Source organism: Nasonia vitripennis, assembly GCF_009193385.2.
Source record: "Nasonia vitripennis strain AsymCx chromosome 4 unlocalized genomic scaffold, Nvit_psr_1.1 chr4_random0006, whole genome shotgun sequence".
NCBI classification, from domain to species: domain Eukaryota; kingdom Metazoa; phylum Arthropoda; class Insecta; order Hymenoptera; family Pteromalidae; genus Nasonia; species Nasonia vitripennis.
In genome coordinates, this window is record NW_022279641.1 from 141,418 (window position 1) to 285,596 (window position 144,179).

Genomic DNA, 144,179 nt, shown 5'->3' on the forward strand with positions numbered 1-144,179 from the left:
GCATTCGTTGTTCTTATCTTGGTAGACTACGTTCTCGCATTTTTGACCCAATAAAACAGTGGTTTTGCGGATATAAAATTCCATCAAATTGTTATTCAAATAAGAGTGCATACATGAAACGTATTATGAAATTTTACAAACTATTGATTGGTAGTATATAGCGAGAAATACTGAACAATGACCCTGCCAGGATAAGAGCACACTCCAAGTGTATTCGTTGCTCTTATCTCGGTAGACTACTTTCTCGTACTTTTGACCCAATAAAACAGTGGTTTTGCGGATATAAAATTCCATCAAATTGTTATTCAAATAAGAGTGCATACATGAAACGTATTATGAAATTTTACAAACTATTGATTGGTAGTATATAGCGAGAAATACTGAACAATGACCCTGCCAGGATAAGAGCACACTCCAAGTGTATTCGTTGCTCTTATCTCGGTAGACTACTTTCTCGTACTTTTGACCAAAAACTGTGGTTTTGCGGATGTAAACTTCCATCAAATTGTTATTCAAACACGAGTGCATACATGAAACGTATTATAACTTTTTATCAATTATTGATTTGTAGTATATAGCGAGAAATACTAAAGAATAACCCCGCCGGGACAAGAAAACGCTCCAACCGGATTTGATGCTCTTATACCAATAGATTATTATAAATAACGTAAAATATTTATTGCTGTTTAGATTGTGCCACTAATATCTGGATCATAAATCGATTTTCCTCAGATCAATTGACTCAATTGAATTAAAAGTACACGCCCATCATCGCGTGATTATCATAGGTTATTATTACGAAAACTATATTGAGAATAATAAAATTAAATTTATGAATAAACTTTCTATGTAGTTCTTAAATGTATGTAAATAACATGGAGTCAATATTTCATGACTTATGATATTTAAGCGACGCGCCAGTATTTTATAGCTCGCGGTGTTAAATTCACGAGTAGCGCCATCTGAGCGTCAGTAGTGTAACCATATATTTTCATGGCGCCAGTCAGCTCATCCACCTCGCGTCGTATTTCTCGTTGTTTGCAATTACTGTTTATTTATGAAGACTTTTCAATGCGCATGCCCGTTCTGTATTATATCAGGCATTTGCGTCCACAAAGGTTTGTAGTGTGCAGTGCTTTGTTTTACTAATGTTGAATCTGAGGGCTACACTGGGACTCCGCTCCACCTCAAACCGTATTTCCCATTGTTTGCAATAAATACAGGGTCGATTGCCTGTGTAGAAAGTAATAATTAGTTTTCTCAATGTGGAGAATTTTCACCCACAAAGGATTTATTTGTTTAGTGCTTAATTTTTTTTAATAGCATAAAATACATTTTTGATATGGTAGAAACCTACGTTTCCGACGTTTTGGGTACGACATCCCCTTAATTACTTCTTTTTTTTTTTATTGTTTCCACAGCTGCCAATCTTCCTGGGCCAAATCTTGAAAATATTTTTTTAGTAGGAATGTATATTTTTATCATATGTACCTGTCTATACCATTAAATAGTTTTTTATTCATAAAATACATCAAGTTTTGTCAAATAAATGCAAAAAAATCTGGACGGACGGATGGACGGACAGACGGACATTTTTAAAGTTCATTTGTTGCTAAAAACTAATTGAAATTTATTACATTTGATTTTTTTTTTTTCGGTAACCTGAATGAATTGAGTTCAAAGAACATTTCTACCGTAAAATAGATTTTTCTTTTACGAGTTTTGGAGGGTTTGTACAAAATAGACCAAATATAAAATTTTAATATAGTGTAGATATCTGCATACTGTATGTTTGTATATATGTCTATCTGTCTGCATGTATGTGTGTTCATCAGCGAATCTTTAAATATCAGCGAGTGCCTTATGTGAAAAGCAAAGCGTTTCGCTATTAGCGATGTTAAGTTTTAAATTTAACATACATACAACATTAGAATTAACTAATAAAAAATTGTAATAATTGTAAGTATACATTTTGGTACTAAAAATAAGGTCAAACTTCTATAAATGACACTGAAAATGTTTGATTTACGATAGTTCTTAATTATTTTTCCGATTTTTATTTTGAGGGTGAAAAGTAAATTTTAATTTGGACTGTGTACCATAATTGTTCCGTCGAGACCCGAGGAGAATAGTTCCGCCGTGAAAACGGCGTCGAGCGAACTCCGCGAGGTCGACGTGTAGGGAGCTTCCTCCGCTAGTCAGGAGCGGGGAGCTCCGCCATGTTTGAGCGAGAGAGAGGGAGAGCGAAGGAGCGCATGTAGCCGCCTGCGTGCGGCAGAACGTTTCAGGCGCTTGTGCCAACCAGACCTACAAGAAAGGAATTTCATCCAGAAGAAGCGGGAGGACATTCTTCGTTCCTCAACTCCTAACCTTCAGCACGAGAGAGAGTAGGACTCTCCACGACGTCCTCTCTGACGTCCAATCCTACATTGGTGACCCCGACTTCAGAAGCGAGCGAGAGTGCTCTCACCTCGCCGTCTCCAGGAGCAGCGCTTCTTCGAATTGTGTCATCTTCGCCGGCGGCCCTTTTGCCGCGGTCAGCCGCTCAGGCGACCGCCGTGCCCTGCTGCCGTGCTCATCACTTCGCGTGGCTTCCCAGCCGCGGTCAGCCCACTAGGCGACCGCCGTGCACCAGGTCAACGGTTCTTCTCGGCGATGACGCTCCCGTCGCGGTCAGCCTCCATAGGCGACCGCCTTGGTCATCGCAGTGTCCAGCGGCATCTCAGCCGTGGTCAGCCTTTTCAGGCGACCGCCGTCACCTGCAGCTTCGAGCAGCAGTATCAACATCATCAGCGGCACTTTGGCCGCGGTCAGCCTCTTCAGGCGACCGCCTCTCGCAGCGGCATCCATGACAGCATCCGTCGACGGCGTGCAGCGATTCAACCCAGACATCATCTCCGGGTCAGCGCAGCAGTTCCAGCCATCGCCCAGCTTCGTCCAGCATCGTCCACCGCGTTCTCAGAGGTATTTGTAGTGTAGCTAGTAAGCGCGGTACCAAGAATTCGAATCGAATTTTGGCTCGCTTCCGAGAATCGGGCGGCCATCTTGGATTTTAAATCGCGGTTTTCTTTGGCGCGCGCGCATCACGGGTTGTAACGGTAAGGTGCGTTGTTCGCTCTGCCCGCTCTCGTCGCTCGCTTTCCGCGGAATTCTTTTCGTGTACGTGACATTTCAAATTGGAAGCAAATTTTGCGCGGCGCTATTTTTTGGAATTTTAGAATCCCCTGAGTTACACACGATCTCGTCTGCGCACATTGATTGTTGCGGTTTGGCTGATCATAGTTTTTAAGTCAGCATTTTAATTCTGGCACGCCTGCGAGCGTGCACCAGGTTAGATTGTACTACGCGTAGCGGCGTAAGGTGTCGAAGCGATTTTCTCTCAAATTAGCTTTTTTAATTCTGGCACGCCTGCGAGCGTGCACCAGGGTAGATTGTACCACGCATTGCGGCGTGAGGTTGCAGGCGATCATGGCGGACGAAACTCCAGAAGCTCACGCTACGCGCTTAGAAAACGAGCTTTCTGCGGCCAATGCGTTATTAACTCGTTTAGGGTCCGGGCGTGTCGACGCATATCGTACTCCTAAATTGCCCCCCTTTATCAGAGCTGATCCAAATATGTGGTTCACCCAGGTTGATGCTTCTTTTCGCCACTCCAACATAACGGTTGAAGGTACCAAAGCGGATTTTGTAATTCAATCTCTTGATCGTGAGGCCATGGCAGTCATCATTGACATTGCGGCATTAGAACCTCAGCCCACAGACATTTATACCCAGATCAAACGCAGGCTTATAGCGTCTTTTGCCTCTTCTACAGAGAGCAAGCTTCGCCAACTCCTCAAAGGGCAGGTGCTCAATGATGGGAAGCCCTCCTTAACTTTGAGTAGGCTGAGGCACCTTGATGAAGGCTCTCGATGCGACGAGGCCATCTTAAAATCAATATTTCTTGATCAGCTGCATTCCAATCACAGGGCAATCTTGATCGCTTCAGGTATTGAGGATCTCAACCAGCTAGCCATCCTGGCTGACAAAATAGTTGAGAACACCCCATCAGAAGCTCGATTGGCAGCGGTCACTAACGAGGTTGACTCGCCTAATATCTCTTCGGAACTAAAACTCTTAGCTGACTTATTCAGCACGGTCACAGTGAGGATCGACAAGCTTGAAAGCTCGGTTCAGGCTTCCAAAGCTCAATCGAATTACAATTCCAACAAAGGTGGTAACAGAGGCAGGTCCAGAGGCCGCTCCAAGTCTCGTGATCCTTCAGAACTTTGCTTAGCACACCGTAAATACCCAAACAACCCCACATCCTGCAGGAAGTGGTGTTCGGAGTACTCCAAATGGTCTTCAAAAAACTAAATGAACCTTCCCTTGCGGAGATGTTTGGGGATGGTTCTTCCAATTCAAAACGTCTCATTCTCAAAGACCTAAGATCTGGTCGCAGATTTCTGATTGATAGTGGAGCAGAAATCTCTGTGCTTCCAGCTTGTCCCAAGGTCATTTCGAAACCCTCTTCTCGCAAGCTTTATGCGGCCAATGACACAACGATCGACACGTTTGGTGAAACGTTCTTATCATTAGATTTAGGCTTAAAGCGTCCCATAGCGTGGAATTTTGTTGTTGCGTCTGTGCCTCACGCGATCATAGGGGCAGATATTTTATTCCATTACGGTTTAACAGTAGATATTCGCAACCGTCGTCTCGTAGACTCGGTCACGTCTCTGTCGTCCGTAGGCATAATCAAAATGGTTCCATTTATCGGAATCCATGCTGTAGCTTCGAGCTCTAAATTTGCCCAACTGTTAGCCGAGTTCCCCAAAATAACTGGCTCAGTTCCGCACGATCCTCTCTTTGTGCCTGACATCGTTCATCACATTTATACCACGGGCCCGCCTGTCTCTGAGCGTCCTCGTAGACTGTCTCCCGAAAAGCTCAGAGCCGCTAAAGCCCAATTTAAAACTTGGCAGGATGCCGGTATTTGCAGACCTGGCAGCGGTCCTTACGCTAGTCAGCTGCATATGGCCTTGAAAAAGGACGGCTCCTATAGACCTTGCGGCGTGTACTGTGCTTTAAATGCGCAAACCGTCCCCGACAAGTACCCTACAGCGCACTTGTACGACTGCACTAGTGAACTGCATGGTAAGAAGATCTTTTCTTCTTTAGATCTCTTAAGAGCTTTCAACCAAATTCCCATTGCTCCCGAAGACATTGAAAAAACGGCAATAATCACGCCCTTCGGTTTATTTGAATTTATGTACATGACCTTTGGATTGCGCAACGCTAGCCAAACGTTTCAGAGGTACATCAATCGAGCGTTGGGAGATTTAAAATTTGTTTTCATTTACATCGACGATATTCTTATCGCCTCAGAGTCCGTAGAAGAGCACTTCAAACACTTGCGTTTAGTGTTCGAGCGTTTAAACAAGTTCTGTTTGCGCATCAATGTAGACAAATGTATCTTTGCGGTAGAAGAACTTGTCTTCCTAGGGTACTCTATCAACTCGCAAGGCATTCTTCCAACTCAGGAGAAAGTCAAAGCAGTGACAGAGTTTCCCAAGCTCAGCACTGTAGTGGAGTTGCGTCGCTTTCTCGGCATGGTGAACTTTTATCACCGCAGTCTCCCTCATGCTGCCGAGGCCCAGATTCCGCTGAACGCGTACTTTCGTGACTCTCCCAAAAACGACAAACGTCCAATCGAATGGACTGCAGAGACTAGCAAAGCTTTCGAGCAAATCAAGGCAGATTTTGCCAATGCTTCTCTGCTCGTCCACCCTCGCTGCGGCGCAGAACTCCGCCTTGTAACGGATGCTTCCGACGTGGCGATGGGTGCTGTTTTAGAGCAAAAATCTCTCTCGAACAGCTGGGAACCTTTAGCCTTCTTTTCGCAAAAGTTCTCCCCAGCCCAGCAGTTGTATAGCACCTATGACAGGGAACTCACTGCAATGTTCGAGTCGGTGAAATATTTCTCTTACTTACTTGAGGGCCGTGACTTCGCGATTCTTACGGATCACAAGCCACTCATCTATGCGTTTATTCAAAACAATGAGAAATCCCCTCCGCGTCGTTTGCGTCAGTTAGGATATATCTCTCAATTCACTACCCGAATCGAACATGTCAAAGGTTCGGACAACGTCGTAGCGGATGCTCTTTCTAGAATAGAGTCTATTCGCTTTCCCTTAGAGTTTGACCTGGCAGATCTAGCCGCCAAACAGGAAGCGGACGAGCAGCTTAAAGAGATTCGTGAGTCTCCGAACTACCCTCTTACTCTTAAGCGTCTTCAGCTTGGTCCAGAGCACACAGTCATTTACTGTGAGTTGACTGGCGAAAGCCTGCGTCCGTATATCCCTGATTCGTTGCGCAGGTCAGTGTTCGACTTCTTTCACAACACTGCTCACCCTGGTCCCAAGGTCACCGATCGTCTCATTCGACAACGATATGTTTGGCCAAACATGCATCGCGACATCGCTACATGGTGCAAGAATTGTCTTGCCTGCCAGCAATCCAAGATTTCCAGGCATGTTAAAACCTTTCCGGAGCACTTCGTAGCTCCGGATGGTCGCTTCGACCATGTCCATATCGATATTGTAGGGCCTTTACCGGTGCGTGACGGTTATCAATACCTGCTTACAATGATAGATCGTTTTTCGAGATGGGTTGAAGTGGTTCCCCTTCAGGAAACCTCAGCCCAGACTGTAGCTCGCGCATTTTTTGACACTTGGGTCTCGCGCTTCGGCGCACCCAAGGTGATCACCTCGGATCAAGGGGCTCAATTCGAGTCAAGACTCTTTACAGCCTTGTTGTCTTTGATCGGGTGTGAGCGCATTCGCACCACTGCGTATCACCCTGCCGCTAACGGCATGATTGAGCGGTGGCATCGCACGTTAAAAGCTGCATTGATGTGTCACAAGGACGACGATTGGCTCCGGACTCTGTCCACCGTACTGTTAGGCTTGCGTTGCCATGTTAGATCAGATACCGAAGCTTCTCCGGCTGAATTTTTGTACGGCACCACGCTACGTCTACCGGGCGAATTCTTTATACCGGAAGACATAGTACCCGATCCTCACATGTTTTTAGAGGAATACCGTGAGCACATGCGTCTGATTCGTCCGATACTAGTGGCACACCATTACAAGAAACGCATCTTTTATTTTAAAGATCTGCACACCTGTACCCATGTTCACTTGCGGAACATGGCAAAAAAATCTCTCGAGCGACCGTACTCAGGCCCTCATAAGGTGCTATCGCGCGAATCCGACCGCGTATTCAAAATCGAGGTTAACGGTGCCCCTCGTAGCGTTTCGGTAGAGCTTTTAAAGCCCGCATTTATCATTTCAGAAAACTTAGTCGACGATGTAGCAGGTCCTAGCGACAGTTTGAATGGCAATCAGCCACCTGTCCCGCGTCCAGTACTAAAAAAGTACGCGCGTAAAAACGTAAAATTTGCGTCAAATCTCAAATCACAAGCTTAGCTTCGTGACTTAGTTTGTAAGCAGCGTTTCACACTTTTGTACCTTAGTCTTAAGTTTACATATTCATGCGATTCTTTCTGTACTCTCAACTCTTCCGGTGCTCCTTGCAGAGCTTGCAAGTTGAGCAACAAGAATCTCGGGAGGGAGTGTGTAGGGAGCTTCTTCCGCTAGTCAGGAGCGGGGAGCTCCGCCATGTTTGAGCGAGAGAGAGGGAGAGCGAAGGAGCGCATGTAGCCGCCTGCGTGCGGCAGAACGTTTCAGGCGCTTGTGCCAACCAGACCTACAATAAAGGAATTTCATCCAGAAGAAGCGGGAGGACATTCTTCGTTCCTCAACTCCTAACCTTCAGCACGAGAGAGAGTAGGACTCTTCACGACGTCCTCTCTGACGTCCAATCCTACAGACGTAGAGCCCGTGGCGCCATCTTCCGTGCTCGAGTTGAGTAAGCGACTTCGCGACTTGCTGCGCTCGCCGACAGCGCCGCCGGCCTCGTGTCGCGCGCGGTCGGACGAGCGCCGAGTTCAGTTCTCGATAAGACGCCAAGCCGTTGACAGCTCACGCTGTCTAGCTTAGCGACGAATCGATTTCGACCTTGCGAATTTGCTCGTACGAAAACGTCCGCCGAAGTGTTGTGATGCTGGTGCTTTCGCTGATCTCTCTCTCTCTCTCTCTCTCTCTCTCTCTCTCTCTCTCTCTCTCTCTCTCTCTCTCTCTGGATATCTCGGTGTTTGGTGTCTCTCATTCTCTCTCTCTCTCTCTCTCTCTCTCTCTCTCTCTCTCTCTCTCTCTCTCTCTTTCGCTCTATCTCAACTTGCACGCCGTGCTTGACTCGCGACCGGTTCCGCGAACGTGGTTACGCGCGCGTCGAATCGTGCAAGTCGGTAGAACTGCGCTACCGACTTGAGTCAGCGGAACTGCGCCGCTGAAACGAAGTGAAAACTCTCTTTGAGAGTCGATCAAGTACTCGATACACACACACAGTCCACATTTCTTTGTTCCGCAGCTTGTAATATCTTCGAGAGGGGTTTTATGCCAGACGGCTTTCCCCTCTCATTTTGAGCATAGTAACTCTCGTTTTCGCTCAAATCGACTTCTTTATTTTCCTCCCATACCTCTTCCTATTCGAATTACAAAACACGAACAAGCGGGAATCCACGCCTAAGGGGCTTCCCGCGCGACAATTCAATAATGTTAATACCTTACAGAATAAAGTTCATATAATTTTGAGACATTTTTGAAATTTTAAACTTTGTAGAGAGTTAGATAATTAGATTATGAAGAGTAAGTATATGTCACGATTTCCCTGTCGAGAAAAATCACGTTATTTATCACACGCTAATTACGTAATAGATCACACGATTAATATCGTGATAAATCACATAAAAATCCAGGTGATAAATCATGTGAAAATTCAAATGACAAATCACGTGAAAATCCAAGTGATAAATCACGTGAAAATTCAATTGATAAATCACGTGGAAATTCAAGTGATACATCACGTGAAAATTCAAGTGATCTATCACAATATTAATCGTGTGTTAAATCACGTGATTTTTCCGAATGATAAACACGACTCTAAGCTACTCTAGCTAAGGTACTTGCGCGCACTATGTATATACCGTATTTCTCGGGAGAGAGATTTTTTAGATTTAGAATGAGATGGTTTTTTATTCGAGTACATTATGTTGTACAATAATTATCAAAGCATAAGTAAATCAAAGAATAATATATAAAAACATGTAGGTGGATTTGTTAGTGATTTTGTAGAGTAAGAGTGTGCAAGATGAGATAATGAAGTAAGCGAGAGTGAGCAAGTGTGTGTGTGTATGTGTAAGAGTGTACAAGATTTCTACATAGTTTCGAGCGTAAATGCTCTTTAACAAGTTTTTTTTTGAAGACGGTGATGGATATAGTGTTGCGAATGTGTCACGGAGGCAGGAATATCCAGAGGCGTCACCTCTCCTCTCAAAGGCCGGAGTGTCACGCGGAAGTCAAAGTAAGCCAGTACATATGGTACGGCTGAATTAAACATTTTACAAAGGAAGCAAGCAGTAACGTACTTCCTGCGTCCGGCGGTGGTCAGCTGTTACAACTCCCGCCTGTACAGGGAGATGTGCTCGTCTCTCATTACACCATAGATGTAGCGAATCTCTGTATTCACGAGCCTCTGTCGCTTTTAGTTGAGTTCTTGAGTCAGGCCGCAGTACACAAGTGAGCAGTAGTCGATTATCGGAAAGAGGAGCGCTTCCACAAGGTGCTTGCGCAGTCTGAGATTGGTACTCTTTCTAAAAAAGTAGAGCCTATACATTAATGAGTGAGCACGCTTACATAATTATGTGACATGCTCCTTCTAAGTGAGTTTAGAATCAAGCACCAATCCCAGATTATGCACTGAAGATTCAAAATTGACCTGGGCACCAATATTAATGTAAGTGTTATGCTACTGAAGGTAAACCCTACTAAAAAAAATCGCGCAATTAGTCGTGTGATTATTCACGTGATTAATAGTGGGAATAATCGCGCGGTTGATCGCGTTAATTTATCGAACTTTTTTCGACGCGATTTGTCACGCGATTAATCACGCGAATAATCACAAGACTAATCGCACGATTTTTTTCAGTAGGGAAGCGTCTATATAGTGTGGGGAGCCCAGGACAATTGCTTTAATTTTAATAACGTTGAGTTTTAGTCGGTTTTGCGCAGCCCAGCCCATTATCCTCTCGGCGTTAGCACTCATCTTGTTAGAGAAAGAATTGAGCTCCTTTAAGGTAGCATTGCCTGTAGATTTGCAGATCATCCACATAGATAAGATTGGAGACATTGGAATCTAGGCAGAAATCAATGCCTTTAATGTACAATGCGAACAGCAAGGGACCCAAAACAGAACCTTGCGGGATACCGATGTTAAGATGCCTAAATGAAGAACGTTCGCTATGGTCACCAACGACGGCCTGCTCTCTCCCAGTGAGATAGGAGGCAAACCAGCGTAAAAGTGTTTCAGTGTTTCTGTAGGACGGAGGATGGTATGAGGTTGAATCTTAGGGGAGGAGGTTTGGTATCTAATGTTGCGGTCCCGTAGTTAAATGGCTCTACGAGAACGAGGAAAAGAAGGTCCTGGAGGCCTTGGAGGGGGAGATTGACAACGCCCCGGATGGAGGCTATTTTGCAAGTTTCTTGGACAATTGGTTCCAGAGGAGCGCACAGATCTTCCACTGCAAGGACCAAAAGGACAAGGAGTGGTTACTCAGTAATGCCACTAAATGTTCGTGTAGGGAGGGCACCCAACTCAAGGCGATTGGGATGGGAGACCTCCAGAAGCTAATCAGAGCGATGATCTACGCCCCAGGAGTGTATACTCCGGAGGTCGTGGTGAAGCACTTGAAAAGGCAGAACAGCACGCTTACACCGGACTCCTGGGTGGTCGCCGATAACAAAACGGTAACGGTGGGCACCGAGGGTAAAAAGAAGGAGCAAACGGCCAATCGGATGCTGCTGGAAAGGACTGAGGTCGAGGCACTGAAGGCCCTCGAGTTCAGAGCTTTCTGTGGAGGCCGCAGAGCGCATGTCGTCCCGTTCAAGGAAAATACGGAGGAAGAGCCGGGGACGACGGGAGCAGAGGTCATGGAGGTCTATCCCGGCCTTAACACGGTAAACACAGAGGTAAATGCGAGTAGCGCTGCTCTCGAACAAGATGGCTGATCGGGGGCAACGCAATAACGTGAACAATATGAATAGGGCCGGACCTGTACTGGACACCACCATAGAATTCACGCATATCAATCTGCAACATTGCAAGAGCGCCTCGGCCGTTCTGGCTAGACGTATGGCGGGGGTGCGTACAGGTATTTGCCTTATCCAAGAATCTTGGATTCACAACGGCAAAATCGCAGGCTTAAACGGAATAGGTACACTTATCAGCGTCAGTCCCGTCTCGACTAGAACGTGCCTTATTGTTAAGGGGCTTCAGGTAGAGACGGTGTCAAAGTACTGCTCAAGGGACCTATGTACAGCTAGGGTAAGCAACAAGGATACCGAAGGTATACTGAAAGTATGATTGCCGCAGCATACTTTCCTTATGAGAAAGCGTGCCCACCAGAGAAAATGGTTGCATTAATTAGAGAATGCAAAGCCCAAGGCACCAAGCTTATTATTGTTAGGGAGGAGGTCATAGACATCACCCTGGCCTCCAGGAACGTGTGGTCAGAGTTTATGGACTGGAGAGTGTCGGAAGAAGTCTCCATGTCGGACCACCAACACATCGTGTTCAGACTTGGCGGACAAAGCGCTCGATCAGCTCATAAGGAACCCTAGGAAATCAACTGGGTAGGATACAGAGAAGAACTTAAGGTTAAGATGCTTCCCTGTCACATACGGGACGGCGGAGGACATCGATCACTGCAGTAGGATCCTAAGGGAGAATAATAAGTTCTTACGAGAACAATAGCTTAGGCTAAAGAGGCCATCGAAAGGCGCTCCCTGGTGGAATAAGTCACTGGAGAAACGCAGGAAGTAAGTAAGGCGGCTATACAAACGGTCCAAGCATACGAAGGACAAACGGGCGTATAGAGCGGAGCAAAAGGAATATAAGAAGGAGATCGAAAAAGCCGAGGTGGAGGGTTGGAGGCGATACTGCAAAAGCCGAAACACGTTATCAGACACGGCCAGGCTGTGCAGTGTCTTGCAATACCCGAAGAAGCCACTGACAGACTCGATCATATTAGTAACGGGGGACTGGACAAAGAATGGACAGGAGGCCAAAGGGCCCGATGGAAACCCACTTTTCGGATTTCAGGGAAGGGGCGAGGTCAGAGACCGTTCAGCTGATGGCCCACGAAGAGGCAGGTCCAGACGGCATTTTCCCGGCTCTGCTGCAACAGGGCATGGATGTATTAGCTTCAGCCTTGGAGAAATTGTACAGAGCCTGTCTGGCACTAGGATATATGCCGAAGAATGGGGACAGGCGAGGGTGGCTTTCCTGCCCGCACCAGGTAAGACACATCACGCGGTCGCAAGGGACTTCAGGCTAATCAGCATGACCTCGTTTTTACTTAAAACTCTGGAAAGGCTAGTTTACAGATATATCGAAGAGTCATCACTAGTAGAAGCGCCGCTACACAACAAGCAGCATGCCTACTAGACAGAAAAGTCAGTGGACACAGCGTTGGTGGACGCGGTTAGCTTCATTCAAAAGGGCATGCAAAACAGGGGTTTGGTATCGGCTTTCGTAGACATCGAGAGGGCTTTCAATTACACGACCGGCGAGGCCATTTCAGCAGGCATGGAGGAGCACGCAATACCAGCAACTGTCGCCAGGTGGATCAGTGTTATGCTGAGGACCAGGACGACAGTGGCTGCCTGGGGAGCGTACTCTTGCAAAGGCGTGGTGAGGAAAGGATGCCCACAAGGACACTATGGTGCCTGGTGGTGGACAGCTTGCTCTACATCCTGAACGAGGCTGGTATAAACGCACAGGTATATGCAGACGACATCTTCATCCTGATTAGGGGGGACGACAAGAACCTGCTAGCAGGTCTAATGCAGTTCGCTCTGGGCCTGGTGGAGAAATGGTGTAATAAAGTAAAACTGAGGGTTAACCCCAACAAAGTCAGTGTCATGATGTGTACGAACAGCCATAAATCCAAGCCGATGGAAGGGCTTCAACTCCATCGAGTTGCCCTGAAATCGGTAAAGGAGGTCAAATACCTGGGAGTCACGCTCGACGCCAAACACAACTGGGGGAAGCATATCAAAGATAAATGTGAGAAAGCGATAAGCACTTTCTGGGCCTGCAGGAGGGCTTTTGGCAATACCTGGAGTCTAAAACCGGATAAAGTGAGATAGCTATATGATGCAATCATCAAACCAAGACTCACTCATGGGGCACTGGTATGGGACCACCAATGTGAGTTGAAAACTCACACAGGGGCACTATACACGGTGCAAAGATTGGTTATGGGAGTAATCACGGGATCCATGCGAACGACACCTACGGTCGCTATGGAAAGACTGTTGGAACTCACCACTAGGCAACGTAATAAGGGCAAATGCGTGCAGGATGTTCTGCAGAATAGCGGAATCAACGAACTGTTCGGATTTCAAGGATGCGGCACTTCTGAAACAACTAATGCTGCTAATGGAGGAAAAAGGTTGCGACAGAATGGCGGAAAGAATTTATTTCTCTAAGCCGTTCTTGATCGTAATCCCAGAAAGGGAAGAATGGAAGACGGGTTGACTCCAACTCCTCGAAAACAGTGTGGTGTGATTTACCAATGGCTCAAAAAACGAGAACGGTGTAGGAGCAGGTGCCTGGGAAAAGGGGGACACACAAGAAATTGTGTGCTCGCTCGACCACCGTTGCTACGGTTTTCCAGGCGGAAATCAAGGCCATTACAAAGACAGCCAAAAGGCTGTTGGAGAGAGGCACAGGGCAAAGAACTGTAAGCTTCTGCTCGGACAGCAGGGCAGCTCTTATGGCGCTACACTGAAAGAAAAATAAAGTTAGAGTTACTTTATAGCACAAAGTAGCACCAACCGGACAGTCTCCGGTAGCCACAACCGGAGAGTCCGGTAGCCAGAGCCGGAGTCCAACATAACCTCTAAATGTACCTACGCTGTTTTGCTCGTAAATAGCATTTTGCTTCTGATTATACTGCATTAATCAATCATATTAAATATTATTGATAATTTTCTAGTTTACGAACAATGTAGATGCGGTAGCACGAGTTCGAAAATTCATCTATTCTGACCTATGATTTTGCCCGGTACTGGGTACCGGACTTTCTCCGATTAGGGCTACTTGACAATGCTTACTTGAGCAACTACGGTAGTGGCTACCGGACTCTCCGGTAACCCTAACTTTTTTTTCTCAGTGTCGACAGTATCAGTATCTCCTCAAAAGAGGTACTAAGGTGCAGACAGGCACTGGAATCACTGGCAAAACACAACGCGGTGAGACTGGTGTGGGTACCAGGACACTCCGGCGCGGTGGGTAACGAAAAGCCGGACAGGCTAGCGGGTAGGGGCGCGGACGGCATTCGAGCAAGAAGCTAAACGCTGATTCTTTGTCCTTATTGAACTTTAGATTGAATAGTCGTTTCTGAGCTGTGTAGGCGTTGGTTCTGAATTCGTTCCTTTTCATTTCTTTATTCTTTTCTAGTAGTTCTACTGGGTCTTTAATATTCAGAAAAACGTTTACTTACGTCCATATCTTCAAACAGTCTTACATTATCAAACTTGGTTCCGAGACGTTCAGCGGACTCCAGTCGCGTAAGGTGGCGTCTTTTCGCTCTTCTCTCTCTCTCTCTTTCTCTCTCTCTCTCTCTCTCTCTCTCTCTCTGTCTCTCTCTCTCTCTCCCTCCGTTTCGTACAGCTTACGTGCGAGATAGAGAGGTGAAGCGGCCATGTTGGCTCGGTTGCTTAGCAACCCCCTTTGTCTGATGCTTTATTCCGAGAATTTTAGTGCGCGCTCTTGTCCGTTTAAATTTCTAGGAAATGCGTTTTGTCGATTTGACTTTTCTCGTTTCAACGCGTTTTGGTTCTATTTTTCAAGGAATTATGATTTATGCGCTGTTTCTTCGCGTCGTTTTATTCATGCGTTTTTCGTGGATTTGGGTCTTTCAATTTTACTTAACGCGTTTTTCGCGAGACTTTGAATTTTGACTTCATTTGACTTTTTGTTTCACTTCACTTTTTTACACACATGTAAGAATACTCGAAGCTGAATTGAGATTTTATCAAAACGCTTCTTTCTTCGTGATACGTAGACACGTATCACGAAGAATGTGCGTCGGTCTCAAGCCCGATCAGCGCAGAGAGAAGTTTACACTTAATATGAGAATAAAGAAAAGAGGAAAAGTGGAGTTGAAGTGGAGGTGGAGTAGATAAAATTTCTATGTTTTAACGCTTAAACAAAATTTTATTTAAATTAAACTATTGAAAAACAAAAATATTGGAGCTCACAGCCAGTGTTTTCGTGTTATCATCCTGATGGTAACATCAGTATTGGCCCTCATTATGTGAAATTTATAAACTTTACTTATTTTAAACAAATTATAATAAATATATCAAAGGTTACAAATTTTGAATGATTATCACCTGATTATCATTAACATTTTATCTCACATAAACGCATATTTATAACTATCAGCTTTATTAAAAATACTGAGCTGAAATCACCTGATAATCAGCTGACGTTTTGGCATGATTATCAACTGATTATCAGCTGATTATCAGTTGATTGTCATCTGATTTTTTCAGTAGGGCCAGCTACAGGCTTGTATATTTTATTAAGCTCAAGGCAAACGTTTTCGATAATTTTAAAGAGGTTGAACGTCTTATTTCTAACAAATTCAATTGTCAAATTAAGGTGCTTCATACAGACAATGGAGGAGAATATTGTAATGGAAAAATGAAGAAGTTTCTATCGGAAAGTGAACCAGGCTGTAGACGACTGTACCATACACACCTCAACAAAATGGAAAAGTTGAAAGAGAAAATAGGACCGTGGTCGAGAGTGCCAAAATACTTATGGGCTGAGACTGTCAATACAGCTGTATACGTCCTCAACATGACAGCAACGAGTAAAAGTCCAGAGAAAACACCTTATGAGTGCTGGACAGGCAGGAAGCCGGATTATTCGCATCTTAAAGTTTTTGGAGTGCCAGCCTATGCATACATATATGCCACAGATGTTTTGAAGTAAGCTGGATGCGAAGGCTACGAAAACCATTTTCGTTGGCTACCAGGATGAGTCAAGAAATTACAGGCTGTTCGATTGTAAAACAAGGAAGGTATATGTTTCCCGTAATGTAACATTTGTTAAAAAAGAAAGTTTTGGTGCCACTGAATGCGAACAGGTTCAAGTAATTCTTCCATTGCCTTCATGCGACGAGCAAGAAATGGTTGAAAATCCTGTTGACGATGCATCTCACAAGGAAAGGTACCCAACCCGAACTCACCGATTTTGATGATTTTCATATATGTTGTAGAACATAAAAAAATAAGAGACACGTATTTTTTTTATCGGCTAATTTTCACTTTTAAGGGGTAAAAACCTCCCTTAAAGTTAACCCCCAAAAAGCGTTTTTTTTAAATATCTCGGCTTAAAATTAATATTTTTCAATGAAACAAATTGGAGTTTATTTCTTACAAAAAGAGCAAGTATTTCATGGTGATTTGAAGAGTAAGGGTAGCATCCCCTATTTTTTAGGGGTTGAAAACATATATTTTTTGGCATAATTTTATAATAAAAATGTTTAAACCGACTAAAAAAAATTGGAAAAAATGTTTAAACATCCTTAATAACAAAATTTAGTTGACGTCTTTCGGTGTTTTCATAAATATTATCCCTAAGGGGGTAAACCACCCCTAACACAAAATAACTGTAAATATGTAATTCAATACATAATATTTCGTAGAAAGTTTGTATATAGAGGTTTTCGAGGTCGCTGATTACAAATCTGTCAGATTTTGAAAATTCAAAATGGCGGATCCAATATGGCGGACGGAAATATCGAAAAAAAATTTTATATAATAAAGAAGTTTTAAACGACTAAAAAATTTGGAAAAAATTTGTAAACATCTATAATAAACAAATTAAGTTTTTCGGTTTTTTCATAGATACTTCCCCTTAGGGGGGTAAACCACCCCTAACACAAAATAACTATAAGTATACTTCAATCCATAATATTTTGTAGAAGGTTTGTATATAGGGGTTTTCGAGATCGCTCTTTACAAATCTGATATCAGATTTTAAAAATACAAAATGGCGAAACCAATGTGGTGGACGAAAATGTCGAAAAAAAATTTTAACTTTCAAAAAAACTTGTTTACAAATGTGTGATCTTTGTAGCCTGTACATGTGAACTAAAGAGCCTTAAACCCTAAACCCCTAAAGAACAAATAGGCTAAATGATTGTGCTTTTTAACCAAACGACTCCAAACCCCTAACCTCCAGACAAGCCGAAGGCCTATGCTTTACCGTAGACACGAGTATAGACATATTACCGATATTTTATTCTATCATTTTGTATGTAACAAATAACGTCTCGTTTTATGTTTCAATCAAAGATTATTTATTTTTCTGCTTTTATAAATTAGCATAATTTCAAAAGTAATTTCATAAATTATAAAGTATTTCATAAATTGCATAATTATATAATTTTATAAATTCAAAAAGTCCACACTTTTTTGCAAATGAAAAAACATAGGTTAATAAAATTAGTTTATCAAACTCTTTTGCGTTTTGTAATAAAATTTAATGTTGTCAAACTTGGTAGTTTTTCATTGTTACAATTATTTCGTAAGCCGAAAGTTTTTTAGATGAATTCTCGAAGTAATGATTATTGCATCTATAGTAAAATATTTACAGTCTGGAATTCCATAATAATACTATTTGCTACGATTTAATGAATTTATCAAAATATCTAAATTTAATAATAAATATTATTCTAATTATTATTATTATTTTTCATTATCATTGCTATTATCAGTATTACTGTTATTATTGCTATTGCAATTATGCTTATTCTTTTTCTTCTTCTTATTATTATTATATTACTATGATAATTTTTGTTATTGGTAAAAATACATAAAAGAATATTAATACTCGAACTTCATTTGCAATTAAAGAACACGTTGTTATTGAAAGGGAATTTTATATGCATTCATTAGTTTAATGAATGTTATCGTACATTCAATGATAATTCCACAGATAAATGTCTTTCACTCATAAAAGTTGTAGACAATATGTGCGAATCAGTATGTTCTTTTTTTAGATTGTTTTCATCGAGTGTTTACCTCAGCTGCCTGTGTTATTTTTTAGGCAGTGAGTGAGTTTTGTGGGTATTCTAGTTCGATGCCGGAAAGTACGAATAGTACGTCTTTTTGTTTGTCAGTGGTATCATACAGTTGTAGAAAATTTTCTTTAGTGATTTTATATAGATTTACATTATTCAATTTCAAAGTGAATAAAAGTTGAATAAAACCAAAAACCGAGAATTCTTTTCCAATGCATAAATTAATGATTTGATTCAATTTACATTCACTCGTTTTATTCTGGTAGAAATGTAGCAGTCGTGCCTTACATGCAAAAACACAGCTTGTATAAATTTTACCGCTTGTTTTCATTTTAGATTGAAAAATGAAAATTAATCCGTTAAACGTTCTAAACTTATTATTAGCATACTTTCAAGCGTTAAACATACCAGATAGTGTCACGAATTATCACGAAACAGAGTTGGCCGAAAAAATAAAAGAAATTTTAATAGATGCAACACATGATTTCAACGATGTAGAAATGATTACTGATGACTCTTTGGATTTTCAAGAAGAGTATAAAGACCATAATGCGGAAATAATTGAAGATGAAGTGCAACATCATTTTCCTGATCCGGATATAGCACCAACAAATCAATGTACAGCAGATAATGAAGAACTAGATTTTGAATACAAAAAAAGAGCTGTAGAATTTTGGAGAAGTAGCAAAACGAAGCAAAATTTAAGTCTCAAAACAGTGCAAAACAGATTCAAAAAAGTATCATCTATTAGTCAGCTACGTCGTTGGGCTCATTCAATTAATAAAGGTGGCACGTATAGAGAAAAAGTAGCACAAATTTGTCAGTATACCCTGGATAATTTTCAAGCAGCTCTCGACAGTGGTTCAATTATCCATGATGAAGATATAATTCGATGGGCCTTACAAGCTAAAAAAGAAATTGGTTTTGATGATATTAGATTCAAAGCTTCTAAACATTGGTTACTCAAATTTAAGCAAGCACACCGAATAGTTTCTAGGAAAATAAATAAGTTCATAACAAGAAAAACACTAGAAAGTAGTGCAGAACTTACGGCTAAAGCTGAAGCATTTATCGATGACGTTAAATCGTGTATACCAAGGATTGGACTCGAAAATTTGTATAATACAGATCAGAGCGGATTTCAGCTAGAAATGCATTCTGGAAGAACATTAGCAGTAGAAGGAGAAAAGCAAGTGCAATGTCTGGTACAGTCAATTTCAGCAACAACGCATAGTTATACTATACAGCCACTAATATCAGCTACTGGACAACTGTTGTCACCGCTATTTCTTGTTTTAAAGAAACCAAGTGGCAAGTTTGGCCCTATTGTAGAACAAAACATATTTAGACCAGAAAACGTGTACGTGGAAGCATCCAAATCTGGAAAATTAACAACAAGTAAGGGAACTAATAACAATTTTTACATTGTAATATCGTTGATCAGTTAATTAGTAAGTCGTTTAATTGCAGATCACTTCAAAATCTGGTTGGAAAAAATATTTTATCCCTATGTAGGCCATCACTCAATACTATTACTTGATTCTTGGAGTGGTCATTGTGACAAAGTTATAGAAGAAACAATGCCACAAAATAAAATTATTAACATAAAAAAAATTCCAACTGGAACCACAGGAAAAATACAACCACTTGATGTCTATGGATTCCGTATTTGGAAAAACTTTGTCCGAACATTTTCTGATAATGTAATGTTAATGGATCATGATATGAATTTACATGTGAGAAATAATATAATTAAACTTCAATCATTGGTTCACAACCAACTGTCTTCACCGAGATATATATATTTGTTTAAATATTCCTGGTATAAAAGCGGTTACGTCAATGAAAAACTACCAAGTTTGACAACATTAAATTTTATTACAAAACGCAAAAGAGTTTGATAAACTAATTTTATTAACCTATGTTTTTTCATTTGCAAAAAAGTGTGGACTTTTTGAATTTATAAAATTATATAATTATGCAATTTATGAAATACTTTATAATTTATGAAATTACTTTTGAAATTATGCTAATTTATAAAAGCAGAAAAATAAATAATCTTTGATTGAAACATAAAACGAGACGTTATTTGTTACATACAAAATGATAGAATAAAATATCGGTAATATGTCTATACTCGTGTCTACGGTAAAGCATAGGCCTTCGGCTTGTCTGGAGGTTAGGGGTTTGGAGTCGTTTGGTTAAAAAGCACAATCATTTAGCCTATTTGTTCTTTAGGGGTTTAGGGTTTAAGGCTCTTTAGTTCACATGTACAGGCTACAAAGATCACACATTTGTAAACAAGTTTTTTTGAAAGTTAAAATTTTTTTTCGACATTTTCGTCCACCACATTGGTTTCGCCATTTTGTATTTTTAAAATCTGATATCAGATTTGTAAAGAGCGATCTCGAAAACCCCTATATACAAACCTTCTACAAAATATTATGGATTGAAGTATACTTATAGTTATTTTGTGTTAGGGGTGGTTTACCCCCCTAAGGGGAAGTATCTATGAAAAAACCGAAAAACTTAATTTGTTTATTATAGATGTTTACAAATTTTTTCCAAATTTTTTAGTCGTTTAAAACTTCTTTATTATATAAAATTTTTTTTCGATATTTCCGTCCGCCATATTGGATCCGCCATTTTGAATTTTCAAAATCTGACAGATTTGTAATCAGCGACCTCGAAAACCTCTATATACAAACTTTCTACGAAATATTATGTATTGAATTACATATTTACAGTTATTTTGTGTTAGGGGTGGTTTACCCCCTTAGGGATAATATTTATGAAAACACCGAAAGACGTCAACTAAATTTTGTTATTAAGGATGTTTAAACATTTTTTCCAATTTTTTTTAGTCGGTTTAAACATTTTTATTATAAAATTATGCCAAAAAATATATGTTTTCAACCCCTAAAAAATAGGGGATGCTACCCTTACTCTTCAAATCACCATGAAATACTTGCTCTTTTTGTAAGAAATAAACTCCAATTTGTTTCATTGAAAAATATTAATTTTAAGCCGAGATATTTAAAAAAAACGCTTTTTGGGGGTTAACTTTAAGGGAGGTTTTTACCCCTTAAAAGTGAAAATTAGCCGATAAAAAAAATACGTGTCTCTTATTTTTTTATGTTCTACAACATATATGAAAATCATCAAAATCGGTGAGTTCGGGTTGGGTACCTTTCCTTGTCAGAGGATTTTCAGCGCTTCAACGGCAAGAATTGATGAATTCACTGCCGACACTACCGATATATCAAGGACCATCAACTACAGATGAGACTGTCAACAAACAGGCTATCAGAAAGAGAAACGACGCAGTCGATCCTCAAATTTTCTCATCGTGTCGCCAACTAATAGTAAGAGAAAATATCAAGAAACCCGAGCGGTATGAAGGGAATGTCACGGAGTATAATGAGCCGACAACTTACCAGGAAGCAGTAGAAGCTCCAGATGCTACGAAGTGGACTCAGGCCATTCAAGAGGAATTGCTCGCCCACGAGAGAAATGATACGTGGACTCTGGTACCTCGACCTAAGGGACGAAAGATTATTGACTCGAAGTGGGTATTCAAGGTGCAAGAGGCAAAAGCTGGAAAAGGAAGTCGATACAAGGCACGCCTATGTGCAAGAGGTTTAAGGCAAGAGTATGGCATCGATTTCAATGAAACTTTTTAGCCCGTAATCCGTTACGATGCACTCCGAGTTATGCTTATGCATTGGCAGCTCATCAGGATCTCGAAATTGTGCAGTTTGATGTGACAATAGCATTCCTGCATGGCGAGTTAGAAGAAGAAGTGTACATGAAGATTCCTGAGGGGCTGCAAATCAACAACACTAAAGAAGAATATGTCTGTAAGCTAAAAAAAGTTCCTATACGGCCTTAAGCAAGCGTCCAGGTATTTGAATGAGACATTCAAGAATTTTTTATTTAGTTTGGATTTTAAATGTAGTGATGTAGATGGCTCGATTTTTATAGCGGTAAAGGGAAATGTAAACTGTTACAATGCCATTACCCTAAGCGGGTCTTGTGCGTTGTCGTCCAGATCGGACGGGTGCATGCCTATCACCACTACACAGCGCGTCCTTAGGTTGCGGATAGAGGAACAACCCCTGAGAAAGAGGTTAGCTGCGAATAAATTGAATAAGCAGCCGCGGACAGCCGATAGGAACAGGCGTGGGTGTGATGAGCCCACACTGTCGAACGCATTCATCTAGAAACACTACGCAAGCACCACAGCAACAAAAACACTTCACATTATCTCTTATCTCTCAATCTATCTCTTTCATCACACATTACAAAAATGGGCAAAAATCCTGCTGCCGAGGAGGATGCGGGAGCGATAACAACTGCCTCGAAAGGGGATGTGTAGAATGATTCGTCACCTGGTCTTACGCGGTAACGATGCCAGCGAAGGCGCGCTGCCTTGCAGGGGAGCGTTAGGATGCGAGAATGAAACCGTAGTGTGTCTGACGACGAATTGACACTGTCCTTGTCAAAGTCGGAAAGCTCTCATACTTAGTTCTAGAGAGGTATGGGGGTTATCACCTCTAGAACGGTGGACTCACCTACGATCGGAACAGGATCCGAAGCGCGCGGGTTTAACATAATATCATGGCTCAAAAAAATCAAATCCGAACCAAAAGGGACTTAAGGGTCGGAACTTGGAATGTTCGCAGTCTATACAGAGCAGGTGCGTTTAAAGAACTCGTAAAGGAAGCTGATAGGTACAATCTAGATTTGGTAGCAATACAGGAATCGCGGTGGCCAGATGGCGGAGTACTGGCATCGGGTAACTTCACGTACCTGTATGGGGCCGGGAGTGCGGGATCTCTAGGCACCGGATTTCTCGTAAGCAAAAGCATCATACATTCGGTTAAAAGTTTCAAATCCTTCAATGATAGGCTCTCGTACATCATTATCGAAGGTGAATGGTATAGATATGTATTTATTAATGTACACTGTCCTACGGAGGACAAAGAAGAAGAAGCTAAGGATCTCTATTACGAAACTTTAGAGCAGGTAATCGACCAGTTCGCGTCTTACGACACAAGAATAGTATTAGGCGATTTCAATGCTAAAATAGGTAGGGCGGAAATGTTTAGGCCTACTATAGGGAAGGAAAGCCTGCACGAAGCCAGCACTGATAACGGTATTAGGGTCATAAATTTCGCGGCGGCAAAAGATCTTATAATCAAAACTACGTGTTTTAAGCACAAGGACATACACAAGACAACGTGGACATCGCCGGACGGGGCCACACAGAATCAAATTGATCATTTCCTCATTGAAAAAAGACGTCATACTAATGTTCTTGACGTAGGGGCTTACAGAGGGGCAGATAGCGACTCGGACCACTTCCTAGTAGTAGCCAAATTAAGAGCTAGACTAGTAGCGAATCAAAATAGTAAGCGAGCAAACAAGATAGAAAGCTTCGATATTGAGAAGCTACGAGATAAAACAGAGCGAATTAGGTACCAGATAGAAATTAATAACAGGTTTCAGGCACTTGAAGAAGCAAACACATCGCCGGAGGGGAATTACGAACCGAATAGCTTATGGGGGGACATCGAAAAAACGGTAAAAGAGGCCGCGAACAAAGTACTGGGTAAAAAGAAAAAGCCAAAGAGCAAACCATGGTTTGACGAAGAGTGCGAACGCTGGTTTGAAAGGCGCAAAAACAGGGAGGATAGAAAATAACAGTAAGGAAAATAACCCCCGCGAAATGTACAGAGGGATTAACGCTATCAGAAAGGGTTTTAGGAGTAGAGCGCAATTGATGAAGGACGAAAACGGGGACCTCGTAACAAATGACAACGAATTACTGTCGCTGTGGAAAAATTATTTCAATAAATTATTAAACGTGCACGAAAATAGCGAAGAATTAGGGGACGAAATTCACACTGCTGAACCCCACGTGGAGGAACCGAGCTACCAAGAAGTAGAGGCCGCGATTAAAAAACTAAAAAACAACAAAGCCGCGGGAAATGACTCTATACCAGCGGTTACTCAAATATGGGGGCGTCGAGCTCACTTTCAAAATCTATAAACTAGTATGTGCCATCTGGAAAAATGAAACAATACCCAAAAATTGGAAGGAATCTATCATTATACCGATTTTTAAAAATGGGGATAAGACATAACTATAGGGGTATTTCACTTTTAGCAACGTGCTACAAAGTTCTGTCAAACGTAATACAAGCTAGACTCACTCCATTCGCGGAAGATATAGTAGGGGATTATCAGTGCGAATTTCGGCGCAACAGATCGACGAGCGATCAAATGTTTACCATAAGACAGTTGTTAGAGAAAAAGTGGGCATTTTGCGAAACCATACACCAACTATTTATAGATTTTAAAAAAGCGTACGACTCTATTAAGCGAAGCAAAATGTATCAAATTCTAATACTTCTCGGTGTACCGAAAAAACTCGTGAGATTAATTCAAATATGTCTGAACGGAAGCACGGGAAAGGTCCGAGTAGGCGGTAATGTATCAGAACCCTTCATGATACGCGATGGTTTAAAACAAGGGGATGGGCTCTCTACGGTGCTGTTTAACTTAACGTTAGAGTATGCCGTTAGAAAAATGCAGGTTAGCCAGCTGGGCGCAATGCTTAATGGGACAACGCAGATACTAGGCTACGCAGATGATTTGGATATACTGGGGGATTGTAGGGAAACGGTAGCAAGAAACGCGGAAATCCTCATAAAAGCGGTGGAGTATACAGGGTTAGAAGTGAGTGAATCAAAAACAAAGTACATGATTGTGGATAAGCTAGGCATCTGCAGAGGGGAGGAAGATCTCAGAGTTGGGAATTTTACTTTTGAAAAGGTTAGCGAATTCAGGTATCTGGGTACGACCATAAATGATAGAAACGAGATTAATGTCGAAATAAATAAGAGACTCCATTCGGGTAATGCTTGCTTCTACGCCGTGAGTAATTTACTTAAGTCGAGGCTGCTGTCTAAAAACGTTAAAATAAGAATATACAGGACAATAATACTGCCGGTGGTTCTGTACGGGTGCGAAACGTGGGCTCTCACTAAGCAGGCGGACAACCGTTTTAGGGTATTTGAAAATAAAGTCTTGCGAAAAATATACGGGCCGAAGAAAGATGAGGAAACCGGGGAATGGAGGAGACTACACAATGATGAGTTACACAATCTGTACGCGTCACCAAATATTAACAGAATAGTAAAATCGCGCAGATTGGGATGGGCAGGGCACGTAGCGAGAATGGGAGACGACCGTACGGCAGCGCGTGTCATGAAAGGCAGGCCGATGGTAACGCGACCTCTAGGTAGACCTAGACGTAGATGGGAGGACAACGTAAAAGCGGATCTAGTAGAAATAGGACGGGTGGGTGTCGATCGGAAAGGTGCATCTTGGGTGGGGTTGACACAAGATAGGGCAGCGTGGAAGGCTTGCGTAGATGAGGCGATGAACTTTCGAGTTCCAAATGCCATGTAAAAAACAAAAAAAGGGAAATGTAAAAGTGTACTTATTATTGTTTGTAGACGACGGTTTAATTTCAACAAAAGATGTACATAATTACATATTTTAAATGAAATTTGAGACTCTTTGCGAAAGAAGTTTCAAATTACTATTAGTGATATCGATAATTTTGTCAGTCTTCAAATTGTACGTGACAGGGCAAACAAGACAATGTTCCTGCACTAGGCTGATTACGCGAGTAAAGTTTTGGAAACGTTTAAAATGACAGACGCAAAATCTGTAAGTACTCCAGTAGAAAAAAATGCTATTTCACCAGAGGTGCAGAATCAATGTCAAGAAAATGGAAAATTGCCGTACAGAGAGTTAATAGGTTCCCTAATGACTTGACTGTTGTATCACGTCCTAACATAGTTTACGCAACAAATGTATTGAGCCGTTTCTTAAATCATTTTAAAATAGAGCCCATTGGAAATTAGCAAAAAGACTATTGAAGTATTTGAAAGGCTCTTTACATTTGAGAATCTGATATACATGTAATGAAAGCGAACCACAGCTTGTCGGCTATATCGACTCTGATTTTGCGGGTGATCAGCTGACGCGTAAATCGACTTCTGGTTTTGTATTTAAGATGTGCGAAGGTCCGATAACTTGGAATAAAGGTCGTCAGAAAGACGTGGCACTCAGTACGACTGAGGCTGAATATGTAGCCGCAAGCTTGGCAGCGAGAGAATTAATTTGGCTGCAAAGCTTATTGAATGATGTCGGTTTTCCTTGTGTGAGTGCTACAGTTTTAAACGTAGATAATCAAACTGCAATTAAGTTAGTAAAAAATCCTGTTATGCACAAACGCACCAAGCACATCGACATCCGATGTCATCCCTATTGAAAAACCTCAGATGAGAATCAGATGAGAATCAGATGTGATTTTGGCGTGATTTTCAGATGAGAGTCAAGTAAGTCTCATTTGATTCTCACCTGATTCTCATATTCTCATCTGATTCTAAAAAAAATTAACTTCATTATCCACTAACTTTGATAAATTAAGATCGAGTGTATGATTTATGTTATAATCTTTTGCAAGAGACATAATGTATTTACGATTCCTCGACTTCAGTAGGAATATTTGTAACAATAAAATCAAGTTCTATGATTTTTTTGGCGATGATCAAAATGACGCAATTTATTTCTATAATCAAACATGTATTTAAATAATGTATCACTAAGCTTTGAATATTTAGTCAATGATGAACATTAAGGAACAATTTTCTTCTACAGTGACTTTCTTTATTTTGATGTTTGACACATCTGTGATTTTTTTAGGAATGCTCCAAGCAATTCATAAGCTTTGCCACAGGCTTTAATTATGAAATTTAATCATTTTAGCACAAATTTATGGATATCTTCATTTTTAGCCAAATATACAGGGTCTCTGCCATTCTGGGACACACACAGGAACTTTTGCATTATAAAAAGGTATCTCCATGAATTTTTTGGTGGTCGTAGTCCGGATCGAAATCTTACTTTCACCAATATTAAGGTTTAAATGGCTTATAAGATAGGTATAACATACAAAAAAAGTATATCCGTGTCTATAGTGAAAAATGCTTCCCTGAGGAGCTATGAATTAATTAATTTGTGCTGAAAACCCAAAATTTGCCAAAATTGACATCTTTGGCTCCCTACCATTTTGGTAAAAAGTAATATAAAAATCTGAAAAAATTCAGGTGCATTGGAAACTGTTTCTGGAACATATTTACCGTGGGTTAAAGAAGAAAAAATTTTTGATCTTCGATTTATGTATATATATATACCCCGATGTGGCGCGTCCCTTGGGTGGCGGATTGGGAAAAGCTCATCGGCGCGTCGAGGTCTCCTCAACTAGCCGAAGGATAGAGCAGAAATAAAATATGCTCCGTGGACCAAACAGAGGAGACGCAGGGTCCATCATAGATCTCACGTTTGTCAGCAGCTGCCTGATTGGCTCAGTTAGATCGTGGATAGTAAGCGATCATTACACAAACAGTGACCACCAAGCGATAATAATGGAGATAAGAATATCAAAACAGAGATCCAACAGGAGGGCAAGGACAAAAAGAGTCGGCTGGAAAACGAAGGATTATGATAAGGTGACATTTCTGCTGGCTCTAGAAGAAATACAGCTGTCTGGATCTGCGAATGATAAGGTCGAGCAGGTAATGGCAAATATTACCCGAGCCTGCAACGCAACAATGCCAAGGAGAACTCCCAACAATAGACGACCGCCAGTGTACTGGTGGGATAAAGAAATCGACGCAGCCCGCAAAGAGTGCCATCAAACCAGAAGACGGGAACAGCAGGCTAGGAAGAAATACTACAAGACTAGTCGTGGTAAAGAAATAGTAGACGCCCTAAATAAAGAAATGAAGAATGCTAAACGGATACTCAAGAGTAAAATCCGAGAGAATAAATGACGGTGCCTGAAAGAGTTACAGGACGAGGTTGAGCTGGACCCCTGGGGGCGACCGTACCAAGTGGTAATGAAGAAGATAAAGGGAGGTTATATCCCCCCTCCTAAAAGTCCGGAATCGCTAGATCGTATTATGACCACACTGTTTCCCCTTCAACTGGAAATAACAAAAAAGTGGAGGCGAATGACGAAACCATTTCAGCAATCACCACAGAGGAATTACTGCCTGCATGCGAAAGAATTGGGAACAATAAGGCTCCAGGCCTGGATGGCATACCCAATATTGCATTGAAACAAGCTATACAGGCACGCCCCGATGTTTTTGTGGACTCGTACAACTCATGTCTTGAAGAAGGGACATTTCCTAAGGAAAGAAGCAACGCCTCGTGCTACTACAGAAGGAGATAAGCCACCTGGAGAAGCTTCCTTATACAGACCAATCTGCATGCTGGACACCCCGGGCAAGATCTTAGAGCGCATAATCGGCGTTAGAATGGACCAAGTCATTGAAAAACCAGGCGGACCTGCGGAATAGCAATACGGCTTCAGGAAAAAACGCTCCACTCTTGATGCCATAAGCTTAGTAGTTGACACCGCTAGAACTGCAACAGAAGGAAAAAGATGGAAAGGAGGATCCAAGAAGTACTGTGCTATTATTACACTGGATGTTAAAAATGCGTTTAACTCAGCCAGCGGGGGCAAGATACAGGAGGGACTACGGAAAAAAGAGGTACCCGCATATATAAGAAGGATTATGTCTGACTACCTAAAAGACAGAACCCTTTTGTATAACACAGAGAGCGGCACGAAAACCTATCAAGTAACCGGAGGGGTCCCACAAGGGTCAGTGCTCTGCCCACTATTGTGGAACATTATGTACGATGGCGTACTTAGGCTAGAGCTACCCGAAGGTGCAACAGTTGTAGGGTTTGCAGATGACATTGCAGATGTCACTGCAGTGGTAGTGGCAAAGCAAAAGGAAGAGGTGACGGAAATCGCTAACGAGGCAGTAAGTATAATCTACAATTGGCTAAAGCAGATTGGACTTGAGCTTGCTAGCCATAAAACGGAGTCTATTCTTATATCCAGTAGAAAGAAAATAGAAACAATAACGCTGTCAGTGGACGGACACGAAACAAACTCCCAGCCGACCATGAAGTACCTGGGAATCATCATAGACGCTAGACTAACGTTTAAGCGGCATCTTGAGAGGGCGAGCAATAAGGCAGCAAAAGTCGGTGCTGCACTATCGCGACTAATGTTAAATGTAGGTGGGCTAACGCAGGGCCGAAGGTTACTCCTAGCCAGTTACTATATCAATTATGTTATACGGTGCCCCAATATGGGCGGACGCTATGTTGGTAAAGTCCTATGCATGAAAGCTGTCAACAGTTTATAGGAGAAGTGCATTGCGGGTCGCTTCTGCCTACCGAACAGTATCAGAAAATACAGTGTGCGTTATTTCAAGTATGCCGCCTATTGATCTCCTAGCAACAGAACGAAAGAATATATACGAAGAAAACCGGCGTGGTGACAATACTCAAACGGAAGTTTGAAAATCCGCAAAGGAACAAACCCTAGCTGAGTGGCAAAAACGATGGGACTCTAGTGGAAATGGGCAATGGACGCATCGCCTCATACCATGTATTGTTGGCTGGACCAATAGACGACACGGGGAAGTGAATTACTACCTTACGCAGTTTTTGAGCAAACATGGGTGCTTTCGAGCATACCTACACCACTTTAAGACAGAGGATAATCCAAATTGCCCAGTATGTTTGGAAACAAACGAAGATGCGGAACATGTCTTCTGCAACTGTTCGCGATACGAAATGGAACGAGGGGGACTCGAGCGGTACCTTCAGGCTAGGATGACCCCTGAGTCAATGATGACAGCTATGCTAGCGTCGGAAGATGGCTGGTGCGCAGTAAACAACTACGTAAGGACTATTATCAAGAAGGTTAGAAATGACGAAGAGAATAGAAGGGAAGAACATGGCGAAACAGCAGAGTAAAACTGTTTCTAGACAAAAACCACTAGGTAGTTATTACGAAACGCTCCTCGGACTGATGCAGAGGAACGTAGGCCACTGAGTTGGGCTCTCACTCCCCTGCCCGATGCAGCGGAACGTAGGAGCTAGGGTTGAGTACCTCTAAGTGCTCCTCAGACTGATGCTGAGGAACGTAGGTAACTGAGTTGAGCCCAGACTCCCTCACCCGATGCAGAGGAACGTAGGTGTCGGGGTTGAGTCTGTCCAGAGGATGGCCGGTCGATGCTGCTCGAAGTAGACGACCGGACGATGCGGCAAGAAGCAGACGGCTGGACGATGCAGAAGGAAGAAGGCGGCAGGACGATGCAAAATGAAGAAGACGAGTTTTATCCTGAACCCCTAATCACCTTGGTGGATGAGGGATGTACGGAAATGTCAAACTTCAAAGGAGAAGCCAAAAAAAGGCTAGTTAACGGTCCCCACGGAAGTATTGTTCAACGATAGCACCTGTGGGGATCCGGTGTCGGAGGGCCACTTGTGCAGAGCTTGCTCTGCCTACGCCACATAAAAAAAAACACACACAAAACTTTATAGGCTTTAGAACATAATTGAAAACTTAAAATTAAACTAGGTTTAAGAAATGATCAAAACTACACATCCTAATAAAATACTTTCATTTTTATTGTATTTGAAGTGTTTTTTGACATCAATTAAACTGTATTCCTTATTTAGAAGTGGTAAAAATTTTAAAATACTTATTAATAAAGCGGCGGTTTTGATGCCAGCATTTGATGCACCTGTGATTTTAAATGCTGTTTACGTTTCAAGTATAATTTGAGTTTTTTTATTACATTATACAAAATACATCATATATTTATATAAATTCCGACAAACTTGCAATAATAAATACAAAACAGTAAAAACACATTTATGCATCAACGAAAATGTCCTTTGATCAAGAATTTTTACAGCCATTGAATGCGCAGCATAAACTTTTATCATGTTAAAGCACATACTTTTCTCAGTTACGAATGATTTGTACAAAATAGAATATATAATATGAATAATCCTTTTTTTAAACTTTAATAAAAAATATGTATAAAACCCAACCAAAAAAAAAGAAAAATTTTATAAGAATGTTTTTTTTTTTACTTAATTTTAGGATAATTATACGTCTTTTGATCAAAATTTTCACAAATTCATTAATATTGATATGATGATAATAATAATGTCAACAATGTTTTATTATAATTATTAATACTATTATTATTATTATTATTATTATTATAACTGTTATTATTATTGTAACTCTATTGATCTGGAAACATGTATAAGTTATAATTAATATTATTTTAATACAATAATATGATCATCATATTTAATAAATGATACTATTTAATATATCATCCAAAAATATCTACTTGTTTTCAACGATGCAAGTTTTCATCTATCCTACGATTGTTTATCAAGTTTATGTTTGCATATCCTTCAACTTATAGTATATTACATATTTTTATTAGGTGATCCCATGCTTGTATTTTAAACCATGCCAAATATTGGAAAATATATTTATTCATGTTAGTTTTTTCTAGATCTAATCTGTGGGTTTGATATTTTAAAAAATAAAAAAAATATTGATTTTGTGATATTTTATTCTTATGGGCTGTATAATTAAACAAGTTGTGTATTCTGCGCATGAAAATAATTATTTCAAATAGTGTACGATTAGTATAATTTGTTTGTAAAATGCTCAAAATAAGTTAATTTTACATTAGCATATACATAGGCCCATTTATTCAACTTGAAAACCACTAAAATTTTTAAAAGGTCTTATGTAAAAAATGTTTATTCTGCGATTTTTACTAACGATATTTGCATAGTTTTGTTGTATTGACAAAATACTATAGAACTTGAGAGCCAAAGTATATTACGATACAAGTGACATAAATAGTCCATTACGGCACGGCGTGTATTAGCACCCGAGCGTAGCGAGGGAGCTAAACGCCGTGCCGTATCGGACTATTTATACCACGAGTATCGTACGCTATTTTATAGCACTGACATAAATCCGCTGTCACGCCTATCCGTGGCGTAAACATTTTTGCACCGTGCAGTTAGCGCCCGAGCGTAGCGAGGGCGATCAGCACGGTGCAATAATGCACTATTTATGCCACGGATAGGCGTGACATAGATGCGGATTTATGCCACCCAGTGCTACAAAATTATTCAAGGCAGTGTTTCCAATTTTATAAATTTATCAACTTAAAAAATCTAGTTTTGAAATTTTATTTTCTCATCATTCTCGCTCACATACACTCGATCTTTTAAGTCAATCTTACTTTACATTTGCTGTCGCTTTATAACGTTTACTATTAACGTTGCGAAAAATAGTATATTATAACTAGCGTAATTATTCATTACATATTTATATCAATTAAGGCCACAAGTGTTTCATTAAAATGTAAATTAGCTCATGTGAATGTTCAAGAAATCACTATATTAATAATGGTACACAGTCCATCAGATGATAATTTAAAATAATATTTTTTAGACTTGACGTAACTTTTTTCAAGACCTTTAACATTAACATGTTTTTATATAACTATATATTCATTATGAAATAAATTCAACAGGTTGTGGAAATGAAAAAATATACTTAAGTTCTGGTACGATTAAAATAATCAAACAAGTATAAATTTCGGAAAAAAATGCAGTATGCTGGAAAAAAATATACGCATTTTCTACTCCTATTTCATTTTAAGATCTTGTGTTCCTTTGTACTGCATTGTACATATGGTCATTATTTAGGCCTACCATAGTTGAATATTAGTATAAATACTAAATGTATAATGCTAAACGAGCTTCCAAATTTCAAGCTCTATAACAACTTTATATGATTTTATAAATTATTAGATGGCAATTATATAAAAGTCCAATGATAATGCAAGTTTAGATTAAAAATTTCAACAATGGCAACTATGTAACTGTTTGCTGTATGTTCAAGTTCATCAGAAGAAACTTACTGCTGAAGAAAGTCTTCTAAAATTATCCAAAATATGTGCAAGCATCAACAATTGTTTTCATAATAAAATACATCAAGTCTTTCAAGATCAAGTCAAAGCTCTTAAACTTAATAATAAAATATTCTTCTTGGGTCAATTTATTCTTAAATGATTTCAGAAATTTGTGTCAAGTGCTTTTAACTTCGATCGGTATACTCATAGTATTTATATTCATTCACAAGCAGAGGACTTTAAAAGAACATAATATTTAAAATTGTTTGTTAATAGTGAAAAATAAACATAAGTGGCTAAACAAACGATACGCTATTTTTCTTTTTCACTATTTACATGTTCTCAAATTGGTCTACACGGCGTTTAGTGTTACCCTTGCGAATTTCCCTTAAGGTTTTGTATTTATCACGTCCTTGGCGAACATTTTCTCTGTGAATTTTGTCCATTACAGTTTCCTTTGTTTCATCTCGTGATTGTGCCAAATCTTGTTTTAAAGCCTAAAATGTAAAAAGATGTTATTAAATATCGCGATAAAAGCGGTGAATATAGCGCAAATAATGCTAGACTGTACGGTTGCCATTTTCTTCTTGATTTTTAGGAAATTGATTTACCTTTAACTGGTCATGAAGACGTTCATTTCTTTCAGCGAGTGTACGTCTTTCTTCAATAGGATCAATTATTGATTCATCAGTAACAAGTTCTTTAGTAACATCTCCATGCGGTATTTCATCTTCGCCGTCATCACCATCTTCTTCATTTTCTTCAACATGATGATGATGGGGAGTAGTGCTGGCTTGATATTGTCGGTCAGCTTCTTCTTGTCTAAGTCTATATTAATCAATAATTTAATTATTTTAATACTTTCATACTTTTATGTAGTAGAGCTCTACTGTTTGAAGTGCTCAAGTACACAATTGAATTAAATCACTTAATTTACCTTGCAGCTTCAACTTCTTCTTGCAACCTTCTAGCTTCTGCATCCTTAGCTTCAACTTCCGACTGAATACGTTGTACTTCTTCTTGTTTGTGACGGATTTCCGCTTCTAATTTTGCTCTTTCCGCAGCTTCCATTTCATGAGAGCGTTCAAGTTTTTCCATCATTGCTGTGAGTTCCTAAAAAAATAAGAATTAATTTATCAGGTTGAGTGAGAAAAAATAGTATATTATAAGATATTAATAACATAAGTCGTAATAACAGTCGAAATGTGGGCGTTAGTGAGTTTCAGCACGTATAGTATGCATTAAAGAATATTACAAAATTAAGTTTCTTAAATAAAAGTTTAAATTAACATTTTATTCCGTCAGACAAATTTTAAGAAGCAGTGGGCATTTTGCTAACTACAATTAGCCGACGAAATACGTCGTTATTATTTAATTTTAATTGCTTAATTTTTCTCCAAACATTCCTTAATACTTATTGCAAGTGCTAAAACTCGATTTACGATGATAAAGTTAGTTAATTAATTGTAATAAACAAAAAACGTTTTCTCCGCCAGGTGGCGGGTCACTCGAGGTGTGGAGCACTCTTAACGCCGTGCCATGAACATCGACTTGTACGATGTAACGCGTGTATCGTACGATATTTTATAGCACTGACTAGCATAAATCTGCTGTCCAAGCGCAGCGAGGGCGATATGCACGGTGCAATAAGGGACTACTTATGCCACGTATAGGAGTCCAGATGCGGATTTATGCCACGTATAGTAGTCCAGATGCGGATTTATGCCACGCAGTGCTATAAACAGTATTTTTAGAAAGATGGAAGGAACATTTCAATTTTTTAATCGGGTCTATGTAACAAAAGTGTTACAAGTATTTTAAATGTATACTGCAGTAGATTTGAATTAGAAACTAGAATGCACAGAAAAAAGGAAGAAAAATTGTCAACTAAATACAAGACATTTCATACTTAAATAAGGTGTTTTTGACACTCAGCTCAGTCTTGGGCACATGCGCTGCCCTCAACTAGCTCATTTTTTTCGTTGTTGCATAATGTACTAATATATAGCAGTGAAAAAATGTATTTCGAAAAACATTTTTTTTTAGAAGATCGTTAATAATTGATATTAAAAAGATATTGTGGGTCTATTGATTTTCATTCCATTTCAAGTTATTATAACAAAGGAACTTGCGGTATTCATGATCAGAGAATGATGATTAGCGAGACTGCAACATATCTTTTTAATCCCCAAGTATTGAAACTCAATATATGTATATTAGAAGAAAAATTAACCTTTTGTCTGTCTTCAAGTTCTTCTTTAGCAGCTTGTAACTGTCTAAGTTGTTCTTCCAAACGACGAATCATTTCTTGAGCTTCATTTAATTCAGCCTGCCTTCTTTCCATTTCTTCAGCCATATTACGAAGTCGCTCTTCATATTCTTGCTGTTTCTTTTCAGCTCTTTCTCTGGCTGCAATTTCCAATTGCAATTTTTCACGTTGTTTTTCACGGGCAAGTTTTTCTTCTTTGGCTTGAGCCTGATAAATTTTAACAAATATAATTGAAATGCTTGCAATGAACTTGTTGCTTATATAGTTAAATGAATTTATGAACTGACCTTCATTTGCTGTACATCGATAGTATCAGGTTTACGTCTACGCATGTAAAGCTCATGATTTCCCATACAAAGTGCAAGAATCCGTTTGTTTATTTTCACACGAGCAGCAAAGAAAACAAAATCTGGTGCCTTTTTGTCGATAGGTTTTATAATAAATTTCTTCTCGTTAAAAGATATATTACGAATTTCAGACCAGGGAAACCCAATTTTTGGTGTCAGCTTATCATCTTTTTCGTAAATATTAAGTCCCAAAGCATCCACACCAAGCCAAAGTTCAGTACCTTTTTTATTGCGGATCTCAAAGTAATTAACACCGTACATTTCCAAATCCTAAAAAGTAAAACAGTATTGTTTGACACAAAACTTAAAATTCAATTTTTGTGCGCAAAATGAACACATTTTTCATATGAAGATTGACAATATTAAAAAAATCATTTTAAATAAATTTGTCACTCTCCATATTGCAACAAATAAATATATGTAAACTTGGGAACCATACAAATGAAAAGTCATTATTTTAATATGAACTAATTTGAGTTTCTTTATTTTATTGACCTGACCTGACTCTTGCATCTTTAAAGTTTAGATATATTTATTAATGAAAAGCTTTTATTGATATGAATCGGCTTTTTATTAATTTTACAACTTGAATCTACTTTAAATTATATGCTAAGGGGCCACCACATCTTTTATATGGATATACTAAGCATATTAAGGGCATGCCACAGTCCTGTTTTATCGACCCTAACTTAGATTCCACTTTTCGGCGAAACGGCTGCTCAGAATGAGTTTTCTTTTTGGGAATCGCATTCTGATGACCTAATAAAGGGCGGGCGACCGCTTTTATGAGATTTTTCGCCAATAAAGCAAAATCCGTGCTAAACAGAAATCGATAATTTCATGAAAACACGTGGAGGCGGTTGCCAAGGAGATCAACAAGCACGCGAACGCGGCAAGCGAGCTGTCGCCGTGTACGCATGATATAGCTATATATATATATCATTTTTCATTACAATTTTATGTGTATAGAAACAATGATATGCTTCTATCATTAACAAAACAAAATAAAACATTGAAGGGCCACCCCATCTTTTATATAGATATAATAACCATGTTTAATTGACGCACCCTTTTGCTCCCAACTTTTAGAAAAACGGCTGTATATAGGAATCTGAAAAAAATTACCTGTTATAGTTTTTGGGGATCCTGGCGAAAAAAAATATTTTAAATCACGCTCTTTTTAACCTGTCAAAATTCGGCCAAAACAATTGATCAATCTGATCCAACCCAACAATCTTGAGATCCAAACCATCGGATGCACTGTAGGGCGAATCTTATCGTCAAAATAAATGTAAAAATAAGTTGATATTTTATAAAATGGGTGGCGTTATTTATCGTTTTTTATATTTTCTATATGTACTAAAGAAGCGCATCTACGCCTGAATAACGCTCAAATTCTCGGCTCATAACCTTTTATTCATAACAGTCGCGATCATATATATAGCTATATCATGCGTACACGGCGACAGCTCGCTCGCCGCGTTCGCGTGCTTGTTGATCTCCTTAGCAACCGCCGCGTGTTTACACGAAATTATCGATTTCTATTTAGCACGGATTTTACATTATTGACGAAAAATCACATAAAAGCGGTCGTCCGCCCTTTATTAGGTCATCAGAATGCGATTCCCAAAGGAAAATTCATTCTGAGCAGCCGTTTCGCCGAAAAGTGAAATCTAAGTTAGGGTCGATAAAACAGGATTGTGGCATGCCCTTAATTTGACGCGCTCCTTTGCTCCCAACTTTTCGAAACACGACTGTATACATAGGAATCTGAAAAAATTACCGGTTAAAGTTTTTGAAGCAGTCTTGGTGCGGAAGCGAGCTTGATAGCAGCCGTCGACGGGATCCTGGTAAAAAAATATTCATAATTATTCTATTTTTAACCTGTTATTACTCGGTCAAAACAATTGATCGATCTCATCGAACTCCACAATTTCGAAATCCAATCTACCCTAATAGAAATGAACCTAAGAACTGGCCATTTATTAGGTAGTAACTAGATTAAATTGTAAGAACTGGATAATTACTATCCTATTCTTTGACTCATTCTACCAGGGCATCGGATGCGCTGTCGAGCGAATCTTAACGTCAAAATAAATTGATGTTTGTACGTTGTATTATGCATTCTATTGATAATTGTTTATTCCCTTCACTATTTTTTTTAATTATAAAATAAAAAACTTTCCAATTTGCCAAAAATTTGCTATCAAGATTATGTGTGGTTATGAGCCGAGAATTTGAGCGTTATTCAGGCGTAGATGCGCTTCTTTAGTACATATAGAAAATATAAAAAACGATAAATAACGCCACCCATTTTATAAAATATCAACTTATTTTTACATTTATTTTGACGATAAGATTCGCCCTACAGTGCATCCGATGGTTTGGATCTCAAGATTGTTGGGTTGGATCAGATCGATCAATTGTTTTGGCCGAATTTTGACAGGTTAAAAAGAGCGTGATTTAAAATATTTTTTTTCGCCAGGATCCCCAAAAACTATAACAGGTAATTTTTTTCAGATTCCTATATACAGCCGTTTTTCTAAAAGTTGGGAGCAAAAGGGTGCGTCAATTAAACATGGTTATTATATCTATATAAAAGATGGGGTGGCCCTTCAATGTTTTATTTTGTTTTGTTAATGATAGAAGCATATCATTGTTTCTATACACATAAAATTGTAATGAAAAATGATTGCAAAAAATAAAATTATTGTACATATAATTTTTTTAATTCATAGAAATATTCACTCTGTATATATAATATGCAAGTAGCCGTATCATTAAATGGCAAATTCCACAAGAAACTTGTAGTTATGGGTTCAAAAAAATTGATTGCCTTTTTTCTTATCCTTTAAGTTACGTTAAGGTAAATAGCTAACGTAAATATTGATGGTTATGGAAAAAATAAATTTTTTACCTGATTCTTATTTGATGAAAAATAAAAAGCGCAACAGAACAAACAAATTTCAAAAAACATTGATTTTTTAAAAATAAATCTCTGTTGAATAGTTATCAGTATTTTAAACATAAAAAAATGATAAAAATAAAATGTCCGAATTGGTCGGTATGATTTGTTAGATTTAGAAACACGCGAATTATGATTGTAATACATAATTTACTTTTTGTAACGCATGCACGATTTTCGTAACTATTGAACGGGCGTAAAGTACTAGTTTTTTTACCGGCGGAAAAAGTGAGCAGCGGGCAAAAAAATTTTTTCATAACACGTGCATCGAAAACGCGCTTTTCGCCTAAGAAAAAGTGGGCAAAAGGTTTTTTTAGTGTTTTTGTGTGTGTTTATACGTATAAACACACCCACATATACATACACTGAGTAAACTATATATTAAAATTGACTACATATGTAGGAAAAATTACTATATTACATAGTAATAAAATGTCATACTCGCTCCATGACGATTTTTACTATATTCATAGTAAAAATTGTTACGTTTTGTAAGAAATTACTACATTATATGGTAAAAATTATCTTAAGAATTCCTCTGAGTGCTAGAATTTGAGGTTATAAAGTTATGCAGTAATCAGAGTCCAAAATCTATAATTTTTTGTTTATCTGATATTATAAGGTGATAAAATATAATTCGCTGTTATTATTTATTAATTTTTGTCAATTTATTATCAATATTAACTCATGAGTAAAGGTGATTAATATATCAGATTTAAAATTTGGTACATAACAGTTCTATTTGGATAAGTGGTCAGCGCGCTTGACTCCCATTCCGGAGGTCCAGGTTCGATTCCCTTCGTCGCAAAAAAAATTTCTTTCTTGAATTTATTTCTTTCATATTAAACATCAATAATAATAATCGAATAAGCGCGTAAAATTGATCAACAAAGAAAAAAATTAAATTTTTTAAAATTTCATTCTAGTATAAAAATTACTGTATGAGATAGTAAAATTTAATACAAAGCAAATATGACCGTCCGTTACCATAAAATATAGTAATTTTTCCTGCATATGTAGTAAATTTTAATATGTAGTTTTCTCAGTGTATATGGGGAATTCTACGAGAAACATGCCGTTTTCTGGTTGCAGAAACCGAAAAAAAAAATTTTTGGGGCACGCGCCCGCAACTTTTTTCTTATTGTACATGTTTAGAACAATGCAAAACCTCGTTCCAACACACCGGAAAAGTGCCTTGTGACACTGTTTTATAGAGACCCTCAAATTCGTCGACATATAGCCATTGTTCAAGGGCATGTACCTAATACATAAGGTCACAAACAGAAAATGTATTACGGTAGAATGAAGGACCAAATCAAGCTTTTTTTTTAAATAAAGCTCTTTTTCTGTTCCTTCATTCTACCGTAATACATTTTCTGTTTGTGACCTTAGGCATTAGGTACATGCCCTTGAACAATGGCTATATGTCGACGAATTTGAGGGTCTCTATAAAACAGTGTCACAAGGCACTTTTCCGGTGTGTTGGAACGAGGTTTTGCATTGTTCTAAACATGTACAATAAGAAAAAAAAGTTGCGGGCGCGTACCCCAAAAATTGTTTTTTTTTCGGTTTCTGCAACCAGAAAAAGGCATGTTTCTCGTAGAATTCTCGATATGCATATACCCATGGGGCGAAAGTAAGCACTTTCGCCCCATGGGGAAAAAACACTTTTGCCTCAGATATTTGCATTTTCGTGTGTGTGTGTGTGTGGGGGGGGGGGTGTGACACATCTCATATATGTATGTATATGCCATTGGTCCGTGTGACATCCAACACAATTCAGATTTACAACGAAATTCTACTATGAGATACTGGTCGACTTTGCTATTTCAGGCAGGCTAAAAGGAGCGTTATCGATGCACTGATTATAAAAGGCATGGTACACAACAAGGAGTGTATTGGCTTTTTCAGACTCGGATGATGGTTGAGCACTCGTGTCCGTCTCGGACGCCTGCCGCGCCTCGACTCCCACTCGTGCTCTATCATCATCCTCGCTTGAAAAAGTCAACTTTGGCTCCTAGATGTGTAATGTACTATTTTTTGCCCGCTAACGAAATTTTGCTGTAAACTGCAAATTTTGATAAATATTAATACTTGTGTTAATTAATGAAAATGTTAATAAACAATAATACTATTTTTTCTAAATATTCATGGTTGTGTAGTGGACGTGTAAAAAGACAGCCAACTTACTCCCGCTTTATAGTCATTAAAAACGTGAAAATCCATAAATGCGTCACAAAAACTGAGGTGTACACCAAGGGCTAAGCGGTATTTTTGACCTCGTGTGGTTTACAGTACTCGTCTTCGGCTCATACTGCAAGCTCCACACTCGATCTAAAAAAAGCCCACTATACGCCCTTAGTACACGATGTGCTATTTTTATTATGTTCTATGTTAAGAATGTGTGTTAAGAATATTAGATTATTAGTTATTAAACAAAGATAATTATTCAGTTTTTAATTCAGTTACTTTGAATAGTTTAGTTTTTACTTTATCTTACAAAAATGACGGAATTTAGGAACGCGAATTTTATTACATTACCTATAAACGCTTCAAACTATTATTGCTCAACAGGCGGCAAAATTTAAAATATTTCTAAAAAGATGTAATTGATGACATAATGAAGAGTGCGCGAAGCGAACAGATTTCCTAGTGTACTAAAATGCAACGAAGTTCTACGTGTAGTTGCCTCATCGTGTTAATACATTTTTCCATTCGTGTGCTTATCAATTTTTACACGCAGCATAAGTGGTAATTTTATATTTTATAAAGATCTTATGGAATTCGATTCTCCATAAAATGATGCGATAAACAATTTTCTTTACTGTTAAACTTTTTCATAGAATGATTAATCACCTGAGCAATTTTCAAATACTCCATCATGGCGTCTTCTCGTGGCATCCCTCGATGCTCTTGCCACCAATTAGTAATGGAAGATTCCCATTCTTCTTTGCTCATTTTATGCTGGTCCATTACACGTTGAGGAAGCAAACGGTCGTTTGCTAAAAATCCTGTAGTATGGATGCTCTTTTGATAGTCTCCATGTCGCGCTTGAACAGCATAAGAGGCTAACAAGACCGAAGTTTCAGAAGGGCAGTATATTTCGTCTGTCAAGATGGCGCTTTTCACCTGTTAAGACAACATGTATATAGTAAGCTTGTGTTATTAAACTCAAAATATTAAGGTAGGTAGCTAGTCAAAACAAAGTCCACTTTTTATTTCTTAATTATTTGTGGGATGTACTTAATAATAGAGATCGCATTAGTCAAGATACAACAAATAATGATTATACATTCAAATTAAGCGATTCTATTTATCAAAATTACGAATACAAAATTTCAGACAGAAGCTAGTTTGACTCATTTTTTTAAAGTCTTTAGGTTAAGTATACATTTTTGAACTTTCATTTGATTATTACTACGCTCACAGGCTCCGAACCATTTTTTACAAGCACATAAATTATTCTTTAGTTATTTAACTAACGTTATGTAACATTTGTGTGAATTCTGAACCGTCAGTTATATATAATTACGAGTTACAGCGAAATGTGCAGATTCATGGAAATTAAAATGTTTATAACTTTTTTCCAAGGCTCCAAACCTTCACCAAATTTTAACTCAGTCTTATTAAAAGTAGAATCTACCTATACTCAAAATTTCATCAATTTCTGAACCGTCAATCTCCTACTAGTAGTAATACCTTTGCAGTACTCGCAACACACCCGAATTTTATTATATCTTATTATTAAAGGGATATCAGAGCAAACGCAACAAATTGTGAACATTCGAATTAATCATCACCAGCACAGCTCCGACGAGCTTTTGAATGGTTTTGAAACAAGAGTTGAGCTGTACATGTTGATTATATTTATACATTAAAATAATCTGTCTCCATCAAATTAATAAAATTTGTAATTAGTTTTTGAATTCTAAATTTCTTTGGCAAATTATTATAATTGTGTGAAATGATTTTGGTTTTTCCAAATTTTGACATTTTTTTGGCTAAATATATTTGTTTGAATGTTGTCAAGTAGATCTACGAATTTAAAAGTGCTCTTAAATTTTTTGAGCCACAGAAGTTTCCCTATCAAAACGTTGTAAAAACGTTGTCAAAACGTTTACTTGGTAAACGAAATATCGTTTTCCAAACAAGTTGTAGAAACATTGTAAGAACGTTGTGAATATGTGGTTATAAGTCCGCTCATTGTTCGAGAAAAGTGACGTTATGCAAACGTATTGAAAGCGTGCATTAGCGTTTGCAAAACGTTGTTTAAAACGTTAGAAAAGAATTTATTAAAAATGGTAATTAAAATCATTTGAAAAAGATTTAGGCTGAAAATTATTGCGAAAATTGAAAGTACCATCCGGATGATACAATTATTGTGTAGTATCTACACCTGGATGTCATTTTTAAGTATTATTATACTTTAATTCTTTATAGTAACCTTTTGTTTCAGCATTTCCAACGTTTTATAAAAGCAATTTGAACGCAATTATAACGTTTAATTATTTGAATAAAATGTAAAAAAGGCGGAGTTCATCACGTATTCGCAACGTTTCTACAACTTGTTTGGAAAACGTTATTTCGTTGTTAAGCAAACGTTTTGACAACGTTTTTACAACATTTTGTACTATTAGGATTGTAGAGCTGGGGCTTGAAAAATAAGGTCTTTAGATTTTGGCCCTCAATAAGATATGAGCAAATCCACGAACAACTAGAAACAACTCGGGTGTTGAAAGTTGAAAATTTCAAATTGAGGGTACACCTACCAGACCAACCTTTTTTGGTTCTTTAGCCCATCTGGAGTGAGAAACTGCCCGCGTGCATCACCGATCGCCTCCCAAACTTTTTTGCGGGGCAGTTTAAATTCTCTTATGAGAATTTAACATGGAGAAAAATAACGAAAATTAGCCATGGTTTAATTTTAGCTACTCAATATCTAAAGGCGCACTCCAAAAATGTGTGTTACTATAGGATTGCAGTATTAGAAGAGAACTTTAATAAAGAATAACATTTTTTAAATAAATTGTGCGATTTATTATTTTAACATGACGGAGCAAAATTTTATTTTTTACAAAAAATTAAACTGAGATTTATTCTTTATAAAAGAAAAAATTATGCGATTTATTTGTTTAAAATGGTGGGCCGAAATTTTATTCTTCGCAAAAAATTAAACCGTGCTATCTATTCTTTGCAAAAGATTGAACAGTACGTTTTATTTTTTACAAAATAATAATTTGTGTGATTTATTCTTTATAAAAGATTAAACTTAAGACTAAAAGTAATGAGTTATACTTTCCTAAAGAATTAGACGAAGCATTTATTCTTTCGAGCGCCTGTTTTTGTTCTTTTGACTTTAAAGTGTAGACAACTTTTGACCTAGGCAACCATTTTTAACCCACCAGCCCTCAAATTAAAGCTCTCCTCTAATACTTCGACCCTAGTAATACACATTTTTTGATTGTGCCTTCAGATATTGAGTAGCTAAAATTAAACCATAGCTAATTTTCGTTTATTTTCCCCATGTTAAATTCCCATAAGAGAATTTAAACTGCCCCGCAAAAAAGTTTGGTAAGCACGCGGACATTTTCTTACTCCAGATGGCCCAAAGAACCAAAAAAAAATTGGTCTGGTAGATGTGCCCTCAATTTGAAGTTTTCAACTTCGAACACGCGAGTTGTTTCCAGTCGCACGTATAGATTTGCTCATCTATACTGCGCCTGGTATACATAAAATGTTACTAAAATCTGTGCTATGTTCGAAAATTTGAGTTTTTTCTTTGTTTTCTTGAAGAGAACACTTATCGAACAAATAAATAATTATTATCGTTATCTTTTTTAAAGGGCTATTTTTTACCTTTTTGATTGCCACACACATACAAACCTTCACCCCCCCCCCCCGACCCCACACACACACACATATATGAGAAATTTAATGGCACATGGCTCAAATTAAAGCTTTTTCCCAATACTTGAGCTATCGTGATATCTATTTTTAGTACACATTAAGTACAATAATATGCCAATGGCTATCCTGGTAGCAAATGGCCGATAAGTTCTGGCCCGTTCCCTAGCGACTCGGTAGAAATGAAACCCAGAATCCGTCGAGAAATATGCGTAGTTTCTACGCTGAAACCCGAGTAGCAGAAGTTCTCTTAATTTTTTGCGCATGCTCGTACGGTTCAGGCCAGGCACAGGCATACTAGAAGTATTGTAGAGGCTGACTGCTATGTTATACAGCAGAATAATAACATAGCAGACAGAACTACAGTTTTCACAGTTTCAGTTGTTACAAACGTAGAGGAGACCGAGTCGAAAGCGAAAAAAAGTAGACGACGGGACTCGAACTCGCGGACCCGAGAGCCAGAGGCCCGTGTTCTAACCACTGAGCTAACGTCTACGATGCATCCGAAGCGCATGCATCGCAGTACGACTCAATTGCTCGACTCTTATCGCTTACTCGTCTCGCTGCTCGCGTAGCAGACGTGTGCGTCTGTGACACAGTCAAAAATTAATAATAAAAAAAAATATATTGACTACATTAGGCGGTAAAATAACATGTAATAAAATGTAATAAAATGTAAAAAAAATTAACAAATCTGAAAGTGTAAGAAAGTGTACAAAAACGTATGAGAAAAAAGGTCCGAAATCCAACAAATAGGTACATTTTCTTACATTTTTTTACGTTTTATTACAATTTATTATAATTTATTACATTTTTTATTTCCACTAGGGAAAAATTGAATTTTGCATTTTTCGACAATTTAAGGTGTATCCGTCTCCTTAAGGCTTTTTCGTACCTGCAGATAGAAGAGTCGAAGAGTTATTTCTTGAATCAATTCTTCTGCCACGTCTTCCGGATAAAATTTAGCACGGAACTTGAACTGCAAAGGGTTTTCTTTTTTAACTTCCTGGCTCATAACCTAAAAAGAGAAAGTATATTATTTATATATATATATATATATATATATATATGTGTGTGATAAGTATTTTAGCTTTTTTGTCAAGGCATTAATTAGAATTTTGACTTTTAACAGTTGTAAGAGATTTTGAGACCGATACCTGTTTTTCCATTTTTGCATTTTTTCTCATTCGAAAACTAACAGGTCTAGAAAGCTCATATTTTACATATAGTTTTCTTTTGTGATTGTGGGAAGGTATCTAAAGTTGAATCAACGTTAACTGAAATACTTTTGTGTTCGACTACAACACCCATGATAATTATTTAGTCGTATAGCATGAGTTTGCATTCACATCAGTGTCAAAATCGAAATCAAAAATGCAAAAATGGAGAAACAGGTATCGGTCTCAAAATCTCTTACAACTGTTAAAAGTCAAAATTCTAATTAATGCCTTGACAAAAAAGCTAAAATACTTATCACTTTCTTCATGTAAAAATACACTGGAAACCAGAAATACAATGTGCTAGAGATGGTAGTTTCTGTGTAACTGTCTACAAGCAAAATTTGATACGCTAAATTAAAAAATTCATATGGGCCTCGATGTGAAAATATGAAAGAAAACAGTTAGTCAGTATCTGTGTAAAATTTCAGTTGTATAGCTTTTTTATAATGCAAATAAATGGCATTGTAATGATAGACAAACCCACTGACTCTTATACTCAACTTTTCTTCAAATTCACTATTCAAACCAATGATGACGACATTGAGCATTATTAATATATTTATTAAAAAATAGTTTTGAGGAATTTAGTAACATGTTACATGCTTATAAAATATTAGCAGACGTTAGTGTGCCGCCCAACACTTATGGTAGATTTTCTACCAGTGTTATTAGACAGAGATAGAATCAAGAGCACGCGAAGCGCGCCTTCATTCCTAGTATTACCAATTTCTTATCTATAAGGGGTCTATAAGGATAAAGTTTAACATCAAGTTCTATATAAAAATAAGTGCAATTTTGGATTGCAAGCCTAAATACAAACTTCGATTTACAAAAAGGTCATTAAGTATTTTTAATTAAAAAGCATTGTATTTAGAATAACATATGTATATACTAAAGTAAATAAAAAATCATAAACATCGGACGCATAATAATATCTGATATCGTTAAAACTTCAATCTCTCTTTCAAGTTTTGTCACCGTCTTTTATGATTTGCGTTATGCATTAATGTATACGTGCAAATTTACGAGTAGGTGCACCAACAAGACCACTTTTTTCTTTCTTAAAACGTCACAAAACCCGTTAACGCTCTACCAGGGAGTAGGTTTTCGTTAATTTTTTTCCATGTTTAATTCCCATTTAAGAATATTAATGAGTGTACATGCGTGGTTTTTCACCCATTAAATCGTCGCTCCCATCAAAGACTAAAGGATAAAGGGAAAAAATATGCAAAATTTTGAGAACATTAAAAATTGTTACTCTGAAATGTGCTAATCTTCGCGGCAAATAGTGAAACGTACTAGTCTTTACCGCGAATAAAGGAATATGCTATAATCATTCACGAAATGAAAAACAAAAAAGTGTTATGCCCTGCAAAATAAATTTTCAAATTTTAGGTATAGTGAGTTGTTCCCACTTTTAATTTATATTATGGATTTGAGATACATTTGCCAGCTTGAATTTACCTTCAAAAATTATCAAAACTGTTTTTAGAAATATGAACAAATGAAGATTACCAATTTGTAAAAATAATTTAAAAAACCATAAATTAAAGGATTATCATTGCCTACTCGAAAAATAGTACATGCAATAGTTGATATATTATTTATTATATGTGCATGCTAAAAATGTTCTGCCTACAAATGCATCCCTGTGAAAACGCAATTATAACTACACGGAAAAGAAAAATAGTTGCAGTTTCTGAATGAAACTGAATGAACAGTTCGGTAGTTAACTCCAGCACTTAATAAAATTTGTAACAAGATAATGCCATATAACAATAAGAAGAAGACTATGCTCGACTTTGCCACGAAGGCAACTCAGACAGGTTATTCCGGCTGAACATTATCATATGAGAGCTCATATAAGTACTGATATGACAATCATTTAAGTACTCATATGAGTCCTCATATGATAATCATATGATACTTTCGACCGAATTCCCATATGAGAGTCATATGCAAGTCATATGATATATCGCGAATTCTCATAAAAATAAATAATCGTACTACGCACGCTATCGCTCACTGATATTTATTAGATGTCTTCCTTTATACTAGTAATTTGTAAGTTGCTTAGAGAACTTTTTTTACATGAATATTACATTGAAAAGAATCCAGTCTTGGCAATCCAGCAAGTGTCTTACCACCGAGCCATCGTGATCTTTGATGTCGATCACTTTAGTAGAATGAAATTGTCATTATAATTTAAACACCCTTGTATGCGTTATTTATTATTACTAAATTACAATTAGTATGCTTAATAAGATAAACTAATTGTAATTGATTAATAATAAATAAAGCATACGAGGACGTGTAAGTTATAATGATTATTTGATTTTACTAAAGTGAGCAACATCAAAGATCACGATGGCTCAGGGGTAAAACGCTTGCTTCATAATCTTGAGGTTCCGGGTTCAAATCTCCACAAGTCTTGATTTTTTATCGTAGTATTTATGTAAAAATAATAGTATATTATGCAATGGGTACAGAAAGACTCAAGCGCTCGTCCCTAACCTCAAAAAACCACCCAAAATGTCTGTTTTACGCGGTTAAGAAATTTACGCCTAGAGGAAAATTATTGACGAAGGCTATTTTTATAAATTTTGAGCCACTGAATTTGAACACGAAGCTTATTTCTTTTGGTTTCTATTATTTCTCTCTCGCTTGAGGTATCGGTAAAAAAGACGGCAGGTTCAGCAGCACAAAATACATAAAAATACTCTCTGTCAATAATTTTCCTCCCGTCGATCACAGGATAAACCTCTCAACTGCGTGAAAAAGCAATTTTTGGGAGTGTTTTTTGAGATTAGGGACGAACGCTTGAGGTATCGGTAAAAAATACCGTCGGATTCTTGTTTAGCAGTTCAAAATACATGAAAATAGTCGTTGCTTAGAATTTTTCTGAGCCTCTCTGATTTCTGACAGCTTGATCATTTCGTAAAGTAGTAATGTTTTAAGGTTAGGGAACGCGTAGCGCCGTCTGGGAACAATTTTAAAAAACGCCCCTCACTAATTGAAAGTACATAAAAAATGCTAAATTTTCCATATTTTTAAAAATTTTTAGATCAAAAGGAATTTTAGGCAGAGCTTTGTTACGTTTGACGTGGAACGTCCCATATATATATATATATATATATATATATCAGTCTCCCGTGTCTCACGTTCGACCATGTTAGTATACTTCTTTTAGGTTAAATGCGCCGCCCCTTTTGGCCATCGAGCGCAGTTAAGTAGATTTTACTGAAATATGAAGTAGCATCGACTAAACGAGTACCCTCTGTAGGTTTATTCGAGTAGCTACAGTAAACACAACTGTTTTTATCCGTGTAATGCCAATAGTATGAGAAAGACAATAGAATATTATGAAAATTATGCTTGTTTATGCTACTAATATTTATGATTTAGAAAAAGCATTTACAGCTGTAGATGGAATAATAGTACATTTTAAACTAGTATTTTGAATAGTTGATTCTTGTATGAGTATCAATTTGTAACAATATAGCACAATAAAAGAATCATCTGTTGCAGATGTATAAATAGTATATTACGATACATGTGACTTAAACGGCCCATTATTAAACGCCGTGTAATAATGGGTCGATTTGAGTCACAAGTGTCGTATACTATTTTATAGCATCTGCCTGCCCTAAGTCCGCTATGTCACAACTATCCGTGACAAAAAACAGTCCTGTACTGCACCCTGCGGTTAGATAAAGCACGGTGCAATAAAGGACTGTTTAGGTCACGGATGGGCGTGACTTAAACGCGGACTTAAGTCACGCAGTGCTATAAACGTAATTTTTCAATACAAAGGGCGATACATCGCACTTCGTGCACACCCTGTTGAAAATAATCGGATGGATATGCAGCTCGATAATCCACATGATATCCTAATGGATTGTGACAACATATAGGTAAATTTTCCAGCTGAAAACCCAACTCAAAATAATCGTAAAAAAATAGCCGAGACCTAGGGTTGAATCCGGGACCTTTCGGTTGATAGACTTGTGACTCAACCACTTAGCCAACTAATCACTTCCTATAAAATCTCATAGTAAAACATTTATTGTAAATCCTACATATTCCCAATATTATAATATTACATTGACTTGCGTTAACTGATGTGTACATTTTTTCTTTTTATGCCTGAGACTAAGCACAAATTGATATAAAAAAAACTAGTGGATTTGGAAAACTGTAAAAAATTTTACACATCCTCTATGGTGCAATTCAAACTGCATAATCTGATGCTTATCCTACATGCACCAAAAAATGACAAGTTTAAGGGAAAAATATCAACAAAGTGAACATTAAATTACGTTAAAGATATCAAAGTATGCTATTATGAAGCACATTATACATGCTTATTATTAAGGCGGTTTTAATTCAAATTTTGATTTCACCGAACAAATTAGCAGACGAAAAAAGTAACTGATTTACTTATAACAAATAAAAAAAAAATTACGATTAAACACGACTTTGTTGCCCTCCGTGGTGTAATTATCTATAGATTACAAAGTGCTAGTGATTTTACATCGATAGAAAGAAAGTTACAAAAATTCAAAAATCTGAAGACCTAACTGTTAGGATGCGTGGATTTCGCCTTATTTAAACCAATTTTCATAACAGTTAAGAATTCTTCTATGTGTCAAGGATTCTTTTCTTTCAGTGTACCATTTTAAAGTTCAAAGTTTATATAGTATATCTAACGGAATAAAGTTTGAATAACGTGATTTTGAGACATTATTTAAATTTATTTATGTTATTTTTTGCCAAACATGATAATGTTTGAGCTTATGAGTCAACAATTTTTTCTTTTTTTATAGAGAGAAAATTAGTCGATCGAGAACAAATAATAGTTAGTAAGTATTTTAATTTCACGCTTTTTAATAAGATGCTCGAAATACACAATTTTCTATTCATTCCTATGGCATAAATAAGGATATTTTTCAAAAACGTATGGAAACAAAGTATTGATCATATGTATAGTGCGTTTAAGAGTGCTCCACGATTATTTCGGAAGTCAGAATCGAGTGCAGCGCTTTGCGGACAAAATGTGCAGAATATTGAAAAATGAGTTACATTGAGCCGGATAACTATAAGACAAGGGTCCCCTAACACTGAGTGAAAATAAGCGCGCCCTACTGGCGTATACTAAAATTAAAAGCCGAAAAAATTCTTTCTGATTTTGCTTGACAGATTGTAGTTTTTAGAATAATCATACAAATTGGAATTGAGTTGAATTTTAATTGATTCATTATTTCATACTACACGTGGGGAAACTTCGTTTTAGCATGAATTTTTACATAATTAGTCCTAATAAATCGTTTTCTCTGAGTAACTTACAAACAGCTGATTTTATGCTGAGCAGACGACAATTGAGGACTCATTTTCTTTCTATTTTTTAACAAACTTGTAAATTGATGAACACTATAAGGAGAGTTTCCCCACGTGAACAACGGCTTAAACTTTTGTTTCCAAACTTTTTGGTTTATCTCGATCGTATTATAAAGCCGTATTTTGTCAAGCAAATTTGACCAAAATCACTTCCGGTCTGGTAGTTCGGATTGGCGCGTCGATCGAGGTGTGGAGCACTCTTAAAGATAAAATAAAGGGGAAAGCGAAGATCAGGTTTAAGGTTAAATTTAAATTTGCAATGAACTACTGTGAATTTTTCACACTTTTAAGCTTACCCTAGAAAAGAATGAAAGTCCGCTCTTCCAGTTTTTAGTATCACCGCAGGCAAGCATTAAAACATATAATATCAATGCATTAATTTACAATTTAAATGCCGTCATTACAAATTTCATTAATTTTTTATAATTATAGGTCTAGTATATTACACAATAAATTGCAATTGATAGATTATTACGATACAACTGACCTATAAGTGGCACTTAATTGCACGGTGCGTAATCAGTGCCCGAGCTTATCGAGGGCGATACCGTCGCGCCGTGCAATTATTTTCCACTTGGGTCACGCATGTCGTATACTATTTTGTAGCACGTGTGACATAAACTCACTATCAATTTACAATGTTTATTACACTAATGGGAATACGGGAGAAGGTAACAAAGAGCGAAAACCACCTAAAAAAATTTTAAAAAAATTCTTACTCATGACATTATACAATCAAATACAAAAACTTATTTTCTTAACAAATTATAAAAAAAAATTTCTTTAAAAAAAAAAATTATTATTTAACAAGAATTTTTAATTAATCAATATTCAAATTCAATTGTATTTGAAATGCGCATGTAGATGTTTGAATTTCCCTCCTTAAAAAATGTCATATGCATATGGTTGACATCTTGAAACTAACCTATGAATATCAAAGTGATAAGAAGGCGTTTTTTTTCGAAATTGGGTGCTTTTTGAGGATATTTTTAAAGATTATTTATATATTATTTTTTAATCCTACCAATAAAATAAATATCTCGAGTGTTTTAGTGTTTATTGTAGATTACTTTGGACCTGTGACCTAAATAAATTCATTACTACTCAGTGTAATACGTAATATTAATTATAGCACAGTGTAGCTTAGATCACGGATAGGAGTGACTTGGTGGATTTAAGCAGCTGTGCTATAAAATTGTATACGATACTTGTGAACTAAGCAGCCCATTAGTGCATGGGCAATAATTGGCTACTTAGGTCACACGTATCGTAATATACTATTGTTATGTTATTTATTAGAGTACACCGATAACATGTACACTCCAGATATTCACACATACAGCCAAATGTACACAGCCATACACAGATCAGATATACAGAGTATTCACAGAGAGGCCCATACCGACGTCTACTATGTGGGGTTTATTGCACCCCTTACTACTGCAACCTCTCAACGCAGCAGCGCATCAGTTCCCGTACAGACACGACTAGAACAACACAGCAGAGTATCTATACATTACAGTCAGACAGCAGTCATACAGTTTTCATTACAGTTACACTAAATGTATTCAAACATTCTTGTACGCATACCTAATAATTGTATTTATATTTGCAATATCGTTATATCAATTATTTTTATTATTTATAAAGTACCTGCATAAACAGGTTGCGTATTTTAAATATTTTACAATTCCCTGGTAGAAATCTAAATATTTAAAATGTCCAGAAAAGTCAGAAATGACTACAAGATATAGAGAAAAAGAGCTAGGAACAACTGGCAATGAAACGCATTTTCTTACATTTTTTGAGCATTTTATAGAATAGATATAACCTCAAATCCATGATATTGACTTTACTTTATGTAACTTTTTGTATTCTACAGTAAATTCAAAGAAATTTACAAATTTCGATTAGTTTTTAAATTATTTGTAATTTACTGTAGATAAAAGTCATATAATAATCACGCATTATGAAGATACTCATTTTCTCATGTTTTCATTTTTTGACCGAGTACATCTTACATAGTCTTTTCCCAGCCATTAACTAGCTATTTTTTCTAGTTTACTTTAATCAATTAAATCTATGTTTAAAAGCTTGAAAATGTTTATACTAAAAAATGCTTAAGAAATGTTTGAAAATGCGTTTCATCGATGTGCGAAAACTGGGCCATTTTTCGCTATCTCTTAGAGAAACGAGGTAATTACTAGCTTTTAAATGGAATCAATTTTTATCAGGAATTTTTTTCGTACAATTTAAAAATATAAACTGCAACTTGCATTGACCAAAAAACTTGGTTAATTTATCAAAAATTTTAGTTGAACCATTTTAAAAACAACATTTATGCAATTTGGATGGTAACTGTGATAAATTAATCGATTATAATGATAATAAAACTTTGCTGTTGTTCTTAAGGACTACGAAATACGAGCAATAAATAAAAATAAAAAAGGCGACTCTATTAGGCAAGAATTATCGTATGTATGTACATAATAAGAATAAGTAACATTTTTTTACAAATTAGAAAGAGCGAATGATTGAGTACGTTAAGAAAGATAAAATGATGTTATGTAAGAATTCATTTGTTTTGTCTACAACCTGGCAAGAAGGTCAAAAAGTCGAAAGCTTACTTGTGCACTGCACTTGTCGTTTGTTTCATAATTCATACTTGAGATTATAATACAATGCCTTAATGATCTTGAAAATAGAAAGAGAAACACAAAAAACTTAGAAATCCTTCGAAATGGCTTAAGCTTCTTATTGTATCCTTGGCTAATAATACATTTATATGCATGTGCATGTATTTGTAGCTAAATTCTTTTGGAACTCAAATTTTAATTTTTAAACTTTATAAAAGAAAATATAGAAATCTATTAATTATGATGCGTACAGTAATAATAGAAAAATATGTACAAAAAAACGAGACAAATATAAATATTAACACTGCATTGACAGTCATTGATTAAATGATAGTAGAAAACAAACTAACGCAGCATAAAGAATAGGTCATCAAATATAATAGCCATCTGTTAATAGGCAAAAATTGATATAAAAACAGGGCTGACTTAAAACGTGGCGCGCAGGAAGCAGTTACGTCGCGCGTATAATAATTGCATATCCGTTATTTTTGCGCGTAACCTGCTTATTATTACCTGCAATCGCAAGAAATCAGTATGCATGAAACGTAATGTAAGCCAGTTCAATTCAGCAGATTCGCTATAGTTGAAAATTATGATAAAAAATACATTTTACGTGCCAATAACCGGGAAGTATCATTTCCCGTCCGCTGCGCGGTCGGAAAAATGTCACTTGTCAACCGCTTTGGCACATAAAATAGCGTATGCACGGACGGGAATAAAGAATGCAATTCGAGACATTCTTTATTTTCCCGACCTAGGTACGTAAAATACTATTTAAAAGTTTGTTCGGTGTCATTTATTTTTGGCAGCATCCTCTCTTGAAAAGGAGATGACCGGATATTGTGAAGCCGTTAATAAAGCGATTTGATTGATTGAAAAACGAATATCCGGTCTGAATGTAGTTACGATTTTGAACTTCCAACCGTAAGAAAATTGAGCGCGCTTAGTATTAAATTAGATTTAGCTATACAGTAAATTTCTATGTAAAGACGTATTGTGTGTGTGCGTGTGTGTGTCCTAGTAGAAACGAATCCAAGTAACTAGGCAGTTTTAAGGTTGCCAATCTAAGAACTCGGAGACTTTATAAGTCAGTTTTTGTTACAAGATGCAACGCTTTTTATTCTAGTTCTTTGACAGTTCTTGGATATAGTATTCTTAACTTGTTTTTTTAGCACGAACTGCTCATTATATTTAGACAAGAAGTAAACACCAGTAATACTTTTGGATCATTGCAATTTGAGGTTATTTGATAAGGTTAAGTGTGAAAAGCTTGATATTAACCAGCTTAAATGCATTTAAGCCATGGCAGTTTTTGTTATTGCGGGTAGTATTGAATGTTAACTTGCATTGATTCTGAAACATGGAGACTGGCTGGGAACTCGAGCCCATGCTTTTCGCATGAGGTGAAACGCGCACAATCGTACGATCGTACGTGCCACGCGAACGTTGTTATATACGACATGCAAATTAACGACATAAGCTGCTTAATCCCTAAATACTGACAATTATCTTATACCACTAAACATGTCGCATTATGTGTACCTTCATGAAACATATTTCTATCCCATTAAAAATGGATGGTTACTGGTAATTTCTAGCTATATACATGTGAATAGTTTTTTATATATTAACCAGCAAAATTTTTAGTTTTTCTCTCATTTTTCTCTTTACTAGCTAAATCCAACGCGCGATCAATTTTCTTTAGCGGGGTCAAAACGAATCAAGGGGCGCGATCGCGACGCACTGGCAAAAAAAGGACAAAGTTCAGTTCGGGACAGGGCAACCCTATATACTTTAAAATTGGGTTTTCTAACCTCCGACAAAATTCTTAAATCATTAGTATTGCGCGTATGCGCTATCTGTTGCTATCTATTTGAAATATATTAACCTAATCGTTCATCTTTAAAAAAATTCATCCGAAAATGTTACGTCATTAACTTAATATTGCAACAGGTTGAAAATTTGCTCGGGAAATTTCTTTTTGTCAGAGTTTCTTCTCCCGATATTTTGTCTCCTTCGGTCATGTGACTTCTGGTAAGATATATTGTAAGCCAGTGGTTACAACAGTTATAATCTACTTTACCCACATTCGTCTGCTACTCGGTGACACGCAATTGTGTTATTATATATTATGTACATATAATAACTATACGATTAATACGATTAATGTAATGGGATCAATGTCTAAAGCAATATTAGCTTGTTGTTTATCAAATAGATCAAGATTTCAAAAAGAATGTGCTTTGTAAAAGATGCGAAATCTCCCTAAAAAAACTTTTTCCAAAAGTAGAAACCTTGGCAACAGAAGACTAATAAAAGTAGTAAAATCTATAAATATAAAAATATCAAGTAAATGTTTTTATTTTTGCTATACGTATTTAGATATTTTTTGGGAAAACCGATTTTAACGTTAATTTTATCTTAAAAAAAATTTACTTGACATTTTTATATTTATAGATTTCACTACTTTTATTAGTCTTTTGTTGCCAAGGTTTTTACTTTGGAAAAAGTTTTTTAGGAAGTATAAAAAGAAAAAACAATTTTCCTGCAAATCTCTCATTTATTGTAATATGCTACTTTCGCCCCGCATTTCAGATACAAAAAGAGGCCATTTCTGTCGAGTGTGGAATAAATCGTTACTATATTAAGACCGGATATTTGTTTCTAAACCAATCAAGTAGTTTTATTAAGGGCATCAAAACATCCGGTCATCACTGTTCTAAAAAAGAATTTTATCGGGCGAATTTCTCCCTGGTAGAAATTTGAATATTTAAAATGGGCTGTAAACTATGAAATGGCTATGAGAAATAGCCTAGTCATAACTTGTGATGAAACGCTTTTTCTCCCATTTCTTGAGCATTTGTTGGAATGAACATAACCTTAAATCTTTCGTATTGATATTAGTCCTTGTGTCGTACACTAATTTCAAAGAGGCTTACGGATTTTAATTGATTTCCAAACGGTTTACACAATTAACAGTGAATTAGAATTATACAAGCACGACATACGAAGATATTCGTGATTTTCTTATTTTTTCATTTTTTTGACCCGACTTATTTTCGTAGTACTTTCGTAGTTATCAACTAGCTATCACGTGTGCTTTGCTTTAGACAATGAAATCTATTTTTACAAGCTTGAAAATTCCTTGTAATACGGTATGATTCTATTCTTACTCCAATAAATGCGTAAAAAATGTTCGAAAAAGCGTTTCGTCGAAAAATGGACCTATTTTTCGCCCATCTCTAGTAATACGTGGTATGTTGTAGCTTTAAACTGATATCGATTTCTACCAGAGCTACTAGGAAGCCTTTCCTTCGTAATAGTACATTACATAACTAGGGGCGAAAGTTGGCGTTTTCAACTGAGGATGATGATTGAGCACGAGTGGGAGTCGAGTGCAAAAAAGCAGAATTTTGAAAATTTTGGAGGCGAAAGTGCTCACTTTTGCCCCTAGGGAAAAAACACTTTCGCCTTAAAATATATGTATCGTCGCCCCCTACGAAAAACATCAGATCCCAAATTCCCCGCGAAAGCTGCCAGATTTCATTTCTAGCCACGAAAACCATGAGAGTTCACGTCTTTGCCACAAAGAGCATTAAATTTCAATAGTTGCCGCGAAGACTATGAGATTTCACATTTTCGCCACGAAAACTAACGGATTTCACGTTTTTGCCACGAAGACTAACAGATTTCAGATGTTGACACGAAGACCAACAGATTTTAAATTCTGATAAAATCTATAAACATCAAAGTGCATACAATAAAATAAAAAAAAGGGTTAAAATGAATAATAAAAAATAATTTATAATAACAATTTGTTTATTTTTATATAATTCCGTGATAAAAATCGTGGAATTGAGAAGGTATAAGCCTTCTTGTAATCATTGCCTGAAGGTCTTCGCGTGTTTATTAAATTTCGTTCTTCTTCATCAGATCCATATCTGAACTTGTAGTGAAAGTCAAATAATATATATTTTTTTTTATTGTTAAAGAGAAAAATTCTATAGACATACCTCAACTTTATTTTTAAAACTCTTTTGATTAATTTACTGTTAACATGTAACAGTAATTCAACATTAATAACTGTTTTAACATGTTGCCTCCGAAACGCAATAGTCGTCGTGGCAATTAAAATGAAATCTTATAGTCTTCGTGGTAAAAACGTGAAATCTCATATTCTTCGTGGAAAAAAGGTGAAGTAAGCTATTCTTCGCGACAACTGTTGAAATGTGAAGTTCTTCGTGGCGAGATTTGAAATGTAAAGCTCTTCGTCGCATGAAAATGAACTCTCAAACTATTCGTAGGGGGCGACGGTATATATGTGTATTTGGGTGTGTTTATATCGACGCTCCTAAAGAAGACTAGCACGCATTTCGACACAACCGCGAACATCAGCACCGAAATTTACTTTGTGACGAAAAAAGACCAAAACGAGTGCTTGTAACGAAAAATCGCACGAAAACCGAGATTGCCGCGAAGACTAGCTCGCTAAGATACCTTTGCATCGAATAGTAACAAGTGTTGCGAGCTCGCGACGAAAACGAAAACTCTTTGTCTTCTATGCGACGAAAACTAACACCAAAACTGGGTTTACGCTCGCCTGTAATCGTTAACACATGGGCCACATATTTTACAAGGGTCACTACGAGACTCAAAGTGTCTTCATTGTTTTTACATTGCAAATGCTGCATTATACACAAAACATTGTAGAACACATTTTAATATGCAAAAAATACCGATTTATATGAAATTCGAATGATAAAAATCGGATAAGATTTATATTTAAAAACATTTTTTTATAATCGAATCTTGATTCATTTTCACGAATTTAATAATAATAATAGTTAAATTAAGTTCATAAGTCATATTCGATAAGAAAATAACAAATATATCTAAATATTGACCCTGGTAGCAGCGTTCCCGAGAAAGTACCTGGAAACTACTGAGATTTTTCAAATTTAGTAGGTTTCCAGAGTAGAATTTAGATGAAAACTCCGATAACTCAGACATGATTTCTGGAAGAAATCTCGGTAGAATTTTTTCTCCACTATGATTTTTTCATATAACCTTACTTTTCACACCAATGATCCTGCTCTTCATTGATATTGTTTGAAAATATTCATAAATTGATGAATATATATACCCTATAAATTCATCTACAATGTCTTTTAAAGGGGAAACATGATTTTGAAGGTGCACATTAATAGTAAAAACCTAACCCTACACATGCATGCTCTCATACATGACAGTATGTACAGCATTGTGTACTGACTGACTTTGTATTAATCAAGTAGAATTACTGTGTCAAAAGTGTCATCGATGCACTCAAAGTCACCAATGATGACGTTTGCACAGGTATTTCAATCTCATCAGTATGCGAGCCAGTTACTCTCAACCACCAAATCTCTCATAATCATGGTAAATCCATGATATTAAAGGTGGATGTCTGTTCTTTTGCGTTGAGACTTGTTCAATTATTTAGAAACAGACTGCCATATCAGTTTTTACTTAACAGTCTTGGTTCAGCTTTGCACCCTGAACCCTATGGCTTTGACGGCAAAAATACAGGTGGGTCTGTCTATACCATGATTATGAGAGATTTGGTGCTTGAGAGTAACTTGCTCGCATATTGATGAGATTGAAATACCTGTGCAAACCTCATCATTGGTGACTTTGAGTGCATCGATGACACTTTTGACACAGTACTTGAATAATAAAAAGTCAGTACACAATGCTGTACATACTGTCATGTATGAGAGCATGCATGTGTAGGGTTAGGTTTTTACTATTAATGTGCACCTTAAAAATCATGTTTCCCCTTTAAAAGACATTGTAGATGAATTTATAGGGTGTATATATATATATATATATATATATATATATATATATATATATATATATATATTCATCAATTTATGAATATTTTCAAACAATGCCAATGAAGAGCAGGATCATTGGTGTGAAAAGTAAGGTTATATGAACAAATAATAGTAGAGAAAAAATTCTACCGAGATTTCTTCCAGAAATCATGTCTGATTTATCGGGGTTTTCATCTAAATTCTACTCTGGAAACCTGCTAGATTTGAAAAATCTCGGTATTTTCCAGGTACTTTCTCGGGAACGCTGCTATCAGGGGCGGTTCACGCGCTAATCTTCGCCACATAGACGACAGAGCGTGCTTCTCTTCGTCTGAAACCCGGTGTTTTGGAGTTACTTTTCGCCGCATGGAAGACAAATCGTTTTCATTTTCATTGCGAGCTCTCGACGTGTGAAATGAGCTAGTGTTCGCAGTTAGCTGAGTGGTGCTAGTCTTCTTTAGGAGCATCGATGTGTACATATACACACAAAAACACTAAAAAGGCCTTTCACCCAGGCTTGAAATACTCGACTTTCGCTCCACTTTTTCAGTGCACGTGTTATGCAAATGCTTTATATTTTAAAATAATAATTAAAAAAGTTTTAGTCTGAATAATTAAACATGAAAATTCATATTTTTGACTAATACGGTTCTCAAAACAAAGGAGTATCCCTGGTAGAAATCTGTTCCATTCAAAAGCTAGTAAATACCTTGTTTATCTAAGAGATAGCGAAAAATGGCCCAGTTTTCGCCCATCGATCAAACACTTTTATAAACATTTCTTAAGCATTTTTTTAGTATTAACGTAGCTTAAGATATTATTTATGCCATTTTCAAGCTTGTTCACATAGATTTCATTGATTAAGGCAAACTAGAAAGAATAGCTAGTTAATGGCTGGGAAAGAGCTATGTAAAATGTACTCGGTCAAAAAATGAAAAAATGAGAAAATGATTATCTTTATAATGCGTGATTATTATATGACTTTTATCTACTGTAAATTATGAATAACTTAGAAACCAATCGAAATTTGTAAACTACTTTGCATGCACTGTACAATACAAAAAGTTACAAAGGGTGACGTTAATATTATGGTTTTGCGGTTAGGTCTATTCTAGAAAATGATCCACAAATGGAAGAAAAAGCGTTTCATCACAAGCTAGATATAGGCTATTTCTCATAGTCATTTCGTAGTTTCCAGCTCATTTTAAATATTCGAATTTCTACCAGGGACGCAACAAGGAATATATGATACAGTTATTCAATCTATTGAGCTTCCCAATTAACTCGTCTTACCAAATCGTCATCGAACTCGTAGTCGTCCGTATCCGAATCGGAACAGCCTCTTAACTTTCGAACTTTCTTTTTTACTTCCTTCTTCACTACCCTGGCCATTGCGCTCTCAGGCTGTTTTATATGCAGAGTTAAACAATTGATAGAAAACATAATTATCATAATTGAAATACTATGCTACAAATTTACACGTTAAATATGTATGACTAATATACTACGTTTTACATATCTAAACGAAATCAATGATTGTACATTATGCAACATGGGACTAAAGTCGTAGATTCATCCCACGGGTGGGTTTACTGCCCGAACGAAGCGATGGCAGTAATCACCTCAGGGAATGATCGACTTTAGTCCCGTATTGCATATAGAACTTTATTCACGAGTTAACTGTGTAGCTACTTTGTTGTCTTGAAAAGTGGGGCCTACACATCCATTGTTGATACAAACTAAATTTTAAAAAATTTTTAAGGTTCTCAGTTTTTAAAATTAAAAATTTTTGTTTTTACTTTTCCAAAAATTAAAAAAATTGTTAGACTATCAAAAACTTTATTCCCGCAAATACGGGGGAAAAATATAGGAGGAAATAAAAAGCTACTTTAGTTCCGCTGTTCAGGGAATAAAGTTGCTATTATAGTTAAGCCGTGAATAAGATACATATTTTATACTTGTTTAACAAAAATTGCACTTTACTGAGAAATTAACAAATCAATAGTGATAAAATATTATTGCAGGCATAAACAAAATAAATACAAAAGTAACAATATGAACAGAAGCAACGTCCTGATCCTCATTAACATTCGTACGCGTGTGTATGTGGTGGGGGAGGGGAGGGAGTGTAAGCAAACTTATGCTTATAATAAAAATTTAGTAGATAGGGGTTTTCATAATATTCCACTCAATGTAAGGTGGACTCTTTTATTAAATTTTACGAAAATCGTTAGTTTTCTGAGATGTATTTGTAATTTCGAGAAAATTTTAATCTTTTTTATATTTATATAAGAAGCTTCAATATTTTTTCTTTAAAAAAATATAATAAAGAAGCTAGTATATGTATTTAGTGTATTTATTTAGAATAGGCAACAATATGGACAGAATATTTATATTTAAAGAAAAATATTATTAAGTTATTATAGCATTAAACAGATATTATGCTGCTCATCGTAAAATAAAAAGTAACATAATCCACTTAAACATGGGACAAGAACATATGATGAATTAACTTCACGTATATTTAGTATTCACATGTACGAAAGAGAGCTGGGTGACCAGAATTTCTCGCGAATTTTCATATTGAGATTGGTACGTAGTCCAAGTGTTGTCTCATCGTGCTGTGCCGGCACAATAATACGATAACGATAAATAAAAAAGAATATAATATATAATCGCTTAACTTTTTACATATAGAGACATAATTACTTTTTGACATGGGTAAAATTTATTAACCGCTTTTACGCACATCATAGAAATGACACCGACGAACAAACTGTACACATAAATACCCTACAGAAACCTATTTTCCTACACGAAAAAATTCTACGCCGATATTTTCTACACGGATAGTCTCTACACCTATTTTTTTATTATTTTACTACGCTGCGAAACATTACACAATCACATAACCTATTGTCAGATCATTTTTACAACAATAAGTTATACGCTTGTGTAGGGTTTCGCAGTGTAGTAAAATAATAAAAAGTAGGTGTAGAGAGTATCCTAGTAGAAAATATCGGTGTAGAATTTTTTCGTGTGGGAAAATACGTTTGTGCAGAGTTTTTATGTGTACAGTTTGTTCAGTGTCACTTATAGTCACTTATAGTCTAAATTTGTATTCAAAAATAACTAGTGCGCCACGCTCGGCCCATGGCCGCGGTGGCTTGTCGCTGTGAAGTAAGGCGCAAGGCCTGCTCACGATTTCGTTTAGAATTATAAGCGCGATATTTAAACGTATCATTTCATTACTATATACTACACTATACTATTTTATATTAACATTATAAAAAATTAAGTTCGAGCAAAATAAAGCATAGAACGTAAAACACACGCATATTCTAAACCTTGTCACTCGAGAAAATAGCCAGCGTTCGCCCGAGACAGGGCAATAAAATAAAACACTAAGCTTAAGCCGAGAAAAGGAGCACGAAGCACGCAGCGGCAGGCCCAAAATGTCCCGTACAATTGCCGGTAAAACCCGGAAAACGTCCCTTTCTAGAAGATTAACGGAAGACGCGGGGAAAACGCCGGTAGGGTGACGCACGGACCCAACGCCGCTCCCTCTCCACCGCCACATCAGATCCCCACCTACCCTCCTCGACGGGGAAATCGAGGCGAGTTCTCATTGGCCAAGACGACGTTTTCATCCTTGGGACCTGCCCCTGCAACACTCAGCGGATTGGACGAAGCCGTTTCTCCGCGGATCGTCAGAACAGCAGATCGAGTCCGACAGCCAAGCGCTCACGTTCTCTAAAAGCACCGTATTTTCTATAACCTCATTATCTTTGTACATCTCGCAGTTGAAGTTACAATATACATAGGAGCCAGGAGGTTATCCGAAGCTCCTCTTTACCTAAACCGAAACGTCTTCTCCTTTCTTGCACTCCGTCACCTTGGATTTCGCTTACGAGAGAGCTTTCTATGCTCGTTCGATAATTCAACGATCCCGCCGTCAAGTCACGTTGTTCCCTCTCACGACGTCGCGAGCTCGGTCAAAATACGCGATATCACATCGCCTTGCATCGCGAAACGTTTTGCGTAAAAGGCACGACAGCTGACGCTCGCGCTTCGCGCTCGTCATGCAACCAGCATCTTTTTTGGTTAAAAAAATAGCTTCTAGAGTTGTTGTTTGGCAAAAAATGTTTTTAAAAAATGTTTGCCACGGTAAAAAGTATCATTTTAAAAATGTCTACAACTTTTACATGTGACATTTCCATGTAAAACGTAAATCCGCAAAGTTTTATGGCAAATAATTGGTTTTTTAGCTGTAAAAATCGATTTTGAGCTGTAAACTCGAGTTATAAGCATTTTCCTGGCTTGATATTAATGGGAAAAAGTTTTATTTTCAAAGATCTACAACTTTTTCCCCATTAACTTTTTTTTGTAAAATGCTCAGAATTCGAGTTAGAGCCAAAAACCGCTTTTAGCGATTTTTGGAGGTGACCGCATTCTGCTTATACATGCAGGATCAAACCCAAAATAAATTTGGCACCTTAATATTATGAGGAGAGTTCGCATACAAATTTTTAGCCCGATTGACTAAAGTCTCTCAGAGATGATCAAATTGTGCCCGCATATCAAAAAAACGTAGAGGATCGGGATAAAAAAAAATTAATTTTTTTGTTTGTGCAAGATGAGACTCCTCCCAAAATTTCAGCCCGATCGGTCGAAAATACTGCGTGAGATATCGCATCTCACACATTTTTCGCGCACGAAACTACAAGGCACTTCCGTGTCGCTGTCGTGTCTAAAAAGATAAGTACACTGAGAAAAGAGTTTGATCGCATCAAATGTGATTTGTTAACTGTAACCAAATATTTGGTAACAGTTAAGAAATCATACTTGCAATAACCAAATTATTTTAAAAATTTTATCGTCTAGTTTGTTTTAGCAGCTTTTTTGTATATTTACTTTAAAGTATTTTTTATAACACGTGCATAAAAAAGACCATTTTCGGCGTCTATAAACTAGGCCGAAAATGGGGTTTTCCGAGCGTCACACAAAAAGTAGAGCGAGAGTCCCTGATCACAATACATGTATCAATTAATCCATTTTCGCCCCCTATATAGGTAGAATGAGCCTAAAATAATCGGAAATCGAGCGGACCGAAAATCTAGAGGCGAAAACAACCATTTTCGGTCCGATCGATTCATTTTTTTTGTTCACCTCCTTACTCAAACTTTAAATCGTTAAAAATTGTTGAAACAATTTCCAAAATATCAAAATTTTCCAAAATTTGCAGTTTATTAAAATTTTGATTTACTAAATTTTAAAAGCTTTACTAAAATATATTTAAATAAATAAAATATATGTATGCATATATATGAATCTATACATGCCCACCGTAGTGGACGACTCGAAAAACTCCATTCTCGATCCACTTCATAGGCGACCCAAATGGTCTTCCTTATACACTTGTTATAAAAAGCACGGTGAACAACGAGGGGCGATGTGCTTTTCCAGACTCGGATGATGTTTGAACACTCGTGTCCGTCTCGGGCGCCGACGGCGCCCTCGACTACCACTCGTGCTCAATCATCCTCGCTTGGAAAAGCCCATTTTCACCCCTTGTTGTACAATGTACTATTTCAATATACATTATATACCATCATAGGTGTAACAGTATTAGTATTTCATACGCGTAAGGTAAGCATTAAACAGTCGAAAAATCGATCAGCAAGCTTTGTGGTTATCACAGCTACTATACGCGATGCTGGAATATTTGATTTCTGCATTATTGCATTAGATTCTGTTCCCTTGCTTTTGCTTATTTAATACTAACAAATTATTATAGTTTAACAATCGTGAATGCTTGATCTCGACACATAAACATGTAGTTAACCTCTAAAAATTCAGTCGGTAACATAGAACTTCCAGGTTGGGTAATAGTTACTAAATAGTTTGTACAGCTAAGTGTATTACCATTTGTATTGAATTTCAAATAAAGTTGTTTGATCAATATAAAGAAACTTCTCTCAGTGTAAAAAGTTATTTAATGACAGTTATAAGTTCTAGGAAGCATCACTCTAATGATAATATCTAACAAAATTAATCTAAAAACGTGCTAAACAAGGGCGAATCCCCAATTTTTTCTCTTTGCTTAATACAACAATGTGAACTTTTTGCGGTTAAATTAGTTGATGCATGAATGATGCAATATACTGATAAACAGTATATTGCATAAAATTAAAATATATGCAATATACTGATCGACTACTTAGTGGACGAAAATTAATTGTCATGGTAGTATTTGGGTGATTCTAAAATCTATGGATATGCTATTGTTTTTAAATAAAAAAAAAATAAAAATACGTAGAGTACAAAATTTAGTGATTGATATATATATATATATATATATATATAATAATAATAATAATAATAATTGATGGAGTGCCCCTAAAAATGTTGGAACTTATTTATCAGTATTTAGACGTTGACTGAATAATTTTATTGATTTAAACATACGGCGAAGCTCGTAGGGCTTGTGTAAAAGAACGTCAGTACATATCGGCATCCTCCTACCAGGGTAGAGATCAGGTAGAAATTTTGGATTCCAATTTTCATTGTGCCAATTAAAAGTTCAGCTCAAAATAGCTAATGAACTATGCGAAGCAAAGGTGACCTGTCCCACGAGTGGAGAATCATCTTTTGCATTCTCTAAGACTGAATCAGTGACCGACTTAGTCTTTTCCTCAGTTCCTTATAATACGAAAGCTTTAAATACTGATTAATTAGAGACTTTAGCTGAAATGTTAGTAGATTTAATTAAATTATCAGTAACGATAATCGTATTGTATGCAATTGTATTGTATACCATTATCGTTGAGTAAAAAGTTCATAGTAGTTTGGAATACTGCAGTAAATTAACACTTAAGTTAAGGGGATGTGGGAGCTGAAAACGCTGTTTTTCTGTTCCATATAACTTTTTGAATAAAACTTGCAATGAAAAACCAAGACCAGAGCGCCATAGTGTTGAGATGAGCGAATCATTCTACCGAAAGAAAATGTCAATACGGCTTTTAGATTTTTTTTGACATTTCAAATACTAAATACCCCGTGGCGGATTTGCAAAGCTATAGCTCCCACCTCCCTTTAAGCAAAAATTAAAAAATTTCTAATTTTGTTAAATAAAAATATTCAATATTTTTTTAAATATAAATAATCAATATTAATATTTTTAATTTCACTACTTTCTTTGGTCACGGCGATTTTCCGTTAATTTAAAGAATTATTTCAATTGCCAAAGTACTTCATTAGAAAAATACAAATGAATTAAAACCAATTTATGCTTACCAACCCTGGTAGAAACGGAATCCAAGTTATTTGGCAGTTTTTAGGTTGAGTATATTCTTAACTGTTTACTGCCGAAGATAGTTGGTTAAGTAACACTACACAGGTGCACGTGGTTAATGGTGATTCGAGGTTAGAATTGGAAAATTATTACTAGCAGGATTGCAATCGAGTTTTTTTTTAAATGAAAGTATATAGAATAATGATTTGCATCCGAAAACTGATCCGAAAAATTTCGAGTGACCTGGGACTCGAACCCGAGCCCTGCACAAGGAAAGCCGTGCGCATTAGCCAAGTAAACGTTGTCATTTGACCAACATCTACGACAGTTACTTTTCAAAAACAGCTCGATTTAAGAATTGTCAAAGAACTAGGATAAAAAGCGTTACATCTTGTAACAAGAACTGACAAAGAAAACTACCATGTTCTTAGCTTTTTCAACATTTTAAATCGGCAAATTTCTACCAGGGAAACTTTTAACTTTTAAGAAGTTTCATTTGAGAGATTTATAATTTTTTTAAGGGTATTCAAAAATGAATACCATGCATATTTCACAATTAACTTGTATTTACCATGCTTGAATATTATTTACACCTAGATATAATAATCTCCGGAGCGCACCACTAGCTCATATTAAAGTCATTGAAATATAATTAAGAAAAATAAATACATATTTTTACGTGATGTTCAGCGGCTTACATTTCTGATTATGATGATGATATTTTGAAGTTGTGAATCATTTGATTTCTCATTCGCGTACAGTGAGAAAACTAGATATTAAAATTTACTACATATGCAGGAAAAATTACTATATTATATAGTAACGGACGGTTATACTTGCTTTGTATTAAATTTTACTATCTCAGATAGTAATTTCTATACTGAAATGAAATTTTTAAAAATTTAATTTTTTTTTTGCTGGCCAATTTTACGCGCTTATTCGAACATGATTATTATTATTATTATTGATATTCAATGTTGTTAAGTGAAAGAAATAAACGAAAGAAAGAAATTTTTCTGCAGCGACGGGAATCGAGAACCTGGACCTCTGGAATGGGAGTCGAGCGCGCTGACCACTTACCCAAACAGTACTGTTATGTACTAAATTTCAAATCTGATATATTAATCACATTTACTCATGAGTCAATATTAATAATAAATTGACCAAAATTAATAAATAATAGCAGCGAATGATATTTTATCACTTAATAATACCAGATAAACAAAAAATTATAGATTTTGGTCTCTGATTACTGCATAAATCAACTTTATAACCTCAAATTCTGGCACACGGAGAAATTCTTAATATAATTTTTACTATATAATGTAGTCATTTCTAGTAAACACGTAACAAATTTTAATATAAGTCTAACAATTTTTACTATGAATATAGTAAAAATCGCCATGGAGCGAGTATGACCTGCCGTTACTACCTAATATAGTAATTTTTCCTACATATGTAGTAAATTTTAATATATAGTTCTCAGTGTAATATTCTAACCGTTGCAGAGCTCCTACACATACAGTTTATTGTAAGGCAATCAAAGATTAAAACAAAAATAAACAATATAATAACGAAAATTGTTTCAAATTTTAATTGTATGTAAATTTTCAACAAATAAAGTATTTTTAACGCATTTTTTCTTAAATTAAGGCTTTTCCCCCATTCTTACATCATATCGATTTATATTTTCTGTTTGTGACCTCAGGTACGTGCCGTTAAAAACTGACTAGTTTTCGACGAATTCGAGTGTATGTAAAAGCAGTATCACAGGGCACTTTTTTTAGTGTTGGTACGTGGTTTTGCATTGTCTTAAACATATACAATTAGAAAATAAGTGGTTTGAAGTTTTTGAAATCAAGAAAGTGTATTTTTCCCGCAGAATTCCCCATATACCTTGTGTTATTACACCTACTACACCTGCCGACTGGAAGTCACTTTATGAAATGGAAAGTGAGATGATAAAAAATAGATGGCCGAATTCGAATCTATTTCATTTAAGGGGGTCTCATAGTCAATTAAAAATTCAAATTTTGCGCCACAGAATAGCAGACGAAAAAATAATTAATTTACTTCTAACATTTAAATAAAGCAAAATTACAAAAAACCAAGAGTTACTTGCCCTCCGCAATATAATTATTCATCATTGTGCAAAGTTTCAACTTATTATAATAATATGTCGCCGAGAGAATAAAGGTAATCGTATAATCGCGGTTTTAAGCATTATTTGCCACGGCCTATCGAATGGAAGGGCTTAGAGCACCTTACCTAACTTTTTTTATGTATCGTTGAATTGTACCTATTGCCGTAAAAAAACCTTACGACTCGGGGAAAAAAGGGTACGGTAACTTTGTAGGGCATGATTTAACCTTTATTATTCCCAAAAAATGTTATTTTCTCCAACGCCAGTTTTCCCAAAATTGCCAAAAAAGAAATGTGTCCGCTTTATCTGCGACATATTGCACTGCGAGCGGCCATTGCTATACTTACACTCAGTGACCGCTGTTGTCGCATTGCTATGTTAAACTCCCAATATGTACGCGCTATAAGAAATAGCCGATGTATGTGTGAATTCTATGCAGCATATGTGTGACGTCAAACTTCTAAGTACTTTTATGTTTACGTTATCCCTTCCTTAGGTTTTAAGATGTAATGTAGCGCGCTAAGAAAAAAAGCACGAAAGAAAAATCAGTGTGGAACAAGGGATCGACTAGCCAACATTTCATTTCTGTGTTCTAGTAAAATAAAATTCAATCTTTTCACTCTCAATCTTTATCGTATTTTCATTTAATAAAGTATCTTTTCTTAACATGTGCATGAAAAAGACCCGTTTCCATGCATCTAAAGAGAATGGCAAGCTGTTAATTTCGAGCGTGCGGGAGGAAATGGCTATTCCCTCCCGCTACTCACAAACACTCAAAATGAATCAAATTTTTGAAAATTTTTGAAAGAGAGTGGCTTACGATTCAAAATGCGCAACTTACCATTCACTCTATATGCATGAAAACTGGCCTTTACAGGCACTTGTCAAAAAAGTACAGTGTGTAACAAGGGAGGGAGGGCAATTTTTACCTCGGGTGAGATTTGAGCACTCGTCTTCGTCCCGGCAGCTACGGCGCCCTCGACTCCAACTCGTGCCCAAATCTCATCCTCGTTAGAAATAGCCCCCCCCCCCCCCCTAGTTGCACAATATACTAATACTTAGATTAAATTTTAAGTAGATGTATTAATAATGCAGTTGTGAACAGTAATGTATAAAATTCGCACTATATACTTTTCAAGTCTAAATTTCATATTTCATGAGTTACACAATATGTACGCGTCACCAAATATTAACAGAATAATAAAATCGCGCCGATTGGGATGGGCAGGGCACGTAGCGAGAATGGGAGATGACCGTACGGCAGCGCGTGTCATGAAGGGCAGGCCGATGGTAACGCGACCTCTTGGTAGACCTAGACGTAGATGGGAGGACAACGTAAAAGCGGATCTAGTAGAAATAGGACGGGTGGGTGTCGATCGGAGAGGTGCATCTTGGGTGGGGTTGACACAAGATAGGGCAGCGTGGAAGGCTTGCGTAGATGAGGCGATGAACTTTCGAGTTCCAAATACCATGTAAAAAAAAAAAAAAAATTCATATTTCATTTCATTACTTTTCAAATTTAGAAACGGCATTTCCTACTGCTATAAAGTTAAAAATTCACACTTTCTACTCCTCAAAAGTAAAAATCAATCATTTTTGACTTTACAGCGTCAAATTTTCGATTTCAGCGTTTAGAGTGTGAGAACACGAGATTGCATCTTCGGTCGCTACGTGTTGTAATTTAAAGGCCATTTCAAGAAAACACTCAATGCCATTTGTCATTGAAGTTTTTACTATTTTATAATAAAGTACAGATTTGCCCCATAATTACATGTATAGTATTTTTATTTATTTTAAGAAAGATACATATGCTAATTTTATCGCAACGCTCACTCGGTACAATGTCGAATCGCATACATTTTTATTTAATAGTCTACGATATTCATTATCTGCTTTTCTTGTTTGTATAAACTTATTTGCCATTTTAGCACAACTTTTTTGTAGAGTTGATTTTCTGTTATTATCATTATAGAGTTTTGTTGGCTAATAGCTATGTGTATAATAAAATTGCTGCTACAATTTTGTTTATATTGAAGCAAGTAGTATTCAGACCATATAAACAAAGCTAATCGTGGAGAACAAATATGGCAAAGTAACAATCTATTATGTGTACGAATAAATTCGTCCATATTTGACACCCACTTTCACTTTGAAATATAGCTTAATCCTAGCCGCCACAAGTCACAAAAGATAAGTATTATCACTGATTGAACCTGATTAATACATGTGATTTCAATTTGTATTGTAACTAGATAGCAACAAAAATTATTTCATTGATTTTAATTTAAAGATGTATGCATCTAACAATGTTTTATTTTAATTTTTTGTCCCCTATAACAATTAAATCATTAAGTTTCAAGTTTTAGTTAAATGTGTGTGCGCGCGCACACGTATGTGCGTGTGTATTGAAACATAAGAAAATCGTTGCATTCAAATCATTTTTAGTCTGATTACTTCTTATAGAAAATTTATCAATACTTGGAAATTCAAGTGCGCTTTGCGTTCTCCTTATCATGTCATAAATAAAATTAAAATTTTGCCGCCTGCTGAGCACTGACAGTTTAAAGCGTTTGTAGGTTGTTACGTAAATATACCGTCCTCCATCCGAGAGACGCACTTTTACTCCCTTTACGATCCTTTTTGCCACCCGTCATAAAACGTGAGCAGGGATTTTCCCAAGCGCACTAATCCTTAGGACCTCAGCACCCGAGCCCTCTTCCTGCAGCACATCTGGGTCCTTACCCCCCCCCCCCTCTCTCTCTCTCTCTCTCTCTCTCCCTCCCAAAAACTACTTGGTGTGCAGCCGAGGATGAAGCTGCTTGGATCTGAGTCTACATCTAAGCTTCCACCCGGAATGATCTACCTTGTCCCGTACACACTTTTAACGCGGCCTATTGTCGGTCGCAAGCCCGAAGAAAACGCAGAGAGAAAGTGTTGTTAATAATTGTAAAATCGTCCTCATTTAACAAATCATAATGGCGCGCTTGAAATCGAACTATAAATTCTAAAGACGAAACGAACCGACCTTATATTCCCGGACGCGGAACGCGGGAGGAAACCAGACGTTTCAAGGTTATGTAATACTATTCGCATTTCTAATTCGCATTCCTAAATTCTTGTACCAGGCGACCGATTATCAATTAAATGCTTCACAACAAAGCCCATAACTTCTTTAGGAGAGCATTTAGAAAAAAATGCTTTTTGATTCGAAGAAAAACATTTAAAACTCGATTATCCATATATATACATGCAGACAGTCTATATTATGCAAATACCAGAATTTTTTATCTGGTACAAATGTGACATTTGCATTCCGTTTATGTAAATATAATATAACAATTTGCTACGTATTTTATGAATCTCAGAAACTTATTTGTTTAAAAAATTCAATGGCACACATAATTCTTTATTTTTTAATTCATTACACGGGAAGAATCCCGGTAAATCTATACCACACTCCAGGAAAAATGATCGCCAGGTAATTTTTATCAAAACGTCGTGTGTATCGTAGGAGCAATTTTTATAGGGTGGGGGTGTGTAATTTTTATGGGAAAATCCTCTCTCCATATATACTATTATAGAAACTACGAATTGACAGTAAACAGAAAAAATATGACAGTTTTACACAAGTTATTACAAAAACATTTTTTTTAATAAAAAACAAAATAAGTCATTAAATATCGAATCTATATTAAATGACTACGATTTATGCAAAAATCTATTAAAAAAAAAAAAACAAATATAAAATAGATAGTGATTTTACTGTTATAGTTTTGAATTGAACGGTATTGTCTATTAATGAATATAGCCACAAAAATAATGCCGATGAAAAAAGATGTTCGCGAGACAAAAAATAAGAAAGAAATCAGCGTTAAGCGCATTAGTGACTAATGATCTATTGTCAAACAAAAAACTAGCTATTATTCTGCGCTGTAATGCATCATTACTCTTGTTATTATAAACATTTAATGTTAAAAGCAATACAGACAAGTATTTAAAGACATTAGCTTGCCTTTTAACCTAAACTACGATTTTTTCAAACATCCTAGACATTTGTAAGTTTCAACTTGTTTGAATAAAATTTCAATCAACAAAATTCTCTATGCTATTTATAAGACTGAGAATCTTTACCTTTTTGTAGAGCTTGATCCAGGTTTGATCCCCTTTGATATCAGTGTATTGAAGACCAAAAAACCAGACCTCCCTTAATCCAATAGTTTTGACGACCTGGTCGAATAGCTGTTTGCCGGTGGTAATTTGCTGGATAGCAAATTCCAACTCGGCGTCCATCGTCGTCACCCGCACGTTCATCTTTATTTTCCCATGGAACAGATATAAAATGCCAATATAAACACGAATGTACCCATATGCAAAAGCTCTCTCTCTCTCTCTCTCTCTCTCTCTCTCTCTCTCTCTCTCTCTCTCTCTCTATCTCTCTCTCCCTCCCCCTCTCGCCCCCCACCCTCTCTCTCTCATATAACCAGACGCCCGCGTGTGAATGCGTGCAGTAAGGGGTATCACACGTAAAAAGGAATAGCGAGGAATAGCAGCTGACAGCCAATCAGAAGTAAGCGTTAAACGGACTTGTTCCTTATTGAGGTAGTGGGGAAAGAACATGAAGGAATGAGTCCGTTTAAAGATTGCTTCTGATTGGCTGTCAGCTGCTGTTCCTCGGTGTACCTTTTTACGTGTGATAGCCCTAAAGAAAAGGATATTAGTGCGCATTCACTCACACGCACTCGTATATTCGGGAATTCGAGCACTGACAACACCGACAGATTTTTTTAGGAGAATTGTTTGTGTTCAATATACTAACTTGGGCATGACTTCTAATAATTTTTATATCAATTTACTATGAAGCAAGCTAACGTCAAAAAAAATTACACAAAAAAAACATCAAGAATGAGAGGAAACAGGTTGCTTACCATCTTGGAACTAGCGACCATGTTGCTGAGTAAGAGTAGTTTATGAGAGCAGTGTTAATGCGTTTGCTTGCAAAAAGTAAATGACGCCCCTTTTCAAGCTCGATTCGTAGAAAACAAATGCTTAAAAATTATGCCGATTTCGTGCAAGATGCGAACAATGGTACCGAAGAGCTATGGGGCAAGCGCGAAGCATCGGTGGCGGTGTTGGCAGCGTCCCTCAAGCTTCTGTGAGCCTAGTACATTTTGGGACCGCCCTTCCACTAACGCTTTTGGCCTCGAGAGACCATGTGATTGGCTCAACCTCCGGTGCTGCCGCTGCTGCGAACTATTGCCGCGAACTCGCGAGTCGCGACTCTACTGGCTCTATGTATACGTGTATAGGTATCTATGCGTGTAGCCTGTAGGTCCCGTGCCGACATAACCGACAAATCCAATGCACTAGTACTCGTCTCGATTCTATATAATATACTCACTCTCAAAGCCGCAGAATGAAATAAAATTTTTTACAGCTAATGTCTAATTTACCTATTCCGTTAACAATGCACTCGTTACATTATACATACGGGTTTGTGTGTGTGTGTATATGTATGTATGTGTGTGTATGTGTGTGTGTGTTAACGAAAATTCGTTTGTTCGAAATTACACTTACCAATTTCGGCATCTTGACGCTCGTCTGTTATGCTGTCAAGTGAACTCAAGCTATAAAAAATAAATCTGAAAAAAAAACACTTGCTGATTTTCGAGAAAGGGAAAAAGACGAAAGATCGTCCATACAGGTATCAAGAGGCCGTATGCTATAAACCGTAATGACAGAAAGAGAGAGGGAAAGAGATACTTATGTCGACAGCTACACGTAGATAAAATTGAGAAAGCTAAACTGATGCAGGAAGAAACGTAACCTATATCTCATTGCGGGATTAATTCATGCAACCCATAACTAAAAGCACAAGAAAAAGACAAAATGATTGCTAAGTTTAATAATTGCTGGCGGTGTAAAAAATGGTTCAAAATCGGGTGTCACGAATTAGATGTAGACGGTAAAAACTGATGAAAAATTGAGGCCAAACTGTAAGCTTAGGAAGTCAAAAAAGAAAAGGCTGAACCGAATTTTAAATGTAACCACAGAAAATAATACGAATAACAGTAGTAACTCACGATATTCGATCGTAATTAGCTGCTTGATTCCTGCACGTAGTCCTAGCTTATTTATCTTGGAATACTGAGTGACGAATGATGGTTCGCAACACAGCAATATTATACATGCAGCGAACTCGACTCTGAGAATCTTGCGCGCAATCGACGATCCACACCCAAACTCCCGTCACGTTGAACAAATACTGACACCTCATTCGAGCAACATGGCGCCGGTCCAACCACTATACCACGGTCTACAACCGTACAGGTGGCCCAATAGACAAACACCCACAACTCTTAACATGTACGCTGCTCAAGTGCTGACACCCAGCATATGTTTTCACAGTTCACTTTTAAAATGTAAAAGTACTTGATCTACAGCATTTTTTTTAGAAATTTCAAATTTCCCTATTACACTTTTGTCAGCCAGAACTACTTGTTCTATTTTCACACTTTAATCATTGAATTTAAATAATTCCTATATGAATCTAGCTTTATTTTCTTCTTCCCGAATGTATGTGTACATTAATCTTGTATGTATGTAACACACGGATGTACTACACTTCAACACTATACAGTCTAGTCTACACTTGTACTGTACCGTACGTATCTGTGATCGGTTCAGTTTCTGCAGTATCGTGTGACCCGTGCGTAGTGCGGCTATCGTGCTCGATCGTGTCCGTAAAAGCCAGTCAAAATGGTCAAGTGCCGAGTCAAATGTGTCTGACTCAATTAACCAGTTTAAAAAGTTCAAATAGTAATTAATTTAAAAATAAGCAGCCCTGTATAATATAATTGTAAACGTTATCTTAATGTTTGAGGTTAAACATTTTATATAAAGCGGTACAATTTCGTTTATGTTAGAGCTGTTTCGTTTCTGCTTGAGAAAAAAATATTCAATAATTAATTCATAAACAATATAACTACAGGTCTCGAATATTCTTAATCCTATAAAAACTTTAAATGATAAACGCTGTTATCAATTACATATACGTGCAAGTAAATGTCAGCTTTAATATAGTTTGTTTATTTCTTATAGATAAAAGGATTAAGTGCATAATTAGTTAACATATTAAGTAAAAATTTAAATAAAAAGTAGAGTCTATTTTCGCGACCGATGGCAGTATTAATAAATGTTAAAGTTATATATATTAAAGTAATATAACAATAGCTTTACTTAATATTTTACTAGAACTAGAATCACGACTATGTTTTCGAGTCATACATTGTATATTTTGACACTCTTATTCAGATGATAAAAGTTATCTTAGACCATTCAAGATTTGAAATTGTCGAAGAACTTATATGCTATTTGAAATATTACACACTTGATTTACAAACTCTTATAAAACTATTTTATTCTATTTGTATTTTGTGACATCGTAGCTCCATATGCTTATTAAAAAAACAAATAACTTGCATGTTTGGTATCTAAAAACCATAAGAATTTATTTTATGAATATATCTATAGTAGTTATAACAATCATATAACTATATGAGCCCAATATACATACCATTCATGGTGATAAAATCTATAAAAAAACAAAATAATATACATATAATGTAAAAAGATGCAACTACACACTATTTAGCATTAAGCAAAGGTAAGCAACTATAACACTGTATCAACATTAAACAAGCAAATTTATTGACAAAATATCAGGTATGCGCAAAAAATGCAGGAATTCCCTAAGCAAATTTTTTATTTTTTTATTGCAGTAGTTTATTACTTTGTGACATACGTACCTATAATTGTGACACAATGTTTTTTTCGAATAAAAATCTAACAAAATGAATAAGAATCATAAAAAATGTAAAATAATGTGAAGTTGTGAACATATACAATGCAAAATAATCGAACTATAAAAACCAATCATCTTTTTATTATTGTTCCTTCTTTTGCAATTGTTATTAATATGTTCATAACATAGTCTCATATATAGTGTCATTATAAAAGGCCGTAAATTTATTTTTTAAACCGGGCGTAAAGAGCCCGGTTTATTATACCGCGGTTTTTCTGTTATTTATTCGCATAGTCGTCATTTTCTTTGGCCAAATCAACATAATTAACGAAAAAAATTGCATTTTGCAACACAATGGCAGAAAATGACTAAGTAGAATATGAATATATGTGTGTGTGTGGAGAGAGAGAGAGAGAGAGAGAGAGAGAGAGAGAGAGAGAGAGAGAGAGAGAGAGAGAGAGAGAGAGAGAGAGAGAGAGAGAGAGAGAGAGAGAGAGAGAGAGAGATTTCATATCGTACTAACAAAGACCAGCGCGCTACGCGCGCAAAGTTTTGTTGCCCAGTTCGTTACTTGACCTCTAAAACTTTACTTAAAATTTTACAATCCTTTCTTAAAAAAGTGATACGGGAAAAGTAAAGCCGCTGAAAATGCTAAATTCAAATTTCTGATTCAAAATGATTTAAAAATAATGATTTTATTGTTATAATTGAAATTACATTTTAAATTTTGGCGCCATTTAACACAGATATCGCTTCATAACCAATAAACCATATGGCAACCAATCAGAATCACGTATTAAATGCTTCACAACATCAAATGCTTCAAAACATAGGCCATCACTTTTTTTAGGAGGGATTTGAGAAAACTCGTTGTTTATGACCCCCCCTACCCCAGCCTATAAAAGTATATGTTTTGTAATAATAAAAATACTGACCGATGTATTTTAATTAGCTCTATCCAAAAACATCGCCAGATTAAACTGCTCCACCTTATATTTCTAATGAAAAATCAATAAAGATTTGGGAAAAAAAATTAATTATCTTAATTTTGATACAGCCATATCTTTTTAAATAAACAATATTTCAAACTGCTCCAAACTGCTCCAAACTGCTCTACATCCATATAATACTGCTCCATAGTAATTTTTATCGGCTCCGCTATAGTTAACTGCAAAATAAGTAAAATTCATTTTGTCAGAAATGAGCTGACAAAATGACAGAAATGAGCTGATAAGAAGGAGATTTTTAGTCAAAAAATCTGTGATAATCTAAGAAATAGCGATGGTAGTTTTATAATACTTCTTATAGTTAATACAGTGGCACCTAAGGCAGAATCTAAAATAAAATACGTTTTCATTAAACACCATTGGCAATAAATAATAATAAAAAAATTTATTTCGTTAGAAACTTAGTTTGTAACACATGTATTCTTTACCTTAATTTAAACTTTATCCCGGCAATACGGCAATGAATGAGATCCGCGCCTGCGCGCTACGAGCTTCAGTCAGCTCATTTCTGACAAAATGAATTTTACTTATTTTGCAGTTAACTATAGCGGAGCCGATAAAAATTACTATGGAGCAGTATTATATGGATGTAGAGCAGTTTGGAGCAGTTTGAAATATTGTTTATTTAAAAAGATATGGCTGTATCAAAATTAAGATAATTTATTTTTTTTCCCAAATCTTTATTGATTTATTTCATTCATTAGAAATATAAGGTGGAGCAGTTTAATCTGGCGATGTTTTTGGATAGAGCTAATTAAAATACATCGGTCAGTATTTTTATTATTACAAAAAATATACTTTTATAGGCTGGGGCAGGGGGGGTTTGGTTATGTAGATTCCGACACCACCGATAGAGCCGGCGACAGATAGAGACATATTGAATATACGGAAAATCACGTGAGCACGTCATATGACAGTCAAGAGATCAGGTACCTCCCTAAGGCTGCTTAAGGTCCCCAGTTTAGTTCAGCTTCGGGCAGTTTGTCTGAATTCCCACACAGACCGAATTTGAGTCTTTTCTCGGTTTTCAATAATAGCCGTCGGATTCCGAATTCGATTAGTAGACAAAATGGGAATTCGTTCACTTTTAGTTTACATCCTGCTTGCACAGCTGTACAGCGCGATCTGGGCAGTTAACGCCGTTCCGGTTTTGCTCTGGAGTGGTCAATCCTCCAGCCCCAGCCTTATCAATCCTTTGCACAAGACGTCAAGGTCTGAATTTGAAGCTCTTCTTTCTGATAGATTAGGCAAGAACCAGCCACCTATGCTCGTCTTTGTCAAAGACAATTTCTGTATCGAAGATATTAAGCATCATAAAGAGGTGAGACAAACTTGAGCCAACTATACAGATAAAATCATTATTTTCTAGAATTGATAAATTTAACTTGATTACAATATAATTGTTCTCTACTGTCTAGAGTTTACAACAACTAAATGATGTCGGCACACTCACTTGTCTCACATCAGTTGAATCAGCACTGCATGTATTTGAAAATTTATTATCTTACAATGTTACTCAAGAAGACAATATAGACTCACTCAGTGAAGCTCAACTGGCTGTGGTGCAAACTAATGATCTCAATGCTATTCCTGAAATATATAGCATGATACAGGAATCTAGTCCTAATTTAATAGTTGCTCTAACTGGAAAATCTTGTGCATACTCTTCGTTGGAAAGAGTACGGAGGGCTGCTGGAAACAAATTATCGACCACTGAATCATTAGGTTTACGTATACAAGATAAAGGAGTCCTATTCTACTCTAATGGATATCCTAGAGTGCAGGTATGCAAGTATTAGTTTGATATTCATTTATAGCGATTAAAATTGATTGTGGATTTTTTCTTGGATTGATAGCAAGTTTTTATTTTTCCAGTTGAATTCAACAATATATCAACTGTCAGCCCCAACATTTGTGAATCCAGTTGTTAACAAGACCCATCAAGATCTATCCATGAATTTTAGTGTTGTTGGCGATAAAGCAGAAATTGATAAAATCACCTTGACCGCTTATTTCAGATTAATCAAGGGATATACAATTCTCAAGCATATAGGTTTCAGGATTGATGGAAAAGAACGTGAATTTCTTCTTAAAAGTAAACAAGACATTTATTTTCCAAACAAGTTTTCTTATCACTGCGGATTGGACTCCATTTTCACTTATAAATCGGAATCAGAAGCTATTTCTATAATTATATCTAACATACAAGTACAAACGAATGCAACAGTATTTGGAGATGCGTATGATTGCATTGGCTTCATGAGTATTCCCATATGGACTGGAATTTTCGTTACTGCTATTTTAGCTCTGATTATGATTTGGGGTTTAACAATGATCATGGATATACGCACAATGGATCGTTTTGATGATCCTAAAGGTAAAACCATTACAATTTCAGCTCAAGAGTAAGAATGTGAATAAATGTGTAAATAAATGTTACTATCAATTTTGAAAATCAACTTTATATGTTGTCTGATACAAGAATTCAAGTCAAAAATTTCATTTTTTATTTTAACATATGTCTTATAAGATTATGCTAACTTTTTGTTATTGCATCAATAATAGCAATGGCAGGTTATTAAATAATGTTACAAATACAACTAGTTTGAGTTGAAACAAAATACCCACTAGAAATAATGATATTTGGTAAATTATTTTTACTTTTGATGTAAATGTTAATAAAAACGAGTGATTAAATGCATTTTAATCGATAAAGTGTTAAATCTAAAATTGAAAAATTCAAGTAAATAATTTTATATTTCAAAGCATAAAATAGAATATGAAAATCCTCGAATAGTTTAACCTGTTAAGCAACTGCTGTTGTAACATAAATGTTCTTATACATCCAAACATGTGTACAATCAATGTTTTTTAAGGCCCCCCTTTCTCCAAAAACGTCCGTCCCTTTGCGATGTATTTTTAAAACAACTACAACACCTAGAACCTTCAAAAAAATATATGAAATTGTTTCATATGTGCTTTATGCGCGAAAGCAAGTTAGAATGCATCTGTAAGGTAAAACATAAACAAAGAATAATTAATAAATGCGTTATCATAGCTATCGGATCTTAATATGTACAACATGTCAACTCGTTGCCATAGTAGCAAATTTTTGCGTTTGACAGCTCCTGGAAAAGTAATTATAAATGACTTGTATACATTTTCTAGCTCATGGAGACATTTCAGCTCGCTTCCGCGCACAAAGCACATATCAAACAATATCATTTACTTTTTTCAAGGCCCATAAGCGCAGTAGTTTTTTCAAAAGTACATCGTAAAGAGAAGTACAATTTCCTCCTTCACTATATATTTGCAGCGACATGCTTAAGGGCCCTTAATAGTAGTATTAATTTGGAGAAAAACTAAAGTCATATTAGTTATTAATTTATAGAAAAATTTACACAATGTACAATTTTATTTAAAATGTATAATTCAGTAAACTTTATTACAAAGTATTATTCTTAATTTTCTATAACTCCTTTATGTTTATGCCAGACATACACAAAAGTACTAAACTTGAAACTTTTATTCCCCATATATGAAAATGATCTAGATAATTAAAAATATAGACTAGGAATGACCAAGTTTTGTTTCTAGTCATGGATCAATCTAAAATATGGTGTATTTACTTAATTACAAATACTTACTTACACACACACACACACACATACACACAGTGATCACATTTTAATAATTTATAGTGTAATCTGAAAATTGAATGTTTTATTTGAGAAATAACCATGTATTTTTCGATTTATGAGCTACTGTACTGATGTTAATATAAAGTGTAAATTTCACAATGTTTCATTTGCATTTTTATCCCTTATACTTTCTTAAAATCAAACTTTCGGTTATAAGCGATATATAAATTATGCTTTGATTTTTTCTGTACAAAGTTGAAATTGATTGTATAATTTATAACTTTTGTTTATTAAGAATTAAATAATATAAAACGATTTGAAAAAAAACGCAATACAACATATTATATTACTCACATACATCTAATCAAATTAAGTACTTTCATAAAAATAAAATATAGTTTAAACTCAAGTTTACACATTTTATTAAAATTGGGACCTATGATTAATATTGCTACAAAATTAGGTAAATAATGCATTATTTACAAAGCATGCATCTATCACTTTAACTTTTCGATACACATTTTAATGATTTTGATAAAAAAATTATAATCAAAAAAATTGTAAAAATGTGATTTTGATGCATTATTATCTGTTAATATTACTGAATAGTTTGATTTTCAAACTCAAAACATATTCTTACATAATTTTTTACAAGTTATAAAAAAATACTCTTTAGTATAACTAATTAATCATTCTCAGACTTCCTTCGCTTTTTTATACGTGGACTTTCTAATTCATGTGGACTGGATGTAACATGAGTCCATTTTCTTTTCAAACTTGTATCTGCCATTTCATTGCTAATACTAGCAGCTGTTCTTGTTTCCCTTCTAAATGATCCTTCTCCTGTAGCTTGCACCAAAACCTGTACATAATGTTATTTTTAATTTAATAAATCTTATTTATCAGATATTTATAAGTTCTACAAATAATGATAAATAAAATGTTTCCACTAACTTTTTTTGTACTTTAAAAAATTTAAATCAAAGAATTCACCTGCATATGTTGAAGACATTCTTCTTGCATTTCTAATGTCATTTTATGAATACGTGTATTGTGCTTGTTAAACATAATTGCATTTTGAAACATGAGCATAACATCTCTCTGAAAATGCATTGTTGATCTAATTGTACCGTTATCAATGTTTTTTTTAATTGTATATAAATCCATGGGCCTGAATATAATAGAATGATAGCCAGGTGCTTGATCTTCAGTAATTGGCCTCAAAAATATAGAAGCATATCTATTTGTAGACAATCTATTATAGACAAGCATTATTGATTTTTTCCAAGCTCGATAGTCAGCAGTTTCTCCACTCGTTTCTATTTCTGATTCACTATCTACTGTGGTATTTTGTTTTTTTGAATAGGTTTTCATAGCTCTTCCTCCACTTAATTTACTCAAAGTTGATTCTTCTTCATCGAGTTCATCTACACTTGTGATAAATTCTGAGCTCCCTTTCCTCAAAGTTTCATTATTAATTTCTCTTTTTATTGTGTCTTCTTTTTCTTTCTTGCATTCATTGTCTTCATTATCCTCTTTCTTTGGTTCAAATTTTATTTCAACCTCATCTTTAAAATACTCTACATCTTTTATATCTGTTCTATCCACTACTTCATCCATTATTTCTTTCTTTATTTCGACATTTGGCAATATCGAATTATTTTGTATGCTATCATTACTTTTCTCTATGTGGATCACAGTGTTCGCTTCTTTTATTATTGTCTCGTCGATTTCTTGCTTTTTTACTTCTATTTTTGACAAGGATTCAACGATCAATTCATTAGGACTCTGGGTGATCATCTTATTTGCATTTTCCTGTTCCTTAGAAGTGGATTCTATTAGTGTTTCCACATCCTTGACAATTTCATTGATAATTTTAGAAACACACATTGATGATTCTAGTACGTGCTCAGAGCACATTTCTTGTTCACACTTTTTTGAAACACCTACATTCTTTTCTATTGATTTGCCTTCCTGTAAATTATAATTACCAATTTAAAAAATAAATACAAATAAATAACAAAAGACACTAACATATATCAAAAACCACATTTCTTACCATTAGATTTGAATTTATTGCTTTATCTTTGTTTTCTGAGTGCTTAGTAGAATCACATATTGATTCTTCCATTTCTTCTTGTTGTTCATTTTCTTTACCCATAGAAATATTTTCAACTTGAGAAAACATGTTTTTGTCCAATTCAGTGCTGTTGTCTATTGTTAAAATAGGCTTTTCACTTTTGACTATTTGCACTATTGCTTTGTCATGACTTGTTACATTATCATCAAGGATACTATCATCAATATCATTTTGATAAACCTCGTCTAGTTTAATAAGTGATTGGTTTTCTATCAAAGCACCTGTTTTTTCTTGCAATGAATCAAATGAATCAATTTCATTCTGTGTCTTATTTACGATTTCTTGTGTGAATTTTGTATCAGGTTTCAAATCTTGTAGATCTTTATATTCCATAATACCCTTATTTGCATCAACTGCTGGGAATATTATATCTATATTTTCTTCTTGCTCTTGCATTTGTAAATCAGCTTTAGTTTCTACAGTCCTAATTGAAGTACCTATAATCTCTGCAATATTAGACGTACTAGAATCTATTTCTCCAATAGAAATTTCGCTTGTAGGAGAATTAGATAAAGAAACTGGTTCATCAACATTTCTTGGTTCTGGACGTTCTTTAATTATTGATGATAACATAGGTAGATTTGAATTATCAGTAATTTCAGTTGTTTTCATTGGTACTTCAAGCATCTGAGGACTACTTGTTATTTCTTCTTTGATTAATTCTTCTATGTCCCCAATCATTTCATTTATTTCATCCTTATCCAGTTGAATAACTTTTGGCATGACTTCATCAATAGGATTAGATATAATCTGAGGTATTTCATTACCTGGTAGGTCTGAATGTGAAATTGCTTGCTGTACCTGTGTTATTTGTGTAACACTTCCTTGCATTGATCTATTTGATCTTGTTTGTATTGTATTGGCCATTTGCGAAGAATTTTGTAAGTTTTTAGAGCTTACTGAAGCAGCTGCGTTTTGTAGTTGCAAAGTACGTTGTGCATTAGCAGAAGGTTGTTCTAATAACATGGATAATGTTGGTGCAGTAGCCGAAGGACGTTCTTGACCTGTATTAGGAATAACATTTGAGACTAATTGGTGTAATTGTTGTGATACATTTTGTATAACTACTGGACCAGGTACTTTTGGACTAGAGCATAAAAGACTTGCAATAGTTGGCGAACCCGCTGCTTGAGTTGGTATCTGCATTTGAGTTGTTGGACTTGGTGATTTTAACAAGCTAGTTAAAAGAGATGATCTTCCACTTTTGCTTTTATTCTCTTCTTCATCAATATTTGCATCTGTTACTTCTTGAATCTGAGTTGAATTATTACTATTTTTCTTTTGGAGATTTTGAACATTAGGCGTTTGCGATAGCTGTTGCTCCTTATTGTGTTGCTGTTTAGTTAACCATTCTCCCTGAATTTTTGATTTTTGTTCTTGATCCTTTTCTTCTTGCTGAATTGTAAGCCATATCTTTTTGAGTTTTTCATCTGATATTGTTCCATTTTTTAAAAGACTAAGCTCATTTTTTAATTGTAAATACTCTTCACGTTGACTGCTCAAAGTGTTAGATAGCTCAGATATACGATCTTGAGTTAAACGTCTGACAATAGATTCACTTGTTGTTTCGCCACTTTCTCTTTTTTTTCTTTTTGGTATATCAGCATTTTCCAAAAGATAAGCGTACTGCTGTGCACAAGACTTTTGCGAAAACCAATCTGGTGGTCTTGTTGAATCTCTATCAGCAATTGGTTTTAAAGAACGAGAAACACTCATCCAATTTTGATCTCCTGATTTTAGAACACTTGATGCAAGACATAGTTGTTCTCTTATATTCCATATATCAGTTGGTGCTCTTTTTAACTTTAATCCTAAAAATGCAAATATAAATATAAAAGAAAGGTAATTGAATGATAATTTTGTATATTCTTAATAAATAAGAATAGAGCAGTTGCGACTGTGATCAAAATAAATAAATACTTTTTGTATGTATAACTGTTAGTTATGTGTTATAACTTGTACTTTGGCATATTGTATTAAATAATAAACCAGAATTGGTTATATGGCTAATGGCTATGCAATCTGTTATTCCAAATTAAAATAACACCAATTGTCATAAGTATAAAATAGCAAACAATAAAGTCATATAACCTATTTTTCTCAAATTGTTACATGCTTAAGTATTTTTATTGCATACCAAAGATACGTATTACGTACAAAAAGTGCGTATTTATTTATAGCAAGGAAATGTAATAAAAATAAATATTAACAAACTTTTAGACATTTACAAATTATAAATATAATACATGTTGACTACAATGTATTTTTTAATAACAAAAACAAGATACTTACTTTCCTGAACCGATGTCATTATTTATTTCATTTAATTTCTGATACGCCCAATATTGTTAATAGTACTACACCGAAATACCGTGTTCGAGGCGTATTCGAGACTTTGAGGGCTTCTTGAGGCTGGTTTGAGGGCTGAGGGTGGGGCCTCTCTGGTGAGGCCTTCAGCTTCTCGAGTAAACTCTCAAAGTATAAAATAAAAGTATGTATATAAGACACTCAGCGCTGCCCTGCGCTGAGATACTATTCTATTTGTGGTTAGTGGCATCAGGGGCCTTAGGGCTATCACATGTAAAAAGGTAAGCAATCTTTAGGGGTATCACACGTAAAAAGGAATAGCGAGGAATAGCAACTGACAGCCAATCAGAATTAAGCGTTAAACGAACTTGTTCCTTATTGAGGTGGTGGGGATAGAACATGAAGGAATGAGTCCGTATAAAGATTGCTTCTGATTGGATGTCAGCTGCTATTCCTCGCTATTCCTTTTTACGTGTGATACCCCTAAAACGGACTGATTCCTTCATGTTCTCTCCCCACCACCTCAATAAGGAACAAGTCCGTTTAACCGCTTACTTCTGATTGGCTGTCAGCTGCTATTCCTCGCCATTCCTTTTTACGTATATACCCCTTATTGTCTAAGCGTGTCGAGCGGTATACGACACACGAGACGTACGAGATAGCGACATACAGATGAGGATATAAGGCTTTGTCCACAATCACCCGTATACGTTATATATATATATATATATATATATATATATATATATATATATATATATATATATATTTATATTTATATTTAGTTATATATATATATATATACGTTTGAGCCAAAGTTTTTACCGCGCTGCACATTGTTCTTTTAAAATAGAGACGAGAAAATTGCTAAAATATAACAAATTAACCAATAATTAAATAATCTATCTAAAATCAAGCGCATGCGCATTAGCATCATTTGACCGTCTCTGTGTCGTATGTCGCTCGAGACGCTTAGACAATAAGGCTCTGTACGGCCAAGAGATTGGCTATATGCAGAGTGCAGACAGTAGAGGCCAGAGATCGCCTATAAGCAGTGGAATTTTACTCCCAATTTAGCGTTGGATACCGGATGTGCAGAAACGCACCCGGTAGCTAACTTCAGACCGCACTAACATTCGGCGTACGAAACTATAGCATATAAACATTCGCCGTTGCACGAGATACGGGATTGTTCGGAAAAATTGTATCGACTATCAATTGATATAATTTACAAAGTACAGGAATAAGAATTATAACAATATTAAAGGAATTTCTTAAAATGAACTTTCTAATGAAAATAGACAATATAACCTCTTCTACACTTTTATCTAAAACTAAAGCTCCCAAACCCACCTACCCTGCCCAGAGCGAGTTTCATAAATAGATACGTCGGCACATTGGAGGAAGGCGAGCTGCGAGCTACAAATCTAAAACCAAAATGCTTAAACTCACCTACCCTACGTGGAGCGCGTTTAATAAAAATAAAGTCGGAAAATCGGGGGTAGGCGAGCGACTACAAAAAACAAATCTAAATTCGAAGTCCTTGAACCCAGCTACCCCACGTGATGTGTGTTTTAATCGTGTTTTAATAAGAGGATTCTTTTACAAAATTAAGTCGGCACATCGGCGGAAGGCAAGCGACTGCGTGCAACAAAAATAAAACCAAAGCTCCCAAACCCACCTACCCTGCTTGCAGCGCGTTTAATAATAAAACACGTTGGCACATCGAAGAAAGGCGAGCGACTGCGAGCTACGAATCTTACACCAATTAAAGCTCCCACGGCAAGAAACAAATCTAAAACCAAGTGCTAAAACCCGTCTATCCTAATCGCAGTGAGTTTAATAATGAAATACGTCGGCACATCAGAGGAAGGCAAGCAAATCTATAACCGAAATGCTTAAATTTACCTACCCCACGTACATCGAGTTTTAAAAAAATTCGTAGCCACATCGGAGGATGCCGAACGACTGTGAGTAAAAATTTTAAAAACAAAGTTTAAAAACCCATCTACTCCATGCGCCTTCTATTCTTGCTCTCTCTCGCCTCCCTTGATGTGCCATATTTTTTAAAACAAAACTACAATAAAGAATTTTGGCGCGTGGAGTAAGGGATAGGCGGGTTTTAGCACTTGGTTTTAGATTTGTTTCTTGCCGTGGGAACTTTAATTGGTGTAAGATTCGTAGCTCGCAGTCGCTCGCCTTTCTTCGATGTGCCAACGTATTTTATTATTAAACGCGCTGCAAGCAGGGTAGGTGGGTTTGGGAACTTTGGCTTTAGTTTTGTTGCACGCAGTCGCTCGCCTTCCGCCGATGTGTCGACTTATTTTTGCAAAAGAATCCTCTTATTAAAACACGATTAAAACACACATCACGCGGGGTAGCTGGGTTCAAGGACTTCGAATTTAGATTTGTTTCTTGTAGTCGCTCGCCTACCCCCGATTTTCCGACTTTATTTTTATTAAACGCGCTCCACGTAGGGTAGGTGAGTTTAAGCATTTTGGTTTTAGATTTGTAGCTCGCAGTCGCTCGCCTTTCTCCGATGTGCCGACGTATCTTTTTATGAAACTCACTCTGGGCAGGGAAGGTGGGTTTGGGTGCTTTAGTTTTAGACAACAGTGTAGAAGAGGTTATACTGTCTATTTTCATTAGAAAGTTCATTTTAAGAAATTCCTTTAATATTGTTATAATTCTTATTCCTGTACTTTGTAAATTATATCAATTGATAGTCGATACAATTTTTCCGAACAATCCCGTATCTCGTGCAACGGCGAATGTTTATATGCTATAGTTTCGTACGCCGAATGTCAGTGCGGTCTGAAGTTAGCTACCGGGTGCGTTTCTGCACATCCGGTATCCAACTCTGCTCTCAATTCAAATTTACTGTAGGCAGCAGGACCAGTGGTGGGGTCACGATTATTCGGAGGGTCGCTCAAATGCCAACTTCAGAGGGCATCGCAGTAAGAGCGATCTGCTTCGTCCCCTGAAGCCAGCCATCGGACGACCCTGCATCAATTCGAAAATGTTCGTATTACCGGTAGCTGCGCCGATGAATAAGAAAGTGTTAATCTAAGACTAAAAAAAAGAACCCTATGCACCAAATCTAGTTTCCCAAGATTTAAATATAAAACGCGAATACTAATAAATATCCCATAAACTTTAATCTACCTACCCCATACGCAGTGAGATACAAATAAATAAATAAAAATACTTAACCAAAATCTTTTAAAACCATCTACACCAGGCATAGAAAGTTGCTAAACGAAAATATTAAATCCTAAGCACATAAACCCACACGAAAATTAAAATCAAAATACAACATCCTATGCCTGATCTAAATCAATTTACCAGCTAATACGCAGAGAGATGAAAATATTAAATTTTTACATATGTCGGCACGTTGAAGGGAGGCAAGCGAGCGGAATAATAAGATTAATAATAATATTAATTAATTCATAATAAGATTCCTTGATCAAACTCTTGCCTTTAGGCAAAACCAAAACTCTTGCTGTGTGAGATTGGTAGGTTTAGAAATTTTGGTTTTTAATTTTAATATGCTGACGCATTTAAAATAATATTTTATGATTCAAACTCTTACTGAATGGGGTAGGTGGGTTTAAGGATTTTAGTTTTTAATCTTACTCTTGCCCTCGCTTGCCTTCCTACAACGTGCCAACATATTTAAAAATTTAATACTTTTATCTCTCTACGTATTAGGTAAATTGATTTAGATCAGGCTTAGGATTTTGTATATTAATTTTGATTTTTGTGTGGGCTTGTGTGCTTAGGATTTAATGTTTTCGTTTTATGTCAGCACCTTACTGTGCTTCGTGTAGATGGTTTTAGGATAATTTATTTTAGTATCTTTTTTTCATTTATCTCGCTGTGCATGGGGTAGGTAGATTTAAGTTTATGGGATATATTCGTATTCAGTTTTTATATTTAAGTCTTGGAGAAATAGATTTAATGCTTAGAGCAGGGCTGTTAATCCACCTTGCATAAGTATACTATACGTATACTATACGTATACTATACGTATAGTATACGTATAAAACAGATATAATAAACAAGGCACAGAATAGTTTAAAAATCGAAAAAATAAATTACTGTAATTAAATTTTGAATATCGGGCAACTAATTAGGTACTAAAAAAATATAAAAAATAAATCGATAAAGCCCCTTTTACACTATGTACTGGAATTGAAAATTATTTTAATTATGCATCAACTTATGAATTATAAGATATGAGATTTACAAAATAATTTGTTTAAACAAGGTGTTTATGCAAATTACTGCATAATTTGAGTTTTGAGAGAAACTTATGTACTCTAAGGGGGTTTTGGGGTCGCTGATTACAAATCTGCTATCAGATTTGCAATTTGATTTGTTTAAACAACTTTGTTTATGTAAATTACTGCATAATTATAGTTTTGAGAGAAACCTATGTACTATAAGGGGTTTTTGCGGTCGCTGATTACGAATCTGACCTCAGATTTGCAAATTAATTTGTTTAAACAATTTCGTTAATGCAAATTACTGCATAATTGGAGTTTAAAGAGAAAACCATGTACTATAAGAAGTTTTTGGGGTCGCTGTCGGTCGGGTCGATAACTGAACTACCCCGTGCTCTCCGAGCTCAATAATTTATTTTAAAAAACTTCTCGGCACATCGGAGAAAGGCGAGCGAAGCAAGGATAAAATCTACAACTAAAGTGCTTAAACCCAACTACACCACGCTTCTCGAGAGTAATAATTTATTTAAACAACACCTCAGCACATCGAAGGAAGGCGAGGATAAAATCTGAAACCAAAGCGCTTAAACCCATCAACTCCATGCCCCCTGTAGTGGAGTGGAAAGAGAGAGCACACAGGTATATTCTTGAAAGTATATCGTTTATTAGATCTGCCTCGTGAAATACAACCTCTCGCCATGAGGGTCCGATCTAGCCTGACAAGTCGCGCGGTAGTCATGGCTTTTGTCCCTTTTACTCACGTCACCTATCGGTTTCTAGACTAACTATATCACACCTCCGCCCTAAGCAGTTATCCTCATAAACTCAATTATAAATTTAGCCGATTTGGCTTCTTAATTACTCGCTTAGGTCGCTCAGTTACATTTAGTGTTACTTTTGGTTTAACAACATTTTCTCCACTATTTTGCTTATCATCTACTATTACTACTTCGCTTTGATCATTTTCACTTTTAACATCAATTTTTTCTGCTTCCTTACTTGGTTCACTTACAGTATTATTTTTAGTTTCCTTAATTTCTAAACTATTATCTTCTCCTTCCTCCTTGCTACTAGTTATAATTATCTCTTTATAATTACTCGTCTTGTTACTCGCAGGTAACTGAATACTCGCTTTTGATGTATTATTACAATCCACGTCTGGAAACTCGTTTTCCGCTATAGTTCTCGCTATTTTGTTTCTCAGACTCTCATTGTTCGCTATTTATTACAATATCAGGAAAAACACCAGCTCTGCGCATCTGGTTTACATGTCTTTTCCATAACAAAGGCTCTTCGATTAGTTTACATACATAATTTCTATAACCTAAACATTCTACAATCTTGGCCTTCTGCCATGTTTCTTTATTTTGATCTCTATAATGTTTCACCTAAAACTCGATCTCCTATACTAAATTCGACTTTTCTCTTTCCTGAATAATTTTCTATCTGTCCTTCTATGTTCTTGTCTCTGTAATTTTCTTTTAACATATCTAACCTTGTTCTTAACTTACGATTAAACATTAATTTAGCTGGCGATTCTCCAGTAACAGTGTGTAGCGTATTTCTGTAAGCAAAGAGATATCTTGCAGCTATGGTTTCCATTGTCTCCTTTACATTTCTAGAATCATTCATAGCTTTATTTAACCCTCTTTTAAAAGATTTAACTGCATTCTCCGCAACCCCATTCGTCGCTGGATGGTATGGTGCCGAAGTAACATGTTTTATTTTGTTTACTTTACAAAATTTTTCAAATGTATCTTACACTAACTGTCTTCCATTATCATAAACGATTTTCTTTGGCAACCCATATCTTGCACAATAGTCTCTTAGCTTACTTACAGTATTTTCCGAATCTATTTTATTCATACATTACACCTCGGGCCATTTAGAATAAGCATCTACAATAATTAAATAAGTTTTTCCTTTTATTGAACCCAAGAAATCAATATGAATTCGCTCTAACACCTCGTTACATTGATCGTACTTCATAAGCTCTGATTTGTTTGGATTACTTTGAACTTTATTACAAACGTCGCAATTCTTTGCGTATAACTCCAAATCTTTGTCCAAATTTGGCCACCAGAAATACTGCCTAGCCAACGCTTTCATTTTACTAGATCCCATGTGCGTTGAGTGAACCTCTTTTATCATATCCAATTTAAATTTCTCTGATATTATAACTCGATATCCCCATAATAATATATCCTGTTCTATACTCAGCTCATGTGATCTAGTAACATATGGTCTCAATATTTCGTCAACTTTATCTGGCCATCCATCCCTGACATACGCAAAAACTTTACTTAAGATACGATCTTTTCTTGTTTCTATTCGTATTTGTTTTGTATCAATAGGCAATTTATCCTCAATCATAAAATGTAAATAATCAATTTCAATAGTCTCTTTATCTTTGTGACGTGGCCAATCTGGGGTGAGAATTCACGTCTCAACCCTGTCCCGAAGCCTGGACACTATTATTTCTTGAGTAGATCTCGGAGGAAGTTCTGCGAGAATTCCGCTGTTCGGGTTACAGCGGTGTGTAAAGGTCGGAAAATGAGAACACCTTTTTTCTAGTTACGACTCTTTTATTTTTTTTAACTCGGCTAACACACTAGGCCGTCGGCTTAGCGGCCGACTCGACTTGCCGCTCGCACACACACACTCACGCGCACTCTCACACTCTCTCGAGGCTCGCTGCCTTCGCACACCTCTCCGTCGTCGCAGCTCACTCGCGCTCGTGTCGCGCACACTTTCGCGCTCACTCACACACACACTCTCTCTCTCTCTCTCTCTCTCTCTCTCTCTCTCTCTCTCTTTCTCTCCCTCACTCAGTTTGCTCTAGCGGCCTGCTTATTGGCCCGCCGATAAGGCAGGCCTCCGCTGCATCCGCGGAGCCCCTCCGACCGCACGGCACCTTTCCCTTCCCTCGGCTCAACGCTCGCGCGCGACTCCTCGAATCGAGCAAACGCGGTTCTTTGTCGCTTGGCAATCCGGCCGCATTTCCCGATCTCCCGCGAACTACGCCTTCTCGACAATGCTGTTCTCTCTCTCTCTCTCTCTCTCTCTCTCTCTCTCTCTCTCTCTCACTCACACTTGAATCACCGCCGCGGCGCGCTGGACAAAGGTCAGGGCTCAACCTGAGTAAGTTTCAACTTACAATTCCGGTACTAGACTCTATTCTCCGGCTTGTTGATCTCCCGTCTTCTTCCTCGCCCCCGTCTTCTTCCTCGCCTCGTCTTCTTCCTCCGCACCTCCCTGTCCTGAACTGGCCCTGCGTCGCCGGTCGTCTCCTCACGGTCCTCGTCACCTTGGCTGGTCTGAATGGGAAGCCTCGTCTTCTTCTCGCCTCGCCTCGCTTGACTCGCCCCCAACTCTCTCACGCTGGCTCTCTTTGGACTTCTTGCACACACGACGAGCGATTCCGGCACTCACGATCTCGACACCCTCGGGTTCGCAACACCAACGGAAAGCTCGTGCGACTGTCGCTCAATACGTGCGTCTTGGGAAACAGTCAAACAAGAAGTGCCGCGCCGCGCCGACCGCTTCGGCGATGCGTGCTCTCTCCGCTCCGGCCCGGCCAATCAGCGCGCGCGACTCGGCCAGTCCCCACGACCGCGCTGAACTCGCGCCCCGACTAGCCTGGAATCGGGCTAGTGGCCGTTGATACGGCCCCTTCCTCAAACGGCTCGATTCCCCGCTTACGCTCTCCCCTACGTTGCTCGGCACCCGTACCCGCACACTCTCGCTACAGATTTCCGCGAATTCTCCGGACGCAGCCGGAGTTACAAATGTTCCGCGAACTCTCTCACACTCTTCTTCTCTTCAAAATCCGCTGCTTCCCTGAAGCCTTGTCGTCGCTCCTTGTCCACCAGCTTCCTAGATTCCTCGCACCACACTCGCGAGAGAAAAATAAGAAACACACACGTTAGCTTAAATCGCGCACACGACACGGCTCACGACGAGTCGCCTCGTCGCATCTTCTGATACTTTACTACTCAACGGTAACTTAGGCAGCCCGTCTGCCCCTCCGTTATTTGCTCCTTTTATATATTTATTTATTTATTTATTTATTTATTTATCAAACCACTTACAATGCCTTTAGTAGGCATCCTATAGAGGTAAATAAAATTACCTGTACATAGGAAATGGTATAAAGAAAAGCTTAAAAACTAACCTAAACTAAATAAGAAAGAAAAGTAGAAAAACAAAACAAGTATGTACTTTGCATACTCGTTGTGCTCCCCACCTTTCCAGCCATTTCCTACTGTTGTTGTAAAAATTGTTACTCATGATTGTGTTTATTTGTCATTTCTAGCTACTCGTATTCATTGCAAAAATACACGCAATTGAATAAAGTTTTGAATTTGAATACCCAAATAACGATGATAAAACTTTTTAATGTTTAACAAAATACTTATTAATAATACATTTCTATATAGTTTATACTATAACTTTCAAAAGTACTTATTTACATGTCTAATGATCTAAAATGTCTATTTGAGATCTCTTACATTGCGTTGGTTAATTGTAAAATACTAGTACTTAAAATTTATGACTTTTACCATAATATATTGCATTCATTTTCTTTGATATATTCTTTGAGTTTTGTTTTAACTTGTAGCTTACTACCACTTAATTCTTTCAGATCACTTGTTAAGTTGTTAAAAATTTTAATTGCTACATAGTAACTATTCTTTGTAGCTATTGTCTTAGATATTTTACGTATTTGAATATCTTTGTTTCTTGTTTTGCTCGTCGAGTTAATATATTTTTGTCTTAGATTTTTATGATGGTACAAGATTGATTGATAAAGGAATAATTGTTTTACGTTTAGTGGGTATTTTTTTTTTATAAATTTACTTTTACAAATAATTTTCATGATTTTATTTTGTACTCCTTGAATTAGTTTAATGCAAGTACCATAAGCTCTGCCCCATGCAATTATTCCATAATTAATTATGCTATGAAAGAAAGCGTAGTAAACAGTAAGTAGTGTTTTAGTGTCCATGATGTTCTTAATTTTAGCAAAACTAAAGATAAAATATTTGTTTTTTTTTTATAATATAATCAATGTGTTTATCCCATTTCATATTAAAATCGAAGATTAATCCTAAATATTTATGGAATTCAACTCTTTTTAATGATTTGCTATCTAGCCTTATATCAACTGTTAATGGCACACTATCACAGTAATTTCCAAATGTCATGACAACCGTTTTCTCTACATTTAAAGACTATTTATTTACTGCTAGCCATTTCGCTACGGTTTTTAAATATTCATTCATCCTTTCCTCTGCCTTAGCCCACGTATCGTCACTCGAGATTACGATGGTGTCATCAGCGTAGGACAGGATAGAATCATTTGGCATATCTCTCAGTATATCATTCACGTATATTATAAATAGTAACGGTCCTAGTATAGTTCCTTGAGGAACTCCAGTTGTTACCGTATTATCTTCACTCATACAATTTGGAATTTTTACTCTTGGTTTCCTACTGTCGAGATAGCTGATAAACAAATTTAAAGCAGTCCCTCTTACACCATATCGTTCTAATTTTTTAAGCAGAATTTTGTGGTTTGCCGTATCAAAAGCCTTGGATAGACCTAAAAAAGCAGTTATCCGAGGTTTGCTTTTATCCAAATTGTTGTAAATTAAGTTTGTTATATAATTTATACAATCTGTGGTGCTTTTATTACTAACAAAACCACATTGTTTGTCTGATATTATATTATGTATTTCCATAAAATTGTAGAGCCTAATAAAAATTATTCTTTCAAGGATTTTCGCAATGTTTGAAATGAGGGATATCGGCCGGTAGTTAGACATCAGAGTCTTAACCCCAGCTTTATAAATAGGTATAACTTCAGCCCTCTTGAGGGCTGAAGGCCATACTGATTTCTCAATGCATAAGTTATAGATGTATTCCAATGGTGAAAGAATGCAATCTGCTATAGTTTGAAGGGTAGCTACACTTATATCATCCACTCCACCTGCTTTTTTTTCATGGAGCATATTACTTCATGTATCTCTATCGCATTCGTAGGTCTGATGAACATTGATTGATTATTACTGATTGGAAGTTTTACCTCATTTTCGTCCGGTGCGACAATATGATTACTTAATGTTACTCCTATTGTACAGAAATACTCATTCAAAGTGTTTGCTATTTCCGCCTTATTTTCAAGCTTTACGTTATTGTCATATATATATATATATATATATATATATTCAATTTGTTCCTTTTTTTGTACAGTTGATTTACCTAATTTAGCCTTAATTGTTTCCCACAGTTTCTTTGGATTATCACTGTTTCGCTCTATGGTTTCGCGATCGTATTTTATCTTAGCATCTTTGATGACTTTATTTAATATTTTTGAATAATTAATATAGTCCTGTTTCAAAATTTGACACGTTGGTTTGCTCTTCATTAAATTATACAAGTTTTCTTTTGTTTTGCAAGAGATTAATATCGCACTTGTTATCCAGTTTTTGCGTTGTACAGAATCTTTCTTTTTGTTTTTGTTTGCTTTGTTTGTAATAGTAGCTTTATCAACACAGTGTTGTATTATTTCTATTAAAGATTCTATAGCACAATCCGGGTTATCTATGCTCAAGATAGAGTTCCAATCAATTATACTAGCCTCTCTCCTTAGTTTTTTGTTACAAATGCGTTTCGAAACTGTATGGTCATTTATCTGTGCAGTTTCTTGTTTAATATTTATCATCAGAAGGTAGTGATCATTGAAAGGATTTGTTAACTTGTATGAATCTATTAAAATATTATTTGACTTAACAAAGAAGTTATCTATGCATGTACCCCCATCATTGTTGGTGGAGGGTCTAGTTATCATTGTGGAACAAGGACTATATTTGAATTCCAAAAAATTATTTATATATTCCTGGCTAAATATTTTTTCGCATATGTCTTTTGTACTAAAATTACCGTCCAGTATATCCACATTGAAATCACCCACTGTACAATGGTTTTTTATCTTTCTCTGGGATAACATGAATTTTTTAATGCTATGGATAAATTCTGTTTTTGGTAAGTCATTTGATCTGTAGATCGCGGAGACTTTAAAGGCTTCACCAGTTATTAATTTTATATTTGTGCTTATTATCTTTAGTCTATCTATCTCATCTATACTAGTACTTTCAAATATGTTATTCTTTATATAAAGCATTACCCCGTCAGATTTATTGATTACACTATTATTGTAATAACTCTTATAACCACCTAAGTGAAAGTTCTCTGGATGTTTTAGCTTCCATGTCTCCGTGCACACTACAATCACTGGCTTCCTAACTAGTCGCTCAATAAAAGTCTCAAATTTCTCAAAATTTGCATTTAGACTTCTTACATTTATACATAATATTAAGTTTTTAGTGTTATCATCATTAAGACTTTTATTGAGGGTCCGTATGTTATTATATCCTATTTCACTATTACTTATTTCAATAAAGTCAATGTCTTCCATTATGCGCTTTGTTGTTCCTTTTGCTCACTATTCCTGAGTTTATGCTATGCAGACTTGTAGTCGATAATCCAGCTGATAGTGTTGTCGTCGCCTGGTAATGTTGTTGTTCTATTTTACCGAGGTATCTTGGAATGATAGGGAATACACTGTAGTCAGTTGTTTCAATCATTTTCCTTATTTTAGATTTTAACACTTCGCATTCGGGACTGTCAAATGCCGAGTGTTCTGTATTGTATTTTGTATTATAGTTGTTATTACTATGTAGACAGTTTGGGCATTTATAGTTATTTGTTTGACACTCATTTGATTGGTAGTTTCCAGAACATTTTAGGCATGTTACTTCATTCCGGCACTTTGTTCCTTTATGACCGTATCTGCCACACATAAAACAAGGTTCTACACTAATGTGCTCAAAGACTCTGCAGCTTTGATGCTCTATGAAAACTCTGTTATTGTTTTCTCTGATGTTCATGTAGATTTCATCGGTTACCTCCAGGATGAGCGTTTGGAGGTTAGTTCTAGGATTTTTGTATGTGTATAGGACTGAACTCTTTTTCTTCATTTCGTTGAAATTTCTAGTATTGATATCAGATTCTAAGGCGTCGTTTCCTAGATTTTTAAAATTATTTATGCCAACAACTCTTACTTTCGGATTCAGCATTTCTTCTTTCTGTACGTTGCATATGCTATTTAGCTTGTTTGGTGCTTTTATCGCTTTGTCAGCACTTTCTTCGTCTTTGCAGCTAATTATTAATTCCTCTTCATTTTTTTTAATACTCTTTTTGTTTGAATTGTTTTGTCTTTAATTAAATAATGATTTACTATATCCGTAATTTTTTCTAATTTGTCCTCTTTATTCATTTTTTTGACAATAATTTTTGGTACACGTTTTTGAACTCTTTTTTCATTAGCTGCTGTTATTTCAGCAAAACTTTTTGTTCTTAGCGATGGAATGATAGATTTCTCCGTATTAATCTTTTCTTTTAAGAGTTGGATCTTCTCTTTCAATTCGCTGATTAGTTCTTTTAGTAATGCATTTTCCATTCTTAGTTTTTCATCCTCACTTTCAGATTCATTCCCATCTTTACTATCATTGAGTTCATTTAGTATTTGATTCTTAATTAAACTTATTGTAGTTTTCTTAAGTTGAGCTAATACGGTTTTCACTTCTTTGCTTAGCAGATATTGAGTTACGTTTGAGGTTAGGTTGACATCCTCGTGGTTTGGGCAGATAATAAACACATCACTTAGGGTTTTTACTTTATCAATTCTCTCAAAACAACTCGCGTGGTATATATTATCATAAAAAATACACACAACAATTCCACTTGTCTTTTTAGTATGACACGCGAACGATTTATTTCCTGGCCTTAACACGTGGCCCGCACTCGTGGCCGCCATGTTGGTTGAACTAATATTGCATAGTATAATTAAACCCACTTAAGTAGTATGCCCAACGTTGAATCCTGCCCGCTGCCATTTGAGGCAAGCTTTTATTTTCACCAAATAAAGCTAACAGTGGCTTATGATCTGATTGTAATATAAAATGATTTCCAATTAGGTATTGTAAAACTTTCTTACTCCCCAATATATTGCTAAAGCTTCCTTATGTATGACAGAATAATTTTTTTCTGCTTTTGTTGGTGTCCTAGATACAAAACTAATCGGTTTCTCTGAACCACCGGGATATACATGTTTAATCACCGCTCCAATACCTACATTGGATGCATCTGTTGCAAATTTTATTGGCATTTTTGGATTAAAATGGACTAAGTACCTATCTGATATAATTTCAGCTTTCACTTCGTTAAATGCGTTCTCTCTCTTTTCTGTCCATACAAACAGTTCATTTTTTTTTAACAATTCAAAAATAGGACTGAGCTTCATTGACAAACCTGAGATAAATTTTGCATAATAATTAATCATACCCGTAAAAGCTTGAATCTCTGCCACGTTTTGAGGCCTAGGTACGTTAATAATAGCTTCTATCTTTTTCGGATTTTTATGTATTCCATCTTTATCTAGTACATGTCCAATATACTCTACTTTTGGTTACATAAATTTACATTTATTTAAATTTACTTTCAATCCAGACTTCTGTAATCCACTTATAACCATTTCCAAATTTGTCAAATGCTCTTGTTTATTCTTTCCTGTTACAATTATGTCGTCAAACAAAATTTTTACAATATGGAATTCCTTGTAATACCTGTCCTATTATCTCTTGAAAAATCGAACATGCAGGTTTTGTTCCAAACGGTAGTCTGTTCATTAAATAGATCCCCTTGTGAGTACTCCAAGCTAGTAGCTTTTTAGTTTCCTCATTCAATTCTAATTGGTTATATGCCCTAGCTAAATCAAGAGTAGTGAATTCCTCACCCCCTTCTAATGCTGCAAAAATATCTTCCTCTCTAGGAATTGGGTGATTGTGATCTATTAAATATTCATTCAACGTAATCTTATAATTAGCGCATAACCTAATTTTACCATTTGGTTTTAGAATAGGCACTATAACGGCATACCCCATTCATTGGTATTTACTTTTTCTATAATACCTTCTGTTTCCAACCCGTCTAATTCTACATCTGCCATTTTTCTAAAGGCAAATGGAATTGTATGCGGTTTTCTAAAAATAGGTTTCACATTTTCTTTCATTTCTAAATGGATTTTACGACCGTTAAACTTCCCCAATTTTCCATCAAAAACTTCTGGATATTTTTTTATAATAGAATCAAGAGTCTTTGTTGAATACTTTAATTCATTTATTCTACTTACTTGGAATCCCAATTTACTCATAAGGTTTCTGCCCATCAAACATGCTCTTTGACTTTTATTTACTATAACAATTTTGCTATTCGCTTTTGTATCGCCATAACCAACTTCTACATTTATTTCCCCTAACGGCAATATAACTCTGTTATCGTACATTTTAAGGACCTTTGAGCTTTTTTCTAAATTAATTGAACTTAACTGTGTTTGATATATGTTTACCGGCATCACCGAATTTCTCGCGCCACTATCTATTTCCATTGGAATTTCTTTGTCATTTATCACAACATTTACTATTACCGACGGATGATGATCGCTACTCAATGCTATCCTATCACAGTTTTCTTCTAGCTTATATAAATTTAAAACATTTTCCTCTGACTCGGAATTATAATCAACGCTATGCATATTATTTGACTTACTCGAATTTTTACATACCTTAGCTAAATGCCCTGTAATCCCGCATTTCTTGCATTTGTATGCCTTGTATATACATTTATCGAACACGTGGTTTTTTCCGCCGCAATGGTTGCAGGTTCGTCCCGACGTCGTGGTCTGCGATGTTGACTGCTTCGCGTCGCCCTTTGATGACTGCTTAGCTGACTGGTACTAACCTGTACCTGTGTTCCACTTGATGTCGCTACTGTTACTATTCCTGCAGGAGTATACAACGGTGCCGATGTCGTCGTCACAACTCCTTGTTGCGTCGTTACAGCCATTTGCAGACGCAGTAGTGCCTCAGCCGCTTCAGATGTGGTCGATAAATCCTCCGTATTCTCGTCAACAATACCAAATTTCACCATTCCTCTTTATCCTCGTCGCCAATTTGTAGTGGAGTGGAAGGAGAGAGCACACAAGTATATGCTTGAAAGTATTTTACTCTTGCATTTTTTATTTTAGAACAATAAATTATGTACAAGTTATGTAAACATACTGTTCAAAATTTTATGATTCAAGAGTACTCATTTAAAGCATCCATTCATATTTAATCCACGCGCCAAGAGAATTTTATAGGAAATGCGCGGCTAATGTCGATTACTATAGCTTGTATATGTACAAATTATTGTACAACTACAACGTATTCAACGTATTGGATACATGTTTGCTTACAATAATTCTGGCAATTGCTCGACTTTCTCCGCTGTACCGAGTACGGAAACTCGCAGTGCATGGAGTAGGTGGGTTTAAGAGTTTATGTTTTTGATCATTTTCGCACTTGCTCGTCTTCCTTCGATGTGCCGAGGAGTTTTTTAAATAAATTGTTGCTCTCGGGAATGATGGGGTAGCTGGGTTCAAGCGCTTAGGTTTTAGATTTTATCCTCGCTCCGCTCGCCTTCCTAGTAGTAGCCAAATTAAGAGTTAGACTAGTAGCGAATCAAAATAGTAAGCGAGCAAACAAGGTAGAAAGCTTCGATACTGAGAAACTACGAGATAGAACAGAGCGAATTAGGTACCAGATAGAAATTAATAACAGGTTTCAGGCACTTGAAGAAGCAAACACATCGCCGGAGGGGAATGACGAACCGAATAGCTTATGGGGGGACATCGAAAAAACGGTAAAAGAGGCCGCGAACAAAATACTGGGTAAAAAGAAAAAGCCAAAGAGCAAACCATGGTTTGACGAAGAGTGCGAACTCTGGTTTGAAAGGCGCAAAAAGGCTAAATTAGATAGCTTACAAAATAGAAGCGATAGGACTGTAGAAGAGTATTCTAATGTAAGGAAACAGACGAGCGCGATCTACAGAAATAAGAAGCGGGAGTATCAAAAGAATCTTATTAGGAGAATAGAAACTAACAGTAAGGAAAATAACCCCCGCGAAATGTACAGAGGGATTAACGCCATCCGAAAGGGTTTTAGGAGTAGAGCGCAATTGATGAAGGACGAAAACGGAGACCTCGTAACAAATGACAGCGAATTACTGTAGCTGTGGAACAATCGCTGTGGAAAAATTATTTCGATAAATTATTAAACGTGCACGAAAATAGCGAAGAATTAGGGGACGAAATTCACACTGCTGAACCCCACGTGGAGGAACCGAGCTACCAAGAAGTAGAGGCCGCGATTAAAAAACTAAAAAACAATAAAGCCGCGGGAAATGACTCTATACCAGCTGAGTTACTCAAATATGGGGGCGTCGAGCTGACTTTCAAAATCTATAAACTAGTATGTGCCATCTGGAAAAATGAAACAATACCCGAAAATTGGAAGGAATCTATCATTATACCGATTTTTAAAAAGGGGGATAAGACAGACTGCAATAACTATAGCGGTATTTCACTTTTAGCAACGTGCTACAAAGTTTTGTCAAACGTAATACAAGCTAGACTCACTCCATTCGCGGAAGATATAGTAGGAGATTATCAGTGCGGATTTCGGCGCAACAGATCGACGAGCGATCAAATGTTTACCATAAGACAGTTGTTAGAGAAAAAGTGGGAATTTTGCGAAACCATACACCAACTATTTATAGATTTTAAAAAAGCGTACGACTCTATTAAGCGAAGCAAAATGTATCAAATTCTAGTACTTCTCGGTGTACCGAAAAAACTCGTGAGATTAATTCAAATATGTCTGAATGGAAGCACGGGAAAGGTCCGAGTAGGCGGTAATGTATCAGAACCCTTCATGATACGCGATGGTTTAAAACAAGGGGATGGGCTCTCTACGGTGCTGTTCAACTTAACGTTAGAGTATGCCGTTAGAAAAATGCAGGTTAGCCAGCTGGGCGCTACGCTTAATGGAACAACGCAGATACTAGGCTACGCAGATGATTTGGATATACTGGGGGATTGTAGGGAAACGGTAGCAAGAAACGCGGAAATCCTCATAAAAGCGGTGGAGTATACAGGGTTAGAAGTGAGTGAATCAAAAACAAATTACATGAATGTGGATAAGCTAGGCATCTGCAGAGGGGAGGAAGATCTCAGAGTTGGGAATTTTACTTTTGAAAAGGTTAGCGAATTCAGGTATCTGGGTACGACCATAAATGATAGAAACGAGATTAATGTCGAAATAAATAAGAGACTCCATTCGGGTAATGCTTGCTTCTACGCCGTGAGTAATTTACTTAAGTCGAGGCTGTTGTCTAAAAACGTTAAAATAAGAATATACAGGACAATAATACTGCCGGTGGTTCTATACGGGTGCGAAACGTGGGCTCTCACTAAGCAGGCGGACAACCGTTTTAGGGTATTTGAAAATAAAGTCTTGCGAAAAATATACGGGCCGACGAAAGATGAGGAAACCGGGGAATGGAGGAGACTACACAATGATGAGTTACACAATCTGTACGCGTCACCAAATATTAACAGAATAATAAAATCGCGCAGATTGGGATGGGCAGGGCACGTAGCGAGAATGGAAGACGACCGAACGGCAGCGCGTGTCATGAAGGGCAGGCCGATGGTAACGCGACCTCTAGGTAGACCTAGACGTAGATGGGAGGACAACGTAAAAGCGGATCTAGTAGAAATAGGACGGGTGGGTGTCGATCGGAGAGGTGCATCTTGGGTGGGGTTGACACAAGATAGGGCAGCGTGGAAGGCTTGCGTAGATGAGGCGATGAACTTTCGAGTTCCAAATGCCATGTAAAAAAAAAATTCCAACTTGTTCAAGGAAAATTAATTAAAAGAGGCAGAAGAAGGTCTCTTGAACCAGAATTACGTCTAGCAGCAGTGTTAAAGTAAAGTATTGTTTTTTATTTCACTGTCTTTATGATACACATGTCCTAATAATAAAAATAATATATTACAGCTTTTTTAAACATGGCAATTGTGTAAAGAAAACGTCATGGCCGAAGTACTATGTACAAAATTATTATAAAAGTTTCAAATGTGTTATGTGAAGTTTTACAAAAGAAATATGTTTCTTTAGCAAAAAGAAATGAGTGGCCATGGATAGCACATTATTTTTATGAGATATAGAACTTTCTAAATTGCATCGGAGCCCTGGATGGTAAACACATTCGTGCTATGGCCCCAACAAATTCAGGCTCATATTTTTATTGTTACAAAAAACATTTTAGCATTATATTGTTGGGCATGGCTGATGCCTTTCGTCGTTCAATCTGGGTCAGCATAGGAGATTTTGGTAAGAAAATTTGTCTTTTACACTGATATGATAAATAGTGTATGAATGAAATTTATAAATATAGTAATAGTAATTATGAATCTGTAGGCTCATCAAATGATGCCGGTGTCTTCCAATGGAGTGATTCAGGACAAGCTTTGAATCTAGGACAAATAGATTTACCTACACCTACTGCATTACCAAGAACTGATACAATTTGCCCTTACTTTATTGTGGCAGTTGGAGCTTTTCCGTTAAAAGATTACCTCATGAAGCCTTACACCAGAGTAATGAATTTACCGATAGACCAAAAAATTTTTAACTATCGTCTCTCAAGAGCACGATTAGTCATAGAATGTGCATTTGGATTATTGACAAAAAAGTGGCGAATCCATTGAATTGGAAATTGGGTAATCTTGAGAAGGTTATCATGAGTCTAGTTTGTCTACATAACTTTCTTATAACTGATGAGATGAATAAAGTTGAAGAAAACAGATTCTATGTCAACAATGAAGAAAGTATTGAAAGGCCTGAAGACGGAATTGCAATATATGAGGACGGTAGCCCAGAAACAGCCACCGAACTATAAGGAATACTCTTAAAGACTATTTCATGTCTGAGTATGGTCAGATTCCATGGCAGTGGCAAAAAATCTGAACATTTCTAGTTTAATATTGGTAAGTGTCATTTATGTTTATAATAAATATTTATTTAAAATGAAAATAAAATTTATCAGCTTTGAAAAGATTTTATATTTGATGAATAATACTTTATTGTAACATTTAAGACAATTGGACGTTCAATACAAAAAAAATGAATTACATTAACATTACATTTCTTGTAAACTTTTCAATGATTGTAATAAGTACATAAAACATTCCTCCAATTTATCTTCTGATACTTTCTGCAATTTCTCAAAGATAATTGAAAAGTTTGGATCCTAGCAACTTGAATCGATTTCTTGTTTTTGGAAGAGTTGCATTATCTTCTCAGATTTATCCATAATCATACCTTGAACATTGGCTACCATCTTTGTGAGACTTTCATTGTTTTCTATGTTTTCTTGAGCCCGATCATGAAATGTAGCAAGCTTCTTCTTAAATTTTTTGTATTTAGGCTGTGAATGTTCTGTTTGTTTTCCCCATATACTTGTGTTGATGTTAGACAAATCACTCTTCTGCAAGCTTGATGTTGATGGTCGATGCTCAGATGATCCTTTCAGAAATAGCAGATTATTGTAAAAGGGAAAGCTAGTAGTGCACGGGCTGGTATCTGATCCAGAAGGTGCATGCTTGATTTTCTCATATATTTGACGAAAGTCCTTCTCTAAATTACCCCACATTCCTTGAATATTCGTTGCTGCGAATAAATGAGTACAGTAAAATAACAATACTTATCCGAACATGAAAATATAACCTACTTAATATTACTTACCTGTAAAAGATGTTTTCCAAACATTTCTTCAGCAATTTCTTGAAAAAGAGCTTGTCGTTCCTTATATTCTGGACAGCTTTTGTCATAAATTCCTGGCCTTCTTCTGACCGCCTCAATCAAATATTCGTACATTTTTGTGTAGAAAGAGGGATTGAATTAGAATTAACGTCCGTACAAGAAAATTTCAAAGTGAATATCACGTGATATCGAGTTAGGCTAGCTTACTTTCAAATCGCGTGCCGGAAGATACAGCGTGAGTAGGAGAGGGGGTACAAAATCTTCTAGTTGCGTTCGGCGCAAACAAGCGCGCTGGCACTGCTTTTCTCTCTTTGTCAGTCTTTGACAGTCTCTTCAGGTGTTATTTCGCAAAAGTAATCTTTGTTAAACAATCAATCATGGATGTGATGAATAATGGGCAGGAAACTCTACGTGACATCGATTTGCAGATAATTAAGGCTTGATCCGACTTGAAAGTTTTTTATATAATCCCCAAGAACAAAAATTTTTTTTCAAAAACAAAGAGACCAGTGTTTTTTAACGACTTGACAAAAACACTGCAATGGCGTTTTCAAAACAAATATGATAATATAACATGTATGAGTTAATGTTTTTATTTCTTTTTTACTTAAAATAATATATAATTACGTTAATGTTTTCTTATTTCAGCATCAACAATCAGAGCTCGGTGGGCATATTTAAGAAAAAGATTTACCGTTGCTCATGGCAGATTTTACAACAACAAGAAATTATCAAATGTTCAAGACACCATCTTTAGAAAACTACAATTTCTTGCGCCATACACTTATCACCACAATGCAACACTAAATCCTGATTCTGGTATCAATTATGATTACTATGAATCAAGTGACGATGATTGGCTAAATAATCACTTGCGGAAATAGCACCAATGCGGCCCAACAGAAACCCTGGGTCGCTGTTATATCGGCAGAACCGTCGTGCCTGTTGCTGGTGACGGCACCAGGAGGCTTAGCGTCGTCCTCGGAAATACGAGAAGATCCGCGCGCGATAGCCACGAGGCCGCAACTGACCGTTGCGCATCCTCGCCGCGCATCTCGCTCGCAAAAACATTCGTACGTGTAGGTAAGCGCCGAGCCGCGAGCATATGGCAGTCGCGATAGTGTATAGCCGCCGAGAGAGGGAACGCGCGCGTGAGCCTCGGCGATAGCGAGAGAGAGCCGCGCAGCTGACTCGTGTACAGTAGGCGTAAAGGCGTGTCGACACTCGCGATCGTCGTTGGAAAATATGGTGCGTCGCCACTAGCAGTTTCCGTACTATTCGTTATCGTCGCGAATGACCGCGTTAGGTGGCGTCAGGATGAGACAATAGTGCCAATTCGTAATTGGCGCCGCAGGACGCCATTAATATTCATTATGACTCGCATTCTTTCTCGCGGGAGAAATAATATATAGAGGGCGTTCCGAATGCGTCTTTTCCGGGACGCGCAGGGTCTCGCGCCGCGATGAAGCTTCCTCAGCTATGCTTGCTGCAAGGGCCAAATGTGTTTGTACGTTCTTATCGAATTTGCCAAAGCATCAGCAGCTCACAGGGCTTTTAACAGTTTTAGAAGGCTTGGACAAATTCATAAAATAAGTTCTTCATTATTTCTATTTCAAATTCGTTTAATTGTTCATTCCATACATTCATTTGATTTTACTTTTCTCAATGGTTAACTTATGATATGAAAGTTTCTATAATTATAATGCAAAGTACGCACAAAGTACAACATTTTTAATAATTATTTTATTTTTTCTGTACAACTTAAGATTTAATTTAAATGATAATTAGATTATAAATCATTTATTCATTAATACTTTATCGCTTGATATTTTGTGAAACTTATTATAATTATAATATAAAGTGCTAAGATTGTAAAGCGAATTACATTAAAGTTTTGTAATTTTTGTTGTAACGACAATAAAATCATTTATTTTTAAGAAATGATATTGATTTAATAATGTTCCAAAGTGTAATTGTACTTCGTCTTATACGAAATAATAAATAACAAATTTTTGCAATAATATGATTTTTTATTGTCTTTTAATTTTACCTGTAAAAAAAAAGTTTCTCAAACAGTTATATTTTTACAAACTGTTTTTCATATAATTCATCCGTTGGTCAGTTCGCTTACACAAATACATTTTATGTTGATTTTATGTTGGTATACCTGATATCCATGGTTATGAGAGCCATGGATACCCAATTGTAGACCCAGCCTTAATATTTTCGTTTAGCAACTTTCTATGCCTGGTGTAGATGGTTTTAAAAGATTTTGGTTTAGTATTTTTATTTTTTTATTTGCATCTCGCTGTGCATGGGGTAGGTAGATTAAAGTTTATGGGATATATTAGTATTCGCGTTTTATATTTAAGTCTTGGGTAACTAGATTTGGTGCATAGGGTTCTTTTTTTTAGTTTTAGATTAACACTTTCTAATTCATCGGCGCAGCTACCGGTAATTCGAACATTTTCTAATTGATGCAGGGTCCCCCGATGGCTGACTTCAGGGGACGAAGCAGATCGCTCTTACCGTGATGCCCTCTGAAGTTAGCATTCGAGCGACCCTCCGAATAATCGTGACCTAGTACTGTGCAGGAGGAATTCAAATCGACTTCCTGTTGGCGGGCGCCAGCATAGGGCAGCAGCTATCGGGGTCATAACACCTTAGATGTTGCAGCGCCCTCATAACGCAGGCAGCATCCTCAAAGCTGTATAAATATATATGGCGGCGTTCATTTTCCTTTTATATCTATGCTCTTCCCTCCGAATGTATAATAAACACTCAAAATAACAAAATGGCTTATAGCAACTTTTTGCTTGTCAAAAATACCGAGAAATGTTTATAAATTTTCTAAATCTCATTCATGGCTCATTCATGGCTCTTCGTTAAAAGTTCAACTGAATACACGATTTCGTTCTTCGTTTATAATTAGAAGGTCGATCAACAAAACAAGAATACTTACTCAATATACTTAAAACAATGCTAATAATTTAAAATTCTTTTGTTGAGTTAGCAAAGGTTTTTCTTAATAAATACGTGGCAACACGATAAATTATTACCCTGCCAAACTCAGAAGTTATAAAATTGATCTTTATTCTAGTATTATTTATCGTATACAAACATTAAAAATGAATAATCGCAGACGAACAAATAACTTTACTTATGTAAGCTCTTGTGTAAAGTATATGATTTTTATGCTTAACTTTATTTTCTGGGTGAGTTCATAATTATTTATCTGATAATGTATCATTGAATTGTGTACATTATAAGCTCATACTTTTTTATTCCATTCTATTCCAGCTATTCGGAGGCTTGCTTATAGGAGTTGGACTTTATGCTTTTGTGGATAAATGGCAAATGACTGGATCTGTTCGAGTAGAAAATGTATATGACATAGTATTGAATATTTCTCTTGTAATGATTATAGCAGGAGCTGTAGTTTTTATAGTTAGTTTTGCTGGGTGTGTTGGTGCATTAAGAGAAAATACATGTTTGCTCAAATTTGTAAGTAATCATAAACTTAAATATATGCTAGAATATACAATTGAAACCCTATTGAAAAATCTCACGTAAGATATTACGCCAAAATTAAAACTTAGAAAATTTTTGAAAAATTGGACTTTATTTTTTTAAGTCGAAATTTGTGATAAATTTTCTAAGTTTTAATTTTTTAAAAAAGCCACCAATTGGCTAAGAATGGTTTAAAAGGTGTAAAGAACAAAAAAAATGGTTAGATGAGATTTTGGCGTAATATCTTACATGAGATTTTTCAAAAGGGAATAACAACAATGAATGTTACATTCAAAGTAATGCCCTCTTATAAACATTGATTTAATCTCATTGTGGATAAAATACAAGACAATTTTTATTAATTTATAGTGATTTTATTTGTCTTAAAACTAAAAATATTTCTCTTACTCTAAAATTTAACATTAAGTAAATTTAAATAAAGGTACTATTTAGATACCAGCAATATCAACAGTTAATGATGAATGGTGGATAGTGAACCAAACAACATGTATAAAAATAACACTACCAACCCATCACCACCTTTCATCCATATTATAGTTGGTTTTATTACCAAATTGATTTTCCTGCTTTGCACCCTGCAATTTTATTGGATTATTGAGTTGACTCACCCAATATCTTTATGCGAGTTATTAGTTATGGTTTACCATGAATAGCCACTATTTGGACGACGACTATTAACCTTTAATGGCTGATTTTTTACTATCAATCGTCGTCTGTACAAAAAGTTCTTGATCTTTTTACCATCCTTTGTTCACTGTTGATGGTACTGATATGTAAATACTACATTAAAAAATTGTTCTATTTTCTATATACTCTGTTATTTCCTTCTTGGTTTCTTAATATATTATTTATTAATTTAAAATTCTGTATACCCTGTTGAAAATAAATACATATTTTTTATTACGTATGTGATTTTTGTATACAATAAAGTTATGTACATCTGCATGTACTAACTGCATTTGCAACAAAAGTATGTGATAAAGGTACATAATAAAAATACATGCAGATAGTAACACTAAAAATAGGTCATTATTTATATTATCTGACGTTTTAATTGACGTATAGTTTTATTATATCCTTTATCAGATTCTTTTGTATGTAACTGCAGTCCTAAATTAGTGCATGCAGATGTACAGAATTTTATTACATACAAAAAATATGCAATAAAAATATGTATTTCTTTTCAACAGGGACAGTGTTCAAACTTCAAAAACATGTATAATGCCTGAATTAATTTTTTCTTTCAGTATTCTCTGTGTCTACTGATTTTCTTCTTATTAGAAATGGGTGTAGCAATAGTTGGCTTTGTCTTTCCACATACTTTACAATCATTATTAGAAGAGTCATTTACAGATAAAATAATACAAACATATCGTGAAGATCCAGATTTGCAAAACTTTATTGATTTTGGCCAAAAAGAGGTAAAAAATTATACGTACATATAAATACGTTTTTTCCCCAAAAATGAGAGTAACATACATAAAGCCATTTATAGACTGGAAAGCAAAAAAAAGTTGACGGCAGACACAATTGCCAATTATGAATTTCTTTTTAGAGCTAAAAAAGGCAAAAATAAATGCAATCATCACATGTTTTAGTGGACTTTTTGGTGTTTTTCTAAAAAATTGCACTTTACGCTCTTTTTACACAATATATACCGTTATGTATCTCTTATGAAGAAAATTGAATTTTTCAGTTTAAATGTTGTGGCTTGAGTCAAATAGGTTATCTGGATTGGGGTAAAAATGAATATTTCAATTGCTCTAGTCCTAGTAGCGAAGGGTGCGGTGTTCCCTTTTCTTGTTGCATAAATGATACAAATATTGCTGTAAGTAATTAAGATTTTATGAATATAAAATAAGATAATACTGTTAAGAAAACAGTTTCTTTTTATCTTATTTCTTACTGGTTATTTTTTAAATACCAAAAATAACAACTCTTAATGTTTTCACAGAGTAGATTAGTAAATAATATGTGCGGCAATGGAGTGCAGAAAACACCAGTATCAGAAGCAAGCAAAAAAGTATGGACAAGTGGTTGTATTGAAATTGTTAGAGCCTGGGCAGAGCGTAACCTCTACACAATTGCAGGCATTGCATTAGGCATTGCCTTGAGTCAACTATTTGTTATTTATCTTGCAAAGACTTTAGAAGGGCAAATCGAATTGCAAAAATCGCGCTGGCATTCCTGAGCTTGACCTCAGGCCACCTACCGCTATCAAATCTCTTGCTCTACAAGCCGGAAGGTGGCAAACACTCGAAATATACGAGGCCAGGAGGTAGAAGCTAGTGTCAATGCTCGAATGGCCTTGCTTGTCCTCTTTGCAATTTCTATATATATTCTTTGCATTCTATCACTGATCAGGCTTGTTCTCTATTTTAAAAACTATTTTCACCTATACCTAACAAAAGGTTGACTTGTCAACCAAACAAGCACTGGTTTCATTCAAATGATGACTTGTATTAGATTTTGATTATTAAGAGCATTACAAGAAAAATACTTTTAAAATATGCAACTCGAGATTATACTTTTAGTTTATTAATTGTTCTTATATTAGGCATTACAGTAAACATCTTGATAGTAAGTATACACATATACTCCCTAAGGTTGCAACATGCACCTAATTGTACATAAAAATAACAGTATTTAACCTTGAGGAGAAAACATTTTCTTTTTGTTTTAATTTTGATTAAGTGATTTTAACAGATTTCAAGTAAATGATTGGCAGTAATAAACTTGTTTGAAGATAACCAGTTTCTACATGATTTATTAAAGATAAATCAAAATCTACTTATTTTTCTTAAAGTCTATTCACAAAAATTATAATTTTTCTGTGAATGAGGTCAGTGCAGTATGATTTTATTTCTGTACAATTTTATACTGCCAAACTATTGCATTAAGCTTTAATAATCAAGATCGTTTTGAAAATTTGATCTCCATTATATTTTGATCATTAAATCAAGCTAAATCTCATTTTTTTAAATGAAAACCATACAATTATAATTTATAAAAAGTAAAATACTTTAAAAATGCTAAGAACTAAAAATAATTAATTAATATTGCCATATTTATTGTAAACTTTGTTCGATACAAAGAAAAACAGTATCTTTGAAATATTAATAAGAAGTAGTTTGAGTCCTTTTTTTATTTAACAAGTGACAGAAGATTTGTATTTCATGTATACAATGAATGTGACTATTGCACAGTAATAATGAGAAAACGCACACGTTTGAAAAAAGAAATGCATTTAGCCATGGTCTCTTATTTTATAATGATTTTAACTAAATCGTCTTATGATAATTATTATAAGCATATTAATTTGCTTATATGTTTAAAGCAATTGAGAATTTTATAGGCAGAATCTTCATTGATGGATGTCTAGTGCCAAAACAACCAAATAAATTTACTTTTTAGTTTAAAAAATTAGACAATCATTTTTTACACTGTTATCTAGTAAAAATAAATTTTCTTCTGCTGATACTACAATATATTGATAAGCGGATATTTTGTAATTTTCATTGATTGAATCTATAAATTTATACATGCAGCAAAACAAAATTTAAGCATTAATGTGTTTATACCATAAAGTAAGTCGTGGAATAATTTAGGATTGAACTTTTCAAATATTGTTTTAATAAAATCTTAATACAAAATATGTGCATCTATTATTTATATAAAGAAAAATCAACTCTGTCATTTGTCGAGTATTCTAAAATAATGTCTTGACCATCCACTAAAATGCCAATTCTAAATAATTCAGATAAAATTATATCCATTTGATTTGTTACAATGTTTCCATTCAGATAATGAAACATTCGCAGTTTCTGGACATTTGCTAGATTGTTGGAATTTGGAATATTTAACGAGTCCGATATAGAATCAATCACCTTGCCAATGCTCCAATTAACAGAAACATAAGCACCTCTAGAACCATCAAAGATTTTAGATCCATTATTAATTGGTGGATGCACAGAAAAATAGCAACGATCACCAACTGGAACAATACTAGGCCCAACTGATTTATTTTTCAATTTCATTAACTGTACCTAAAAATAAAAATTTACCATTTAAATTAAATGTACACGTGTGTGTATACATTTTTTGTAATTAATAATTACCTTGATTGCCAAAGCTGAATTCTTAGATTTTTTAAGTTTGTTTGTTAACTCTGTGTCAACAATCTTTTTGGTTTCTAAAAATACTTCTTTTGGTTTACTCCATCTTTCTAATTCACTCTGTCTTGTATCCTGGTTTTCCTCAAAACAATCATGGAAACGATGAATTAAACAGAAATTTTTTTTGCATTTTACACATGTCATTTCTACTGCTGACTTGGTTGTACATTGCATTTGAGAGCAATGAAATAGATTTGCTTTTCCTGTATTTTCAGCTACATTTTCAGCAAGTTGGGGACAACTGTGGGATGTAGTATTAAAATGATTTTTACAAAAAATATTCTTGCAATATTTACAATCCAGTGGCAAGAAATCTAACTGATTACATTCTTTTATGAAGCATTGAACACCTGTATTAGGAAATTCCATTTTTCATATTTTATGGTGCATTTACATTAATTATGTGAAAGAGTAGGTGAATGCAAGTGATTTTCACTAAGTGTGCCCAGAGCTAAGTTATTCCACTTTTGTTCTAATTCTTTCAAAGTCATATGAGAATCCCCATTGTCGCTTTCAGGATCTGGCAGTTCACTTATTGGTACAAGAATTTCATCAACTGGAAGCTTATCTTTTCTCCATTCTTCATCAATTAAATCTAAGAGTCGGCCATCACCGCAAACTTGACTATCCATTCCTAGTTATTTATATATCTTATTAAAATAGTAATGGGCTAGTAGAGACTAAAAATGTTATATATCAAATTAATTTTACATTACATAGGTACAGGTATATTTATGTACACCATGGTACTTAACTATACTTTCTAGAAAAAAAGCTCGTTTTAAAATGTATGTACGTAATTTGGGATCACTTTAATTTTGATTGGCCACATATATTGTCTAAATAATGTCTACTTTTTTTCTTCCTTAGGGCTATCACACGTAAAAAGGTACACCGAGGAACAGCAGCTGACAGCCAATCAGAAGCAATCTTTAAAAGGACTCATTCCTTCATGTTCTCTCCCCACCACCTCAATAAGAAATAAGTCCGTTTAACGCTTACTTCTGATTGGCTGTCAGCTGCTATTCCTCGCTATTCATTTTTTCGAGTGATACCCCTAAGCGCGTTCGTCCGCGTTCGACGGCGCTCGACCGCGTACAAATTTAGTAACTTTCGGATAGTGCCAATAGTAAAATTGTCTCTATACAATCTTAACACAGTTAGATATGTACATATGTCATAGGTATTAGACATTTCCGTTATTGTCACTATCCAAAAGTTACCAGAATTTTTATGCAGTCGAACGCGGACGAACGCCGACGAACGCACTTATGTGGCCATGGGGCCGTATCCTCTAGCTTATATGTGGAATATAACTTTGTGGTTATGAATTATAGACATGACTTGTCGTGTGGATCTTTGTCGATCACATGTTTTGTGGTGGACGATAGACGGAACGCGACCCGTGACAGTCACGACGGTCACATCGCGCGCCAATTATGAAAATGGACTCGACTACAGGCGGAAAAGAAAGAATAATTGAATTATTTTATTTCCTTTTAATAAAATTGACGATGAAACGTTTTAAAAATGTAATTATGAATAGTTATGTTATTAAATAAAAAGAAATATGGATACATTAGCTCATAATAGTATTTGTAAATTTATTGTATTCCCAGCCTCAATGAAAAAAGTTTATTATAAAGTTTAAGAGCTTTAACAATCTTATACATGCAAACATGTCAGCCCTTGCAGTACCTGGGAAATCCAGATAGAGGGTAAGCATCATTAATCCTATATTCCTATATAACTATATTATAATATTTAATAAATAATGTATTCTGCCTATTCCCAATTCAAATCACAATTTTTCCTCTAAACATTTCCACTTAACACCTTTATTATTCCTATTATTTTATTGAGCATTAACTAATTTAATAATTGTGCTTAAACAGATTGCTGTAAAAAAGCTGCAGAGGATCTAAACCAATCTGTATGGATAGCAGGTGGCCTTCCATCTTGCTGCCCGGAGTTCGAGATACTACTGAGATCTGTCAAATCCCTAGCGGCAGCAGAAGTTACTACCCTTTAAAGACACTTTCTCATGCCATTTGTTTTCTGTCGAAGCTAGGTAGTTCAAATTTTGCACATATACGGAGAGATGCGAGGTCGGGGCCTTTCTCACCACCCCCCTTATACAAGCCTCACATTATTTATTAATAGAATGATTTCTTTTTCAGCAGCAAATGTAGCCACAACATCAAGAGCTGGCCGGAGCACCGAGAGAAGCAGTACCAGCAGCAGCTGTTTTTTCACCTCGCAGATGGAAGATTTACCCCAGGAGTCCATCAACGAAGAAGAGAAAATTTTTGCGTTGCTGCTTGTGACAATATAATAATAGATATAGCGATAGATTTATTATCTTTGTATTGTACAGATTTATGTTTTTAATAATTACGAAATTTTCGATGTTTTGTAAAATAGTGTTAAATCTTTATTAAATTTGTTATTGTAAATATTGCACTGTTAAATGTTATTGTATTAATAATTATAAGTATTTTAATAAATTTATAATAAAATTATTTGTTTGCAAGTCATTTATATTGAAGGCTCATATCCTCCAATAAATGCGGGCAGGCGCGTTTCCGGGAATTTCGGGAAATGCCTGCAACAAGCGGGCACGGAATCCCAAAAATGCCGGAAAATGCCCGCACAATACCCCCACAAACCCCCGTATATTGCCTGCACACGATCGGCACGCGTGTCAATTAAAAGCAATTTTTTTCAGAATGCAAGCACGATGCCACCAAATACTTGCCACATTGCCCGCAAAAGTCTTGCACGCATGCAGCATTTCAAAGCACGCCTGCCGTCAAAATGCTCTTGCACATGCTCGTCATATGACCGGTATCTGCACAGGTACCTGGCAGTCACGCGTGACAGCGTTTTGGAGCACGCTGGACGGTACCGTGACCGCGCGGTGTCCGCACAATGTTTTCGGGGCGGGGAGATATTGTAATTATTCATGTACCAGATGTCTAGGTCTGTTAGACCCGGCGGCCAGGCCGTAACTGATTCACGAAAGTGACAAAGACGTATAGTTGGACTCCCTCTTGAACCACCGACTGGAGAACATCGATTGAGCGATCGACTAACAACCACAAGACAATTGAACGAGACTTCTGGCAAATTCAAATAACGACAAACGCCTCGACACCCCATCTTGAATACACATCCATCCACCAAAGATAAAGGCCAAAGAAAACTACTCACTGACGCTAAAAATTAAATTCTTATAAGGTACGTGCAAATTGGTTAAGATCTTGTTACCGGTAAAAAATTATACAGACTGAAATTAGCTTCTGAATAATTAACGGAATTGTAATCAAAGGGGCTTGAGTGTTCATGCCACTTAGAGGTAGATCGTAGACCTACCAACCAGATTCAAGATCCGGATAATTTGTTAAAACAGTCGCCAAAATTCGCTTATATTCAATCTGTATAAACAATATGCCTACAACCCAAAACATGAGCGAAACCTTATCCTGTAACCCTAGAATAACAGAATTTCAAACAAATAGATACCATCTACAGTCTCAAGCGCCATTCATAGTCCATATAGAATCTCAAGCTAGTAATAAAAACATCGGTCATATCGATCCCATCAAGTTAGGGGAAATTTTAATCAAAGCGCAAATAAATTTTGACAACGTTCGAAAAATCGGACCGAAAAAAATAGAACTCACGTTCGCCACTTTGACAGAAGCTAATAAAGCGGTTGAGAACCACGATTATATTCCCCAAGACTGGGTATCCTATATACCCAATTTTAAAGTCATTAAAATCGGACAAATTCATGGTATTGATGGCTCTTATACGGTGGAAAAGCTCCGACTAGCAATCGAAGATAAGCATAAGAACGCGAAAATAGAAAGAATCTTTAAGAGGGAGAATGAACAACTCGTACCAACGAATTCAATTAAAATATATTTCAGATCTATCTCCCTTCCGGAGACGGTAAAATTTTTCGGGATAGCTATACGAGTGTACCCTTACGTATTTAATGTCCTACAGTGCAAAAACTGCTTCAGATTCGGACACGCCGAAAGCAACTGCAGCCGTAAACCCACCTGCCCGGAGTGTTCCCTTGAACATGAACACCCTCCTGACCAAATCTGCAGACTATCAAAAAGATGCGTTAATTGCAAAGGGCATCATTCTGCATTAGATAAATCGTGTCTTAAATATATCGAACAAAAAGAGATTAAATTCGCAATGGCGACCAAAAATATATCCTTACACCACGCCAAAAATTTATTTTATTCGGGATGCTTAAATCACTATCGCAATCCGAGCACGCTAAATCCATACTCACAAACCGTGTCTAACAATGTTGGTAAACAACAGGGAGCAGATTCGTATATCGCGCGCGTGACCCAAGAGCAAAACAATAAACGCAGAAGAGACAATTCGCCTATCATTCAGCTTAACGAGGATGAGACTCAAATAATGTTAGCCGAAAATCAATTACGCACACCACATTCCAACCAAACACAACAAATCCAACAACACATAGACTCAAAATTCGACAATTTAATAAAATCCATTCAAGACCTTGTTCAACAAAACGCCAAAATGCACAGCGCGGTTTTTTCCCTCACAGAAATACTAGCGAAAGAAAAGGAAACCGACTTGAGCAGTTTAAATTAAACACTTCAATCTATCATGACACAACTAAAATCAAAAATAATAATCTTCTGAAACGTAGCCTAGATGAAAAACCTTTATATAATTTCTTAGCGGTAATATCAGTAACTATAAACCACACTGTGATACTAGAATATAACTTTTTACTGACAAAACAAAAAGCTCTAATTTTAGTTAAACTAAAGGTAAATACATTTTATTGCAACATACGCGTAAACAGGAAACTCCAAAACTCCAAAAAATGTAATAAATTAAGAAACAGAATTTTACCGCACTCAGAGCTACCCCCATTTAACTTTAATTTTAATTTTAAACAACTTATCAAACCAATAATCTTTGTTAAAAATATCGGTCATCTTTTGAAAAAAAACCTCTCTTTAAAAAACTCACACTACAAACTAAAGAAATCAACCAAACATTCCTATACTCTAACCCCAGATGGACCTGAACAATAAATTCCAAATTCTGCAGTGGAATTGCCGTAGCCTGATAGAAAAAAGAACCGAATTAGATAACATCTTAAACGATTTTAATATAGCTTGCCTGCAAGAAACGTGGCTAAAACCAAACGACATTGTACGATTAAAAAACTTTAACATTTGTAGAAAAGATAGAATCACAGACACACATGGCGGAGGTTTAATAACAGCGATCAGAAACAATTTAAGCTTCACTAAAATACCATTGGGACAAGAATTCAATGGATTTGAAATTTTAGCAACTAAAATAAATAACAATAAGGAAATAATTAACTTATTCAATGTATACAGAGTTCATAGCATCAGATTAGAAAAAAAGGTGATAAATAAATTATTTGAATTTATCTCTAAATTCAAGAACGTGATTGTATGCGGAGACTTCAACGCACACCACCCTATGTGGAGTACGGGAAAAGCAAATAAAATAGGAAAGTGGATTGTTTCTGAAACAATAAATACAGAGCTTCTAATTATTAACGACCCTAATCAGGCCTCGCTAATTCCAAAACTGCAGAATACCCCTGGCTCTCCTGACATTTCTATGATATCCCTCAGATTAATCCACAAGTCAACATGGTCGATATTGGAGGATGCTTTGGGAAGTGATCACCTCCCTATTTCGATTACAATAACTAATCAAAAAAATAATCCGACAACAAACCGAACAAAACTGAACACAAACAAATTAAACTGGGACCAATTTAGAATAGATATAGAAACGGAAACCGAAAATACTAAATTTAAAAAAGATGATCCGATAGCTTCATATAATGACCTGACTGAACTCATTCTGAATACTCTCTTAAAAAACGGTGCCAAAATATCTAAAGGAGAAAGAACAATTAAAAACCCCAAACCGCCGTGGTGGAATTCCGAATTAGATAACGCAGTGGAAACCAGAAAAAGAAACCTTGCGGAATACAGACAAAACATAAATTCAAAAAACTATACTAAATATACTGAATCGGTAGAACATCTTAAAAACCTAACCAAGTCAACCAAATCAAAATATACACAGAACTACATGCAATCCTTGGGAACAAGCACCCCGGTAAACTCAATCTGGCAAATGATTAAGGGACTAAAGGGATACCTAAACACAGCCCAAAACAATGATAAATTTGATTACAATGATCCAAAAATTCAAACCACAATAGACAAATTATGCTTCAACTCTCCGGAAGTTTCTGTCGAGATCCCTTATTCCTTTACCAACCAACACCTTGACGGCCCAATAACCACTCAAGAATTACGCACAGCCATTAAAGAACTAAAAATCAAATCATCCCCTGGAAAGGATTTAACCTCAAATGAGGTTATTCAAAACCTCCCTAGTAACACTATAGAAAAACTAAAAGACGTTTACAACAGCATACTTGAAAATCGAGTCTTTCCAGAGCAATGGACTGAGTATATAACAATTTTAATCCCCAAACCGGAAAACAAGGGATTTAGACCGATAGCTTTAACATCCAACTTGTTAAAACTTTTAGAAAGAATAATAAAAGTACGTCTGGACTGGTATGTAGAGAACGATTATTTGCTCCCGATCTCCCAATTTGGCTTTCGCAAACAAAAGTCAACGCAAGATAGCACGACTATACTGACAACGGAAGCTTACTTAGCACTTTCAAAAAAGCAAGTATTTGCGATCTTAATGCTTGACATAGAAGGCGCTTTTGATAACGTCAACCCCCAGATCTTAATTAAAGAACTACTTAAATTGAAAATCTCAGAGAAAATTACAGCCTTTATTCAAAGAATCATTAGTTTTAGAAAAATATCATTCTATTTAAATAAAAAACATATCATGGACAATACCACCACTAAAGGACTCCCTCAAGGTTCAGTCCGAAGTCCAATTTTATTTAATCTCTATGTGAGAAATATAATACATAAAGTTGGTGAATGTAAAAATTTCCAATTTGCAGACGATTGCGCTTTAACGTTCTCTCATTCCAGTCCGGAAATAGCAACACTAAAATTGGAGGAAGGAGTAAAACAGTTAAGAAGTTGGTTGAAGAGTAGGGATCTTAACATAGCACCGCATAAATCTAATTATATAATAATACATAATAAAAGGTCAATTAAAAAAGACGCTATACTTACAATAGGCGACACTAAACTACACACGGTTAAAAAGGTAAAATTTCTAGGAATAACTTTTGACGATAAACTTAAATGGAATGCCCATATAGATAACATTAAAAATAGAGCTAGTACCACATTAAATATAATCAAAGCTTTTGCGAACAAAAATTGGGGCGTGAATCATAAGACTCTAATCAACACCTACAAAGCACTTACGCGGTCCATACTTGAATGGGGATATACTTGCTTTGGGAATGCAGCGGAATCACACCTTAAAAAACTTGAAACGGTACAAAACGCGGGATTAAAAATTTGCTTAGGTCTTCCAAAATACACCTCCAATGTCGTTACCCTAAACATAACCCAAGAGACCTCATTAGCACACCGCAGAACAAACTTGATTGACAAATACCTTCTTAAAACAGCCAGCCTCAAAAGCCATCCTCTAATACCAAAACTCAAACTCTTGTCTGAAAACATTGCAAAAAATAAAAAAAAAACAAAATCCAAATTTATTATGAGAACTGTAATTAACAGATATAATAAAGTTAAAAACAAACTTCACCAAATTGCCAAGACTGAACTACCCTTAAACTATGAATTCCCTTTACAATCTCAAATACAGGAAACTGACGTAAACCTAAATATGCAGGAAAACAGTGAGAACCCGAACCAAAATTACGAAAAACTAATCCTACAAAAATATAAAGAACATAACAGATTTTACGTCGACGCTTCATTTGTAAACGATAAGAACATTCAAGGCGCAGCTTTTTATTTTGAAAACCAAAACATAACGAAAAAAATTAAAATAACAAAATTATCCACGAGCACAGAGGCCGAGTTATACGCGATTTTAATGGCGCTACAGTACATAAAAAATAATAGAGTTAAAAATCCCGTAATTTTGACCGATTCAAAACAGGCCTTAACATATATTAAATGTAACAGAATCGATGCAAAATTGCCTGCTACCGCTTTGGATTGCAAGCTAAACCTATTATTTATTAAAAGATATATAGGGCATATTGAATTGGCTTGGATCCCTAGCCACAAAAATATTAAAGGAAACGAAACAGCAGACAGAGAAGCTAAACTTGCGCTAAATATGTTGGAGGTTGTAGAGATAAAATCACATTGGTACCAAATATTCCAAAGGTCAATGAATGGAGCTGAGACTGAGTGGCATAAAGAACACTGTTTTGAAGTAGAAAAGAGATGTAGAAAATACACCCGCAAAATCTCCTTCACAAACCCTAACAACCTCTCTAAGATTTACCACTCCCTCAACAAAAAACAACTTACTATATACTTAAGAATCCTGACTAACTCACAACGCACTCCGGACAGACTGTATAAATTGAATCTAAGCGAATCCCCAGCGTGTGTCTGCGGTCACGACTACTGTGATCTTGAACACTTGATCTGGGACTGTAATCAGAATATTGTATTGAGAAAAGATTTTACTGAATTTTTACAAGTCACGGGAATCTATCAATGGAATATTGATTCTATTATGGCAACCATGGACCCTCAAGTCCTAAAAGCCCTGACGAACTTTGTGATAAGGTCCGGTATAGAGATCTGACTGAAATGCAAAAACGATACCACACTCCATATGCCTAATCCAAAAAGCCCGCTTTTATGTGGAAGTGAGTGGTTTTAAAGGCAAATAACAGAGGGCGACACCATCGGACTGAGTGACGAAAGAAGGCAAGACTGTGAGGGAAAAGAAAAGATAAAGCCAAGACAAAATCCATAAAGAAGAAAATCAAGTCAAGTTAAGAAACCATATTACCAAGAAACACTCAAGAACACAGGGTTCTTTCCCTGCCAAGACAAAAACAGCTGTGGGGTCGGCGTTTTGGCTTTTTGAGCCCAGCCGCGGAACGCGGAAAACTTGAGATTTTCCGTTCCAAAACTTACAAAAAAAAAAAAAAAAAAAAAAGTGACAAAGCTTCTAAGCTCCTCTCGCGCTCGCCACGTCGTGGTGCTCCGCTAGGCGGCGCGTCGGGCCGCATGTGGTGGTAGGAGGGGACCGCCACAGAAAGGCTCTAGGTGAGCTCAAGTTCCGTTCAAACACATGAATTTTTAATTACTTAATCATATTAGGGCCTAGAGGTACTAAATCAGCAAAAAATTGATACATAACGTATTCTTATGCTATTTTCTACTGCATATAAGTATTTATATGTATATAGCAAAACCATGTCTGATAATGCCTGTTCCGTTCCCAATTTGCGATTTGCCCCCAATAAGCAATAGCTTTCTTCTTCTTCTTCTCTATTTATTGGCCGTGGGTCCTATCTTGAACTCCGATACGCCACTATTCATGTGTAATTTTTGAGTTTGTGTTTTTTTCTTTTTGTATTATTTTTGGCGGAAACCTACAGATAGCCGGAGGACGCCACCACTCCAACTAAATGGATCTACAGCTTTAAGTGGGATCTGAACCACCAAGCACACGGTGAAATAGGCACATGAAAATTATTCAATTTTCAGTGGTGCCGGCTTTTTTCGCCGGGAGGTGGGCTCGAATCCGAGACCTTCGAGTTACGTCTTACGAGCCTAACGCTCAACCGCTACCGCCTAAGCCACCGTGGCTTCGGCAGTGGCCACATAAGAGCGTACGCGTGCAGTGAAGTTACTAGAAACGTATAGTGACTTTTCATAGAGCCAACTGTCGAAATTGATTTCCGGAATTGACTAAAACTAGTTATAGAAAACGAATGCACCACAACAATCATATAACCTCAACCTTCCAACGTGTCTGTCTCACTGATGGTCTCCAGCAGATACTCTGTTTTAACAGCGATTATAACTAATAACTATACTAATGATTTTTTTAACTTACGTTGAAAAATTACACCAAACTTATTTTGTAAATATAATCAAATATATATTTTTCGCTGCTTTCTGACAATTAAGTTTTGTATTAATAACTCCGCTGCAAAAGAATTGATGTTCTTCTCAAAGAGCAAACAAAATACTGGAGACCATGAAGCAGACAATGTTAGAAGGTTGAGGTTATACGATTGTTGTGGCGCATTCGTTTTCTATAACTAGTTTTAGTCACCTACGAAAATGAATTTCGATAGTTGGCTCTATGAAAAGTCACTATATGTTTCTAGTAACTTCACCGCACGCGTACGCATGCATACGCTCTTGGGTGTGTTCCAGAGGGAACGCCAGCAGCGGTACAGCAGTCCGGTCCGCGTTCGAAATTTCGTTGCTGTACTGTTACTGTGAAATCGTTCCGCGTCAGCTGTTTGCATGGTATCTTTTTTTCATGGTGCTGTAAAAGTTATTACCAAATTAGTATGGCAAATTATACAGAGAAAATTACTTTTTATGACCCTGAAACGCACGAAAACATTATTCTTCGTGTAACTGAAGAGACTGCTAGAAGGGCTAAAGAAGGTTAGAAACAGTACAAACAGAATCAGCTGACGCGGAACGATTTCACAGTAACAGCACAGCACCGGAATTTCGAACGCGGACCGGACTGCTGTACCGCTGCTGGCGTTCCCTCTGGAACACACCATGTGGCCACTGCCTTCCCCAATAGAGCTGTCGTACGCAGTTTTCTCAAGCTGCCACAAGGGGCCTCCCAAACTCGCTGGCTTCAATGCGGTTCCTCTAAGCAGTGAGCGGATCTCTGTCGGAAAAAGCCAGTCACTTTTGAGCTCTCCCGTTCTACTCCGTGGGTTCCATACCACAGCTGATCATAACAATAATATATAGCAAATGTCAAATTAACCTCAAACAAATTTTTCTTAGTTTTAAATATTGTACGCACATCTTATTTTGCGACGACGTGGCAATTATATACCAAATAGATCTTACAGCTAAACGCGTGGCCATCCTGTAAGTTTCCATTAGTATCTTTTTAATTTAGGTTCTAAACAATCAAAAATAAATATCAGCATATTTTTAAAACGTCATGTAATTTTTTAGGTGTATGACACTATGTATGAAAAGAGAAAAAAACCAAATTCAATGCGTGCTCTTATTCTTGTTGGAGGATATGGTACACGATTGCGACCATTGACACTTAGCCGACCTAAACCGCTTGTTGAATTTGCAAATAAACCCATGCTATTTCATCAAATTGAAGCATTGGTAAATTGTATTATTAAAATGTACCACGCCATATGCCTGTTTTCTTCTTTGTACATTATTATTAATGTATTTATTTTCAATTTAGGTGCAGATTAATGTAACCGAAGTGATTTTAGCTGTATCTTATAGAGCTGAAGAGATGGAAAAAGAACTTTGCGAAAAAGCTGAAAAGTTAGGTGTAACTCTAATTTTTTCTCATGAATCGCAACCTCTAGGAACAGCTGGACCTCTTGCTTTAGCTAGAGAAATTTTGTCTTCAGATGATAGTCCATTTTTTGTTTTAAATTCTGATATAATTTGTGATTTTCCTTTCAAGCAACTTTTGCAGTTTCATAAAAATCACGGCAAAGAAGGTACTATTGTAGTAACCAAGGTTGAAGAACCTTCCAAGTATGGTGTTGTCGTCTGCAATGATGATGGCAAAATTAATAGTTTTATTGAAAAACCTGTAGAATTTGTATCCAACAAAATTAATGCAGGTTACTTTCAATTCTATCTGTAACGAAAATTATATTCAAAATTCTACAAAAATTATCATTGAATAAATGTATTTTTTCAGGAATGTACATTTTTAATCCAAGCATATTAAAAAGGATAGATTTACGCCCTATGAGTATTGAGAAAGAAGTATTCCCAGCTATGGCCAAACAATGTCAATTATATGCAATGGAACTAGAGGGTTACTGGATGGATGTTGGTCAGCCAAAAGATTTTCTGACAGGTACAATATTTATAATTTTCAATAATGGAAATACAAGGCTCTCTTATACCTAAATACAAATAAATTTTAATTAATATTTTCTTACAATAATAGGTATGGGGATGTATCTGGATTCTCTAAAGCAAAAGACACCTGAAAAATTGTACAATGGACCAGGTGTAGTAGGAAATGTTTTGATTGATTCTACAGCAATCATAGGAAAAGATTGCAGAATCGGGCCAAATGTAACAATTGGTCCTGGAGTTACACTCTCTGATGGATGTTGTGTCAAAAGAACTACCATCTTGAAGGATGCCATTATTAAAGAACATTCTTGGCTTGATAAGTAAAGCAAATTTAATAGATTTAATCATCAGTAGCATTATTGAACAACTTGATATTTTACAGGTGTATTATTGGCTGGAAAAGTGTTGTAGGACGTTGGGTCAGAATGGAGAATACAACTGTACTTGGAGAGGACGTTATTGTGAAAGATGAGCTGTATATTAATGGAGGACAAGTATTACCGCACAAAAGCATTGCTGCATCTGTGACAGAACCACAAATAATTATGTAAAATTAGATTAAATGAAAATAATATAAATTAACCAAAGACTGACTATTGCTGAAAAACTATATATCTAAAAACAAGATTATGTGTTTATACGTACAGAAAATGAAAAACAGATGAATATTTTTTATCAAAAAGTTTCTTGCAGAATGCATAGACGTAATTGTTTACGCAAATTTTCAAAATACTGTTAACAACTAATATTTAATAATATTTTTACATGTAAAAAAATTACGATGCAAATTGTGCAATGATTATAGTAAAAATATTTTTAATCTTTATATCGCTAGATCCCTTCAGATAACTCTTATATACCATCAAATCATAAATATATTTAAGAGATTTTATCTCATCTTATTTTATTTTTTATAAAATTATTATTAGGGACTTTGACTAAAATTTTTAAAGTGAAATCGTGACTGCGGAATTTGTACAAGCATATTTTGTGCTGACTGAATAACAAACAACATAAAATATACTTGCGTCTTGTGCTCGGTATCGTGTCATAAATTGTCTTTCGGAGCACAAAAAGATATTCTTCTTACCAAAAAATTTTTTATTTGATGTAATCTGAAAAAAAAATTCTATCGAAAATATATAAAATATACACCATTTTTATCGAAAAAAACAGGTATATACCTTGTATAATCGTTGACCTAAATTCATGACATTTCACTATATAAATAAGTGTTTTTATTGCTAGCAATGATTAATTGATATTTTTTAGATAACAAAATTTGTTGCTAGCAATATTTAATTCATATTTTTTAGAAATGTCTCTCGTTTAGTCTGAGGGGGCATGTTTAAGGTACATTTTAAGCCCGGATAGAGTAAAGAAGACAGTCCGGATCTTTTAGAAAGCCGTGTCAAGTGACTAAAAACACTTATGTATACAGGCTAAAATCCGCTGTTAAGTCACGAATAGGCGAGAGTTACGGACTTTAGCAGTCTGTGCTATAAAATTTTATACGATACTCTTGACTTAAATGGTTCAGTTTTACATGGCACTTAGCGCCCTCGCTACGCTCGGGTGCTAACTGCGCCGTGTAAAAAAGAACCATTTAAGTCACAAGTATCGTAATGTACTATTTTTCGATAAAAATAGTGTATATTTTATATATTTTCGATTGAATTTTTTTTTTCAAATTACATTAAATAAAAAATTTTTTGGTAAGAAGAATATCTTTTTGTTTTTTGCAGGATTTAACCCAGGCTTGACCCCTTAAAGGGCTATACTTATTTAACTTTTGTATTGGTGTTACATTAATTTACTTATAACTAGAAATAAAAACGTTAAATAGTGCATGTGTGTGCGTGCGCGTGTGTGTGTAAAAGATATTACCAATAACGATAAAAGTAGTAGTCGCCACTGACTGCTCACACGCTGTGCGCACCTTGCCTCGCAGCTGCACTAATATCGCGTGTACTTACTTACCTTGGTCCTTGGACTTATCTATATATCGTCGCTCCCTATGAAGAGTAGCACTGTTGAAATTTCCCGTCATAAGTATAGCACAACTCATTTGACGCACGCTAGACTAACACGACTCACGCGTTCCCGCGAAGAGTAGCACAACTCGCGCATTTGCTGAGAAAACTAGCACAACTCAAACTTTACACAACCGATTTCTATAAAAATTTCCCGATGTTTGCGAAACTGTCCCTAATGAAGATTTTTAAATATTCATAATTTATAACTTTTTACCGAATTTAAAATTGTTTTCCTAAATACAATAGTTTTTTACAAACATTATTGACACTTGAATAAACGCGAACTCAGAGCACTATTCTGCGTTCTGCTTATACATTAAGCTAGCTTACGCAATTTTTCCCGATTAAATCCTCCTTTATATTAAAAGCAATTCCTAAGCTCATATAGTCTAGGAGCCAGGGGGGTTTTCGTGGCCGACGGAGGTCCAGTCAGACACCAAAGTTTTCTAAGTGTATTTTGGCCCGCTGATCACGAATTTCGAGGGTGTTTTGCATGAACGTGTAAATTAAAAAAGTTATTAACAATTTAATTGTTTAAAACGCTGTAACAAGAAGACATAATACAAAAATTATATTCTAACGTTGAAAATACCTTTCATTTTCACGTAGAAATAGTCTCAAATTTGCAGAAATCAAAAAAATTAATTACAAGTCGAGTTATTGCAAAATTTGTGAATATTACTTGCATAATTCACCTTTTCCATCACTATTTACCGCAAATTAGAATCTAAAACTTTTGAAAACTTTAATTTTTTAGAGGGATTATGGTTAAACCGACACAAACAAGTCAAGCTTAAGCTTAAACAAAGCTAAATTAAACTAATAAGCCACCCCAGCCTCCCGATAAACATACGCTACTTTCAGTTTTCATATGCCAACGATGATCGTGGTGGCGCGGTCTACGTTGTTGCTTGGTATTCTTATGCACTCGGGTTCGAGTCCAAGTCTTTTCCAAGCAATTATATTTCAATTTAGGTAAGTATACGGTACAGAGGGGACCTCAATGTATAACTACCATTATTTATAGTTTTTTACGTAAAGAAAAAATACAATTTTAAATAAATTTAAATTATCTTATTAGTACGATAACGTTTTATTAATTACATTGGTATTAAAAAAATATATATATATTAATTTGTATTCCTAAAATTCAAGAAGTTTCATTGTATACTTTTTTTTCATAAACGATTAAGAAGTAAATTATACCTATATTTATTGCAGGCCCATCGTATACTAGCTAAATTGAAATATAATTGCAGAAGTAGAATGGCATATTACCTTATTATTGTATACTGTATATTTTATCAGCAAGTAGAAAAAAAAAGATTTGCTGAGACTCGGACTCGAACCCGAGTGCATAAGAATACCAAGCAACAACGTAGACCGCGTCGCCACAATCATCGTTGATGGAGAAAAACTGAAAGTTGCATATGTTTATCGGGAGGCTGGGGTGGCTTGTTAGTTTAATTTAGCTTTGTTTAAGCTTAAGCTTAACGTGTTTGTGTTGGTTTAACCATAATCCGTCTAAAAAATTAAAGTTTTGAATTATGAGGGTTGATTTCATAAAGACGATCATGGCCACTAACATTAAGGGCTTAGAGTTTAGTCTGTAATAGAGTTTATCGGTGATTGTTTATAAATATATCATTGTTTATGAATCATATTCACCGCGTAAGCCCGAATCCTTGACAGTTACCGCCGCTTATATTATTTCTCCTCTATGCTCTACCGTGCCGCGATGTGATTGTGTCTATACTTCCCTCTTCGCCGCTGCTGCTGGTGGGGAAGCTAGTTGCGTACGGCCGCCCCTACTCCTCCTCCGCTGCTTCTAGATGCGTATAGTTAGGAGCGAAAACCGCAGGGCGGCGCTAGCTTACGACTGCTGAAACGTCTGGTTTCCTCCCGCGTTCCGCGTCCGGGAATATAAGGTCGGTTCGTTTCGTCTTTAGAACTTATAGTTTGATTTCAAGCGCGCGATTATGATTTGTTAAATGAGGACGATTTTACAATTATTAACAACACTTTCTCTCTGCGTTTTCTTCGGGCTTGAGACCGACAATATGCCGCATTTCCTGATAAACCAAAAAAGTGTGTAGGGAAATAGTACGGGACAAGGTAGATCATTCCGGGTGGAAGCTTAGATATAGACTCAGATCCAAGCAGCTTCATCCTCGGCTGCACGCCAAGTAGTTTTTGGGAGGGAGAGTGAGAGAGAGAGAGAGAGTGAGTGCGCGGGGGGGGGGGGGGGGGTAAGGACCCAGATGAGCTGCAGGCAGAGTGCTCGGGTGCTGAGGTCCTGAAGATTAGTGCGCTTGGGAAAATCCCTGCGCACGTTTTATGACGGGTGGCAAAAAGGATCGTAAAGGGGGTAAAAGTGCGTCTCTCGGATTCGTGCGGAAAAACATCGAGGAAAGATTGTCAGTTATATTAGAAACTAGATTTTATTCTTTTATTTTGAATATTCGCGCTTCTAGTATGGCGGACGGTATATTTACGTAACACTGCATATCGCACGGTACGCTTTCGCCCATGCTCATCGGCAATCTCTCCTCTCATCTCTGCCCAGATAACAGCGTGCTCTGAAAATGCTGAAAACGTGCCGGCACAAAATGGGCACGCATGACGGTCCACTTGCATCCGCACATGAAAGTCATATGACGAGCATATGACCGAGCATTTTGCTTGCTTCCGTGGTGGATCTGTCCAGCACGGGTGCCGATAAAATGCGAGCATAATGCCGTTCGTATGCAGGCATTTTGCGCGCATGTTCCCGATTTCGTGGACGCGTATTTTTCGCACGGCACGGCATGCTCCTCGTATGCAGGCATATGCAGGGGTTCGTGCGGGCATAATGCGAGCACTTTTCCGGAAAATCCGGAAATGCGTGCTCGCATTTACTGGAGGCCGAGCCTCGCAAATAAATGATCGAGACAGATGAGGATTGTAGGTAATTAATATGTATGATTTATTAAAACATTAATATAAATAAATAAATACAATTGAAACAATAAAACTATAGCGCAGTACAAATATAAAAATATAACAATGATATCGAATAAAATATACATAACAATTTTTGAGCTTTGATCAATCTAATATAATGATAACAAGAATAATAATAATATTAATAAACGAACAATATTAAATAATAATAAAGCAGTTGAAAATTGGACGACTCCTGGAGGCGAGGAGAACAATCGGCACACTTCCTTGTTATTATTGTTGACTTTGCTGCTGCCGCTGCAAATAAATATAAAACAGATTTAAATTTGTAATTGAATAAATTATAAACGCTAGATAATATACTTATCTATAAAGATAATCCTAATTTTGACGCATATTCCTGGCTGCGCTTCTGATGGTGCTTAAATTTAAAAATAAAAATAATGATTAATATTTTTGGGTGAGAGGGGCCCCGACCACCGCCCCTCTCCGTGAAGCTCGACCACAGCATCAGCTCCTCCGACGCTCCCTGATCTTTTTTTATTTAAAAATATACAAAAATAATAAAGCACTAAATAAATAAATAAATAAATAGAGATATAGAAATATTAACAATATCTATACATCTTTGAAAAGTAAAAGATCAGAGAGCGTTCAATAATATTTGTAAATAGATTATTAAAATCATTTAGAACCCTTAGTCAGAACATTTAGTCCCTGAAGCATTTTTATTCCCAAGTCACTGGATTTTGAAAAAAATTACTCTATACCAATCACATGTTTATACCATCATCTTTCTCTATCTCAAGATCTATTGACTTTAGAAGAAAAATACTTGAGGGACTTTTTATTCTAAATCATTGAAATAATCTATTCGAAAATTTAAAATGATTCTAGACCTCAAATTAAAAAAGTTCAAAATGGCTGCCAATTGCCGATGAATGAAGTTTTTCAAAAAATGACATTTTCAATAATTCTAAGAGTACTTATAGGTTGACATTGTTATTCTAAACAAAAAAGACCTCTTTCAATTTTGCTCTACATTGAATAGATTTAGAGATAAGTTCACTTTTTGTATCTCAGTTATAGTCATTAGCGTAGAGTCACTTTTATCTAAATACGAGTATGGATCTCTAGGCAAAGACTAAAAAATAACAGAGTTAATCGAATATATATGATTTATCTTGTTGTACATGATTTATCTAATATATGTTCAGAATTGAAACACAATGGTTTATCAAAATCAAGAAACTCGGGTGCTGCCTTTCTGGTAAACATGTATTCAAGATGCATTGAAATAAAATGTGGCACGGTAATAAGTTGTGTAATTACATTTGAAAACTGTGTACAAAATTTGATATCTCTATTTCAAAAATTAATGACTTTTTACTGACATCATGTCTGCCCAGAGATCATTATTGTCAATAAAAAGTCAATGATTACTAAAATAGAGATGTGTAAATTTGCATGCATGTTTTAAAAGCAATTTTACAACTAATTACCATGATACATTTTATTTTAATGCAATCTACATATATGCTTACCTGAAAAGCCACACCCGGCTTTTTTCTTTTTGACAATAAATTGAAACATGATATATCATATGAAGTCTTATATCAACTTTTGAACTGTACAATGTAATAAAATGTTATAAAGAAAGTCTCAGATGTTAAGATATCTTGTATAACACTATATCTTACAATTCCTTGTCGAAAAGGCAAAAGCCGGGTGTGGCTATTCAGGTAAGAATATACATAGAATTCATTGAAATAAAATGTGGCACGGTAATAAGTTGTGTAATTACATTTAAAAACTGTCTACAAAATTTGACATCTCTATTTAAAAATCAATCACTTTGTATTGGCAATATGTCTCTCCAGAGATCATTATTGTCCAAAAACCATCTATTATTATTAAAATAAATATTTATAATTTTCTACTGATACATAAAAGAACATGGCGTCGGGCGGGGGAATACCGCCTGACAAGGTTCGTGAAAAATCGTTTAAATGTCATCCCTCAGCAAGAGTTGGAGTAGTAATTTGTTTAATATGTGAAAATGTGTACCATAGAAGTGACTTTAATAAATTAAACAACAAGATATGTCAGTAATACATTGGTAATTTGTCCTGATCACGCGCACATAAATCTAACCTCAAAATATAATGAATCGGCATTAAATGAGGATGCCAGAATCATAGTAGCACATGTGAAAAGTCAATTGAAGGAAGAACTAAGGGAAGAAATTTTGAAAGAACTGGAAAACAAGGACGAGGAGGACGAACAAAATAGTCAGGATGATAGTTTGGAAGTGAGTAATTTGAGAAAAGAAAATAGTCTACTAAAACAAATAAATACAGAGATGAGCGATAAGAATGAAATATTGAAGGAATTTATTAAGCAACTACAAAAAGAAAACAACATTGTTAAGAAACCATATGCTCAAGTTTTATCAGGAGAAAAGCCAAAAAGCGAAAGAGTACCGAACATCATAATAAGGAAGAAAAACAATGAGGACAGAACAGATATAAGAACAAGTGTGAAACATTATTTAAATAAAGAGAAGTCAATTCAAACCAAAAAGGTATATTGCAAAAATGACAATGAGATGATAATCAGTTGTATGAACAACACAAGTGCTGCTGAAACCCTTAAATACATGAGTAAGAAATTATCTAATACATGTACGATTGAAAAAGAAGTAGTAAAAAAACCAAGATTGAAAATAGTGGGTGTGGATAATTATGAACAAATGGACTTAAAAGAATTAGAAAATGACATAAATACAAGAAACTTTAAAGGCTGTGAAACAAAATGTGTAGCTGTGCATAAATTTGTAAACAAAAGAAACAATCAAGAAAGCATAATAATTGAAGTAACCTCAGAACTATACAAGACTATAAAAGAGAACAATAACAGAATCTTTGTAGGATACCAGAACTGCAAAGTATATGACGACATTAATCTACAACCCTGTATAAACTGTGGGAGATTCGGACACAGCAGTAGGAAGTGCATAAATGACAAGGTATGTTTAAGATGTGCAGGCCCTCATAATACAATCAACTGTACAAAGCAGTCTGATTTATGCTGTATTAACTGTTGTTTTATTAATAACATCTACAAGACAAAGTATAATACAGCACACGTGGCAAATGATAGCCACCAATGTCAAGTGCTTATGAAAAAAATCAAAAGGCATATTGAATCAACGGATTACCCTGTGGACCCATTTATCCAGAGATATATCGGTAAAATAGATATCCCTGTACCGACTGATACTAGACCAAGAAGAACAAATTCCATGGACACGCTGCTATCAACTTCACCTCGTCCCAGCCTTCTCAATCTGCAGAGTCAGCGAGGAGGCAATCAAGGAATCAAGTAACATGGAGAATATCATTGACATAGTAGAAGATATACAGAGCGAGACGATACAACGAGAAACAACAATATTAGATCTAAACTCTCTAAATAAACACTTGAAAATGAATAAAGAAAATATACTGTATGTAAATATAAGAAGCTTAAATGCAAATTTTAACAAACTTCAAGTATTTATTGAGAGACTAAAGATAAAACCATGCATAATCGTATGCGCTGAATCATGGAACTTAGATTTTAAAGACTATTTTATGATAGAAGGATATAAAATGTATTATAACAGTAGCAAAATAAACAGATCTGACGCTGTGGTTGTATATATTGAAAACGATATAGAGGAAGACACGGAGATTATTGATATAGGCAAACTTAAAATACTCAATTCTTGTATAAAAATAAACAATGAGAACACAGTAGACATATCCGCAATATATCGATCTCATGACATACCAAAATCGGAATTTATTATGAACATAAAAGAACTAATAAAAAACAAAAAGAAGACTAAGAATCATTTAATAATAGGAGACTTTAATATTGACACACTGACACAAGAGAATTATAGTAATGAGTTTTTATGTAACTTACTAGACTCCGGGTACCACCCTGGATTTCAGGGTATAACTAGGCCGTCAGATTCTAAAAATATTGGAACATGCATAGACAATGTATTTATAAAAACTAATACAATTTTAACCAGGACTTTCAAATTAATTTATGCGCTAACTGATCATTATCCACTATTTGTATCGATTAACAAGCAAAGAGCAAACAAGGTAGAAGAGAACAAAACAACAATAAATTACAAAAAACTAAGGAAAATAGCGAAAGATGTAAATTGGGAATTGATATTGACAATGCATGATCCAACTGAAGCTACCAATACACTTATTGAACACATAAAGATTAGCAGAGATTTAGCTACGGAAAACAAAAAAATACGTAACATACGAAACAACACAAAACCTAGGAAAATATGGATTACTAAGGCCATAATAGAATCGTGCAATAAAAAAGAGTTATTGTATAAGACTTGGCAATTGGAACCAGGTAATAATAGGCTGAAGAAAGAGTATAAGGACTATACAAAAATTCTAAATAAAGTTATCAATGAGGCAAAATTTAAATATGATAGTGAACAAGTAGGAAAAAATCTAAGAAATCCTAGACGTTTATGGGAAATAGTGAAAACTAAACTAGGGAAAACAAATAAGAAAGACGACACTATAAAACAAATTTTAAATAAAGATATGCAGAAGATCGATGAACCCATAGGCATAGCCAATGAGTTCAACTCTTATTTCTGCAATATTGGTAAAAAACTAAGTGATAAAATTAAACAACCAACTAGTGCTAAGGCACATCAACCAATAAAGTATCCAAAATCTATTTTCTTGACCCCAACTAATAACAGTGAGATAAGTAGAATCATAAAGAATATGGAATTGAAAAGCGGTGGAGTAGATAAGATAAATGTTAAAACAATAAAGCTGCTATCGGATTATATAATAAATCCATTAGTGCACATTATTAACTTATGTATTGAAAAGGGTATTTGGCCAGAAGCGTTAAAAAGTGCTGAGGTGATACCAATATATAAAGCGAAAAGTAAGAAACAAGTATCAAACTACAGACCTATCTCTTTAATCTCAAACTTAGCTAAGATATTGGAAAGAGTTATATATTGCAGAATTACTGAGTTTATAAACAAAAGTAAGATCATAGCGGAAAATCAGTATGGTTTTGTAAAAAATAAAGGCACAAAGGAAGCATTATATCATATAACAAACATTATTTATAATAAATTAGATAAAAGTAAGCCAATAGCTATAAGTTTTTTGGATCTCTCAAAAGCATTTGATACTGTAAATCACAAAATTTTGTTGGATAAACTTTATAATTATGGTATTAGGGGAATAGCATATAAATTAATTAAGAGTTACTTAACTAATAGGTGCCAAAGAGTTAAACTGAAAGATGTCGTAAGCAGTTATGAGGCTGTTGATACAGGGGTGCCACAAGGAACTATATTAGGACCACTATTTTTTATTTTATACGTCAATGATCTCTTGATAAATATGACAAAAGAAACAATCATATCCTATGCTGATGACACAGCTGTAATATCAACTGATGATAACTGGAGTAATGTTGAAATCAAGATGAACGACTACTTAAGTAACATATCGGTCTGGCTTGCACAAAATAAATTATCCTTAAACATTGACAAAACGGTATATATGACTTTTGGTAATTATATTGATAGTGTCCCAAGAAACTTTACATGTCAAATAGAGGGAAAGGTCTTGAAAAGGGTGGAACACTGTAAATACTTGGGTATAATCTTCGATTTCAACATGAAATGGAAACAACATATAGAATATTTAATAAATAAAACTAAATATTTAGTGTTTGTATTTTATAAGCTAAGAACATTCATGGAAACACATACATTATTAATGATATACTATGCATTCTTTCACAGTGTTATAAATTATGGAATAATAGCATGGGGGGAGCGTATAATAACAACTTGAACATATTACAAAATTTACAAAGTAGATTGCTAAAAATAATAAGTAACAACAAATTCATGACTCATAACAAACCTCTAAACTTAAGACAATTGTTTGCGTTTGAATCCATAGTGTTCCACTATAATGATATGAAAAACAGGTTCTTGACATCGAATAGCGTAACAAGGAAAAAGTTGATACAGATACCACAAAGAACTAAAACTGTAAGCCAAAAAAACAGCTATATAAAGGCTGTTGGTGTATTCAATGATCTTCCAAACGAGCTAAAGACTTTAAACAAATATGAAACAGCGAAAAGTAAAATAAAGGAATGGATTAGGATGAATGAATGATATGCTAAAATACTAGGGATGAATATTTAGGTTCTATTTAAAAATTAAATTGTAAAAGGATCTCTTGTAATGGGAATAGTGTTATAATTAAGGAATTGTAATTAGTATTAAGTTTTAGTAGATAAGAGTGGCCAGTCCTGCCAACAGGTACCTGCGAGTACCTCTGCGGGATTTACTGGTGCATTGCGGAGTGTAAGTCACTACTGTAATTCACTAGTGTAAATTTTCTGGCTAAATAAATAAATAAAATAAATAGATACTTTAACAGTACTTTGAAAAGTAATTACTGTGACACATTTTATTTAAATGCATTCAGAGCAGATGTTTATCTGACAAGCTACACCCGGGTTCGACCTATCAGACTTAGACTTTGAAAATGTTATATCACTAAAACTCTCTTACTAGCTGCGACTTTGATAAAGAGAAGTTACTTGATTTTAGTAAATAAATAAACATCCTAGCTTACTTTTTGCTATTCCAACTATATTGGTGAGTACGGTGAGCTGAACCTGTCGAAGTACCTCAGAAGCAAGCTGCAATTCTTATCTTCCGCTGAGTGGCTGTTGTTGTCTGTGGTTTTTCTTTTCAGCTAACTATAAACACAATTTTATATTAGAAAAAGTATTTGGAAGACGGTTGAGAAGAATAAATAGGAAATGTTTATAGGAAATCATTGAGTGAATTAGGAAATGTTGCAGGGACAGGTTTAAAATAAATAAAGAATTATACAATTAAATATTAAATTAATAATTAAACAGAAATTAGGATTTATCCTGCTTACCTTTATATAATATTCTAGGAACCGCAGGTGCTGTGGTGTGGTAGATGGTCCAGACGATGGTGTGGTTGACAATATTAGGCTCGAAAATAGAAAGTATAAGAAAGAATGAGTAAAGTCTATATGAACTATTGTTGTAATGAGAAATAATGAAAGAAAAGTAATCAAGTTGCAGGATGGAGTGTATGAAACAGAAAATATATGTATGTGTAAGCTGCCTGACAAACTCAATGTCCATCAGGTGCAGTCGAAGAAGACGAGGCTTCCAGGACCTGTTGAGCAGCCCCTCTCTAGCTGGAGATGGACGCAAGCGAGGGTTGACGATCAACAGCTTCCTCAGGAAATGCGGCAAGATTCTTCGACTATCCGGGTCTGATAAAAAAAAGCAAATGAATGTACCAAAATTTTGTTGCTGAACTAATAATTATTGAAAGAATGGTACATGTAGCCATAATGACTGCAAAATATTTGCACAAAAGTTGCATTAATAAGGCATTGACAAAGAAATCGTCTCCGCGAACGATTTTTCTAACCTCACTTTTACCGCACGACAATTACTTGATTAATAAATAACAAAATTATAGCTCTAACTTACCTAATTGAGTTGATTAAGCAATAACACAAGTGATTATCCAAGTTTGCAGAAACAATTGTTGATATTCAACGATTATTCAGCGAACGAAGTTTTTTGCTGTTAACGAGGGAAATCATCAAAGCAAAAACTAATATACTTTGTTGCGTTTCCCGCTTAATTAACTATAGTACAATGACAGAGACAACGGAAAATCACATATATAGTGCACGTATCGCGCGGCGCGAATTCAAACGTACTATTCAAACTTTTGAAAACGATTACAATTAAATTATTTAATTATTAGGTAGTTATATTGACACATGCAAAGAAAACAATAGCATTGTGCATAATAAATAATAACGTTGATATAAATAAATAAATAAAAATCGAAATGTATGCAGTGCATTAATGCGATATATAATAATGAATATACGTATTCACATACGTGGTAAACAATTAATGCATAAGCAAATAAATTTGCATTAAGTTTTAGATAAACAAATAATAATGTGAATCGTTTACTTTCATAATAACTATTATGCGTATATAATGCAATGAGTAGATCGCATATATATATATATATATATATATATATATATATAATTTATCGAGTTGCATTATTGTTAGGAGTGTATATATATGTACAAAAATACATATAAACACAGATATTTGTAGTTGCATTGCAAACAATGTTTTTTTATACTATTTTAATGGCCCAAATTAACCTGTAAAATCATTGAAAATGGAACATTTAAAAATTTGGCACATGTGCCGAGGATGTGTTACATTAATCAAATTTTAATTGTGAAAATAGTAATTTTTAAACTGATGTACGTTTGAGCAATCATCTATCATAGGGTACAACTCGTAATTAAATCATTTTGATAGTACACAGCGCCCTGAAGCTGTATTTTCCATAGACAATTATCGGTCTCGGGACTTAGCCGAATTTTAAAAGATGCGCACGCGTGTCGTCCAAATGCCCCGTATATGATGCACCTGTGCCGCACGCATGCAGCACGCATGCCAGCACCTAGCTTCTTCAAGTGTCTGCACGCGTGCTCCTGGAATGCCATCGAAAAGCGGGCACGAGTGCCGAAATCATGCAGCACGCGCGTGCCGCCAACGTGCTGTCTCGCGTGTTGGTTCAAATTTTCGCGCGGAGCACGGTAATCCATCAAAATGACAGCACTGTGCGAGCACGCGTGTCGAGGCACGCATGCTCACGAATTGCTCAACGCATGCAGCGCGCGGTGCTGTCATAATGCTCTAGGTCATCATATGGGTGCATACGAGGAGCATGCCGTGCCGTGCGAAAAATACGCGTCCACGAAATCGGGAACATGCGCGCAAAATGCCTGCATACGAACGGCATTATGCTCGCATTTTATCGGCACCCGTGCTGGACAGATCCACCACGGAAGCAAGCAAAATGCTCGGTCATATGCTCGTCATATGACTTTCATGTGCGGATGCAAGTGGACCGTCATGCGTGCCCATTTCGTGCCGGCACGTTTTCAGCATTTTCAGAGCACGCTGTTATCTGGGTGGGGATGTTGGGTCAGGAGCCGCTCTTAACAGGTTTTAGTTTTAGGAGAAAATAACTTAGCTTTAAAACCCCGGGGAAAAAAGGCCTCGTCCTAATCCTGCCAGATGGCGTCTGGGCATTCCCAGGCCCTCCTTAGCCGTCATCTCGGGTCTTGGTTTTTGTGGCGTTTTATGGCCCTCTTTATGGCTCGCCCGGTTTATGTTCTCTAGCCCTTCGAGCCATGAGTGATAATCCCGCATTCTACGGTTTTCTAGGGCTTCTCGAGTTTTCGAGTTTCGACGTTTTTATAATGTGTGTTTGAAATTCGCGCGTCGCGCCTAGTGTGAGAATCGCGAGTTAGCCGGGGTTCTAATGGTGGCGCCCCATTCGGTATCTTACACTATACCAACTTCCAGCCCGACCGTGATGGGACGTCACATGGTCACATCATTACTATAAGTGTGTGTATGTATATATATATAATCACACGTCACATTATGCAATAATCACATGGTTGCTCTCCGCTCATATACGATAAACAAGTTTATCGTGTACGTTCCGCGATGACGATTGCAGTGCCACAGTATGCGAAATGGGTAGTAGTTTGCGCGGGAAATTCAAAATTTCGACAAAAAAAATAGTCAAAAAATGCTAGAAAGAATGTAATGAATTTTTATAAAATATATAAAGTTATTTCATTGTTATTAAATATTCTTATGTTAAAATAAAGGTAATTCCTAAAGAAAATAATTATTTTTTAGAACTTTTATTCATAAATGAGTACAAGTTTGTACAAAATACAATTTTAATATAATTTTGTACAACCGAAATACAAACTCTGCTTCTCCAAAATGTTAGCTTAAAAATCTCTTATTATAAAATAATAGTTATTCATATTCAGGATCTAGATACTCTGTGTTATACTCGATATCTTTGTCAATCTCTAAGTCTTCGGTAGCATTTTCAACTTGTGGACCTGTTCTAAGCTGCATAATGCAGCAGCGATATCAGTACACAGCTTTTCCATTGCACTTGTAATTTGTGCAAATCCTGTTTCCAGGATTACATTTTGATTTTGAAAGCACTGGAGTAATCCTGTTGATAAATTTGAAATAATGAGATTACTCTCTTTGACCATCTCTAACTGGTACTCAAGCCCATCTAAAAAATCAAATGAAAAAAAAAATATAAGAGAGAAACTACAAAGTCTACGAGAAGACCAACAGATTGTTCGTGAGGAAGGTCGTTATTATTTTCTTGGTAAGTTACCATAATTAAACAAAATATTCTTTTTAATTTTAATGAAGATCTTTTGAATTATAATTTTAATATTATAGGTGACAGTGGCTATACATCTTCCCCTATCATGTTGACCCCAATACAGAATGCCCCGGAAGATTCAGCAGAAGCTCTCTATACATCCGAGCACACCAGGACTCGATGCCAAATAGAACAAACATTTGGAATCTATTCAAATGTGTGGCTAGCGATTAGTAGACGTCGTGTACTACCATACAAACCAAAAAAAGTAGCATTGATTATTCTTGCTTGTGCTGTTTTGCACAATTTCAGAAGATTAAATGGGTAAGTTATTGATAAATAAATCAATAAAATAAGTGATATAAAATTGTAATTGATATTCTGTTAATATTTATTTTTCAGTATACGTCCTGGCTTTCCAGCACAAAATCATGCCAATAATGACAGACATGTTTTCGAAGAGGGAGATTTTCAAGCTGGAATTCTGGAGAGGCAGCGTTTAATTTATCGTTACTATGTATAAAATATTACTAATCTGAAATTACCAAAATTGTATTTTGTAATAAAAGTTCTAAAAATAAGTTCCTACAGAATTACTTTCTTTTCACATTGTAACCTTAATTTTATAATTAAAAATAATATTATACATTTAGAACAAGTTCTTTCCAGCATTTAAAAAAATTTTTTGTCCAGTTTTTGAATTTCCCGCGCAAACTACTACCCATTTCGCATACTGTGGCACTGCAATCGTCACCGCGGAACGTACACGATAAACTCGTTTATCGTATAGGCCGATTCCACATAAGTGCTGTGGCGTGCTGTGACGTGCTGTTCGTTGCTTTTTTGTGCTGTCTCGTGCGTTCATTTTGGAGCAGTGAGAAACGTATCTCTACAATGTTTTATATGCATGACTGTCGATACGTGGCAACGTTGCTTCCGTTTTGAAAAGTTTTCGTTCAGTATAACACATGGGTTAAAACCGATTATTATTATTTATTTATTATTATTTCAAGAAAGAAAGTTTCTATTTAACAAAAAAGCGTGACTTTTTTTCAAAACGGGTCTTCAAAGAAACGTTAATTAGCCTTGTGATCAATACCAACAATGCAGATTGAAAAATTAGAAAAAGTGCGAAAGTGTTTGTTGGTACAACAATTATTATTGAGAACGTTAATTAACATAAAAAAATTGAAATTGCTCAAAAAGAAAATAATACTAAGAAGGTGGTGGGTGAAACCACATTTATATCCTGATGTGAGAAATCTTGTAGGAGCATATGAATTATTATTCAATTATTTTAAACTAAGAAATGGTGAAGAGTTCTATGAATTTACCCATATGAGTGTACAGAATTTTTATGACTTAATCTACTTAGTTAGTGAACGTTTGCAAAAGCAGGTTTGTCGAAGACCACCAATTCCTCCAGAAATACGTTTAGCAATAACACTACAGTGAGTTATTAATACATATTTATTAATAATAAAACTTAAAAAACAATGTATATTAAATATTATTTATGTTTAATCATATAGTTACTTAGGACATGGAGGAAGTGTTTCTAGTGAAGCCATGTATTTTAGAGTTGGGAAGTCAACAATGTACGATATTATTGCTGAAACGTGCAATATCATACAGACAACTCTGTTAAATATATATGTGAAACCCCCAGACGAAGCTGAATGGCTTCAAATAGCACAGGATTTTGAAGAAAAATGGAATTTTCCTAATTGCATTGGGGCTCTCGATGGAAAACACATAGAAATAAACAGACCAGCTCATGGAGGTAGCCTTTTTCATAATTATAAGAATTTTGAAAGTGTAAACCTTATGGCTGTAAGTGATGCACACTCCAGATTTATCTGGTTCAGTGTTGGAGACTGCGGTAACAATATTATATTATTATTAATGGATATTTATTCTAGTTATTTGAATACATAGCGAACATTTTACTTGTTTTACAGGTTCATTTAACGATGCTAGTGTTTTTGCCGCAACAGATTTCTCAAGAAAGTTATTTAACAATGAATTAAATATACCTAATTCTAGGTGTTTGACAAATACAAATATCCGAATGCCATTTACATTAGTAGGAGATGAAATATTCCCCCTTGGTCATCACCTAATGAAACCATTCAGCAGAAGATGTATCAATAGCGTCACCCAAAGGATCTTCAATTATAGGCTAAGCCGGGCCAGATTTACAATAGAATGCGCTTTTGGCATCCTATGCGCAAAATGGCGAGTTTTAAATCGTGCATTAAATTTTAAATTGAAAACCACAAACAATATAGTTGCTGCTTGTATTTGTTTGCATAATTATATTATAACAAGAAATCGACCACATTTGAATAATATGCATAATGCTAACAACAGAAGAAGAGAGGATGATGATTATGCTCAACTAATTCAAGGATTGCCAAGAGATGCCCCTGCTATCATTCGGAATCGTTTTGCTGAATATTTTGTCTCCGACGTAGGATCCATTCCATGGCAATATCAGTATATCTGATATTACATTTGCAGTTATACATAATCTGTATTTGTAAACTTGTATCTTGTAGATTAATTTATTACACAATAAAAATTTCAACATTATTATTCTGTTTATACATCATATTAATTAGAAGAATGTTATATCATTAAATATGAAAATATTTGGTTAATTAATTGATCACAACTAAATTTACAAGTAATTCTGAAAGTTTATAAAAGAAAATCTAATTTTATTATTCAATGTACGTTATAAAATGGAACATAGTCTCGATTTTACTTTTAACTAAAATAAAATTACAAAAATTATCCAAAAAATTGTATTATGATTGATTTGATTGAAAAATGTCTTCTTGTTATGGTATCTAATCTGTAAAAATATATGTAATTAAAAATTCATTATTTATATAGTTAATAACATCAATAGAAATAGCTTGT

General features: G+C 35.8%; 11 protein-coding genes across 22 annotated transcripts in view; 7 read left to right on the forward strand and 4 right to left on the reverse strand.

The window, feature by feature from the left end:
- Nucleotides 1-3,468: 3,468 nt before the first annotated feature.
- On the forward strand, nucleotides 3,469-4,356 carry LOC107981447. Its single transcript, XM_016987416.1, has one exon. The coding sequence runs from the start codon at nucleotides 3,469-3,471 to the stop codon at nucleotides 4,354-4,356; it is 888 nt and encodes a 295-aa protein (XP_016842905.1).
- A 27,444-nt stretch (nucleotides 4,357-31,800) lies between these two features.
- On the reverse strand, nucleotides 31,801-77,905 carry LOC100113606 (moesin/ezrin/radixin homolog 1). Of its 8 annotated transcripts, XM_032601965.1 has the most exons (11): nucleotides 75,294-77,905; nucleotides 74,788-74,852; nucleotides 73,345-73,524; nucleotides 61,070-61,180; nucleotides 45,561-45,683; nucleotides 41,618-41,890; nucleotides 35,737-36,066; nucleotides 35,414-35,656; nucleotides 34,118-34,293; nucleotides 33,792-34,008; nucleotides 31,801-33,677 (listed from the first exon to the last, which is right to left on the reverse strand). In XM_032601965.1, exons 2-11 carry the CDS (start codon nucleotides 74,797-74,799, stop codon nucleotides 33,513-33,515), a joined length of 1,830 nt encoding a protein of 609 aa, XP_032457856.1. In that variant the 5' UTR covers nucleotides 74,800-74,852; nucleotides 75,294-77,905; the 3' UTR covers nucleotides 31,801-33,512. The 8 variants fall into 8 exon arrangements, with proteins under 8 accessions (XP_032457856.1, XP_031784215.1, XP_032457857.1 ...); XM_031928355.2 differs by lacking the exon at nucleotides 61,070-61,180; XM_032601966.1 differs by lacking the exon at nucleotides 74,788-74,852 and having other exon boundaries at nucleotides 75,294-75,504.
- A 780-nt stretch (nucleotides 77,906-78,685) lies between these two features.
- On the forward strand, nucleotides 78,686-81,823 carry LOC103318045 (V-type proton ATPase subunit S1). Its single transcript, XM_031928359.2, has 3 exons — nucleotides 78,686-79,342; nucleotides 79,440-79,805; nucleotides 79,897-81,823. The coding sequence occupies exons 1-3, from the start codon at nucleotides 79,091-79,093 to the stop codon at nucleotides 80,428-80,430; spliced, it is 1,152 nt and encodes a 383-aa protein (XP_031784219.1). The 5' UTR covers nucleotides 78,686-79,090; the 3' UTR covers nucleotides 80,431-81,823.
- Nucleotides 81,824-82,068: 245 nt separating this feature from the next.
- On the reverse strand, nucleotides 82,069-86,347 carry Brd8 (bromodomain containing 8). Its single transcript, NM_001161596.1, has 4 exons — nucleotides 86,095-86,347; nucleotides 83,722-85,613; nucleotides 82,656-83,636; nucleotides 82,069-82,524 (listed from the first exon to the last, which is right to left on the reverse strand). Exons 1-4 carry the CDS (start codon nucleotides 86,111-86,113, stop codon nucleotides 82,348-82,350), a joined length of 3,069 nt encoding a protein of 1,022 aa, NP_001155068.1. The 5' UTR covers nucleotides 86,114-86,347; the 3' UTR covers nucleotides 82,069-82,347.
- An 18,024-nt stretch (nucleotides 86,348-104,371) lies between these two features.
- Nucleotides 104,372-105,122, forward strand: LOC116417109. Its single transcript, XM_031928336.1, has 2 exons — nucleotides 104,372-104,677; nucleotides 104,765-105,122. Exons 1-2 carry the CDS (start codon nucleotides 104,560-104,562, stop codon nucleotides 105,052-105,054), a joined length of 408 nt encoding a protein of 135 aa, XP_031784196.1. The 5' UTR covers nucleotides 104,372-104,559; the 3' UTR covers nucleotides 105,055-105,122.
- A 3,274-nt stretch (nucleotides 105,123-108,396) lies between these two features.
- On the forward strand, nucleotides 108,397-113,720 carry LOC100113583 (tetraspanin-33). The gene is made up of 5 exons (XM_008219812.4): nucleotides 108,397-109,323; nucleotides 109,409-109,612; nucleotides 110,887-111,060; nucleotides 111,336-111,467; nucleotides 111,594-113,720. Exons 1-5 carry the CDS (start codon nucleotides 109,237-109,239, stop codon nucleotides 111,828-111,830), a joined length of 834 nt encoding a protein of 277 aa, XP_008218034.1. The 5' UTR covers nucleotides 108,397-109,236; the 3' UTR covers nucleotides 111,831-113,720.
- On the reverse strand, nucleotides 112,156-115,089 carry LOC100113616 (AN1-type zinc finger protein 1). 4 transcript variants are annotated; one of them, XM_008219810.4, is made up of 3 exons: nucleotides 114,526-115,089; nucleotides 113,758-114,448; nucleotides 112,156-113,685 (listed from the first exon to the last, which is right to left on the reverse strand). In XM_008219810.4, exons 2-3 carry the CDS (start codon nucleotides 114,181-114,183, stop codon nucleotides 113,305-113,307), a joined length of 807 nt encoding a protein of 268 aa, XP_008218032.1. In that variant the 5' UTR covers nucleotides 114,184-114,448; nucleotides 114,526-115,089; the 3' UTR covers nucleotides 112,156-113,304. The 4 variants fall into 4 exon arrangements, with proteins under 4 accessions (XP_008218032.1, XP_032457859.1, XP_032457861.1 ...); XM_032601968.1 differs by having other exon boundaries at nucleotides 113,758-114,494; nucleotides 114,570-114,864; XM_032601970.1 differs by having other exon boundaries at nucleotides 114,570-114,727.
- Nucleotides 115,090-124,581: 9,492 nt separating this feature from the next.
- LOC100113743 (mannose-1-phosphate guanyltransferase beta) lies at nucleotides 124,582-126,704 on the forward strand. Of its 2 annotated transcripts, none has more exons than XM_001598939.6 (6): nucleotides 124,582-124,898; nucleotides 124,989-125,153; nucleotides 125,239-125,632; nucleotides 125,713-125,874; nucleotides 125,968-126,199; nucleotides 126,262-126,647. In XM_001598939.6, exons 2-6 carry the CDS (start codon nucleotides 125,001-125,003, stop codon nucleotides 126,428-126,430), a joined length of 1,110 nt encoding a protein of 369 aa, XP_001598989.2. In that variant the 5' UTR covers nucleotides 124,582-124,898; nucleotides 124,989-125,000; the 3' UTR covers nucleotides 126,431-126,647. The 2 variants fall into 2 exon arrangements, with proteins under 2 accessions (XP_001598989.2, XP_008217551.1); XM_008219329.4 differs by having other exon boundaries at nucleotides 124,673-124,898; nucleotides 125,968-126,195; nucleotides 126,260-126,704.
- A 12,425-nt stretch (nucleotides 126,705-139,129) lies between these two features.
- LOC116417104 lies at nucleotides 139,130-141,853 on the forward strand. The gene is made up of 3 exons (XM_031928318.1): nucleotides 139,130-141,251; nucleotides 141,329-141,575; nucleotides 141,654-141,853. Exons 1-3 carry the CDS (start codon nucleotides 141,107-141,109, stop codon nucleotides 141,772-141,774), a joined length of 513 nt encoding a protein of 170 aa, XP_031784178.1. The 5' UTR covers nucleotides 139,130-141,106; the 3' UTR covers nucleotides 141,775-141,853.
- Nucleotides 141,854-142,014: 161 nt separating this feature from the next.
- LOC116417102 lies at nucleotides 142,015-143,846 on the forward strand. The gene is made up of 3 exons (XM_031928315.2): nucleotides 142,015-142,702; nucleotides 142,784-143,133; nucleotides 143,213-143,846. Exons 1-3 carry the CDS (start codon nucleotides 142,356-142,358, stop codon nucleotides 143,758-143,760), a joined length of 1,245 nt encoding a protein of 414 aa, XP_031784175.1. The 5' UTR covers nucleotides 142,015-142,355; the 3' UTR covers nucleotides 143,761-143,846.
- The window catches only part of LOC100679050, a 2,045-nt gene continuing 1,013 nt past the window's right edge, over nucleotides 143,148-144,179 (reverse strand). Inside the window, exon 4 of the mRNA XM_008215063.4 lies at nucleotides 143,148-144,111. Coding sequence (XP_008213285.1) covers nucleotides 144,107-144,111 — 5 coding nt within the window. The 3' untranslated portion in view covers nucleotides 143,148-144,106. The remainder of the gene's footprint in view (nucleotides 144,112-144,179) is intronic.

Excerpts from the sequence above, each read along its gene's own strand:
- LOC107981447 (XM_016987416.1), top strand. The coding sequence starts at position 3,469 with ATGGCGGACGAAACTCCAGAAGCTCACGCTACGCGCTTAGAAAACGAG.
- LOC100113606 (XM_032601964.1), bottom strand. The coding sequence starts at position 74,159 with ATGGTCGCTAGTTCCAAGATG. Across the intron at positions 41,891-45,560 it reads TTCGACTCTTCTATCTGCAG|GTGAAAAGCGCCATCTTGAC; the intron begins GTACGAAAAAGC and ends TTGTCTTAACAG. Across the intron at positions 34,294-35,413 it reads AACTTGAAGACAGACAAAAG|GAACTCACAGCAATGATGGA; the intron begins GTTAATTTTTCT and ends TTATTTTTTTAG.
- LOC103318045 (XM_031928359.2), top strand. The coding sequence starts at position 79,091 with ATGGGAATTCGTTCACTTTTAGTTTACATCCTGCTTGCACAGCTGTAC. Across the intron at positions 79,343-79,439 it reads ATATTAAGCATCATAAAGAG|AGTTTACAACAACTAAATGA; the intron begins GTGAGACAAACT and ends TCTACTGTCTAG. Across the intron at positions 79,806-79,896 it reads ATGGATATCCTAGAGTGCAG|TTGAATTCAACAATATATCA; the intron begins GTATGCAAGTAT and ends TTATTTTTCCAG.
- Brd8 (NM_001161596.1), bottom strand. Across the intron at positions 83,637-83,721 it reads CAATAAATTCAAATCTAATG|GAAGGCAAATCAATAGAAAA; the intron begins GTAAGAAATGTG and ends TATAATTTACAG. Across the intron at positions 82,525-82,655 it reads AATGTCTTCAACATATGCAG|GTTTTGGTGCAAGCTACAGG; the intron begins GTGAATTCTTTG and ends CATTATGTACAG.
- LOC116417109 (XM_031928336.1), top strand. The coding sequence starts at position 104,560 with ATGGCCCCAACAAATTCAGGCTCATATTTTTATTGTTACAAAAAACAT. Across the intron at positions 104,678-104,764 it reads GGTCAGCATAGGAGATTTTG|GCTCATCAAATGATGCCGGT; the intron begins GTAAGAAAATTT and ends ATGAATCTGTAG.
- LOC100113583 (XM_008219812.4), top strand. The coding sequence starts at position 109,237 with ATGAATAATCGCAGACGAACAAATAACTTTACTTATGTAAGCTCTTGT. Across the intron at positions 111,061-111,335 it reads TTGATTTTGGCCAAAAAGAG|TTTAAATGTTGTGGCTTGAG; the intron begins GTAAAAAATTAT and ends TGAATTTTTCAG. Across the intron at positions 111,468-111,593 it reads TAAATGATACAAATATTGCT|AGTAGATTAGTAAATAATAT; the intron begins GTAAGTAATTAA and ends ATGTTTTCACAG.
- LOC100113616 (XM_008219810.4), bottom strand. The coding sequence starts at position 114,183 with ATGGAATTTCCTAATACAGGTGTTCAATGCTTCATAAAAGAATGTAAT. Across the intron at positions 113,686-113,757 it reads ATTCAGCTTTGGCAATCAAG|GTACAGTTAATGAAATTGAA; the intron begins GTAATTATTAAT and ends TTTTATTTTTAG.
- LOC100113743 (XM_001598939.6), top strand. The coding sequence starts at position 125,001 with ATGTATGAAAAGAGAAAAAAACCAAATTCAATGCGTGCTCTTATTCTT. Across the intron at positions 125,633-125,712 it reads ATCCAACAAAATTAATGCAG|GAATGTACATTTTTAATCCA; the intron begins GTTACTTTCAAT and ends GTATTTTTTCAG. Across the intron at positions 125,875-125,967 it reads GCCAAAAGATTTTCTGACAG|GTATGGGGATGTATCTGGAT; the intron begins GTACAATATTTA and ends TTACAATAATAG.
- LOC116417104 (XM_031928318.1), top strand. The coding sequence starts at position 141,107 with ATGAGATTACTCTCTTTGACCATCTCTAACTGGTACTCAAGCCCATCT. Across the intron at positions 141,252-141,328 it reads AGGTCGTTATTATTTTCTTG|GTGACAGTGGCTATACATCT; the intron begins GTAAGTTACCAT and ends TTAATATTATAG. Across the intron at positions 141,576-141,653 it reads AATTTCAGAAGATTAAATGG|TATACGTCCTGGCTTTCCAG; the intron begins GTAAGTTATTGA and ends TTTATTTTTCAG.
- LOC116417102 (XM_031928315.2), top strand. The coding sequence starts at position 142,356 with ATGCAGATTGAAAAATTAGAAAAAGTGCGAAAGTGTTTGTTGGTACAA. Across the intron at positions 142,703-142,783 it reads CGTTTAGCAATAACACTACA|TTACTTAGGACATGGAGGAA; the intron begins GTGAGTTATTAA and ends TTAATCATATAG. Across the intron at positions 143,134-143,212 it reads GTTCAGTGTTGGAGACTGCG|GTTCATTTAACGATGCTAGT; the intron begins GTAACAATATTA and ends CTTGTTTTACAG.